General features: G+C 44.8%; 3 protein-coding genes across 16 annotated transcripts in view; 1 reads left to right on the top strand and 2 right to left on the bottom strand.

Moving 5' to 3' along the window:
- Positions 1-40110: 40110 nt before the first annotated feature.
- cxxc5a (CXXC finger protein 5a) lies at positions 40111-64780 on the bottom strand. Of its 13 annotated transcripts, XM_035434406.1 has the most exons (5): positions 60188-62833; positions 59248-59311; positions 59071-59131; positions 50038-51025; positions 40111-41306 (listed from the first exon to the last, which is right to left on the bottom strand). In XM_035434406.1, exons 4-5 carry the CDS (start codon positions 50812-50814, stop codon positions 41262-41264), a joined length of 822 nt encoding a protein of 273 aa, XP_035290297.1. In that variant the 5' UTR covers positions 50815-51025; positions 59071-59131; positions 59248-59311; positions 60188-62833; the 3' UTR covers positions 40111-41261. The 13 variants fall into 13 exon arrangements, with proteins under 13 accessions (XP_035290297.1, XP_035290300.1, XP_035290301.1 ...); XM_035434409.1 differs by lacking the exons at positions 59071-59131; positions 59248-59311; positions 60188-62833 and adding exons at positions 62840-63007; positions 64669-64780; XM_035434410.1 differs by lacking the exon at positions 59071-59131.
- Positions 64781-74886: 10106 nt separating this feature from the next.
- On the bottom strand, positions 74887-94810 carry LOC118236028 (ubiquitin-conjugating enzyme E2 D2). The gene is made up of 7 exons (XM_035434026.1): positions 94419-94810; positions 87403-87466; positions 84137-84168; positions 81706-81783; positions 80529-80634; positions 78561-78654; positions 74887-77586 (listed from the first exon to the last, which is right to left on the bottom strand). Exons 1-7 carry the CDS (start codon positions 94440-94442, stop codon positions 77541-77543), a joined length of 444 nt encoding a protein of 147 aa, XP_035289917.1. The 5' UTR covers positions 94443-94810; the 3' UTR covers positions 74887-77540.
- Positions 94811-100327: 5517 nt separating this feature from the next.
- The window catches only part of LOC118236744 (serine/threonine-protein phosphatase 2B catalytic subunit alpha isoform-like), a 43354-nt gene continuing 23681 nt past the window's right edge, over positions 100328-120000 (top strand). The window contains exon 1 of one of the 2 annotated variants that reach the window (XM_035435345.1): positions 100328-100630. In XM_035435345.1, the coding sequence (XP_035291236.1) occupies positions 100576-100630 (55 nt within the window). In that variant the 5' untranslated portion in view covers positions 100328-100575. Of the gene's footprint in view, positions 100631-100990; positions 101122-120000 lie in introns of those variants that run through there. The other variant, XM_035435346.1, reaches the window with a different exon arrangement.

Below are 120000 nucleotides of genomic sequence, written 5' to 3' on the forward strand. Positions count from 1 at the left end.
GGTCAGATTTGGGTATGAAGGGTACTGGGTCAGGGCGGGTGTGGTGAGTGTTGGGTGGGTTAGAGCAGGGTGTTATTGTTATTAGGTCAGATTGGGGTATGAAGGGTGCTGGGTCAGAGTGGTGTGGTGAGTGTTGGTTGGGTTAGAGCAGGCAGGGTGTAATTGTTATTAGGTCAGATTGGGGTATGAAGGGTACTGGGTCAGAGTGGGTGTGGTGAGTGTTGGGTGGGTTAGAGCAGGGTGTTATTGTTATTAGGTCAGATTTGGGTATGAAGGGTACTGGGTCAGAGTGGGTGTGGTGAGTGTTGGGTGGGTTAGAGCAGGGTGTTATTGTTATTAGGACAGTTTGGGGTATAAAGGGTGCTGGGTCGGAGTGGGTGTGGTGAGTGTTGGTTGGGTTAGAGCAGGGTGTTATTGTTATTAGGTCAGTTGGGGTATGAAGGGTGCTGGGTCAGAGTGGGTGTGGTGAGTGTTGGTTGGGTTAGAGCAGGGTGTTATTGTTATTAGGTCAGTTTGGGGTATGAAGGGTGCTGGGTCAGAGTGGGTGTGGTGAGTGTTGGGTGGGTTAGAGCAGGGTGTTATTGTTATTAGGTCAGATTTGGGTATGAAGGGTACTGGGTCAGAGTGGGTGTGGTGAGTGTTGGTTGGGTTAGAGCAGGGTGTTATTGTTATTAGGTCAGATTGGGGTATGAAGGGTGCTGGGTCAGGGCGGGTGTGGTGAGTGTTGGTTGGGTTAGAGCAGGGTGTTATTGTTATTAGGTCAGTTTGGGTATGAAGGGTACTGGGTCAGAGTGGGTGTGGTGAGTGTTGGGTGGGTTAGAGCAGGGTGTTATTGTTATTAGGTCAGTTTGGGGTATGAAGGGTGCTGGGTCAGAGTGGGTGTGGTGAGTGTTGGGTGGGTTAGAGCAGGGTGTTATTGTTATTAGGTCAGTTTGAGAGATAAAGGGTACTGGGTCAGAGTGGGTGTGGTGAGTGTTGGGTGGGTTAGAGCAGGGTGTTATTGTTATTAGGTCAGTTTGGGGTATGAAGGGTACTGGGTCAGAGTGGGTGTGGTGAGTGTTGGGTGGGTTAGAGCAGGGTGTTATTGTTATTAGGTCAGATTTGGGTATGAAGGGTACTGGGTCAGAGTGGGTGTGGTGAGTGTTGGTTGGGTTAGAGCAGGGTGTTATTGTTATTAGGTCAGATTGGGGTATGAAGGGTGCTGGGTCAGGGCGGGTGTGGTGAGTGTTGGTTGGGTTAGAGCAGGGTGTTATTGTTATTAGGTCAGTTTGGGTATGAAGGGTACTGGGTCAGAGTGGGTGTGGTGAGTGTTGGTTGGGTTAGAGCAGGGTGTTATTGTTATTAGGTCAGTTTGGGTATGAAGGGTACTGGGTCAGAGTGGGTGTGGTGAGTGTTGGGTGGGTTAGAGCAGGGTGTTATTGTTATTAGGTCAGTTTGAGAGATGAAGGTTACTGGGTCAGAGTGGTGTGGTGAGTGTTGGGTGGGTTAGAGCAGGGTGTTATTGTTATTAGGTCAGATTGGGGTATGAAGGGTACTGGGTCAGAGTGGGTGTGGTGAGTGTTGGGTGGGTTAGAGCAGGGTGTTATGGTTATTAGGTCAGATTTGGGTATGAAGGGTACTGGGTCAGGGCGGGTGTGGTGAGTGTTGGGTGGGTTAGAGCAGGGTGTTATTGTTATTAGGACAGATTGGGGTATGAAGGGTACTGGGTCAGAGTGGGTGTGGTGAGTGTTGGGTGGGTTAGAGCAGGGTGTTATTGTTATTAGGTCAGATTTGGGTATGAAGGGTACTGGGTCAGAGTGGGTGTGGTGAGTGTTGGGTGGGTTAGAGCAGGGTGTAATTGTTATTAGGTCAGATTGGGGTATGAAGGTTACTGGGTCAGAGTGGGTGTGGTGAGTGTTGGGTGGGTTAGAGCAGGGTGTTATTGTTATTAGGTCAGATTTGGGTATGAAGGGTGCTGGGTCAGAGTGGGTGTGGTGAGTGTTGGTTGGGTCACAGCAGACTGTTGCAGTTGCTGTAGAGCAGAGAGTGCTGGGTATTTGCAGCCGCAGGTCTCAGATTTGCATTCTCTGCGCAGCGCTAGGCCGGAGCCAGGCAGCGGCGGGGTTAACTTCCTGCAGTCCGCTCCGCATTAACTGGAAAGGAATGAAGTGTCAAGCGCGTTCTCACCGCAGCGAGACGGTCGAAACTCCGCCGCCCCCCTCCCCCCCTCCGCACCCACCCCACCTCGCACGCACGCTCGTCCCTCGTCCCCTACCCACCCCCCCCCCACCCCCCGCCCCCCCCCGCTCCCCAATCCCTCCGCCCCCCAGCAACCTCCCACAGCCGTGACCAAATTATTTTCCAGCCTCCCGAGATTTGCCTCGCCAGACAAAATCTGCAACACAACCCTGATTCACTGCGCAAACACGCCGATTCGCTCGTCTCTCAGCGTCTCCCTGCCACCCCTTTGAAGTAAATAGGGCCTTTTTTTACAGCGCCGTCAGGACCCCTCCGTCTGTGCGCGCGCTTAAATCCTCCCAACAGCAACGACAAACAGCTGAACTGATCCCCGCCATTTCTCTGCGAGAAAGGGAATGCTTTTTGGTTCCTTCATTAGTTGCGTTTTGGGTTGTTTTTTTATTTATTTATTTTTGGTCGTTTTTTTTTTATTGCCATTGATTTTCTTTTTTTATGTTGTTGTGTTTAAAGATTAGTACCTATGGATGAAGAGAAATATGGATCTGTTTGTCTCTGTTTGTGCTCATGCCCTCCCAAAAAAAAAAACTATGAAGAAAAGAAAAAGTAAAATAGGACTGAAAGTAAAAACGAAAGGGGGAATGGAGAGAGGTTGAGAGAACGAGAGAAAAAAGGGGGTGTAAATACCCCCCCCCCCCCCCCCCCCCCAAGCAGCAGCCCCCAGAGCTCTGCCAAACTGCTTAAAAAAAATCTCTGTTTTATTTATAGTGCGCTGTATCCATGGCAACCGGAGAGGTCAGGAAAGCTAGGCCTGCGTTTCACCCCGCTCTGGGGGATTAGGATTTCACTGGGGCTCTCGGGAACCAGCGAGGTGGGGTAGCGCCTCTGCCTGGAGCCCCGAGCCTGGAGCCTGGAGCCTGGGCCTGCAGGGAGCACGTCAGCCCCTGGAGCTAGCTGGAGAGAGAGGGGGAAAGAGAGGGAGAGAGAGAGAAAGAGAGAGAGAGAGAGGGGGAGAGAGGGGGAGAGAGAGAGAGAGAGAGGAATAAAGAGAGGGGGAAAGAGAGAGCGCGAGAGAGACAGAGAGAGAGAGAAAGAATGAGAGAAGGAGAGAGAGAGGGAGAGAAGGAGAGAAGGAGAGAGAGAGTGAGGTAGAAAGAGAGGGAGAGGAAAAGGAGAGAGAGAGAGAGAGAAGGAGAGGGGGAGCCTTGGGAATAGTCTGGGTATACAGTTAAGCAGGAAGGGAAAGAGGTGTGAAGACAGCCTTAATGAGCTGCCCTATGTTTGCGAGCGGGGTAGGTGGTGTTTTTTAATTAACTTATTTATTTATATTATTTATCTGTGCATGTTTTTCTGGTTAGCACGCGGGCCTAAACATTCAACTGAACATTTATTAAAGAGAACATGCCAAACAGAGGTCATGTTGGGCTTGTGTAACAAAATAAGTTAAAGAGACCCCACTAACCCCCCCACCCCCTTCCTCACACACACATACACACAAACACGCACACACACACACAGCCAAAATATCCCCGCTTCAAATATCACCATAAAAGTCCACGCTTTGTGCGGGTGTGAGATTTTTGGTACTTTCCGTTGGTTCGCACCCAAAGGTGACCACAGAGTCTTATGACATCGGCATAAAATCTTGGGGAACCACATTTTTGTGCCCGTGTGAATAATCATTCACGGCTGCACGGTCTGTCACATGCTGAGCGAGCCAGTCCACCCCGACTTTACCCCCCCCCCCACCCCCGTACTGTAATGTGTGCTCATAACACAGCACAATATGACAATAATGCATTATTAATGTTTTATAATACAGCGCAGTGTAAACACAGACTTAGGTGCTCTTAGCTAATTGAGCCTGCTACATCAGCCGCCCTCGTGAACGTGTCATAAAGAGCAGATGTTGTGGTGGGCGGAGCGTACCTATTGGAACTGGGGGCGGAGGGGCAAATCACATGCGGGTGACATCACATCGATTTTCATTGCACTTTTTTCTGATTCTTTCTTTTGCACGATCACAAAGATACTTGATAACAAAAAAAAAATCAAAATAAGTAGCAGGCAGATATTTTGAGAAAGACGGATATAATGAGACGGCGGGAGTGCGGGGCGGCGAGCGCGCTGGCGGTCTGGCGCGTCATTGTGCTTTTCGCCGCGGCGTCAGAGGCGCCCGGCAGCGGGAGATTTTTGTGGCCCCGGCTTATTCTGGCGTGAGAAGCAGCGCGCGAGTGCGTGCGAGTGCGGCTGCTCCAAATCCCGCCGTGGGAGACAGGCGGAGAGCGAGGGAGGGAGGGAGGGAGGGAGAGGGGGAGGGCGCGCGGGGGGGGGGTGGTGGAGGGAGGGAGGGAGGGAGGGAGGGAGAGGGGGAGGGCGCGCGGGGGGGGGGGTGGAGGGAGGGAGGGAGGGAGGGAGGGGGGGGGGGGGGTTGGGAGGTTCGACACGCTTTCCAAAAACAGCACCGCATGGGTGTGAGGACCTCGGACTCCGAGCGGAGGAGATCGGTCGCCGTTGCTAGGAGACTGAGAGTTTTTTGGGATGTTCCAGACCGCGCGGTGTGACCCAGAGCGGGAAGCTGCAACGTCGTGAGCGACGCGGCGTTGCACAGAGCGAGCGCTCAGCCCGCTATAATCGGAAAGACGAGAGGCGTGCCATTTTCTCTCTCGCCATCTCTCTCTTTTGCCTTACATCTCTCTAGCTCTCTAGTTCAGGTTCTGATATGTTTCATTGGTTTGATAATGTGTTCTATAACATTGCCAAAAGATTTATAATTTATTCAGTTTTTTAAAAAATGAACAATGAACAAATAGAACTTGAATGGTAAAAGTAAAAATTACAGTCTGCTTGGCAGCAAATTCTCTATAAGTTTGCTATAATACGATGTTACTGTATAGTAATATTATCCATGATTTCTCTCTCTGACCATGTTACATGTCCCATGTTGCATTTCCAAAGAACTCCACAGGGTCTCTCTCTCTCTCTCTCTCTCTCTCTCTCTCTGGAATGGATTGTGTTTCTGGGAAGCAGTTGGTGCTGCTGGAACGTGGTTGGTGGCACCGGTAGGAGACATTTGGCTTTGCCAGGGGACGGTTTCTGCTGGGAAATGGCTCATCCTGCCAGGATACTGTTGGTGTGGTTGGAACATGGTTGGTGTTGCTAAGAGATGGTTTCACGTTGGCAGCAGGATTTTGCTGTTGTGGGAAGACCATACTGGAGTGGCCAGCGAATCATAATGTTAGCTTCGATGACAGTGCGGCCCCCAAAAACACTAACAGCCAACCCATAAACTTCTTGCTTTGGGTCCGTGACACACAAAAAAGACTTCTCCAAAAGAAATAAGGATTTATATTTATACACCACCATTTATAAAAATGCATGCCTACCAACGCACAGCAGATTGTAACAAGCTACGTTAAGCCACTATCCATAACACAAGTAGCGTTACCACTACATTCAGATCAAGTCATTTGGATAACGGTGTAGTAGACTCTGTGTTATGGATGCTTATGTCGGCTGGAAAAAGTCCTAAAAGAATATTAATTGAGTAATCATAGTTCAAGGTGTAGCGCAGTACATATCATGTTATTTTGCAGTACCCTTCATTGTACAGGACTGTTCCGCTCTCTTCTGCCCTCTTTATTTACACTTTTTAAAAAATGCTGTTTGAAACTTTCTGCTTCTAGCCACTCAGGTGTGACGCCACAGGCATGGCAACTAAAAATAGTGGACAAAAACAACTACCTAGCAACGCTGGCAGGAGGAGGGGACCAGCGGTCAGCCCTGGCTTCCTTTCTTTTCTTTGTGGTTTTAGAACGTTGTTTCTTACACAGTGTCGCCGCACAGAAAAACCAGTTAAGTCAACGCACCGCTCTACAGCCCCACAAACTGAGGCTAATACACCGCCAAAATGTCACGCACCTTCTCTCTAAGTGCAGCTTGGCGGTGAGATTATGAAAGGGCTTAAAATAATTCAACAATGAGGCACTTGAAATCATGGTAATGTAAATCGTGAATATTCACAGGCCAAAGGGTCACTGCAGTCAAAGGTAGTGCCAATATTCATGATATTCCACGCCCTGAAGTACGTAATTATTTGAGTTAAAAACATTTTCACACAGCACCTATTTGTGGGAATGTGGTAAAGCTGATATGTTTGTTACCCTTCTTTATTGTTGTTCCTGCAGCCCAAAGCCTTTTGGGCCTTTTTTTTTTTTTTTTTTTTTACTTTTTAAGAACAATTTGGCACAACTGACTCCACTTAAATGAACAGCTCTCACGGGACAGCTTTCACCCAGCGGACGGAAGGGGAGTCTCTGGATTAAGCGCGAGGTTAACACACAAGGCATGCGCTGTGCTTTGGAAGAAAGCCTTTCTCGGTGCTGAGATTAAAAAAGGAGAAAACATGCCCGTTTTGGGTCAGTTGGAGTTTCTTGCAGAAAACAGCACAATCTAATCCTTCAGTCAGCTCTATCAATGTCTCACAATACAGCAGCTAACTTCTGAATAAATTCAGCTGGTTTGTAAAGTAATGCAGCAGGGTTGTAAAGTAATACAGCTAGCTTGTAAAGTAATGCAGCTGGGTTGTAAGATAATGCAGCTAGCTTGTAAAGGAATGCCGCTGGGTTGTAAAATAATGCAGCTAGCTTGTAAAGTAATACAGCTAGCTTGTGAAGTAATGCAGCTGGGTTGTAAAATAATGCAGCTAGCTTGTAAAGCAATGCAGCTGGGTTGTAAAATAATACAGCTAGCTTGCAAAGTAATGCAGCTAGCTGGTAAAGTAATGTGGCTAGCTTGTAAAGCAATGCAGCTGGGTTTTAAAATAATACAGCTAGCTTGTAAAGTAAGGCAGCCTGCTTTTAAAGTAATGCATCTGGATTGTAAAATAATGCAGCTAGCTTGTAAAGTAATGCAGTTGGGTTGTAAAATAATACAGCTAGCTTGTAAAGTAAGGCAGCTGGGTTATAAAATAATGCAGCTAGCTTGTTAAGTAATGCAGCTGAGTTGTATATTGATGCTTATGAAATATTGCTGCTGGTTTGTAAAATAATGCACCTGGCTTGTAAACCAATGCAGCTAAAATAATATACCTGGTGTCTGAAACAATGCAGCTGGTCAGTAAAGTAATACAGTTATATCATAAAATAATGCTGCATGTTTGCAAAATAATGCAGCCAGCTTGTACAAAAATACAGTTGGAATGAATGCAAAATAACAGCTGGAAGAAGGTAGACAAGACTGAACAGGGTAACTAGAACTCCAGCACTGTATTTTATTGTACAAGCTCATCACACATACACAGTCCCATCACACACACACACACACACACTATCCCTGCATACACCCCAACATATGGTACAAACCGACATACAAGCACTCTTCATTCATATTCCCTGTCCTTGCATGTATAAACACACAGTGCTATTTCATCACATATCTCCCAACATTGCCATCTTACAGCACACACAGCGGTTGCTCATTGAAGCTAGACAGTTCTCTGGTAGTGCTGCTGTAAATATTGTCAAGGCTGGCTAAAACTTGCTTGGACCAATCAGATTGCAGGATCTTTGGAAGCAACCACTCTAACTTCAGCTACTGCTTCCTGGCACTGTACAGTTAGAAGTTAAGACTATGTCCACGAAGACATTGAGGAGATCAATTTAAGAGGAGCGCTGGCGGCGGTGGCGTCTCGTGTGGGCCCGTCAGCAGAGCCCACATGCGTTGGGTGTCGTGGGCTAGGCTGCGAACGGGGGGTTGCTGACGGCGGCCATGTTGAGTTATGAGTCTACGTGGTGTTGAGTCTGGGCAGAGACAATGCTCAGGGCTTCATTTATCAGCACAAGCAGACACACAAAGACTCTAGTGTTCCTCAGAAACTGGATCCACGCCACCCTCGTGCCCCAAGTCTACTAACCCCCCATCACACACATGCATATGCACTCACACACATGAACGCAGTGTGACATCCAGGTCCCCACAACGGGCTGGGCTTGCAAACTGCAGACACCTCCCTCTCCTTCCTTCTCTTCCTCCATCCCTCCATCCCTCCCTCTCTCCTCTTTCTTCAGCGGTGTCTTTATTTGCTCTGTGCTGGCACCTTGTGCTCAGCTCGCAGGTCCCAACCCGACTGTCTGACCCATTAATCCTAAAAGCACTTCTCTTATTCATTTTATCTGCTTCGTATACTTAACAAATATAGCTCATGTAGATTGACCACTCCAAGCCCTCGCCACTTTGTTGTGAGTACTAAATACACAAACAAATAGTTCTTAGCTGTTTGTTTTTGTGTCTACCCTTTTTAAGTAAAAGCAAAAACATGTCAAATAAACGACGCAGGTAATGAGGTATATTTTTAGGCTTAAAAATTGGAAAAACGATATTTGTTATACTAACACAATTATTCTGTTTTTTTACACATTCTAATTTTATTTCTCAAAAAAGGTGAATAAAGCTGTGTGATGGATTACAAATCGGGTTGGGCGTTCATTTTAGGGTGTAAATCTAGGCACGTGAGTACTGTTGTTGGCTTTGTTGGTACAGTACCTTTTTTCTTTTTTCAGCCAGACGAGAAGGAGGTGTTTTAACAGAACCTAAGAAAAAACAACTGACAGTTCATAAAATGATTAATAATTCTGATATCTCTGCAGGCTAGCAGAGATGACGGGAGATCCTGCCTCGGTTCATTTGATTTTGGGAGGAAATTTGGGTGAAGAACCTTTTTTACCATGCGGAAATTTGGATGCTGTAACCCAGCACCAGTAGACTCCACAAATTGCATAGATATCGTGAATAAACTGCCACCCGACCTCCTTACTCACTGTCGGGTAGTAAATCAAAAGTGCTTACTGATATCCTCCTGAAACCCAAAATAAAAAAGTATAAATTTTTACATTTTTTTAGATAATAATACAAGTGTCTTGGATGACAAAACGTAAAACGTTTTCTAAAACATTATTTAATTTCATTGAATGTCCCTTGTCATGTAAGGTTTCAGCATAGTCCAGAATATGTAGTATTTGAGATTAAGGCCGGAGATCAGAGGCTCGTGTCCCCTACAGGGGCAAAAGCAAACTGTCAGGTCTTAGGAGAAGATGTTGCTTGAGAAACCTGTGTTTCTGCGTGTGTTCCATCCACACAGCTGGGTATTTACTGAAAACATTCAGAGGTACAGCAGGGAATCCTTGCCACTAAAAGCCCCACTTCGCTCAAGTACATTGCACATACATTTTAATATACATGCGTGTACATTGATATGCATGCATTAAATATGTATTTTTTTATGAAAATATGTATTAAACTTAATAAATTTGTGCCATTGTGGTTGGCTTAGCTAATACACCTTGCATTTGAACCACTTGTCTTAATCAAGGCAATGTTCCTTTCACCATGACGTGAACTAAGGTAGCTTTTTATGGTGAAAGCTGCGTGATGGCAATGGTCAATGCAGTACTCATTAAACGCAACGCCCAATGGGCTCGTTATGGACAGACGAGATGAGTATTAACCTGTACCAAAGTGATGTAAAGAATAAACTGTGGAGAAAGAAAGTAGCTGCTCATCACCCTAAGCACCCCCACCCTATTCTGTGAAACATGGTGGCGGTAGTGCTATGCCCTGGGCATGTATGGCTGCCACTGCAACCGGCTCACTTGTCTTCGTTGATGATGTGACTGCTGACAGCAGCAGCAGGAAGAATTCTGAAGTGTGCAGAAACATCTTATCTACATAACATAACGTGGCCTGGCAGAGCATCATCAGGGAAGATGCCCAGCATCTGCCGATGTCTATGGGTTGCAGACTTCCGTCAGTCGTCGAATGCAACGGATTTGCAACCAAGTGCTAAATATGAGCACTTTATTTAAGATTATGTTAATTCATTTGTCCATTTACTTTCGGTCCACCTAAAATGGGGGGGCTATGCATAAAACGGGCTGCAATACCTACAGGGTTCACCAGTGTGGGTGACTGTCTGCACTTTAACCTCGCATTCATTGTTTAATTTCAAATCCTGGATTACAGACCCAGAACAACAAAAACTGTGTCGCTGTCCAAATACTTACTTGTTATTTTATTTTTTGTGAGTGTGAGACTGAATAATATTCCGCCTCTTTCCCAATGCAGTGCCTGTGCTGGTCTCGGCTCTCCTTTCCTGCCATTCTGTTGTTTTTGTTGCATTTAGAAACACAAAGGACGGAGCATGCAGCCAGTGAGTGCTGGCCTGCGTGCAGACCGGGGAGATCAGGGCCTAAATTACCCCCCCCCCCCCACCCCTCCCACCCCTCCCACCCCCAGCATGCAGCTCCGGGCCAGAGGCCCACACTGCAGCCACTGCTGCCTCCCACCTCCCCGCCCACTGTCCAGCATGGGTGGCATCAGGGTAGACAAGGGGTGTGTGTGTGAGTGTGTGTGTGTATAAGTGAGTACGTGGTGTGTGTTTGCGCATGTGTGTATGAGTATGTGGTGTGTGTTTGTGTACGTGTGTGTGAGTATAAGTGAGTACCTGGTGTGTATGTTTGTGTGTGTGTGTGTGTGTGTGTGTGCGTGAATAAGTGAGTACATGGCGCGTGTATGAATGTGTGTGTGTGTGTGTTCTTGTGCCTGCGTGAGTGAGTGTGTGTGTGTGTGTGTGTGTGTGTGTGTCCACGGCAGCAGGAGGGGGTGTTGGAGGCCGGGTGAGAGTGAGGGTCTTATCCTGGAAGCTGAAATGCGCAGAGCCAGCTGCTGCCCCCTCCCAGCTCAGCGGTGGCTTTCATTAAAACACCCTCCTGTTCCTCTGGGTAATCCACAGGGTTTAGAGCACGTTGGTGTGGCGAATCTCTCTCCCTTCCTCTCTCTTTCCATCTCTCCCTCTCCTCTGTTTGTCGCCACATCCATCCATACGTCTCCCGTTCTCTCTCCCTTCTCCTTTACGTCCTATCTCCCTCTCTCTCTCCCTCTCTCCCTCTTTCTCTCTCTCTCTCTCTCTCTCAGCACGGAGGTCCGGGTGCAGCGAGGGACGCCAGCCTGTGCCAGCTTTACGCCGCGTGCGTCTGCGCGACAAAATGTCTTCTGACCGCGGCGTCGCGCTGCCAGGCGCGAGCGGGGAGATTCTGGGCCTGTCAAATCTGTCAGAACCCCTCTCCCTCCATCGCGTACCCCCCAGAGCCAAGCCGCAGTGCCAGAGCGAGCGAGAGAGAGGCAGCGAAAGAGAGAGAGAGAGAGAGCAGCAGAGAAGGAAAGAGAGAGGGGCGTCACCGTAGTTGCATGGCGGGTACTCATTATTTTTCTGCGCTAATGCTTAAACGCGTAGCTGCACAACTGCGTGGCGACACTTAGCTATTCTGCCTATAGAAGGGTCTTAAATTTGAGTTAGAATTTGAATTTGTGAGAGAGAGAGAGAGAGAGAGAGAGGGACTGAGAGAGAGAGAGAGAGAGAGAGAGGGGGACTGAGAGAGAGAGAGAGAGAGAGAGAGAGAGAGAGAGAGGGACTGAGAGAGAGAGGAAGAAAGACATGTGGGGTGCCGGGCACAGCGGACGCAAGCGGAATATAAACGGCGAGTCCTCGCCAGGCCCAGCGGCCCTCCTGCCGATGCTCCCGCTCCACGCGGCTTTGGGAAGGGCTGCGGGAAATTGCCCGGAAGCTTCCAGACCCACCTCCCCGCCTCGCACGCAATTAATCAGAGCCGCTCCCCTACCGGCTGGCCCCCCGCTACCGGGAAGGGGGGAAAGGGAGGGGTGGGGGGGGGAGAGGGGGGGGCTGAGCGCGTGACTGTGTGCGTGTGTAAGAGAGAGAGTGTGTGTGTGACAGAGAGAGAGAGAGAGAGTGTGTGTGTGTGTGTGTGTGTGTGTGTAGTGTGTCTTAGAGCGTGTGTGTGTGTGTAGTGTGTGTGTGTGTGTGTGTGAGAGAGAGTGTGTGTGTGTGTAGTGTGCATTGTGTGTGTGTGTGTGTAGTTTGTCTTAGAGCGTGTAGGTGTGTGTGTAGTGTGTGCATGTATCTGAGTTTGTGTAGGGATGAGCACAAGTGTGTTTGTCTGAGTGTATATGTGCGTGTGTGTGTGTGTCTGTTTTTGTAGAGCAGGAGGGGACATACCCAACTCACTCACCAATTCTCACCAGAACCTTTTTCTCTCCTCTCACTGAAATCGTTAAAAAGGGAGGTGCAGACTCCATGTTGACTGATGCCAGAGAGAGGTCTGTGGTGGTTTCCTTATTTTAGCACCCCTGTTTGTTATCATCCCGCCTTGATGAGAGCGCTCAACTGGACTCTTCCTGTGATTTACAGTCATTCTGTGTGACCCAGGACCCTGGACCTCTGCATGTGATCTGCTGACATATGACCGTAAATCAAAGGGTGGGGCAGTCCTAATTTTAGAGCACGAAAAAGGACAAAAAAACATATTTTTGTTCAGTTTCATTTAACTGTGAAATTGTCTTTGTTGTAGTTATAAATTGTATTTATTTGTCGTAAAACTGTGGGCAACATGTGCAAGAGTCCACTCAGAGAAGCTTCTGGGAAAATCAGGCTGCTAATTTGGCCCACCAGTAAGCCCAGGTTGTACTGCCAGTAGAGTCTTCTGTGGTCCTTTAGTAAGGCGTGCCGAGTGTTGTTGTCCATGGTGACTAAAATGGAGTGTTTCATACAAAGTGTAAGAGAATGGAGTGTAGGGAGCAGATTGAGAATGGAGTGTGGACTCTTTGGTGTGTTAGCTAACGGTGAGTACGGTGTGGTGTGCTGATATTGTGTGGAGTGTGATGTATTGATGCAGTGTAGAGGTGTAGAGTGGTAATAGCGTATGGATTGCAGTGTGTTAATGGTGAGGTCGCTGTGTGTGTTTGGGGTGGGGGGACTCAGAACGGGGGAGACAGCTGCCCTGACAGATGCTGGGAGGCAGGGCACCACCAGGGAGTGGGGGGTGAGGGGGGTGGGGGGTGAGGGGAGGGAGGCTGGCACTGCCACTCTCACCCAGCGGAAACACTGCAGGCTACAGAGGAAGTGGGCAGGGCAAGATCTGGTGAGCTGGGAACCGCTCTGTGAGTGCGTGTGTATGTGTGTGTGTGTGTGTGTGCATGCATGTGTGCCTGTGAGAGTTTCTGCGTGTGTGCGTGTGTTTGTACATGTGTACATGTGTGTGTATGTGCCTTTGTGTGTTCAACCTGTTTTTTTTGTATGTTTATGTATATCAGTGCATATGTGTTTGTATTGGCATATGTGTGTGTGTATGTGTGTGTTTGTGTGTATTTGTGTGTATCACTTTGTCAATTAAATAGGAAGTTGAAAGAAAGATATAGAGAACCACACAGGTGACAAAGAGGAGTGAAGGAGTGGGGACAGCTGAATAGATTAGCTGCACGGAGGAAAGAAATGGAGAGAGGGAGCGAAGAGAACAGAAAGACAGCAAGAAAAGAAGACAGAAACAGAGAGCAAAGGTTTTATGGGAAACCTACTCTCTCTGTTTCATAGGTCACCCACTGTATTGCACATTTAGCCACAGTCGATGACTTTAGTCCTATCTCCAGGCTTTCAGATGTCTGTGTTGGAGTATGTGCGTGAGCGTTTCTTCATTTATCCTCTTATACCTTTTATAGCGGATCTGTTTGCAGTCAATTTATTTTGAAGTCCTATAATGGTAATGCTTTGGGTGCAGTAGCACTGGTGTCAAGGATATTTGCTTTTTGAAAATGTACTTTCTTTTAAAATTGATTAATTTTGTAGGAAACCTTAATTAATGAAAATTGTTTGCTGTAGTGCAAAGCCTTAAGGAAATGTTTTCTGTTGAATTCAGTGGCTGGGTGTGGTAAGACCACTACACTCCAGACACTGCTGTTGATATGGGTGCAGATATACAGGTGTGTAAAAGGACTTCAGAAACTGTGGGTAAAAAATTGCATTCGAACTCATTGTAAAACTAGAGCACTGGTCAAAGCATGGGGTCAAATGTGTGAACCTATTTTATATAACATCATACAATATTAGGAACGAGAGGTACTGTAGCAGAAAAAGCAATAAAACCGTATTCAAATGTATAAAGAAATGACTTATGAATGCGGTGTGCTAACCTTTAAGATGCCCAAGCCACAGAGCTCCTTATGGAAAGCAATGAGTTTCACACCTGTGACTGCATCATGACCAGTTGTGCATAAACATGATCTAGTCTTTGCTAAGCAAATGAAATATACATTTCTTACCAATTTGTTGAATTGGGTTTTATGAAGCAATCGATATACCATCCTTAGCTCTAAAGAATGGCAGCAACCCTTGTTATACGTAATCGCTGTAACCAGCAACTGACAATTTGACGCAGTGATAAAGTCAGCAAAAAAAAAAAAGGATTACTGGAACATTTGAACTTCCCGGAGTCACGTTTTCCATGGAAAAAGCACTGATTCGAGCCTACATTACTGGCATTCTGAAACCTGGGGGTAAACACAGTTAACTGGGCATCTCTCTACTTCATTTAAGAGTTCGTTCTTTGCAATGGTTACACTTGTTTAACTAAACAGAACACTGCCTTGTCATTTAAAATCTGTACCTTGATGCAAAGAAATAGTGAAATATCTTTAGACACAAATAAAGAAATTTCAATCCATCCATCCATTATCTATACCCGCTTATCCCGAGCAGGGTCGCGGGGGGTGCTGGAGCCTATCCCAGCATGCATTGGGCGAGAGGCAGGAATACACCTTGGACAGACAACCAATCTATCGCAGGGAACACATACCATTACTCACCATTCACACACACTCATACCTATGGGCAATGTAGAGTCTCCAATTAGCCTGGCTGCATGTCTTTGGACTGTGGGAGGAAACCGGAGTACCCAAAGGAAATCCATGCAGACACGGGGAGAACATGCAAACTCCACACAGAAAGGCCCTGGTATCCTGTGTGTAAGCCCTTCCATGTGTGTGAGGTAAGAGCCGTGTTCAAATACTGCTATATGTGTGTTGTATAAGTTGTGAGTATACACTGCAGCATGTGCGATGTGTACCCTGCTTGTAAACCCTGTGTTATGTGTGTTGTGCAAGTTCTGTGGAAGCTCTGCAGTGTGTATGAGTTGTAAGCTGTGTGTAAACCCTATGGTAAGTGTGGGGTATAATTTGTGTGTAAGCCCTGTAGTGTGTGGGAGGTGTGTTTAAGCTGTCTCACACTCAGGACCTCTCTACAGGGGTCCCCAAGGCCCTTTTCCCTTTATAGGCGAACTCCAGGGTCGTGTCTCCCAAGTTGCTCATGCCAGGTTTATGCAGGCGATGCTCAGGTTTCCCTCCATTTTCCTCCGTCTGAGACTGCCTAAGTGTGAGGTGCCGCACATTTCCTCCAGGTCCGCACAACTGCTAGCCCTGTCTGTTTTATATAGACGCTACAGGGGAGATCACTCAGAGGTCTTCTACTGCCAGAAGCCTACAGGTAACCCCAGATCACAGGTGTCAAGCTCCAGTCCTGAAGGGCCGCAGTGTCTGCTGGTTTTCAGGGAGTTTTCAGCACCAGTGGTTCATTCTGGTCATGGATTGGCTAAAGAATCCACACATCTTGTTTTCAAGGTTTTAATTGGCAGCTGATTGAAAGAAAACCACAATAACCCCCCAGACACCGCGCCCCCTGGGAACTTAGTTTGACACGCCTGCCGTGGATAATTAACACTCCTTCTCCGCCCATGCAGGGGCAATGATTCAGGTGTACAGATTCTTTCTAGACACCATCAAAAGAATCCACCCGATCCTCACCACAGCCTCTACACAGCTCCTAGTCCTGGCCCTGGTGCTCTCACCCCTGGGCTAGCGCAATGCTGTTCTCACCGGTCTTCCAACTTGTGTCACTAAACCCCTGCAGCTAGTACAGAACGCTGCCGCAAGATTTGTGTACAGTCTTCCCAGGCCTGCTCATGTCACACCGCTCATCTCACTTTACTGCCTGTCTGTCAGAGCTTGCGTCACGTTTAAAACATCCGTACTAGCCTACAGGGCAGTGAATGGAAGAGTTCCACCGTACCTCCAGCCAGTCTTCGTACCCTACGCCTTGGACAGATCTCTCCATTCTGTAGCCCTATGGTGACTGGATCTCCCCCTCCCTGCATAGTTGCCTCTCCCATGCACAAAGCCTGTGTGTACTGGCCCCACAAAATGGTGGAACAAACTTCCTAAGTTAGTCAGGATAGCGGAATCATCGGTCGTCTTATTTCTAACTGGGTCAGTGAGTACACCTGACTGACCCACCTCTACAGTCTGTATCCCGGTTCCGCTCCAATCCCCACCCGCTATCACTCCCTCCTTTTGTACTAATTCAGGTCATGGCATTTAAATGGTCTCAGGGTGTATTTTTATGATTTAATGTTTCTCTTCTTACGGCGTCTTATGGACCTAATCTGTATGTATCTGAACTTTACGCTTGGTTAGCATCGTTAGCATGCAGTCGTGCTTTAGTGATGCTGCATTTCTAACTGGCTGGCCTGAGATGGTTGTTAGCCTGGTCTGACACTATTGCTCATATTAATCAGGTGAATGCGCTTATGGCTCTCCAACATTGTAGGTCCCTCTGGATACGAGGGTCTGCTAAATTAATGTAATATAGAAGCTCTGCAGTGTGAGAGAGGTACAGTATAACCTGTGTGTAAGCCCTGTTGTGTATGTGAGGTGTAAATTGTGTCAGCCCTGTGTTATGTGTAAGCTGTGTATAAGCCCTGTGTTATGTGTAAGGTGTGTGTAAGCTCTGTGTTATGTGTAAGCTGTGTATAAGCCCTGTGTTATGTGTAAGGTTTGTGTAAGCTCTATGTTATGTGTAAGCTGTGTATAAGCCCTGTGTTATGTGTAAGCTGTGTATAAGCCCTGTGTTATGTGTAAACTGTGTGTAAGCCCTGTGTTATGTGTAAGCTGTGTATAAGCCCTGTGTTATGTGTAAGCTGTGTGTAAGCCCTGTGTAATGTGTAAGCTGTGTATAAGCCCTGTGTTATGTGTAAGGTGTGTGTAAGCCCTGTGTTATGTGTAAGCTGTGTGTATACGCCTTGTGTTATGTGTAAGGTGTGTGTAAGCCCTGTGTTATGTGTAAGCTGTGTGTAAGCTCTGTGTTATGTGTAAGCTGTGTATAAGCCCTGTGTTATGTGTAAGGTATGTGTAAGCCCTGTGTTATGTGAAAGCTGTGTATAAGCCCTGTGTTATGTTTAAGGTGTGTGTAAGCCCTGTGTTATGTGTGAGGTGTGTGTGAGCCCTGTGTTATGTGTGAGGTGTGTATAAGCCCTGTGTTATGTGTAAGGTGTGTGTAAGCCCTGTGTTATGTGTGAGGTGTGTGTAAGCCCTGTGTTATGTGTGAGGTGTGTATGCGCCCTGCAGTGTATATGGAGCACTTGGAAGCTCTTGGCTTGTTTGCATGTCGGGTGCAGGCGGTGCAGTGCAGCTGTGGGGTCTGCGCAGTGGGAGGTGTTGCCATGGTGAGGGAGGCTGTCATGGCCAGAGCAACTGTCCTGAGCAAGTGTCACTAGCCAGGACCACATGTTTGTTTCTGTGTGCGTGTGTGCGTGTGCACACGTGTGTGTGTTTGTGTATGTGTGTGTGTGAGTATGTGTGTGCATGCGTGTGTGTAAATGTGTGTGAGTGCTTGTGTGCGTATGTGTGTGTGTGTGTGTGTGTGCAACTTTGATCAAAGGATGTAAAAATATTGAGCCCTACCTGTACCTGTGTACCTCCGCACTGAAAATCTCCATCTTTACCTGTCTACACACTGTCCCCCTCTGAACTGGGCCTAACACCACCCCAGGGCAGGGACTGTATCCTTTCATAGGGGAGAATATAAACAGTGAGAATATGAACAAGTCACCAACAAACCTATGGGGCAGTTTCTCTTGAACACACTGGCAAAACTGGTGTCCATGGAGATAATGTCCATAGAGTCTGTTCATAGAGAAAGTGTCCAGAGAGTCTGTGTCCTTAGTAACAAGCACCACTAGAGACAGTATCCATAGAAATGAGCATCGATAGAGACAGTGTCCATACATATAGAGAGTGTCCACCAGGAACATTATTCAGTTTGTGTCCAAAGATAAAATAACTGTCCAATCTCTGTGTTAAAGGATCTGCATCCAGTCTGGCTGGTTGGGTATGTGTGTATGTGCCTTTGTTTGCATACATGCACAGGTGTGTATGTCTGTGTTTGTGTGTGCAGGTGTGATTGTGTGCCTGTCGAAGAATATGTGTGCTCTCATATATGTGTCCACACCTGCATGGCAACAAGCCTTTTAAGGTATGTTTCAATATAGGTACATCCGTAAATATAGTTGTTTCATGGATATGACTCATGGTTCATAATACAGATATTGTTTGGCACGCCACGCTTTTCAGCTCAGCTATTTTGGTGGATCGTCGGAGTGGTGCTGAAACACTTAACTGTTTAATTGGTCAACTGACAAACAGTTCCCACTTCTACGCCTTCACTCTCTACCTGACAAAGATGGCTGTGCTCATCGTGCTTTCATCTGCTTGGTGGTGATGGTGAAAGACATCTGAAATATGCTTTGGCGTGTGCATGTTTGTGTGTGTGAGAGAGAGAGAGAGAGTGAGAGCATATGTGTGTGTGTGCGTGTGTGTGAGAGAGAGAGCATATGTGTGTGTGTGTGTGAGAGAGATGGAGAGAGAGAGCATATGTCTGTATGTGTGTGTTTGTGCATGTTTGTGTGTGTGTGAGAGAGAGAGAGAGAGAGAGAGTTAGAGCATGTGTGTGTATGTGTGTGTGAGAGAGAGAGAGAGAGAGAGAGAGAGCAAATGTCTGTATGTGTGTGTTTGTGCATGTTTGTGTGTGTGTGTGAGAGAGAGAGAGAGAGAGGGAGAGCATATGTATGTGTGTGTTTGCGCATTTGTGTGTGTGTGTGTGTGTGTGTGTGTTTGTGCGTGTGTGTGTGTGTGTGTCAGTGTGTGCCTGAGCGTGTGTGTGTGTCCACAGGGGATGTGGATATCTCTTGGGATGTCTGTCAACAGCCCATGCATACAGGACAGGTTTGGAAGCCCTCGGGATATCCAACAGTAATATTCGGCTTCCAAATACAGAGAAACTGACACATACTGGAAAGCCAGTGGCAGTTCAGACTGCTTTCAGATCAGCAACCCAGGTCAGCAAGTCCAACACTGTATACCTTCCACCTGTGATCTCAACAACTGAAACCCTATCGCCACTGAATTAGATGATAGGATTCAGTCCTTCGACCGAAATCCTTCCGTTTCCTGGGTGACACCATGGCCTACTGGTCACAGTTTTGAGTGACATAGTCCAAACTCAATACCAGACCACGGGGCCATCCACACACTGGAACAGAGCCACCCAATAGTCTCACAGTTATGTTTAACACATTCATATCCAGAGTAACCTACACAGCTGATATTCTTCACTTGCAGCTGGCTATTTTACTTCAGCAATTCAGACTGGGGACATTGCACAACAGTGCCCAACCAGGGAATCAAACCCACAACCTCAAACTCACAAACCTTACAAGCCCAGGTATCTATTATGCAGCACTGGCACCCTAGACTGCCTGCCCCCCCTCCCCCCCCCCCCCCCCCCCCCTTCCTGCTGCCAGCCCATTATCATAGCCCCACTGCATCACCGTACCGTCTCAAGTTAATGTCCTTCCACCAAGACGCTGCGGGCCACATTCAGTCTTAGGATCCACCAGCTGTGCTGTGCAGCAACTGCACCAGAGGACTGATTCCGATTCACACAGCAGTGAAAGCTATAGGGACGATCTCAGGGAGTCACAGATGAGCCACGGGATAGGGAATGTTCCGGAAACATGCTGCGGCCAATCACACGTCATTCCACAGCGAGTCGGCCACGGCTGCTCCGATACAGTCGGAATTAAACTCCAAACCACGGGGCATGTCGATGTAAGAAGTGCAAAACCCTCTACCTCATACTGGCGTTATGAATTCATGAGCAGCTTATCGGGGCTTCAGGTGGAATCAGAGAGGCACTGGGACGTTCAAGACCAGACTTGACACGGCATTGGATGCGTGGCCTGCAGGAAAAGTTACAAGCCTAGATGCGCCGAGCGGCCCGTTCGCATCGTAAATCTCTCCCGCGTCTCCCGAGCACATTTTTCAGATAGGTGGATGTTTTCCCAGAGAGTTTCGTTTGAAGCGCCTTTCTCAGGGTGCACGCCTGGGATTCAAACCTGCTGTATTCCGGTTATCAGGCCGACTCTTGAATCACCGCAGGCGAACACCAAAGCAATATGGTGACAGGCCAAAGCCATAGCTTTTGTCCCAGACCGTCTTTGACTGTTTTTATTATTTGTCTTTATACCTTCCCTTTGATTTAGGTATAGGATAGATCTATCTATCTATCTATCTATCTATCTATCTATCTATCTATTCAACAAAAATCTGGAATTTGGTTGAGGAAAAAGGTAGAAGGTGAGACATATTAGAATTACACCACACAGCACAACACCGGTGCTGCAGACGTTAGAGTTTGTTGCAGCGTTGCTGCACCGCACAGCGTTGCTTTGATACTGAGGCGTGTTGCATTGCTTTTGCTTCTGTTCTGGGGTCCTTTCAGGTCCCTGGCCCTGGAGAAAAGGGACTGGTAAAGCACCCATTTTGGGAGGTTACCACAGCAACACTGTACAGTCTGTTGCTTGACCACATTTACCCCCTCAGACTCTCCTGATCACACACACACACCTGAGCACCCAGAGAGCCAATCAGCAGAGAAAAAGACCACTATATTAGTGCCTGAATCCTTCAAAACCAGGTGAAAAAAAATGTAGAAAACTTTCCGCTGTCCACTCATTCATTTCCCCTTTCTCTCTCTCTCCCTCTCTCCCTGTTTCTGTCTCCCTCTCTCTCTCTCTCTCTCTCTCTGTCACGCACACACACGCACACGCACACCGTCCCTGAAGCTCTTTTTTTGAAAAGAGCGATTTTAGTTTTTCTTTCGTCTGTGGGAGCGGATGTGAGGGATGCTGTGTTCTGCGTACTGGGGAGGGGCTGATAACACAGGAAATGAGTCTCCCCAACAGAGAGAGAGAGAGACGGGGGGAGGGAGAGAGAGAGGGAGGATAAATGGAGGGAAAAGGAGAGAGAGGGGTGGAGGGAGAGAGAGAGGGAGGAAGGGACACATGGAGGGACAGAGGGAGAAGTGGTCTGTGAGAGAAAGAGAGGGGAAAAGGAGAGAGAGAGAGGATAAATGGAAGGAGGGAGGAATGGAGGGAGAGAGGGGTGGAGGGAGTGAGAGAGGATAGTTGGAGGGACAGAGAGAGGTGGTCTGTGAGAGAAAGAGAGAGGGGGAAGGAAGAGAGAGAGAAAGAGTATAAATGGAGGGAGGGAGGAACGGAGGGAGAAGGGGTGGAGGGAGAGAGAGCATAGATGGAGGGTGGGAGGGAAAGAGAGAGGGAGAGGTAGACTGAGAGAGAGAGAAAGAGAGCAGCATGAGACCCAGGTCTCATGGGGGAAGGGTGGGGGGTAGAGGGAGGTGTTCAGACAGCCTAGGGAGTGGAACAGGTGTTCAGTCTCAGGTGTGGATGGCTTTTGAAAAACTGCAGTGAAAATGCACACTATGGGCAATATATGCAGCACCCCAGCTCACGAAAAATATGAATAGAAATATACAGACAGAAAGGCATTTCGAACACCTGAAAGATTTTTTCCAATCCGGAACTGAAACCTTTACCAGAAACCTTTAAAAATCCACAGCAATCAGCAGCCATTTTGTGCTGGAATGCTCACCGCACGGTGACACTGCATGGGAGGGATTTAGACAGCCAATTAATCTGGGGATGATTATCAGATCTAGGAGCCAGATTAGAAACTCCCAGAAAACTCTCATATCCGTGGAAATACAGACACGTGCGTAATTTTAATCATTTTCTAAAGAAATAAAACAGGCAAGTGAAATTTAAAAAGTGATGAGAAGGGCTCTCTTAAGGTAGGATTAAAAGTGCATAAAATTGGTGTTCTCTTACCACTGTAATATTTTTTTTTTTTGAGCAATCCTACTTCTCAGTCAAGATAAAGAGATATTCATCTTGTTCCCTCCTCCCCCTGTATAACGATTGTGTCATTCGAATTTTTGTGTTTTTTTCCCAGCTGCAATACATTGTGTTTATCATGATAATAAAGCGTATCCACTCATTTCAAATTTAAATTCAGCAATGAATTAATATTTAATTTGAATCTGAAATAGAATTTGAATCCGTGAGCCGCAGGCTGAGGTGAAGAATGGTGGGTGGCAACAGGGTCTAATCACGTTTTCAGGTCCTCCCCTGGGAAGTTCCTGCTTATGAGTTTGCACGCCGTATGTACAACGTGTTGTGTGTTCCAGTGGTTTTGGTCAGAAGCAGCAAAATGGGCACTAGGTAGATCAGGTATTCATAAAACGTGTAAAAACTGACGTAGCGACATATTAACGTGCAACAACTATTTATTACTAACCAGAGGTAGAAAGTCCAGAGGTCAGAAAGTAAAAGTCCTGCCATGTGTTTCTTCCACCCATGAACTCAGCCTGCTAATTTCACTAATTAGTTCTACCTCCTGGCTGAAGAGTTGCACTAATTAGCAAATCCAGCTGATCGGAGCAAAATACCGAGGAAGACTTTTACTTTCTGAACCTCAACCCAAGGGTGCAACACATTAACACCCAAAATAACAACTCTTACCATCTACACTCGCCACGACTTCCATGGTTTCTGCCATTTAATTTGGTCAACGCCCCCAACTCAGAACGTCGAGGATCAAAGTAAATTTCAGATTTTCTGACAGGTAATTATGACTTCTCTTGCGTTGTTAATGTGCGATGTGACTCACTGTCGTTGTTTAAATCCAGCTTTGATTGGCTGACAGTGACAGGAAGTGAGGCTGAACTTCCTTGCCTTGTGTGCAGCATCACCACTCTGAATGATACCCTACAGTTTATTTCCTTTAGTCCTTTGAGGCATCTATATTTAAAAAATTAAACAGATAAAGGCCATGAAGGTAAGTGACCCCCAAGAGAACTTTTAAATTAGCGATGAATTTCCATGAAAGAACACTACTGTACTGTAAAGTGCACAATAAGGCTAGCGTTCAGATGGGCAGGTGTTCAGTCTTGTGGCCTAAAAAGAAACATTACGTCATTATGATATCCTTACAAAGTTTTATATTGACTGTTGTCTTCAGGCAATAGATGTTTCTGTTCTCACAAATATAAAAGAATCAACTGCTAACCAGTGTTTTTTTTTTGTTTTTTTTTGTTTTTGTTTTTTTAAAGTTGAACTGATATAGTCCTGTGAGCTTTATTTTAAATGAGAACAAAAAGTCTAACATATTTTACTTGTGTTCTGTATTTTATAATTTCATAAGTTCTGTGTAGATTTCAAATTTTCATAATAAAAATCTCTGTGAAAAAAAGATTAATCGCTCTCTCCTCCCCAGCAGCCGTGTGCACAGTCAGTTGGTCAAAATTGTCCTTATTTCAATGCTTACCCTCTTAAGAAAGTCTGGTGTCACACCAGATATTCAGCCTAAAAGTCATGGTCTGGTATAAGCAGCAGCATATACTGGGGTCATATACCAGGGTCTTTTCTTTTGTTTATTTTTAAATTTTTTGTAGGCCTCGCTTATCACTACAATGACCTCCGCTGAGAACAGGCATGCAGCTGTCGTCCTTCAAAACAAATCCCACCAACCACCTCGTCTTTCCTCTCCACAGCCCGCCAAGGTGAGCGTCACGACCGCCACTCCAGAGTACCGGTGACTGATCGACCAGAGAGGAGGCTAGTTTGTGATTGGGTGGTGGAAGTGGAGGCTAGTTTGCAATTGGGCGGTGGAGGTGGAGGCTAGTTTGTGGTTGGGTGGAAGAGCTGGAGGCTAGTTTGTGACTGGGTGGAGGAGAGACCCTGCCAACTGTAACCCTGTCTCCCAGACAACACTGCGGGCAGTAATTCATCCCCTGAATCCCACGCAGCACTGGCACCATCGCGCTTAAGTTCAGAGGCATGCTGTGCATCTCTGTAACAAGGGAAAGGTTTTCATCCAGACACACCACCCATGAGGACATTTTGTTATTTTATCACATCCCATCAAAGTGAAAAGCATGTGTCCTGTCTCAGATCAATGTATTTCAGTTATCTTCAGGTTAGCTTAATTCATACCTTTCTCAATTCAGTGCATTTCAGGCCAGTTAAGTCAATTTCAACACAATACAGTTCATTTCCAGCGCAATTATTTCAGCTCAGCTGATTTCTATCAGTTTCAGTGTAGTTCAGACTCTTTCTGGTTAAATTCTATTCAGGTTTTTGAGACATTCTTTTTCTAAATTTTTAAAAATGTGTGTATTTGTCTTTTGATTTATCAATGCCTGTGCACCATATTTAGCGTAAACAGTGATATTTTAATGCAGTTTCCTGCTAACAGCTTAATTCCAGCAGCAGTCCCCAAGGGGGTTTCCTTAAGCGGTTACCCAAGATGCTGTGCGTGTGTGTGTTCATCCATGCAGGCGTGTGTATGTCTGTAAGTGTGTGCATGTGTGTGTGGATGTGGGGGTTTGCACTTCAGCTGTGGGTCTTTCTGCGCAAGCATGGATGTCACAGAAAGTTATGATTTGTGATTCAAAATTATGGAAAATAAGAGGGTGAGGTTTTTAATTAGCAGACTGTCTCCAGAACTTGTCTTTGCTTCACAGAGCATGCGCAGCAAGGTCCCCTCGCACCTGCCTGTGTGGGGCGGTCTGCGTCGACCCGTGTCGCCAAGCAACGCCAAGGCCACGCTGAATCCACGCCGCGCCCCCGGTCCGCAGTTTCAAAAAGTTTCAAATATCAATCCATCAAATCCGAGTTCCAATCTGTATCCTTCAGCGGTGACAGATATGCCCCAGGAGGAGGGCGTTTTTCGGCTGGACCGCGTTCAATATCTCCCTGCCCCATCTTCCTTTCTCCCACCTGCTCTCCTTCTCGCACTTCAATTTCACTTCGGTTTAATATGCTCTCTTGGCACGGAACGCATTTCGCAAATATTGCCAAAGTATAGTAAACAAGTAGGCTGGCACCAACACAAATCTAATCAACGCACAAGACACAAAACATTGTGATTATAGCAATAGCAACTCTAATAGTAAAGTAATAAACGTAAATCCAAAACAAATTTATAGGATTACTATATCTGCCATATATTATATTTATCGCTTATTAAAGTGTTCGTTAATGGTCTGTGCTGGCCGAGATTAACTGTGCTTGGGGTGTTGGTCCTTCCCCTAACAGGATGTACATTTTCATCATCCTCATATCTCTCTCTCTCTCTCACACACGCACCCACACACACACACACACACACATGCGCGCGTGAGCCGAGGTGACCGTATCCACGGCAGCAGGCTGGCACCTCGAGGTGCTGGACCATGCGGGTGGCAGGTGACACGGATTTCAATAAAAGGGATTAGAGACGGAGACTGCAGAGGGAGGACATACACACACACACACACACACACACACACACACACACAGGAAAAGCCCACAGTTACCAGTAAACCACTAAAATATTGTTTGATCCTGCTCACCAGAACATGTGATCACAAACTTATAAACACTATTCATCCTCAGCAACCAAACTGCTGTAACTACAATCAAGCACTGCATCAGGTTCTCACAATGCTTCTGTTAATCTTCAGTCACACAGCTTCAGGGTATTTTCCCAGTTTGCATTGCAGACAGGTTATGGGGTTTCATATTATAATATAAGAATGTTTTCTGATGAGAACCAGCCATTTTGGCTATCCTGACCCATTATTTTACGCACAGTGTGGTCCGCAGAGGATCTTCTGTAGCACTATGTCACCCCAAGAGGCTCTACAATCAATTTAAAAAACCAGGGCAGCTGTCCCTAAAACCCTGACACCGCTAACTCGAGACTGAGTGCATTACTTCCGGGTCAGAGTTGATACTGTATTCTGCGTATGATCATACAGAGCTCCAGTATCCACTGCACACCCTCCCCTCCACGAGAAGGGAGGGTGTGCGAGGGGGGGCGGGGCTGACTTGCCGTTACCTAAGCCCCCCAGGGGGGTTTTCAGCTGGCATGGGGCAGGAGGGTGTCGGGGGAACCGGGGCGCGATGGTGTGACCTGCCAGAGCCTCTAAAAAAAGGCCTGACAGAATGAGGCCAGCAATCTCCCCTTGCCGTGAGTGCGTTTCACGCGCGCACACACACACACGCACTCCTGCACACACACACACACACACACACACACACACACACACACACACACACACATACACACACACACACACATACACACACTCACACACACACACACACATACACACACACACACACACACACACACACACACACACACACACACACACACACATACACACACACACACACATACACACACTCACACACACACACACACATACACACACTCACACACACTCACACACGCTCACACACACATACACACACACACACATACACGCACGCACTCCTGCACACACACACACTCACACACGCTCACACACACATACACACACACACACACATACACACACTCACACACACTCACACACGCTCACACACACATACACACACACACACACATACACGCACACACTCCTGCACACACACACACTCACACACACTCACACACGCTCACACACACATACACACACACACACACACATACACACACGCACTCCTGCACACACACACACTCACGCACGCTCACACACACATACACACACACACACACACATACACGCACACACTCCTGCACACACACACTCATATACACACACACACACACACACACACTCCTGTACACACACACACTCACACACACATACGCATACACACACACACATGCTCACACCCACACACATACACACCCACACTCCTGCACATACACACACTCATGCATACACACACATACACACACATACACATTCACACACAAACACACATACATGCATACACATACACACATGCATACACATTCACACACAAACACACGTACACACACACACATACACACGCAATTTGGCAGCGTTGGATGTAGCGGTCATATTTTCCCTATTTCAACCACACAGATCCCCGAGCTGTACCAGTCCCTATTTACTGAGCCCCTCCTGCATTTCCCATCACTTCTTGTACTCTGTTCCTCCTGCCCCACCCACCACTTCCTGTTCCTCCTGCAGACTTCCTGTCCCACACTTTCCCATCCTGCTGCGTTCACCACCCCACATCTGACGTACTTGCTCACTAATGCCCTTGTTTCTTCCTAAAGTTCAGAAGATTTGTTCTAAATATATATTTATATTTTAAGTCAGATAAATCAGATTAGAGGATATTAGTCACTGAGCTACTGAATGTCTCAATTTTCTGTAATTCAACTGCTTTTAATGAAACCGTGGTCATGGCAGCGTTGTTGTCCTCTCTACTCCCCCTTGATCCAAAATGGTGGATCCAGACCTGCACACTGCAGACCTATGGAATTATTACAGAAGCAGTGGGAATGGGGAAACCCCTAATCTGCTCAGAACTTCAATACCAGGGCTGCCAGGGCCAGGGAGAGGACCAGGGGACCCACAATGAAATGGAAGAGTTTACCTTACCAAATTACTGCCTGAGAGACAAACAGAGAGGAAGATGGTGACAAAATTCCACAGAGTGACAACTGAGGGTAATATACCTCACCCTCTCCCCCACCCCAATGAACATACACACACACACACACACACACACAAGCACGCACACACACCCAAGTCTCACAACTGACTGTCATACATTCTCTCGTGCTGCTCGCACTCACGCATGCACACACACACACACACATCTTATTACTGACTGACATACGTTCTCTCATATTACTCACACTACCATGCACACACATGCACACATACACACACACACATGCACACACGCAGACACAAGGCTCATAAATGACTGTCATACATTCTCTCATACTGCTTACACTCACAGACATGCATACACACACATGCACGCACGCATGCACACACACATCTCATAATTGACTATACGTTCTCTCATACTGCTCGCAAACAGACACGTATACACACACACACACACACACACACACTCAGTGCCATTAGCACGTATTATTTATGCAAGCACGTGTCTATGGCAGTGCAAGCATGCCAATGAGTGACCATGTAAGGGTCAGTGAGCATGTAAGCATGTGGGAGCATGTGTGTGTGTGTGTGTGTGTATGTCTGTGCGTATCAATGTGTGACTGCATGCACATGTAATTGCATGAACACGTGTGTCCATAAGCACATTTGCATGTTTTTGGGCCCATGAGAATATGTGTGTGGATGTGGGCACATCTGTGTGTGTGGTGTATATGTGTCCAGTGCTCTGTATGTGTGTCCAGTGCTCGGTGTGTGTGTGTGTGTGTGTGTGTGTATGTGTGTCTATGTTTTGGTGTGTGTGTGTGTGTGAGTGTGAGTGTGAGTGTGAGTGATGTGTGGTCAGTATGTGTCCACCGCTGTGCATGTATGTGTGTGTGGTGTATATGTGTCCAGTGTTGTGTATATGTGTGCGTGTGTGTGTGGTGTATATGTGTCCAGTGCTGTGTGATTGTGTATGTGTGTGTGTGTGCGTGTGTGTGTGGTGTATATGTGTCCAGTGCTGTGTGAATGTGTATGTGTGTGTGTGTGTGTGTGTGTGTGTGTGTGTGGTGTATATGTGTCCAGTGCTGTGTGAATGTATATGTGTGTGTGTGTGTGTGTGGTGTATATGTGTCCAGTGCTGTGTGAATGTGTATGTGTGTGTGTGTGTGTGGTGTATATGTGTCCAGTGCTGTGTGAATGTGTATGTGTGAATGTGTGTGTGTGACATATATGTTTCCAGCACTGTATGTGTGTGTGTGTGTGTGGTGTATATATGTCCAGTGTCGTGTGTGTATGTGTGTGTGTGTGATATGTGTCCAGTGCTGTGTGTGTGTGTCCAGTGCTGTGTGTAATTATGTACCTTCTCTGTAGTAGGGGGGCGGGACGCTGGGCCTTCGCCTTGATTAGTTCGCGGAGAGGAGCGTTGCTTATTGATTGGCTCAGAGGAAGCGCACTGGGCTTCCTTCCACCGCACTCTAATGAACAGACATGACCTCCCGCAGTCAGCAAGGTCGACAGACCAACGGTAATGGCGCTCTCTCAAATAAAGTCTGTCACGAATCTGCACCGGCCCCCTTTAATGGCAATTACCGTGATGTCATCTGTATCCGAGGGAGCTTGTCAATCATCATTGGCCGCTCGGACCGAATGTGAGGCAGGCAGATTGGGGATAAACACCTGTCTGTGTCCGGTGACAGAGCCACTTAGCAGCGTCTCGGCGCATGTGTCAGATTTCACAATGGGTCATGGTCCATTTCTCATACGTCTTGAAAGATCCCACTTTACACACCTGCAACTCCACATATATCAACCCAACCACAATGCAGCTGCCATCATAATCTGCATGACCCACCTAAACGTTCACAGGAACCAGCGTCAACCACCGTGTCTTTAGTATGCCAACAGCTTCACAAACACCAACACCAACTTAACAGGTCTATGTACGCCAACACCCTCCTGACACAGCTACACCTTCTTAGAAGCATTCACCCTTTCTCCACCCGCACAACACTGTTCCCCTGGTAACCAGTTCTCCTGAAAGGTCATGAAGTTAAAGGTGAATGGCAAGATCTCCTGCTAGCATTAGGCTAATATATAGACTTTATCAATGGCAGTAAACTTTGTTTGCATGCTCATGTGCATCTGTGTATGCACACATGTATGTACATTTACTTATATTTGTGAACTGAAAACTTTTCATTGCATGATCCAAATGCTATGATAAAACTTCAAATACGGCTGGTCCACTTTTGGCCCAAAATAGAAATACCGCACAAACCATACACGTGCGGTCGGTTGCATTTGGGCCACTTTTGACCCATAATACACGTAGTATTGCCATCTCTGACTCTGAAGTGCCTAAACCCAGCCGTGGCTGGCCCAGACCCGGCGGCTATCTGGGTGAATGCTTGCAGCGGATGAACCTGTGTTATATTTCTCCAGCGCTCTGCTGCCCGAGGAGAACAAACTAGCAGAGACGGGGGCCGGCGGACCCGGCAGCAATCTGAGGGAAAGCAGGCAGCGCTGCCGTTTCCCCTCGCCCGAAAGGACACGGAAGCTTCTGGAACCAAGCTAAGCACTCTGCAGCACGGGTAACCCTAAACGTCTTCGCCCTGCAGTCGCCCTTTAATCGCGCGGCTAGGCTAACTGCGTCGACGTCGTTGTTATTGCGGTGTGGGTTTTATGCCTCGTGTCAAGTTTTCTAACGTTTTTTCAATTTGCTCCTCGCGAGGAAGGCCCTCCGAACGCGGAGAGCTAACGCTGACGCTCGTTTGAAAACTGCAGGTGTGCGCGACATAAATCAAACCCATCCGCCGAGAAAGGCAGGCATAAAAAAGCCGGCGGACGCGTACGCGCGCGAGCGAGCGAGCGAGAGCCTTCGCGAGACGTGACGTTACGGGCGTGCGCTCCCCCCCCCCCCCCCCCCCACCCCACCCCCTCCCCTCCGAGGGCCGGGGGCCGTGATGGTGTTTGGAGAAGAGCGCTCCGGTTCCCTCTCAGATTTACGGCTGTGTCTCTAATTTCAGCAGCGGGCGTATTTAAGAGCGCCGGTCGTAAAAAGGCCCCCCCCTCGCCCCCCCGCCCCCCCCGCCAGCAGGCGGGCTAAATCAGCGGCAGGACAAAGAGACTGCGTCGGGGAGATATTGACCCCGCATCGATCCGACGCGCTCGCGCGGTATTGACCAGAGAGGCTGCGCGCCGCGCCCGCCAACCCAAAGAGAAAAAAGCACCGCCGTCGCCGCGCTCGCGGTGACCTTGCGGACGCTCGCCGCCGGGCAGCGGGGGGGGGGGGGGGGGGAGCTCCTGTTGCCGTGCACCTGTCACTGGAGCGTCGCGGGTTTTAATGGTGGTGGGCGGGGCACAGGGGAGTGGGCAGGGATTTGTGGGCGTAACTATGCGTTTGAGGGTGTGGACAGGGATTTTGGGCGTGGCCATGGAATCTGTGGGTGGGGCCAGGAATCTGTGGGTGGGGTCAGGATTCTGTGGGTGGGACCAGGATTCTGTGGGTGGGGTCAGGATTCTGTGGGTGGGACCAGGATTTGTGCGTGGCGCAGTGGTTTGTGGGTGGGACCACTGTGGGCAGGGCAGTGGTTTGCAGGCAGGGCCATGGGGTTTGTGAATGACGAGTAAGGAGGGTGCAGCTGGGAAAGGGTGTGTGCATTGAGCTACCTGAAGCAGATGTTTGAAGGACACCCGGAGCCCATTCCACTGGAGTCACATGTCCTGTGCAAGGAAGAGAGAAACCTCTTTGACTTATAGGGGTATTTTGATTTACACACACTGTATACAGCGAAAAGACTAAAACACGCTGCATTTTTTTATCAGACCCACACAATATTGACGCCATCCTTTTGGCAATGCGATTGTGTTGTTGCTTTCTCACCCCTCAGCAAATGGGCTCAGTGCCCATCGAGTGCAGTCAACTGTGCGTCCTTCTACCAGTAAGACTGATTATTTCCTTCTTCTGTCAGTCATATCTGACAGGGACCAATTTTTAAATATCATCACTTATTTATGTCTTCACAGTAAAGTTGGGGGGGAAAGCATATTCTCATATACAGTGAAATTTACTCTAAATACATTTATTTATTTATTTATTTATTTATTTATTTAATACGAGAATGTGCTTTTCCACCCCATCTGTCTCACAGTGAAGAAGACAGCCCGGCCATTGAGAAAGTCCAGTGAAAAAAGCCATGGATGCCAAAAGACAAAAGGCTGTGAGGTCATAGTGACAGTTGGATTGGAGACAGAGATGAACTTTCTTCTTGACTATGAGGAAAATTAAAAATAAAAGATTTACGTACAAGTGTGAGTGTGTGTGTTTGTGTGTATGTTTGTGTGTGCGCGCGCGCGCGCGTGTGTGCGTTCGCGTGCGCCTGCGTGTGTGTGCATGCGTGTGTGTTTGAAGAATAAATGGTATCATGCTCCTGCCCTACTTTAACTTTGTTTAATTGCATTTGTACTCTTTCCATGCGTTTTATGATTCCCTCCTAAAACCGTAACAACAGGTGCCCTGGTCATTATCTGCAGCACAACTGGGGATGTTGAGCTGATAATTGGCAAGTAAGCCGTTGTGTGGCACTGCGGCACTGAGCTAGAGAGAGAGTGTGTGTGTGTGTGTGTGTGTATATTTATGCGTGCGTACGTGTGTGAGTATGTGTGTGTGTGTTTATGAATGCGTTTGTGTGAGTGTATGTACATACGTGTATGTGTGTGTGTGTCTGTGTGTGTTTATCTTTATGAGCGTGTATGTGTGTTAGTGTATGTACATATGTGTCTGCGAGTGTTGTGTGTGTATGTTTGAGTGCGTACGTGTGAGTATGTGTGCATACGTGTGTGTGTATGTGTCTGTGAGTGTGTGTGTTTCAGTGTGTCTGTGAGTGTGAGTGTCCGTGTGTGTGTGAGTGAGTGTGAGTGTGAGTGCTTGTGTGAGTGTGTGTGTGAGTGTGCGTGGGTGTGGGTGTGGGTGTGGGTGTGTGTGCGTGGTGCTGGTGGATGTTGGGGGGTTGCGTTCTCTATGGACGTTGGAGATGAGAATTGGAGAATACCAGGCTCTGCACCGCACAGAGGAGAGGGAAGGAGGAAGGAGGGGGAATCATTAAACTGAAACCAGGAACCACATGGGAGACTGAATTTTAAATGCCCCCACCCCCACTCCCCCCACCCTCCCGTCTCCCCGTCCCTCCCCAGGAAGACTTAACCTGGCCTCAGAGCAGGAGTCGCTCTGAAATGCAATTAATTCTGAGAGACTGTGGAGCTGCTGCAGCAGAGCACAGTGTGCGCTCTCTCTCTCTCTCTCTCTCCCGCTCTCTCTCTCTCTCTCTCTCTCTCTCCCGCTCTCTCTCTCTCTCTCGCTCTCTCTCTCTCTCTCACTCTCTCTCTCTCTCTCTGACTTACGTCCCCTCACACGCAATGCTCTGGTTGTGTCCCAGCGTGCCGGGACAGCAGTAGAGATCAGGCGCCCGTCCCCCTCCCCCCCGGTGGGGGACTGTGCCCCACACAGGCAGAGACACGTCCCTGCTCCCGTCTCCTCTCCTGCACCCGCCCCAAAACGGACAGACAACAGGCTGCCAGCCATCCGAGGTGAACGCTTTAGGAAATGGGGGCGAGGGGGGTTTGTAGGTGGAGTTTGGGGGTGGGTGCTGGAGCTCATCTGGGTACAGTTTGCCTGAGGGGAAGGTGTACTGCACACCAGCATGTGCAGTGCTAAATGTTGTGGGAGGTGAGTGTGTGTATGTGTGCACGTGTGTGTTTGTGTGTGTGTGTGAGTTTGTATGCATGTGTGTGTATGCGTGTGCGTGTTGGGGAGAAGTGGGTGTGTTGCACGTGTTGGGGAGTGGATGGGTTGTGTGTGAGGGAGAGGGTGTATTATCTGTCTCAGGGAGTGTGTGGGTTGTATGTGCCGGATAGTGGGTGGGTTGTGTGTGGGGGAGTGGGTGGGTTGTGTGTGGGGGAAAGGATGGGTTGTGTGTGTGGGGGTGCAGGTGGGTTGTGTGTGTGGAGGAGTGTGTAGGTTGTGTGTGCCGGGTATTGAGTGGGTTATGTGTGTGGGGGAGTGGGTGTGTTGTGTGTGTGGGGCAGTGGGTGGGTTGCATGTGTGTGGAAGTAGGTGGGCTGTGTGTGTGGACGAGTGGGTGGGTTGTATGTGTGGGGTAGGTGGGTGGGTTGTGTGTGTGGGGTAGGTGGGTGGGTTGTGTGTGTGGGGTAGGTGGGTGGGTTGTGTGTGTGGACGAGTGGGTGGGTTGTATGTGTGGGGTAGGTGGGTGGGTTGTGTGTGTGGGCAAGTGGGTGGCTTGTGTGTGTCGAGGAGTGGCTGGGGGGGGTGTGTTAGGAAAGTCAATACTAAGGAAATTGATTGTCATTGACAGCTCCGTTTGCTGTGTTCAGTTAGATGTGAGGAAGAGGAAAGCCCAAACTCCCTCTCCTTCTCTCTTTCTCTCATCGTTTCAGCATAGGTTCACCTCTCGTGTTCTATTTCTAAAGAGCACACACATTCATTTGGAACCAGGGGCATAATATTAAGGGGAAATACCTTATGATGACACAGCAAGGTTTGTGCATCTGGGTGTGTGTGTGTGCGTGTGTGTGTAAATGTGTGTAGTGTTACCTTTTGAAAGACCTCAGCAGGTTTCAAGGGGCTTCAGGTGTTATAGAATTCTGCCGTTTAACATGAAACATAAGTTGCGCTATTTAGCAAACTCTAGGCAGAAATTATGCTTGAACAGATTGTCTCCTGCGTTTTTTCTCTCTCCAAACGTGGTGGAACGCTTCAAGTTTGCGGCTCGTCTGTTTTTCTGAGCTGGAAGCTGGAAAACAGGCGAGAGGAGAGGTGAACGTCCGCAGCTCCTTTTTTTTCTCTTTTTTTTCCCCCGCTGCACCATAATTTCTCATTTGAAGACGACGGCGTACCTGCCCGCGCGGCTGTGCCGTTAAAAGCTCTGGCCCAATTATAGCGTAACACCTAGCCTGGCCGTTTCCATGGCTGCGCGATGCCTCCGTCCCCCCGGGACGCGCCGCGGAGGAACGAACGTCTTATCAACCATCACCGTGGTAATAACACTCCCCCGAGCCCCCGGTGCCGGCGCCGGCCTTAACGAGAGCCCAGGGTGAAATCTCTCTCCCGCTCGAGCACCGCCATTGATTTGAGCTTAATCTGTTTCTGTGTGTCCCCGTCGGTGAGCGTGCGTGCGAGAGCGTGTGTGCGAGTGTGTGTGTGTGTGTGTGTGCGTGCGTGCGTGCGTGTGTGGGTGTACATTTTGTTTCTCTGTTTTTCCAAAAAAATGCAGTTTGTTTTGAGCCCAAAATGTTAAAATAGGCCCCTAATTTTGTTTTGCTGGGGAAAAAAATAATAATGATCATTATTATTATTATCATCATTATTTCCTAATTATTTCTAATTTCCTGTATTTATTGCACATTTGTCACACTGAATGGTTTCAGAACCTTGTAAAATGTAATATTTGACAAAGGGAACCTGAGTATACACAAAACACATTTTTAAAATGATTATTTATTTTATTTAACGATAATAGTTATCAAACACCCTTATTTCCCAAGAAAGAAAAAGTAATTGCCCCCTTTAAATGAATAACTGGTTGCACCACCTTTAACAGCAACAATTGCAATCAAACACTTTCTATAATTTGGTATCAGTCTTTCAAATCACTGTGGAGGAATTTTAGCCCACTCTTCTTAGCAGAACTGCTTTAATCCAGGCCATTTGATAGGTTTTGGAGCATGAACCGCTCAATTCAGGTCCTGCCACAGCATCTTTATTGAGTTCACATCAGGACTTTGACTAAGCAACTTTAATTTTGTTTCTTTTTAGCCATTCTGATGTCGACTTGCTTTTTGTTTTGGATAATTGTCTTGCTGCGTAGCCCAATTATGCTTCAGCTTCAGTTCATGGACAGATGACCGGGCATTCTCCTTAAAAATTTTCTGACTCAGAGCAGGGCTCATGGTTCCTTTAATAATGACAAGTCGTCTAGGTCATAAGGCAGCAAAGCATCCCCGCACCATCGCACTACCATGTTTGATTGTTAGACTGAAATGTTGTATTTTCAAAACTGTTCCACTTCTGACTCATCTGTCTATAAAACACAATCCAAAAAGGCTGGGCGACCAATCAGGTGCTTTTTTGCAAATGTGAGAAAAGCAATGATGTTTCTCATGGTTAACAGTGGCTTCCATGTTGGTACTCGCCCATGAATCCCATGCTTGCCTGGTCTCACTCTTATTGTGGATTCATAGCTGAGGCTAAAGAGGCCGGCGGTTCTTTGGATGTTCTTCTGAGATCTTTTGTGACTTCCTGGATCAGTTGTTGCAGCACCCTTTGGCAGGTCGGCCACTCCTGGGAAGATTCACCACAGTCCAAAGTGTTCTCCATTTGGAGATAAAAACACACAGGCATGGAATTGCACGAGAGGAAAATTAAGCTACATCAGACAGTTTGTCCATCTAGCGCTGGCACACCAAACCATGAACCGGAGGACAACCTGGTGTCTACAGTGACATAATGAGCATGCGTCACAATCAATGTGGCGCTGTGTAGCAGTGACATTCCTAAACTGAGTCAGGAGATGTCCCATGTAGAATGTGTATAATGGAATAACTTCCTTCTCCAGTGCGGGAAGCAATTGGTAGCAACAGCCAAGTCTAAAGTTTTCTGACATGTAGGTAATGTTATCTACTTAGCTAACTTGATAGATCGCTAGCTAGATGGCTAGATGTGTTTAAATAGCTGAAAGAAAGTTTTGATATTTCTGAAGAGTTTAGATAACCTAGACAGCAAGCAAACCAGCTGTCTAGCCAACTATCAATAAATTATTAAAGCTACTAATCAGGTCTTTAGCAGCTAGCTCTTTTCATCATAGGATCAGTGTCTTACTACATGACACAAATCTAGCAAGCAAACATAGTCCAATAAATCTATATGAATTTATCCATTTTTGTCAAATGGAATGCTAGAATTCTGGAAATACATCAAGCTGATGAAAAGTTCTAACTTTAAGTCAAATGTAGTTTGCTTCAATTAACTACACCGTTAGAGTGTGCGGAGTGCATGTAATCTATTTTCATTATTCCGCATCTTTTTTCCAGCACAAGGGCTAAATTTGGATGTGCACATTTGCTACACTAATGTTATTCTCTGATCCTGCGTAAACCACCCACTTAAGTCTACAATCTACAATCAGCAAAATGAAAAGGATCAGAAGCAATGGTAGGTATGTAGTAGCGAGTGAAAGAGATAAGTTTTGGATATAGGGTGCAAAAAGTAAGATATCTACAAAAAGCCACTTAGAACAATGTAATTATTCACCTTCTAACAGTGTAAAGAGCAATAAAATACTTGGACATTTAATTAGACTGGAGTTCATGTTTATCCCTATTATTTATTTTTTGGGGATTTTGGAAAATATTTTGTCATTTTAAAAATAGATCACTAATGTTCTCTTTGTGGCCATCATCATTAGGTGGTTTATTTGTTGTTTTGTTCCCCGTGATATGGCGCATACACCAGATCTCGCAAGAGAATGCAATTAAGCTCGGTCCGCATTAGCACACACAGAAGCACCTACGATTCGCTCCTTTTTTACGGTGGGTACGTGCAGCACTCGGCCGACTCCCCCGCCATGCCTGCGTGACCTCCTGCAGGTGCAGTAATGGGATTTCTTCCATTTTGTCTCTGCGCGGCAGTGCGGTTACTCCTACGGCGCTATCTGGCCAAACGGGCGGGGGGGGGGTGAGGGGGTGAGGGGGGGATTTTAATCACACACCGTCGCGTAACGCTGTCGCCGCGCAACCGGTCAGCGGCAACGACAGGGTTTCAGTCCAATGGCAGAGACCAGGCCTTTAAAATGTGGATGGTTTGGAAGTGGGAACATGAGGCAAAAATATGGGAGATTTTTATTTCCACTGACTTTTCCCGGGGAAAATTAATAACATAACCTCCTCCCTAACACACTCATATATACAAATGGACACAACCATGCAAACAAAGATAACAGTTTACTGTTATGGCATACGTAGCATTTATAACAGTTTAATAAACATGGTATAATATATAATAACCACTGTCATATATAGGCTGTATATAACCAGAATAGAGATACTGGTTTTATTGGACATGACATATGATGCTATGAGACTACTACCTTATTCTATTCTTGTTTCACAAGCTTTTGTAAATTGTTACATGGTGATATACATGTACAATTATTGGAGGAGCTGCAAAAGATTCATTACAGCTAATTCAAGTGATATATTTCCCATACACACAATTACACACACACTCATACAGGTACGCACATATACAAATACATGCCAACCAACACATAAAGGAACAGACACAAGTATGTATGCACACATGCGCACGCGCACGCACACACACGCACCACACACACACACACACACGCACAAATACATGAAATGACATACCAGTTCAAACACATAAATTAAAGACACAAGTCCATGCACACACATACGCATGCACGCAGACACACACATGCAGCCACACACACACTCACACAAACAAAAGCACACACAGACACACACACAAACAAAAGCACACAGACACACACACACACATGCAGACATATACACTCAGACACGCACACACACACAGACACACAGGCGTACACACACATACACACACACACACACATGCAGACACACACTCAGACACACACACACAGACACACATGCACACTCACACTCAGACACGCACATACACACACACTCACACAGACACACACGCACACACTCACACTCAGACACACACGCACACGCACGCACACACAGGGAGGCTCTCTGATGGCAGGCTGGGCAGTGGGCTGCGTTGGTGCGGACGGCGCGGTACATTAATAATGCAGGGCCCCAGCTTCCCTTAGCACCATGGCGATGGCACCAGCCCACTGCTGTCACTGGGTGGGGGGGGGAGGGGGGTGGGGAGAGAGAGGGAGGCGGAGGCTGGAGACGCTTGCTGAAACCGCCAACCTGCTCGCCAACCCCCAAAACGGGGGAGGATTTACTGAAGAAAACACTCCTCCTTTTCAAAAATGGAAAAGACCTGCCTAATTCTCCAAACACGGAAGGCTTAAATTCACTACCGCTCGGAATTCTCTCCTTTTTGGCCTCCTCTGCAGGTGATATTTCCTTATCCATACGTGGCTGCAAAACGAGGACATATGGCGCATGCAGGCGGGGGTTTAAAGACGGAAGCAGATGCACAGGGAGCGCGTCTGCCCACTGAGCAGTATAGCACCTTGGAGCACGGTGTGCCTCTGACCGCCTCGCCCCCATAACCCCCATCTACCCCCTGCCTCCCCCCCATAACCCCCATCCACCCCCCGCCGCCCCCCCTGACCCCCCCCCCCCCCCCCCACAGCGCTCGGTGCGTGCCCGTGTTCCCGCTCGTAACACAGCCAGGCTTCAGTCACGCGCAGCGGAAGGCTGCCGTCCTTCCTTGCGGCGGGACAAAAAAAAAACATGGATTCCATTCAGGTCAAGCGATGGAGGCACAGTAAGCTGAGATGGTGATCTGTGCCCAGCGACCGGCGCCCAGCGACCGCTGCCCAGCGACCGGCGCCCAGCGACCGCTGCCCAGCGATCAGGCAGCAAGCAGCAACCACCGCACCCATGTTCCAGGTTGAACCCTCGTCCCAGAAAATGACCGTATTGACAATTCCTGTTGAATGATTATCAGTTATAAATGCCTTTCCCCATTTTGCTTCCCTCTTTAATTTCACATAACGGCAGTGAAGGCCTAAACCAGATGTCCTGGACATGCTCACAACTTCACCAATGTGAACCCCGGGCACACGCCACCTTCGCCTTCAACAATGGGCAGGACAACTTTTCTACACCCCACAGCCAATGTGACGTCTGTCCGGATTTGTAGTCACTCACTTGTAAAGAGTTATATACAGTTTAGCAGCTAGCTCTTTTCATCGTGGGGTCAGTGTCTTACTACAGTACACAAATACAGCAAGCTAACATAGTCCAATGAAACTATATGAATATTTACTTTTGAAGATGATCATTTTTTGTCAAATGGAATGCTAGCATTCTGCATTGTTATAAACAGTCTATTTTCACATTATCCATGTTTCATATAAAATTATAATAACAATCCAAAAGAGACACTTGTGGTCTAATTTTTTCAGAAATTGTTTTTTTCTTCTCATCCATTCAACTCTTTATTTTATTAGCCAATGAATGGAATAAAAAGAGAACAAATCTGAGTGCTCTTTTCCACACTGCAGTACCTCGTCAATGTTTGCTTTGTTTTTTTCTTAGTTTTTTTTGACAATGAAGCACCTTTAAAAAAAACACATGCAAAAGTAGACAGACTTGAGAACTGTAAATCTTGACACAGATACATGCATTTGTTTTTTTTATTCACAAAAACAAGCCCAAATTTCTAAATTAATACAAACATCACTTTTTTGTCACTTTGAAGATGTAGTTCTGGCAACGTGCTGGAAAAAAAAGTAAATCAGTACCTTTTACTTGAACGTAAGAGAATGAGCACTGATTTTGAATATCGAGGCCTTTCGACCAATCGGGGTGGCAGGCCTAATTGAGAAGAGATACACAGATGCCTGATTCACCAATGAGAACCACAGAAATACCAGGGAGAAATTGCTTTGTTGGAGTCCAGAGTGACCAGCAATGATGTCCTCAGATGTCATCAGCACCAAATTCAGCTTGGGGGGGGCGTGGGATACATCAAGCTGACACCTGAAATGTGTCCTGTTGGATCAGAAATTGGGATTCTATATCTCAAAAAAAATGTTTTTTTGTTTTCTCTTTTTAATAGCAAACATTACGCAATTTCAAAACCATAGATTTATGACATAAAACGAAAAATGAAACAAAAAACAAAAAAAACAAAAAAAAAAAAGAAAACAATCAAAAATACAGGTTGTAAGTAAGAACAATGGTGCTAAATTACAATAGTGCTTTCATTAGCCACTAGGTTCTTTTTTTAAAATATAGCAGTAAATTTACATTCTCTACACAAGTACTGTATCTTTCCACACATAACGACATATACACCAAACACAGAAATCAGTTGATTGTCCATTCAGTTTGTCATTTCTGTTTGGCAAATGAACAGCTCCATGTCAAAGTGACAGAAAACCGCTGGAAACGGTTGGGGGGGTTGGGGCGAATGGGGGGGGGGGGGGGGGGGGGGTCAAAAGGTACCAAAATGGAACATAGAAAAGGAATGAAAGTTGCCATAGGTTTTTTCTTTATGTTTATTTTTGGTTCAGGAATAAGCAGGTGCATCCATTGATAATAATCATCGTCATTATTTTTTTGTAACTTCTTTTTTTCGTTTGTCATGTTTTGTCTTGCTCTGTTTTGTTTGTTAGATTGTTTGTTTTTTTGTTGTTTTTTTGTTTTTGTTCCAGCCGGAGCATCCGTGCCTGACACTGTCCGAGCGAGCGGTGGCATTGCACTTGATCGCGGAGCTTTGGGGGAATCGCCGCGGCGACGGCAGCAGCAGCGGAGCTCGCTACTGGAACCATCGGAATGCCGTTCCCGTCGGCAACATCACCTTCTTGGAAAGAGAGGATGAGAAGGTCAGCGTCACAGAGAGCCTCGCAGAGCCAGGGTCAAATTCAGATGGGGGCGGGGGGGGCGGACCGGGGGGAGAAGGAGGGGGAGGGGCTCCCCCTCAGGGCTCATAGACAAGGGAGTCACTGGCAGCGGGGCCACAGGAGTCAATGTCAGGAGTCAAAGCAATGCTCCATATTTCTGCTTCGTGACACCATAAGTTATGTTTATGTGTGAAGACTGCCCTGAGATCCACCCTCCCACACCCCAACTGCGTCAGCCTTCATAGAAACGGGAGCATTCCTGATTTTCTCTCTCTCTCTCTCTCTCTCCCTCTCTCCCCCCCTCCCCTTGTCATTCTCTTCTGTTGCCTTGTTAGGCTGTTAATGATTGATTTGAGACGGGCATAACGATCATTGCAAATTCCTTCAGAATCAGTAATCAAAAACACGTTTACCGACGATGGCGCTCACCTCTCCCTCCCGCTCCCCGTCGCCTCACCTTTACCCGTCTCTACCGCTCCTCCTATCCACACGTTCCTCCTCCACCTCTCCTTCTCCTCTCCTCCACCCCTCCCTTTCTTTATCCCCGCTTCCCTCCTCTCTGAGCCCACAGAGCAGCTGGGTAGTGAAGCGTCGCGCCAGGCTGTCCCAACCAGCCCCCCCCCCCACCCCCACCGTCTCTACTCCCGCGGTCCCCCCCCCCCCCTCCCCTCACCCCCCCCCCCCCCCCCCCCCCCACCCCCGGCTGCCGAAGGCCATGGCTGTGGCTCCAAGTGAAATCCGACACGCTACATTAATTATTTAGCGCCACGCACAGGCGTCCTGCTCCAGCCCCACACCCCCCCCCCCCCTCCGTCACAAAGGGGCCTCTATTCCGTCCGCCATTTTCCCCCCCTCTCTCTTTCTTCCCTCCCTCTCTCTCTTCCCCCTCTCTCTCTCCCGCTCTCTCCCGCTCTCTCTCGCGGTTTCGGCCTCATCTTATTTTATCTTATTAAGCAGCACAAACACGTTGCCGTGGGACCGGCTGACTGGCCGTCTGAGCACCAGTGCGGAGGCGACGGCAGCCCGCTTCCCTAAAATACAGGAGGCTGCGCTCCATCAGAAAGAACGCCTTTCTCTCTCCCTCTTCCTCTCTTCGTCTCTCTCCCTCTCTCTTTCTCTTCCTCTTTTTCTCTCTCTTTCTTGCTCTCTCTCTCTTCCTCTCTCTCTTTCTCTCCCTCCCCGTCTCTCTCTCTTTCTCTCTCTCTCTTTACCTCTCCCTCTCTCTCCGCAGCAGCAGCAAAGAATCTCACACATTCACCAACACTGCCTGGGGCAAGTCAGCTGTATCGCCCACACACACACGCGCACACACACACACACACACACACCTGCATGTTCACACTCCTGTGGCCTGTCCCCTCTCAGCCTCTGCCCAATGCCACAGTGAGCTGAGAGCTCAGGCCTGTATCTACCGTATCAAGGTCACCATCCATGTGCAACATCTATTTCAGCCGCTACGCTACACCACTAATCTCCCTGCACTGATTTTACTATACGCACAAACACACACACACACACACTCATATACACACAGACACACACACATAAACACACACAAACGCACGCATAAACACAAACACACACACACACATGCTCATATACACACAGACACACACACACTGACACACGCACACACACTGCGGAGGAGGCTCCACCCTGCATCAGAGCTTCCCGCTGCTGACACGTCCGCTCTGGCATTAATCAGCCTCTCACCCCCCCCCTCCCCCGCCCCAGCCCCATTCCCTCCATCACTCACCCCCCTCCCCGCCCCATCCGCGCGAGACCACGCTCGCACAGGACGCGTTCACCTCAACTGACCCCCCCCCCCCATCTCTGTGAGCACCCCTCCCAGATACCTGAGGCCCGACGGCTCAGCTGCTATCTGTCTGTCTGTCTCTCTGTCTGTCTCTCTCTCCGGGAGCCTGCTGCTCCCCGGCTGTCCGTTCCCCACGGACACAGGCCGCCGCACTGACCAAGACTGCCCTCCCGGTCGCCATGCCAACGCAGACCAGTAGCCTAGCGTCGCCGAGGCTGAAGAAACTAGCCGAGTGCCGCTCACGGAGAAGCCTGCATCCACACACACGCTCACACACAAGCAAGCACAAACACACATACACAAACACACGCACACAAGCACGCACACACACAAACACACACACTACCATGAAACCACACACACACACACGCACACACACAGTCAAGCACACACGCGCGTAAAGAGCTGCAGCCATAAACGTTGAAACTATAAACTCTGACTATATCCCGCTCGTATTACCGCGTCGTGTTCCAGGCAGCGCAGGGGAATCACCCCCGGCAGACAGACGCGAGGTGAGTTATGAATGGAAGGGGGGACCGGTTTGGTCACAGATGTTTCGGCAGGTTTGTGTAAAGGCCACGCCCATCCGGTCGCCCCCCCATGCTAAAGCCCCCCCCCCCCACCCCCCACCCCGCTCCCTGTCCCTGTCCCTGTCCCCTCCAGAGGCTTTACACACACCGCATCCTCTGCGCTCTTTTCACTGCGGCTTCTCAGCGGCCACAAGCTTTCCATGGAAAAGAGCCCAGAGGCCTGTCAATAACGCCCCTTAAAGGTCAGCACTGCCACACACACTCACACACATATAAATGCACACACCCACACACTCACGCACACACACACACACATATAAATGCACACACACACACACACTCACGCACACACACACACTCACGCACATATAAATGCACACACCCACACTCACACACACACACCCACACACTCACGCACACACACACACACACATATAAATGCACACACCCACACACTCACGCACACACACACACACACACACACACACACACCCACACACTCACGCACACACACACACATATAAATGCACACACCCACACACTCACGCACACACACACACACACACACACATATAAATGCACACACCCACACACGATGCACATACACTCATAAATGCACACTCACATGCACACATCGCATACAGGCATGGTCTCCCTCTCTTTCTCTCTCTCGCACTCTCTCTCTCTCACAAACAGACATATGAATGCACACATGCACACACAATGTACACTCACACACATGCACCCATCCCATAGACACAGGCACACACACACACACACACAAACTAGACATGCACAAACACATAGTCAATCCAATTGACATATTTTAATTTCAAAGTAAATTCAGCACTTAAAAGCATTATCATACCCTTCTTGAAGTTCTAATTTATCATTACATGTCCTTATAATATAATATTCCTGACACTGTCTCCTACGGTCCAGCACAGCTAATTTACACTGTGTAAAACAGCAGAGCATCTTTTCTGTGTTGGATAGCAATATCTGTCATTTCTCTAATTACCCTCAGCTTAGTTAGTCACCTGGCTAGCCTGAAAAAGCTGCTCACTTGCACATGGTGGTCAAGTGACTCGCATTCCACCCGTTTAGTTAAAAAGATGGCGGACATGGAACCTCTGTGATCCTGGCATTTCTTTTTTTCTCTTTTTTTTCCTTTTAAAGCCAAACAATATTCATGCCGCTTTGCATTGGTATGTATATAAGGTCAATCTAAGATTTTATTTTCTTTAAATAAAAAATAAGAACATTTTACTCTGTGTATTCAGAGGGGAAAAAGGGCAACAACAAAAAAAACTAATAATCCAAAGAATGTGCGGCAGGTCTGTGATACTGAAACGGGAGAAAGCACACATTCACAGCCAGACATTCCCTGTCAAGCTGAAACTATTCCATCTCAAGGCACTGTAATTACACTGTTATAGCCATGTTATATGCAAAAGCTGCAGCTGTATTAACAGCATATAAAGGGAGAGACCCTGTTCTCTTCTCTGCTCTCGCAAAGGATGTAAAAGCTTAACTGCCGGCTTGATTAAGAACAGAGTTGTTTGTTTTTTCATAATGGGGGTCGGAAATGACATTTGGCAGCATGTGTGATTTATATGGCTATCAGCCCAAACTGCAAGCAACGGCTAATAAATGCATTCTTTCTGCTGCCGATGCTAATGGTGGCTAGGTGCAGCTAGTAGTTTTCATTAACGAGTGAGATTAATTATATAATAAGCAGTAGTAAACCACTCAACTAAGCCAGTGATTAGTTAGCTACATTACCTGCTACATCATACACACACACTGGATTGGTTGCTAGCAGGTGCAACAGGTTTAATTTACATTGTGTGAAATTTTCTGTGATAAGATACATAGGGCTTAACTGTTTGCATTTGTAACAGGCATGGCAGCTAAAGTCGTTTCTGCAAACATAACATTACAACAAAAAAAAACAGTTTAACTTGACAGTTACTTAGCTAGCTAGCAAACAATCGATGAAGAGAATTGATCTGCAGAGTGATGGCTACCATCCTTAGTCAGACACTGTCTGGTGGTTAACAGAGTAACCGACATGAATCCTCTAGATGGATTATTATTGATGGGTTAAAGATGGCCAGGCAAGCATGACATGCCTATTTCAATTGACTGAGTGATGTTAACATTTTTGCACTAAAATGAAATTCCTAGTTTCTAGCTGGTGGTTCCCCACAGCAAGAAGCATCACCGATGCTGAAATATCCTGCCACAGGAAGCTTCGGTGTCCAGCATTTTCAAAGCGGACGCTAGGAAGGGAAACAATGGACAAGCCCAGGGCCTTGTTTCCAAAGTAAGGGTGGAAACTTTATTTATTCATTCATTTGTGTTGCTCAGCAGATACACAAAACCCTAAAGACAGCATACATTTTCTTTGACAAATTATTCATATTAACAGCAGGACACATTTACTGAAGCAGTTCAAGCTAACTAATTTGCTCAAGTACACCACTGTAATCTCTGAGTTAGCAGTGGAGCCTGCTGAGCAGACAACTTAAACTGATCATTGGTCTCAACTTGTGTTCAGTCATTTTCCTTGACTAACGCTATATAAACCAGCGGTCTCCAACCCTGGTCCTGGAGAGCTACAGGGTCTGCTGGTTTTTGTTTTCACCTTAAAATCAGCACCCAGTTGAGACCCAAGACACCAGGTGAGTTGAGTTAACTATGTAATCAACTGCTCTAAGGCTGCATTCACACCAGATCAGCTTGCCGCAGGGTTGTGCGGCAAAAGTGGCAGTCTTTCCATTCATTTGAATGGGGGTAGTGCGTTTAGGCTGCGGCAGTAGTTGACCGCATGGGGTGCCAAAAAAAACAAACCTGACATCACACTGCAGTGGCCAATCACTTAAGTTGTTTAAATTACCATGTAGCAGTCCGCTGTTCACAGAGCAACTGTCAGATGAATTACTGACGCGATTCATTTCCTAAGATTTGATTTTATTATCGTCATTGTGACAGTACCGGGTAATGGGACTAGTACCAAAACAATAATTACTAGCTAAATATCAATTCCGAACGTCGGAATTAAGCTGTATAAAAGATTCGCTATTTAGCCGTTCTTGCATGTTAGTTTATTGTACCTAGCACTATGGAGTATGGAGCACTATGGACCAAACGATGATACTCTCCCAGTTGCGTCCTCGCTTGGTTTATTTAGTGTACCCATCTTCAACGTCTGCGTCTGGCTGGCAGTCTACGCTGCAAAATAACGATAACAAGAAGCTTCCTTCGGTTTGCGTTTTTGTCCTTTTTTTTTTTTTTGAGTTAGCAGACAGGAAATGGAGGGGGGGGGGGGGTTAAAGTTCACAACACGACGTCACACAAATGGGCCATGTAGTGACACGCCCACACCACCGCACAACCCAGCGGCAAGGTGCCGCATTGCCTGATTTGGTGTGAATCCAGCCTAATTGATTCATGAAGTGCAGAGTCACTATGAAAACCTGCAGACCCTATAGCTCTCCAGGATCAGGGTTAGAGACCACTGATATAAACACTCAGTACCATCATATATAACCAGTTCTCCTCAATTAGGTTAGACGAGAAATAAAATTATTTTCATTTGCGTCACAAACCTGTGCACATTTCAATCAAAATTGTGGATACAGGTACTCTTTGTTTTCCGTGCTCATACTCATGATAATCATGGCAAAGATCTGATATACGCAGATTTAGTCATTTAAACAAACTTGAAGGGCAGCATTTATCGCAGATTGCGCCGAAAGTTATTGTGGTAGTCAACAGAGTTGGGCATCTTTTTTTTATTAAGAGTACTTAGTGAATAAAACAGATTTTTCCTAAATTGAGTTGTTTAAACTCCCTGATGTGACGTGAAGAAAGAAGCTGTATTTACCTGCCAATGGATTATGAAACAGATGGTTGGCAAACTTGTTAATCAGGGAAAATGGTCTAAAACAGGCTGAGACCGATAACCAGTTTAAGTTTTCTGCCTCCTCAGTTTTTAGCTCAGCAGCCGCCACTGAGAGATAGAGGCACCAGCTCCACACTGCACTGCCACCCCCAGCGGCCGAAACGCACTGGAAGAGCCACGGTTGGATTTTGGGCCTGAAAGCAGAACAGACCGGACCTCTGCGTTGGGTCCGTGCAGAATGTTTCTCAGGGGAGCCAGACCATTCACAACACCTAATCAGAATATTTATCGTGTTAGCGAATCGCAGCGTAGTTACACAAATAAAGGGTAAAAACGAACCTTTGAACAATATTTGTTTCTTACCCTTGATCCTTTCACTCCTTCGATTCCCCCCTCCCCCCGCACCTCACTGAACCCCGACCCACCCCATCTAACCTCCCCCCCCTCCCTCAATGAACCCCAATAACACCCCTCTCTAAATGAACCTCAAAACACCCACCTTTCCTTAGCCGCTTTCACGCACGGGAAACAGAACACTGCCTCATTAACGTCCCCGGCAATCTAGCGGCTTCTGTTTCCACACTAAGGCCTGTCCGGCATTTCACCAGGTCAATAGCATCACACATGATGGCGCCAGTAATTGTTGTCTGACCAGGCGCCTGTCAAATACCCCGAAAGAACTATTGCAGTAGCCACGGTTACGAGCATAAGGAGGACACATACAGCCTGGGCAATGTACGTTTTTGTTAACTTTGTCTTTCTAGCCAACAAAGCTAGCTAACATTTGCTAACCAACCAGCCAATGGGAAGATAGTGAACCATAAGAACTAATCCCATGCCGCATTTGAATGTGCAACCACATCTCACTGGAACTTTAGAAACATTGGACTAACTATATGACGTAAATGTGTGATGTTTGATAGGGTGTTCTGCAGAGCTAGTTAGTAAGGTAGGCCATCATTTATTGGTATACATGGTATACATACTCTCTTTACTTTCTGTTTTTTTGCAGGTGTAAGAAAAAATGTAGCTGAATGGATGTCTTAGTGAAGTCGAGTTTTGCATGCTTGACCTAGTAATGTTACGGCTTTGTTCACAGTAACATCAAAAGGGAACTTCCCCATAAATGTTACTACATCATCAGCCGTCAAAAACATTTCTGAACCCCTGGCTCCGACTCTCGTTTTAACATGAGCGCTGAATGATAACATTCCGGAACGCGGCCATGTTAGGCTGCATGTGCGATAAGGGCGACCGATCTCAAACAGGACCCCATCACTGACCCCTGATACACCCCTGATAACCAAACCCCAATACACCCCTTCTCACGGTAACCCAGTGTACCACCAGCTCGGTTCATAATCTCACCTCACCTGACGCCAAAACACCTGCCTTTAACCGAAGCCCTTAAAAAACCGCCTGTTTCTGATCCCAAATACACCTCTCTCGCGCACTAAACGCCAGAGCACCACCTCTCCAAAGCTCCTCTCTTTGTCTGCACCTAGAAACACCTCTCCCTCAGAGAACCCCAACGCACCTGCCTCTCACTGAATCACAGAACTCTTCCCTGCAGTGCGGTGGTGTGAATGGCCCGGATTAATCATTACCTTCCCTTCCCCAATAATGAGACCAGGCGATACACTGCCAAACGCGCACGCACACACACACACACACACACGCATGCGCACGCACGCATGTGCACACATACACACTCGTGCACACATACAAAAGCGCACACAGGCTCACACACACACAAATACTAGCAAACCAAACACACACCACCAAGCACAAGTACTTGCATATACATATACACAAATCACAAACACCCACAGACACACCTACACACATATTATGCCTCAACTCTCACACATACAGTACCTAACACAACCAGACCTCCATAAACACCCATGCAAATACGCAAACACGTGCACATACACCACCAAACGAATGCTTGTATACATACTACCAAAGGCGCCCAGAGACCACACACACACACACACACACACAGACTGCCATACACAGACACTAATGCACTTCCGGAAACACACACACACACACACACACACACACACACACACACCCCTTACACCCACTCTGCCAAATGCACAACAATCACTAATATTGAAAGGTACACTGGAGGGGATTTGAACAAAGCTGGCTCATTTGCTGAAAGGCGGAATTAAATGGAGCAGGGATCGTTCATTTGCCAGCCTTAACCGTGGATGAGTAGAGCACTGGGTACGGTGAGGGAATGAGAGAGAGAAAGATTAATCCGATCTCCTTCTTGCCCCGCCCCCTTTCAAACACTGACCCCCTCCTGAGCCCCTCCGACTCCGATCGCTCCGCCCCCACCTTCATGCATTTTAAGACAGAAAAAAGCCCCGCCTTCCCTGGGCAACTCACCTCCGGAAGCCCCGCCCACTTCAAGCCCTTACCTCCAGAGCTGCGGACGGCTTCTTTTTAAGTTCCTCGCACTTTCGGAATTTACAGATCTGGTGGCCGGTTTTGCGGTTGCGGCAGCTGCTGCACTGCTCGCAGTTAATGCGCCGGCGGCAGGGCTGGCACATGCCGCAGCGTTTCCGCTTCTTCTTGCCGGAGCCGATGGCGGAGGCCAGCTCGCTCTGCGCCGGGTACTCCGCCAGGCCGGCCATGTGCAGCGCGCTGTCGGCGAGGAAGACGCCCGCGGGGGTCATGATGAAGAGGCCCGGGTTGAACGGGAAGCCGCCCATGAACGGGAAGTCCCCGGGCCCGCCCGCCGCGTCGCCGCCGGACACGCCCTCCAGGTCGCCCAGCCCCGCCCCCTGGTCGCCGGGCAACAGCACGTGCTCCATGCCCGCCCGTTTGAGGAGGGCGGCGGCCTGGGCGAAGTGAAGCAGCCCGTTCTGGCTCTCCAGCATCTGCTCCAGGGTCCGGTCCAGTTTGGGCGCCACCTCCGGCGCCACCTGCTGGAGCTGCTTGTGCGCCGCGGAGGTAGAGTTGCTCTTGGCGGCGCCGGCGGCGTGCGAGGCGCCCTTCTGCGAGAGTCCGTTGGGGGCGGGGCACGCGGCGGTGTACTGCGAGAGCGCGCGCGACTTCTTCAGGCTCTTGCTGAGCGGCTCGCTGATGATCCCGCTGCGGCTGCGCCGCTCGGGGGCCTGCGGGGGCGTGTCCTCGCCGCAGCTGCTCCTGTCGGGGGCCGCTGATTGGCTGCCCTCGGTTCGCCCGCTAGACATGATCCAGCGCGATGGTGGCGATGCGGGGGCAGGGCGGGGCAGGGGACAGGGCGGGGCAGGGGTAGGGGTGGCGCTGACAGTCTGTTCAGTGCGCAGGTGAGGAGGGTGGCTCCTCCTCCGCTGAAGAATGGGCCAATAGAAGCCCCCGGAACCCGTGACCCGGTGCTAGATCTCTGTCTTCATCCGCATCTTTCACCAGACAAACTGAAACCTGAGAGAGAAAGAGAGAGGGAGGGAGAGAGGGAGAAAGAAAGAGAGAGGCAGAGAGAGACAGAGAGTGAGAGAGAGAAAGAGAGAGAGAGGACTGAGTGAGATGTTAGACAGGGGAAACTAAGCCCTAGGTTTGGGGTTGATTATGTCACTGGAGCAGTGAGTATGTGAGAGAGCACTTCTAATATGGCCTGTTGGTTTAAGGGAACGCTGCTGTAAAAGATACTGTGGCTACGGCTAAAGTGCAGCAGGTAATCCTCTCATTTAACATCTGATACACACTCCTGCAGTTCTGTGAAACACACACACACACACACGCACACACACACACAGACACACGCATATGCACATACATACACACACAGACAAACACATAAACACACGCACACGGAGACAAACATACACACACACAAACGCTAACTAATATATACACAAAATAACAGAAAATCTCATGGGCATCCATCAGACCTGTTCAAATATACATGAAACATTTTCCTAACCAAAAGGAACAATCATATAACAGAAGACATTTGTTCAGTATATTAGTGAGTAATGTATTTGTTCGCAATTATTTATAATATGAAGAAATTCTACTGTTGCATAAAAGGTAACAAGTTTTCACAAATAATTATTTGATCCAGGTCTGGCACCCGCATCAATGCTTGACACCTCAACTCTCTTTCAAATGATTTCACATGACATCACATCCAAAAGAGAGAACCAAAGTACAGAAAAACCTGCCTTACGATTCCTGGCCTGTTAAAATGTTTCTCATTAAGGTGAAAGACACTGAACAAAAGATAACTTATTTTCTAAAAGCTCAAAGCATAGAATTACAGAATTTCTGAAATAAATGAATAACTGCATCTGAAAAAAAGATTCCTCAAACAAGTAACATTCACCTAATACAGGCATAAAAACAACCTTCAGATAAATTATGTTCAGGAAGAAAATCAGACCTAATACTGCTTTGGTGTTTTATGTTTTGCCAAAAAGAAGGATTTCTTTCTCCCACAATCCTTTGTTCCAAGTGCTTAATCTCACATCTCACAAGCCATCGCTTTCACATACACCCCCACGACACCCCTCCTCCCTCCAACTATTTGTGTCCAACACCATGACCATGTTGTCAAGCAAAGGTTGTCAAGTAAACAAATATCTGCCCTGGGAGGCAATACAGCACATCAGCGATGCGTTCTTATGCTACGGGCTTATGAGGCTGGCATTACATGGACTAGCCTTTAAACTGAACAAGCTAAATGAGCACACACACACACTCACACACAGAGACACACACACCAACGCACAAACTCTCACACACACACAGATACACACGCACACCGACGCACAAACTCACACACAAACACACAGAAACACACACATAGACACACACACACAAACACACACACACACACACACACAGACACACACACAGATACACAGACACACAAACTCACACACAGAGACACACACACACAGACACACAAACTCACACACAGAAACACACACACAAAGGCACACAAACTCTCACACACACACATACACACAAACTCAGACAGGCACACACACAGAATCCAGCCAGTTTCTGAGCCCCGTTGAAATGTGGGGGAGGGGGACAGCCAGTATTAACAGCATGGTGGAGAGTTGACAGTTGAGTCAGGTGACTCGCAAAACCACAGGACGTTCCTCTGCAGAGCACAGGAAAACCCAGCCTGTTTCCACCCCACGTGCATACGCGCGCGCTACTGGCAGAGCAGCGTAGCAGTCAAGCATTTTGGCATAAAACCAGAGGGGTGCAGTTTCAGAAACAGGGCCCTTGACATGTACACCACGTCTGAACCAGAAAAACAGTGAAACGTGGCTGTTGAGCGTTGTCTCGCTAAAGCAGAGGTTCCATTCTGTGCCTACAGGTTTCTGTTTCCACCAATTACCCGGGCACAATAAGCTAAGTTGCTCTGTGCACCAATGCAAGTTCACTAGCACAGAGAAAGAAAAAAAAAAACTTTTCATTTAGGGTAGGAAAAACAGTTAACAGCTGTAAATCACTAGCTAATGACAGTTTTAGCTAAAATGTCAGATCGCGGATATGACTGAACTAATTCCATAATGAACGGCAGCGGAAATCCAGAAGCACACACTACGCTCCCAGTCTCACCCCTGTGCTAAAGGGAGGGGCTTTCACTGCAGCGCTGGCTTCCTTGGCCTGGCCTGAATATGCACTCCTGAGCAGGCCGATGTTGACTGTGGCCGGAAATCCCAGAAGGCATAGCATCACCCAGGAAGTGGCGGGGATGTCTTTGCCTCATTGTACAACATCAGCTGGTCAATCTTCCTGCCTGCACTGGCTTGACCTGAAGTTTACTCCACCAACACACAAAAAATTGGTTTAAAAAAGAATTCCGCTATATGGAAACCACACTCCCAAGGGCCGGAGCTGATCCAGGGGGAGTGGAGGGCTTGGGGTTTGTAATCTCCATGGCAACACACGGAAGAGGGTCCATGTTCCAGTGAGAGGAGAGAGTCCAAGCTCTGGTGTTTGAGTTACCCTCAAAAACTAAAAATAATTAAATAAATGAGCAGTAAATGCACGTGTGTACATATTGTAAGTCTGATCATATTGATTTACAAGGTATTCCTCTTGTAAGAAAACCAGACTTGGTTATGGTTGAGTTTTACCTGAAGGGATGTATTTGGGGAAGTCTGCCTGGAAATAGCCCAATCCCATACACCACAATCAGAATTTTGCACCTTTAACCAAACCTGAGAAACACTATCCATCCAACATCTAATATTCATGATACTATATAAGAATGTTGTTATTAATGTTTTAGATGCTTGTTGCTACAAGAACCAATCTTGTAACCAGTAGGTTGTAAGTTCAGTAGTGAGACGTGTGCACCGCTGAGCAGGGTACTTAACCTGAGATGCCTCTGTAAATAACCAACTATGTGGACAGATATGTGAAATGTGACCTTTGTGTGTACACATGGACAATAAAATAAGCAATACTAACAATAATAGTCACATGAGTCCATTTGTACGTGTGTGAGCTTGTATTTTGGAGTCTGCATGTGTGTGTTTGTGCATTTATATACATGATTGTATGAGTATGCATGAATGTGTGTATTTCTGTGAGTGTGTGTGTGTGTGTGTGTGTGTGCGTGCACATGCATGCTGTATACGTACGTGTGCTCGGAAACACTACTCAAAACATCTGAGGCTTGCTTCTTTCATTTCCACTCAACTCTATCCAAAACAGAGGAGCTCTGTATTAGCACAGGTCACTTATAAACACCACCTGTGCTGAGGCCTCCATTGATTGCACAGATTTGATTAACTCTCATTAAGACCTCGAGGAGATTCACATCAGACCTGTGGTAAAGAGAAAACGCATGCACCACTGCACACACGCACACACATAAAGCACCTCTGAGTCCAGTCACCTTTTTTAGGGACGTTCCCCTTTTGCATCTAGTAGTGCGTATGTTCCCTTTTCCCTTCGCTGTATTTAGCATTTTTTTGGGGGTACTTATGCACCCATGAGAACCAGATTTTAGGACTTGTCTACAAGGTGCACTCAATTATCTTTCCCTCAATCGCCATCATATACTGAACCATCAACTGTCAAATTCAAAATGTTTCAAACGCTGTCTTTTCGTAAACCTACATGCACACGCACATTCACGCAAGGGTGCGGCCAGGCAGTCCAGTGTAATGGACACAAAGGGAGAGGTGGGAATAAGGGAGAAATTGGAAGGCCAGAATCAGTGGGAGGTAAAATCCTCAAAGCCAGAAACGCAGGGTGCAGCACAGGGTCCCAGAGACCAGCAGGAGAGGACCCACCCCTCCAAAAGCCCTTACACGCGTTTTTTATTATTATTTCACCATGGACCGTTGCCACGCTTAAAGTCCAAATGGCACATTCGACTTCACAGATGTTAAGTGAAAACTAAGAGTGACATGGAATAATGCTGATCAAAGCCTCAGCCTTAATATCACTGGCCCATCCTGTTTCCAGGGATAGGGCCTTTGTTATTAGGGCTGACTTATGTTCAACGTTCACTTAAAACTCTCACACCAACCTCCCTCACTCTATCCATCATTCTCCATACCTCCCTACCTCTCTCTCCCTCACTCTCCCAATCATTTTCCATACCTCCCTCACTCTCCCCATCATTTTCCATACCTCCCTCACTCTCCCCATCATTCTCCATACCTCCCTCAATCTCTCCATCATTCTCCATACCTCCCTCACCCTCTCCATCATTCTCCATACCTCCCTCAATCTCCCCATCATTCTCCATACCTCCCTCAATCTCTCCATCATTCTCCATACCTCCCTCACTCTCTCCATCATTCTCCATACCTCCCTCACTCTCCCCATCATTCTCCATACCTCCCTCAATCTCTCCATCATTCTCCATACCTCCCTCACTCTCCCCATCATTCTCCATACCTCTCACTGTCCATAGCTCCCTCTTTCTCCCTCACTCTCCTTCATGCTCTCTACCTCCATCCCTGTCTGTCACACTCTATCACTCTCTCATGTACAGTCTCTCTCACACTCACCCCAACAGTCACTTTCAGTGGTAATAACACCAACACTACCACCTCTCATCTCTTTCAAACTTTGCAAAACGCTTGTCCCTCTCTTTCTCTCTCCTTTTCACTCTCTCTCAGTTCTCAGAGCACAGAAAATCAGGGATAGATAATCATTTTAAAAATTAACAAACAAACAAACAAACAAACAAACAGACCTTACCATTGAACCAGGACCACAAAATGGTAATATTGATAAAAATCATGCTGACCTTTCCCGCTCTCTGTAATCCACGCATAGTGGCAATGAGCGTAGATAGGCCTACATTTTTCTTATTTGTATTTATGTTCTGATTTCCTTGTCCAAGTCAACTTACAGAGCTGACAGCTTTTGGCATCAAATTTTTTTTTTTTAATTGTCCGATTATTCAGCAAGATCATATAAAGAATACATTTTGTTAAACATGACGCAGAGCATTGCCCTTAACTTCAGATCCTGCGACTGAAAGCTCAGTTCGCCATTATTTGACACCGTTGCCCTATAGGTGATACCAGTTCCAAAATGAACAACTCCACGCCCAAAGTTAGAAACCACTCAAGTAGCTTTTACCACACAAGTAACTGGATAAAAACAGGAACATAAAAACCAACCACAAAAATACAATCCTGAACAACTCCAAAATTATTGTGACCATTAATACCTGTAAGCAAGGTTTACTGGCCCCATTTCAATAACAATTACATTAAGCCAGGTCACCGACACAATCACCATTCATTGGCTGTCACAAACTCCAGTATCTCAGATTAGCAGTTTTATTAACACTATTAATTAAATATTAGTCAAACGCCTTAAATATTTACAAAATGACAGGCCAAACCAAATGTTTCAGTCAATGACACCATCCAAAGTGGGGGTGGGAGGGGAGGGGTGTCAGGTGTTGATTACTTGTGTGACTGCAGCATATTAACAATCAAGGCACTGTGAGGACACTTTAACAAATAAAGCAATTGATTTGATGTACTCTGTATGCGTCTGAAATTACTCTGGCCAATCACAACATGGTTAATCCACACATCTGCATAATAATTTTCCTTTGAGTGTATACAGCAGGGTAACTAAAATGGGAAAACATTTTAAATTTTTGACATCAGAATACTAGCTTGTTGATGTTTCTGTGTGTGTGCGCGTGTGTGTGCATTTTAAGCTAAATTCTGAACCATTGTCTCATTACTGAGATTTAATTTTATAAATGTAATGTTTAAATCAGGCAAATTATGAAATCGTTCCATGATTTGAATTGCTCCTGTTAATTATGAATGTTTTTGGCATGAGAATTCACCTAGAATTATGGTGTTTGTTCTTATGATGATGAAATACTACTGCTGCTGCTGATGATGATGATGATGATGATGATGATGATGATGATGACGAATAACAGTCAGAGTAGCAGTAGTAGCTGTAGCACTGTGGTTGATGGTGGTAGTTGTGCAGCGTTGGTGAACACATATCAGTTATTGGCAGTTTTAAAAAGAACTTTCAATAAAATAATTTGTAAAACTACAATGCCGCGTGGTAAAATAAGTGCTAAGATGTGTGTGTATGTACGTGCGTGCGTGCGTGCGTGCGTGCAGGTATAATATTCATAACATTCATGAATATTGGAATTAGTGTTTTTGCATACATTATATTGACTGGCCGTTTCATATGCGAACCTCGAGAGCAAGGGAGAGCGCGCGATAGCTCGCGCTTTCTCCCTGGAGGCAGCGCTGAGGAGTAATTGGCCCTTCTCTGTAGAATAACGATTCGAAACCAGGCCTGCCCAACTGACTCGGTTCCGGAGTGTGGAAATCTCCACTACAAGACTCTCACACTTGGCAAGATACAAAAAATATTATACGGCTCAGTACTGAAATCACGATAAAGTAGGAGTCCCAAACAATTTTTGCCAGTCAATAATGAATCAAAACAAATCAGAAGCCAAAAAACGCAGTCTTGCTCAAATTAATAATATAATAAAGATCACGTAAATGTTCGTAATGTCTGTCCAGTTGTTTCGTAGATCTTACCAATAAAATAAATTTAAAAAAATAAATACATATAACAGTTTAAGGTTTGAATAGTTTAAGGATTCTTCCACAACATATCCCGAGCAGGTTAAAGCTATCCTAACACGGTCTACTGATTAATGAGACCCGAAACCATTAAGGAACAACAAGCCAAGCTTGAAGTTGCCTCTCGCCATCTCGCGGGAAGCATGCGAGTGAGATATTTATTAGTTCAGGTAATGCAGGGACTAACGTTGCGCTTCCCTTCAGATGCTCGTGCGTGTGCGCGCGCACGGACGTGTACACACACACATACACGCTCAAGGCCAGTCCGTCACTAATACTCTCTAAAATTAGTGTAAGGTAACAATATGTGCGTAGGCAGTCTTTTCTCTTATTACGCCACAATAGGTTCACGAATCAAAGGTGAAACAAAATTCAGTTAAAACAAATCCATATATTACACTGTGTGAACTCGAGTCGTGGCACCTTTTAATTGCAATCACAAAAACACGCAGTCCCTACGAGCGCCGCTGCCGGTCGCGGATTGCGGCAATAGCAGGAGGTCGCAGTAAATCCCCGCACGCAGAGCTCAGGCAGGGGGGACATCGCGCACTGGAGACGGGCTGATCCGTCCTCGGGAACAATAAAGAGCACGCACCACTCGTTTCAGCACAAAACGACCCGCTAGCGCTTGTGAAACCACCAATATTCATAAAATAAACGGTCTCTAATGAAGTAAGGCATAACATCATCGATCCGGATCATGTTTTTTGAATATTCATAAATGTGTTCATAAAATACGCCAATCTGTCAGGAAATAAAAAGTTCAACCTCCAAACAAACGGAAACTTGATATAATTTAATCACCTGTCATGAAAATCGCCGAACGTCACAATCATCATCGTAATAATCATATTTAAGTGTCACCATTTAAATCCCGAATATTTATGAAGCGTGTCAAGTTTAGCTATATAAGTGCATGTCACTCAGGGACGTTACACGCTTAACGTTTCACTTCACGACCTGTTAATACAACAAAAGAATGTCATAATATTTCAGGTCGACTGTTACAAAAAACAGATTTTAGATCATACAAATATAAAAAAAAACAAATGCTCGCGTGCCCTTCTAAATATTAACAGTAAAAGACAAGGTACATTGACTATACATAGTAAAAGCGCCATTCGATTAGCAAAAAGAAAAAGGAAACATTAACGCAAAACAAAAATACCTTTTGTCTAGACTCACTGATCTGAGACCGGGCTCTCGGCGTTGCCAGTACTTGGTCTGCACTGGCACGTTCCGGAGAATAAAGAAAAAACATTCTCCCGTTCTCCCCGTTAACTTGATTGTTAGGAAGATGACTTCCCAACTTTGAGCAGACTTCGACAAAGTATGATTCCCCCCGTCAATGTATCTGCATATTTGCAAACACAGGCCCTTTTCATTCGCACCTACCAAAGCAGATCCGAACGGAGGGGAGGGATCCAACTGTCCAAGCGGTCCGTCTCCGTGCCTGCTGCGGAGATTGGTGTCAAAAAGAAAGAAAAAAATTTTCGAACCCAACGGAAATATTACAAGCCAAGTCCGGAATCAACGGAAGGGAAACGAAATGATAAATTGTTGTAAACGTACTTTCTCGGAAGCGAGCGAGCGGGCTCTCCAACCTTTCGATTCTTGCAATCCCACCTCTACATCCCTGCTCGCGGAGAAGAACATGCAAACACATTTCATAGATTTTTGGAGCTTCACGCAAAAACCGAACTGGACTTTCCAACGTTGACAGAGACAAAATAATAGCAAAACGCACAAACACCGTTCTTATAGCAACGCGAGGCCCTGTAAACAAATTTTACACACTTGACACTGCATACGTCACTTAGTGATGCATATAGTAATTTAAACGCTGCATATTTTGGATGTTTTGGTGATCGCACACTGATGAGTAGGCTACGGATTTCGTTCATGTTTGCAATTAACCTACATTTTTAAAAAACATGTTGCATTAACTTTCCTTAGCTCATTACATATTGTACCGTATATGAAGTAGCTTATATATATATGTTTGTGTGTGTGTATGTGTGTGTGTTTTTTTTTTTTTGGGGGGGGGGGGGGGGCAGTGGATGACATCATCGTCGCCATCCCAGAAACGCGCAAAATATCTTAATTAAGGACAGCTTCCAAAGATTGATTAAAGTAACTATCTGTAACGAAAAACAAACTTCCCCCATTGGATACAATATTAATGAAAGTATTGCAAAGTATAACCAAAAAGAAATGAATCATTATTTCATTACAGACTGGACATGCGATTTTTCTGTCTCAGCATAGAAAAAAAGCACAATGACCCCTCGGTCACAGAAACACAAAGGTTCCACGGACGCTCTACAGAATCTTAGTGTTTTCCAATCAGTCCGCTGATATTCGACAAACTAGAGGTGGTGCTGGCTTTTTTTTAACAATAAGTGTACCTGCAGTAAATTCAGGCAGTAATTTCGCGAAATAATTCTGGCTTGTTGCTTAACAGTCTGTGAGCGAACAGTGGACGCAACCCGAGGTATAGTTTGTCACTCACTGCCTGTAGTGTGTCGGAGTGGCTCGGCAATGGTCAGCCGTGGTGTCGCCGGCCGGAATCGGCTGCGCACTCTGTTCCTCCTCGCGCTCGATGCGAGAGTCCACTCCACCTCTTGTAAGTGTCCTGTCTGCTGGCGGGCGGCCAGCTGAAGTGTGTGGAAATGACACCGCCAGGGCGGCAGAGATTTTCCTTCATTTCTCTCCTTCCCGATCGCAGACGGGCTGACATTGGCTGGAAAGTGGAGCAGCTCGTCAGGGACAATCAATGCGAATCGATCGAGCCGTGCGGGTTGGGGCTCCAAGCTGGAAAATAACACAGCAGCAGCCAGAGCGCAAGAGAGGGAGAGAGTGGTCTACTGCCAGCAGCCGTCGCGACCGAGCAACGCGCACGAACGTTGTCCCTTAATACACAAAAACGCACACAAGTCGATGTCAACCTTCCACTTTGCGCGGCTACGGCGGACATTCCGGCATTGGGGTACCTAATAAGCACCGTGCAGCTAAAATAGGAAAGCCATAAGTTTTGGATTAACTTTTTATGTTGAGTGTCAACTCTTATGCACAATTTGATATAGTCTATTTTAGGCACTGGAATTTTAATGACCTAATTTGTTATGCAATAGGTTTGGCACTTGAGTTAGTAAACAACAGTGAACATCTTTCACCGACTTGCGAAAAATAGTTCTTAAATCGGTCCTATATACACAACCTATATCGGCTTTTATACGTAGGCTATTTGACCGCCTAAAACACAGTATACTGTTGCCTCTTTGGAATAAAATCTGTCACTGTTGTAACCATACAATTATTGTAATTATCCATGTTAATACTGCGTTATTACAACAGTAAGGTATGTGCTATACAGCAATGTGTCAGAACATGTGTCTGTCGCGTCCCAAGCGCGCATGCTTCAGTGTGCATCCCATGCTTCCAAAGGTATTGGGTTCACTAACCCGGGCCCGAAGCAATAGTATTTCATGTTGTCACAGTGGATAGAAAGGTGAAGCTGTCAGGTGAGGTAGATTTAAGAGCAGGACAGGTAGAACACCTGCCTTTTGAACATGGGGCATTAGGACCTAGAGCTTCAGATAATTTTAGTCACGGCCAATGGTTCTCTCCAGCGCACACAGCCTTTTACAAAGCCTGGGCTGTGCGTTGGTCAATTTCTCTGGCGAAATGCTCGACCGAGTCACATTTGATCCCGTCGAAGGGGGTCAAATCCTTGTTCCAGATAGGCTAATTGGTAAATTAGTTCGTCAAACAAGTAGTTCTCTCTTTTATTTATTTCTCTTTTATTTGGTATTCCTGTTTAAGTTCTTTCTCGCAGCGTGTTCAGTTACAAAACGGACCTTCAACCCCCAAATTCGATACGGCTCAGTCGTTTATCTGCAATGTATGATAGCGTTATTATAATTCATTCTGCTATCACTAGTTGTAAAAAGTCATACCAGAAAATAAACTGATGCACAGACATGCGGGCGTGTGTTAAGTAATGTTAAGTGGTGTGTGGTTCAAATTAGTTGTCTTTACCAAAAGGAAAATCTTTTTTCCCCTTTCTGTTCGACCTATTGTCTTACACAATTGACGCGTCCTCGTGGTCGTAAGCTGAAACTGGTTCCGTCAGCTATAGATAAACGCACAATGGTTGCATCAGTACCTCCCAACGCACTGGCGTGAATAAATTGGTCACGCATTGCTCAGTAATCCCTTGAAGTGAAGACAGTCTCTTTGGTATTGGCAAAGTGCCTGGTTTCATCGCGGCTATCGTACGTTCTGCAGACTTCATTCTCGCTCGTCCCTTTTTCAGTTTGGGAAATAATTTTTCAGCCGTAGCAGCTGAGCGCATGACTTCTCCCCTCAAGCACCGTCCAGTAGGCTATATTCCCAAGATGACCAAAATCTCAACTATTAATGAAAGCGTCATGTTAATATCGGTTGGTTTTACTTTGTTTGCGTATACTGCCATAGCATACAGTTAGCCAATCTGGTGAGGCAGTGTGCCAATATCACAGAAACAACCTTACAACACATTTTTATCAATGGGTTTATTCTAGTACATGTGCTCCGAAACATCACAGCGCCTTGACGCGCTTCGCGGTCATACCCGCCTTAAACCTATTTATTTTTTTTCTTTCGACTCATCTGCGCGTGTCTGTTACACAGTCCAGATTGACCACATTCTTCCTGTCCGTTTTCGGCTTGCCTACATTCCTTTTCTTTTTTACAATGAACCCCCAGCAATATTCCACCCCTCTCAAGCAGTATAGAACTTGAATTTTTTTTTTTTTTTTTGTAACTGCCGTTTCTATGTAGAATCCTGCATGACTTTCTCGTGTCGCTCTTGACAAGCTGGCCACGTTCTTGTGAGTTTCATCAAGACTTAAATAAATAATTAGGTATAAATGTGACCGACAAATCGCGTCGTGAAGTGACCCATTCTAATCACGTATGTGGAGGCTTTTGTTAGGGTTTTTTTCTTCTTCAGTGAACCTTGTAGGTGATGGGATTCTCGTTACTCCCTCCGGAGTAAAGCGCCGACAGCAGTAACTCTATAAAGGCTCGAACCATAGGCAAAAGCTCAATTCACCAAATCTATTTAACATATATGATTCTAAATAATCTATATGGATATTAAACAAAATGTGTACTTAACTGCTACTGTTTGATGTGAATACCTATGCCACCTCTTCTTAGTTTTTCTCTCACACACTCTCCTCCTTTCCCTCTCGTCCTCGTTCAACAGACACCGCAGTGGCGAGCCGCGTCTGTTGCCGTGTTGTCTGTCCGCGTGCAGTTGCCAAGGGAGGGTTGGCGCGGGCCGCTGCAGATAACGGAGGATTCATTAGTGACTCTTGGCCTTATTCACTCGCGCAGACACACAGCACGCATTCCGTCTTAAACGCGCGCGCACGCGCGCCCACCGCGCTGACATACATTCACACCCACAGCACATCCACCAATACTTAGCCTACATGTGCATAGGAAGTACCTGTCAGGTGAGAGTACATTCTGTCCACAATAAGCGTTCTCAGGGAAATAAGACAATTTACATAACATTATGTGCCCAGCCACAAGACCCTGATGGGTTGGTGAAGAATTAAAAGCCTGGTGACACACACTAAAGTCCCGGTTTTAAAATTAATAAATACTACTACATATCTACTTCCTGTTTTCATTTTCCTCTTCCCTCTGTTCATTTTATTGTTTATATAGTCATTATTCCATATGTAGGACATTTTTATACTACCTATTATTTTTCGGAAGGATAGAGGCATCCTGAAATTTTGTCACTGTTACTTAATTATTGTGATGCAAATATTAAGATTAAAGTCAATTAAATTTTATAGTCATCTGAATTTCGTATTTCCATGGAGATGTGGGATGTGGCCCTGGCAGCCCATTTGTGGCTCACATAAAGGAAAAGCATTTGTTTTTGGACCTGGTAGAAGCATCCATGTATCTTGACCTTAACATAAACATATCATTTATTTATTTTTATTTTTTTCTTGAAAATGCATGCTACTTAAGGTTATTGACCTTTAGAATAAAATGAAAGTCTCTGGGTATAGCACAATTATCTTCACAAAAAGAGAATTGCGTTAGCAGACTGGCATGTTTAATTCCTACAGGGCAGCTCATTTTTGTTATGTTTAGTGAGTGTGTTGAAGTGGCGACCATGGAGGCGAGGGGGTGGGGGGGGGGGGGGGGTGCACGGTGACCGTGATGGCGGACAGGAAAGAGGGGAAGTCGCGAGACCGGACACGCGGTCAGCAGTCCGTCCGTCCGTCCGTCCGGCCAGCCGTTCCAATCGCCACCCGGAGGCGGCAGCCACACTCGAGTCTTTGTTGTCTTCTCTGCGTGTGGAAGGCGAGGCAGCGGGGGGGTGGGGGGGGGCGGATTAATGTCACATGGTCTCCTCCTCCAGCGAGACACATGACCAGCACTGCAGGACTGCCCAAAGCCAACTTAAAAAAAAAAAAAAAGAGGAAAGGGGGGGAGGGGGGAGCTAATGTCCGGCTTCTCAAATACACAAAGCCTGTCCCCGTTCTCACCTCACCTTCCATATCTTACTGGTCTCTATTTCTGCTCCAACCTGCTCTCACCTCCCGGCTTTAGCTAACATCTCCTCGCTGCTCTGGTTAGCTTCTCCTCCTTTGATTTTTTTTAAAACCTACTCCCCTCTGCCTCCCATAATTTTGCTCCTTGAAGCAGAGTAGCTCCGCTTTCTTTTTTTCTCCTCCTCTCTCCTGTCCTCCTTTCCTCTCTCTCCCCTCGTTCTCGTCGCTCCGCCAGCTTATCCGGCTTCCTGTTTCCACCGCGCACCCCCCCCCCCCCCCCCGCCCCATCTCCTGACGCCGCCAGGTGTTTGCCTCTGAACTCTTCTGCTTGTCAGAGCAAAGTCTCCGATGGCTTGAGAGCGCCCAGAAGTATTTGCCATTAAAGCAGACCTTGTCTTCCCCCTGCTGGGAGGTGCATTGTCACCTGCAGTGGGTGTAGCTTTTTTCCTCCCTCTTCTCCTCAAAAACTGTGTAGCCCAAGGCTGTAGCCTTTTCCTGGCTGCCAGTACAGACTGTATCCATGTGTACAGGGGCCTCTCATTTCAGGATGCAACTGGTTGGCTTTCAGTCTCGGTAGGAAGTTTGCCTGTGAGAGAGAAAATACTGTATCAGCTCCTCAGTTCAATTCAGTTCCATTCAGTTCAGCAAATTTAAACCAATAAATACAGACATGAGGTAAACGCTATAATTGTAACGTATAGGCACAACTTACCAGACTGAATGTTGCATCTTTTATTTTTATTAGCTATGTCAGTGTACTTTTTGTACCACAGGCCTGTGGCAGACTGAGATTCAATGTGGGTGTTTCCCTCTGTCTAACCGTGTGTGTGTGTGTGTGTGGGGGTGGGGGGGGGGTGTTTATGTGTGTATGTGTGTGTGCCTATGTGTGCGTGCACATATGTGTGTGTGTTTATCAAGCAAAACATAGAAATACACAAGTGTTTCAAATGGGATGAGTTTTGGTGGTTTCATAATGGTGCGGGGGGGGGGGGGGGGGAGAAAGCAAGAAAAGCAAGCAGAAAGCAAGGTTGACTTCAGTTATTGCTCACTTGTTTTTAATGCCCCCCATGTTAAATAATTAATTGTGTGTGTGTGTGTGTGGGGGGGGGGGGGGGGGATTTTAATCACGCAACAATTTCATCCAACAAAGGATGTTCATGTTCTTCAAGTCATCAGAAATTTCATAATGCAATTACAGCTGTTGAAGAACGCACACGTGCACGTGTACGGACACACACGCAAACACAGACATCAATCGCAAAACTCAGTGAAAGGGCTCCACCCAGTGGAACGTCGTTATACTGTCAGAAGCCCTCCCCCTCACCCACACCTGAAATTTTATTTTTGAAGCTGAGTATGTACGAAGAACTGGGGGTTGTGTGGGGGTAAATGGTAAATGGAAAGGCCTTCAGGAGTGTTGTTGGCAGGCTGGGGAGAATGGAATTTCAGATCTGAGACAGATGGAACAGGGACACAGGCAGGAAGAGACCGAGAGACTCAGGTAAGGGAAACAGAGGTCTCCACCAAAGGAATGCATTCAGTACAGTGATGATTTTCTCAGTCATATGCACAAATACGTCTGCCATCTTGCTCAATCAGGACACTCCAATATGTAAAATGGAATATGATATAATATCATTTTATAAGTATAAAACAGTATCCTTAAGAGTACAGCACAATTAAACCATATAACAGAGGACTGTTTTCCTTCTACTGAACACTTTATTTTATTAGCTTTCTGTGATTAGCTCTAGGGGGCTGAGGAGTTTTATTTGCCTATTTCTTCTTGTTTTGTTTAAGTCAATCGGTAAGTTCTATTTACTTGTCACTATCCAATAAAGCAAGTTTTTAGTACAGCACATACAGGCTCTCATAGACCAGCAACGCAGCACCAATATATAAACTCGCAAGCAGCCATTCCAGGGTTGAAGGAATCGCTGCAACATTCCATGCAATTCAAGCATGTCCACGCAACAGAGGACCGTGAGTTATTGTCACAGTACTGTACTCTCAAGCATTCATCTGCCCCGAGGTTCCAGCGGCAAAACTGAGGAACACAAAAGGCAAGTTTAAGACATTTTTTTCTTTTTTGTTTGCCGAGTTGTTAAGTGGTTAGAAATAGAAAACAAAAGCAAAGAAACCCAGTTCCCTTGAAAGGGAGGGGAACGGGTCCAGCCAAGTGACACCTCACGCACAGGATTATGCCATCTGATCTTCCACTGCACAATGGATGTGAACCAAGGGGCCTAGGAGCCATATCCTAGTGCAGTAGAACACACAGTAAATTTTACACAATTTTCTCTTTACTTTAGTGGGGTCCTGAGTTTTACCTCTCTCCGTTTTCCACGAGTCTCGCCCTTGATAAAGAGAATATGACCACTGAAACTGCTTTCTTACCAGCCTCTCTGAAAATCGTTTGCTTGTTGCCATGAATGCTGCGTTCCTCGATCACCGTACGCAACGGTATGTCCCATAGGTTGATTACACACTAGAAACACACCTGAAAGAGCCGAGTGGTTGCACACGCCTGTGTGTTCGCACAAACGTCTGCCCAAATTCCTCCAAAATGCTACATCAAAAGCGGTGGCCTGCATTCAATCAACTTTAGTCCCTACAAGTAAATGCAAGCATTGTTTTTTCTTTACAAACACAGGTTGGGGAGTTCATTTTAGTTCATCGTTGAACTCGCCAAACTGTGTTGGTGAAGTAAAAAATAATTTTTTTATTTTTTTATTTTTTTAGCTTTTAACGATTAATCAAAGTTAAGGACAAATGTGGACTGAAGCGCAGCCAGTGTTTGTACTCAGAGAAATCGCAGTTCACCAGGCTATTTACAGACCAGCCCAACATCGCACAAGAGGAAATCTGGTGCTGCGCAATGCTCTGGCAGCCAGTACAGGGGGAATCAATCATTCAATGTTTCAATTGTCAAACGTAATTACAGGACGGAGAAGACATAGAACAAGCGTACCGAACAGCAGAAGGAATCAGGAATACAGCCTCAGGCAGTGGTTCAGAAACTCAGTCCTGGGGACCCCAGCGCCTGCCTCTTTTCAACCATATAATTACAATCATAATTGTTACCTCTGAATTGTAATAAGCTGTTAATTGTTCTTAATTCGACACTTTTAATGCTCATTGAAGGCCATGTCTACTGTATATCAGAAATAGCCATGCATGTCATGAAAAATACATGCTCCATATTCATATTCCAGGAGTTTAAATACATGAGCAATAACAGTTAATGCTTTTATTTTCTGCACAATGCTATATGACTAATGATTCCTTCAGAAAAATTTTTTGATTTTTTTAATTGAGTCAGTTAAACACTGGGATTTGACATCAAGAAGAACTTAATCATGTCAAAGTCAAGTAATGGGTTGAATACAGAGCAAATGGCAGTATTCCATACCTGCATTATGTTAAAATATACTTGAGAAAAAAAAATTGCAGAAGAACACAAACATGTCTTCAGCAACCTTAACTGAGGAAGAGACTGAGTGTAACAAAACTTCAGTATTACCTGTGTTGCGTTTTTGTTAACTTCAAAATTTGAAAATATAACAACTGTTGCAGCACCACCATGTGGTCAAATGAGTACCACAGTGGGTGCGTGGACCGCCATGGCTGTCTATAGCCCTACATGTGTTCCCTGCTGGTTGAAGAAAATTGAATATAGAAATATAGACACCTGAAACTGCATTGCCATGTGTTGCCATGTGGTTTTGCAAGATTTAAATATTTTCTTCAAGTGAATGTTCTAAAAAAAAAAAATTAAAAAAGAATTAGTGCAAGTTATGTCAAGCGGTTTAGATGTGTCGCATGTATTTTTAAACGTCGTCATGGAATACGAAGACATAATTTCATCTGTACTGCTTTTTATACATGGATATCATTTTCTGATGAAATGTGTATACAGGTACATGAACTGACTGACTTACTGTGGCTGTTTTGCTTACTTTTAACTGAAATCCCAATATTTTTGTAATATATCTTAAAACAAACATCTGATGAATGAATCAGTGAAAGTTGCATGTTAACCCAGTGGTCTCAGAAGAGATGTTATTGACAAGTCTACCACAAACTCTAATATGGTGGACTTGGCACTTGTAATTTGCAAAAATGATGAGGTATATGTGCACCATTTACATGCTTCTACAGCTCAGCATATGGGTTTATAAGCTTAAAATGTAGTAGCGTTGCTATAGCACCACTATGAGGCCAATCAAAGTCATGTTTTACGACTGAGCACACATTAAAAGTTTGGCAAGATGTTATAAAATATGTATTGTGTAAAGCCACACTGGAGGGGTCTTTACAACAGTAACAGGGTGCATACATACCTATGATGCTTGGTCCCGTAAACAAGAGGGGGTGGGGGGGTGGGGTTAGGTGAGAGGGTTAGGTATTTTATTGTATGAGTGAATTAGTTTGACCAAAGTAGATGGCGTATGCAACTTCTTGCTGTGCATGTTTTACGCTGATGTTACGTAAGGACATCCCTCTGCTTCAGATCTGGCGCAGGCTTATCACATCTCCATCGATTCTATTACCGTCGCGCGGAGATTTTCCCTTCTGCTGCGGCAGCACCACCGCCAGTCCTCAGAGTCATATCCGTGCCGCTTGAATAATTCATGCGGAAAGCGTGCCGTGGAGCACTCTGTGATGGGCTGTTCGTTGAGCGGGCTTGCATCAAATGAAAAAACACGGCGTGATTGATTGAGAGGCAGGCAGAACGGCACAGACACACAGGCTCCACTAATGTGTCCTGGCAAGCCGACTACAGAGCAAAGCTTGCGCGGGCGGAGCGTTCCAAGCGGATGGTATTTACGCCCTTTCGACCACGATCACCTTTGATCCTGACTCCAGCATAAGCCTGACTCGGTTCAAAAATGTGAAAGTTTGCTAATAGTATCACTTTCATGAACACAGTTTTTTTTTTCGGTTTGTTTTTTGCTGAGTGCCCCGAAGTAACAGTAAACAGCAAACAAAAATGGCTGCCAAAAGGTATGACACTGAGCAAGTTGACAAGTAGCATAAGACAACGGTCATTTTGTGTTATAATCCATTCCAATAAATTACTTGATAACTTTAGAAAACTGTCCCTAGATTTATCCGCAATAAAAAAATCACTTGTCTCTTGTCATGCCCATCATAATTAGATCAATGTTATTGGCAAACAGCATAGAACATTCAGTTCAAAATAGTTGCTCCAAAAGTTCACACATAGTTGAACACATTGAATAAATAAAGGCCATACAAAATGTAGGGATGCAAAAACAACTTGAAATGTAGACAAAATGTTTTATACAGATTTCTTCCAAACTTCCAAATAAATAAAAAAAACATTATTTCAAAATGTAGTATGTTGGTTACACCATATGACATGGCTGGTATACAGCACACCGTATGATACTGGTCTGGTATTTTGTTTCTTAAGGTTCATCTAGGCTACACCGCACAGGTGCACAGCAAAATGTCCGATGTTAATTCAACTCTTAACAGATAACATTTGATCCCACTCTGGAATGTAGGACCAACTGTTATCTGGTAAAAGTTGAATCAACACTGGCCAGTTTACCGAGTGGCATAAGCAATATGCAGAAACAGCTTGTATGTCACCATGGGGTCCATCTTTTTGTATCTTGCACTTTTTGTCCAGTGAGATTTCAGTTGTAGTTTACTTTAGCTGTAAGATTTAATGTGTCTACACAAAATCTGAAACAAGTAGGGCGAGCAATATTGTTATTGATACTGCTTCTTACATTTTATCACTAAATTCATTACAGGATCAATTCCATGTTTAAAAAATAAAATAAAATCACGCAATTCTGCCTATATCCCAGCTCCTTACATCTGTTCTCCCGCTCCATTTGTTTCATGTTTAATTCTTCTGCAAGGGGGTCGGCCATTTTCTTTCTCCCCTCTCTCAGGTAGACCTTTGTTAGCCCTGTTGTTCTGTGGGAATCATCGGTCGCATTCACAACATCTTGCAAGTGTTCCTATTGTGTATTTGTGTGTTAAATTAGCTGTCACTCCCAACTAAGCCTATTATTACTTTGTTAAACAAATTGCTGCCATTAAATAGAATTCTATGAAAAATGAACGTAAACTTGGTCAGTCTTTCTCATTAGGCCTTACATGCTCTAAAACTGAACTTTTCATCTTGGTCTTGGGGACCCATGGTGTTTGGTAGTTTCTAATAAAGTTTCAGAAAATGTTTTTAGGTTGTAACATTTATAAACATTACATAACATTCTAAAAAAAAAATGTTGTTTATTTTATTTTTTACTTTCACATATTCCAGGGATGCACAATGACGGTCCTGGAGGGTTGGTCTATGTACTGGTTTTTGTTCCATTCCGTTTTACTTTTCGGACAGCTCTATAAACTAAGCTGATTTACCCCTGTACTTGAGCGCAGCTAAATTATTAAGATACACTTGCAGTCTGTGGCTGTTGCTGGTGCTTATACAAACATCACGTCCAGATGTGATTGAGTTTATTCAATAATTATGAGTAGAAGCTGGCACAAAATCTTGAAATGGATCAGCCCTTGTTGTGCACCCCTGACTTATTCCAACATGATGCAGGTTTGACCCATTTGCTCTGTTATTGAACTTCAACAGTTACGCTTCAGTGACCACGTGACCACACTTTCAGCAGTTTGGACTTCAAACATTTAATCTGTGAGTCTAGTACCAAATCGATTAAAAAGCCATTTTTCATATAGCACATCACCGAAAATGAATTGACTGAGCACCGTGAGCACAACTGAGCCGACTGATGGAAACACTTGAACATAAGAGTGCCGTTAGGTGTCACCTGAGAAAATGTGTGGCCTAACCCATCTGGTCTTGGGAAAACAAAGCCACTTCCCACACCTCTCTAAAAACGCTGGCTTCCCTCGACTTCATTACATCTATTCCAGAGGGGATATCTCGACAGCAGCAACCCCCCCCCCACCCCCCCCCCCCCAACCAACACCCCCACATGCTGCAGTACTTTTGTCCTTATCGCCATGAAAACCCCCCCCTCTACACCAGCGGCACTTCTGTTCAGTACAGAGATAAAAATTTGGGTGGTGCTAGATGAGGGGACTAATCTGAGGGGCCCGGGTGCACCTCATTTGCAAGTTTAGTCACAGCTTGTTCCTCACTTCATTAATCTTGCTTTTTCATTCGTGGACCCTACGCGCCATCCGTGGTATTTCTGATATTAACCATGGACGGCGGTACATAATGAGGTACGAGCTTTCAAACCACTGTAGGAGGACTGCACACCGAAAGATTGCGAAGCTTTCAAAGAAGTGTCTTAGGCAAGAAAGCATTCATTAGTCCCACATATCACCCTGATGTTTAATCTAGCACACATAACGTGCTGAATTTATTCACACCCATGATAAAGATGAGCAACGAGCTGCAAGAAATAAACACAGGTAATTAAATACACTGCAAGCCTAAATAAATAGGAAAATTATATTATTTTATACTAATGCAAGTTCTCAGAGATTTTTTTTTTTTTTAGCAAATGATATTTGTTTTTCCAAAAAGGAAATACTCATACCCTTCATAATTATTTTAAATACATTTGCAATAACATGCTATGCTTTTAAGTTCGGTTCAGTGTTAGGGAATTGTTTTGTGGTCACCGATGGCTTCCTGTTTCATTAAAGTACACAAATGAGAACACATGCCAATAGGCTTTCTGGAAGAGTTGCCAGAAAAAAGCCTTTATTAAAGCATAATCAATGATAATCACCTGGAGTTGGCTAAATGGCATTACTTCAATTGGAATGGAGTTCTCAGATGAGACCAATTTGAGCTTTACGAACACAAGCGCTGATTTTGGCATTGACAGAAGAACGCCTATGTTGAAAAAAGAGTCATGCCTATGAAGAAATATGGTGATGGATCTTTGGACCTTATGGGGCTGTTGTTAAGGTACATGCTATCATGAACCCCTGCAAGTACCAAGACGTTTTGGAAAAGTCCTCATTGCTTCATTTTTGCCAGAAAAACTCAAACTCAAAAAGGAATCTTTTAGCAAGACCTTTAATCTTTCATTGCTGATCCCAAACATCTCCAACTCAGCCAAAAAATGGCTTGACCAGATCAAAAAAGTTTTAATTGAGGAGGTACAGATAACCTGGAATTGTGTTCACCAACCTCACAAAATACCATAGAAGATAATTCAGTAGTGTTATCATTGTGAATTAAGGACTCACGAAGTACTAGATAAATACATAACTTAAGTAGTATGTGCTTCTGTTAATTATATCAGTGGAATATTTCCCACATTTATTTGATTTCATTTATTTGATAGTCTTCGTTCATTTTTTTAAATCAAGGCAGTGAATAATTTGAGAGCAGTGTATTCTACAGCCCATAAGTAAATCTGCACACACAGCACATCTGCACTGAATCCCCACCATTCTCAAAGACCATTGGGATGACAGGTCAAGTTACGCTTCGACGGGGTGCAATGCCCCATTCCTATACAGCACCGAGAGTTCGGCACTTTTCAGGGTTTCCCTACAGAAATAGGCACAACGATAACAGACTCTCGGCCCTTAAAAACATTTTTGTAAACACTAGAGTCACCAAATGCAGACATTTAGTTAACTAACATTAAGGTGGTTACTTTGCATCGATCAATGCCAGGCACTGCTGTGCTATGTATGAACTTCTTTTCCCTGTTGCTCTATATCTATACCGCTGTTCTAGCATCATTCATTAACTGCATCCTGTGATAATGGATTCTGTGATACACTTAATGTATTGCAAATGGCCTTGCAAGATACACCACAGGGGACCGTCTGCCATATAAATAAACAGCCATTTCCAGGTTAGCTGTACCGATAACCACGGGATACATTTAAGCAAGATGAATGAATGAGAGAAGAGAGACTCCATGTGATTACAGGGAAATGTGAAGGACCCGGTATACAGTTTTAGCTAACCTGAGCCACAGACAGGCCTGTCAAATTATGCTTATACATACATTATGGAATCTACGTTCAATTAAATCCCATGCATGACAGCTACTGACACGCAACTACAGTGTAACATCTTCAAGTGGGCTCTACTGATAAAATTAATCTAAAGGTAGGGGTACTTTCCTCCTAATTATTCATATAGATTTTTAATGAACAGTTTAATTTACTGGAGCCACATTAGTGGAAGAACCCTTATGAAAAAAGTGCACAAGTTCATTTTTTTAAAGTGTACCTGAAGTAAACTATAATTACAAAGTATAAAGTAAATTTGCACGTTTTAAGTATACTTAAAATATTTCCTGGTACTAAACTTTAAGTATACAATTTATTAACTACTACTAAAATTGTACCCTAAATGGGTTGACTATTAATTTGGCATATTTTAAACCATGCTCTACACTACCGGGGATTTAGTTCAGAAACAAAAGGTAATCAATTCATACTTTTATAAATGTCTTTTTTTGGAAGGGAAGTCCTCGATCAACCTCTAAGTAGATAACTCAGCAGGGTGGAGCCACATTTAACAGCCAGCAGCAATACCACACCTGGCCATCGTGATGCAGCTCCAGGTGAACAGTCGCTCAGTTTCATAGTGGATCTGAGTTCAGAGCAGTTTGGAGATGATAATTCTGACCTGAAACATGATTCCGAGACCCCAAATGTTTGGCCTTAGGGGCTCAGATGACTGGTTCTGGAGAGGACAGCAGAGTGCTAAAGCTAATCTGAATGTTTCTTCAAAGGGACGTCAGGTTCTGCAGCTCTGAGGAACCCTTGTCCTTCTCACAGAACTGACTCTGACACGTCGCTGCTACGTTTAGGCAATTTGTGCTCTGTAATTTAGACAGAGCTTCCAGTGGAGCTGTCCAGTCCTATATTTGTGTTCCATTAAGCGGCCGACACAATGAATACATTCGAGAAGGCCACAGATCTTTTTAACAAAAGGGATGATGGGAAGTGGAGTCCACAGCTAAAAAGATAGGCCGGAACAAAAGTCATCACTAAAAGCTGGCATCCCCTGATCTGGTACTGAAAATGAAAAGGCACTGCGTTCCTTTTTAGATGCCAGAATAACACCAGATCCATTATTTGTTCACCAGGAAAAAAACCTCACCTCCTTTTTTCAGAAACATAAAACAGAATTCATGTTCGAATCACCCTTCTAAACCGAACTGAGTGCAGATCTCCATCTGCGGCTCTTGGAACAGTTCTTCGCTTCTCAAACCATCTGCTTCACTGTGCATTGGGGTAAGATGCACTGCAGGAAAACTGCATTAATCGTGTTGATAGCTTTCCATTGGATCCTCTCACCATCTCTCCAGTCATTGACACCTGGGGCTAGCACAAATCCCCATTCATCTACAGCACTCGATAGCAACTCCATGTCATTGTCTATATTTTTAATTAACCAGTTTGTTTCGTTGGTATACAAACATGAGGTCAACATAACACTTCAAAGTTCTATAGTGTGCACACTACATCCATTGGAATTCCATACAGTCTCCAAATGGCACAAAGCCTCAAAGATTTGGAAAGCTTCTTTAACACGGAGCTACAGGTGTGCCTAGCTTACGCAGAGCTTGACGCATTAATGCATTTGTAGCATAGTTTTGCATTATTGGGCAAAAGAAAAAAATAACACTTCAGGTGGGAGCTATGTAGCATTTATGAAGACTTTGTATGCATTCAAATGAATGACAAAGGGGATCATGGCACTTCATCAGCAAACATAAAAATGAATCCAAGTCCGTAAGTGCAAGCATAAAGTGTTTTTTGCAAGATGCTTCAAGTTTATGGCCCTAGATCCATAATGCTTTATATGAACGGTCATAAACCCCAATAGTATCAATGGCTTAATTCTTTATGACATCACAAGCACAGGCTCTTACCTAGTCACTGAAAAATGCTACTAGTAAAAACAATAATAAAGACTTCAATCCAGTCATTGCAATTGCTTTACTTAAACTTTGCACAAATTCTTGTCATGAGTTTCTCCAACATTTCTAGTAAACAAACTGTCATAACTCCACCCTGAATGCTTGTCTTGTTGAAAATATAAACTGAAATACTTATTCAATAGTAACAGTGAAGCTTTTAAAAGTTTATTCCACCACTTGTGTACATACTGTCCATCAGATAAATTGGACCCAACTGCAAAGCACATCTTTAATGTACCAACAGTATCGTGTAGGTCACATACAGGTAATGGCTCATTCTGATAACTGGGAGTTTTTCTGGAGAAAAAAAAAAGTGAAAAAAGCATGGAACAGGGTCACCTCACCTCACCCCCCCCTCCCCCCCCCATACACGTTATACATTTGGCTTTGATAGCACCTGTAAATACCAATGCGCCAGCGATCAGTAGTCACTCCGATCAGCGAAACGAGTAGAGGAAGGACTGACCCTACACCAGGGGTGCACAACAAGCTAGATTTTAATTACTTAATGAAAATACTTAATTAGCTCAACCATATCCAAAATTCACATTTGCATCAGGACCAGCTACAGCCGCAAGTGTATCCTAAAGACTTTGCTGCTCTCAAGTACAGGAGTGAACCAGAGCATTTTATAGAGCTGTCAGAAAACAAAATCTAAGGTAATGGGTCGGAACAAAATGCAGCACGCAGACCAGTCCTTCAGGACCACAGTTGTGCATCCCAGCCCTACGCTTCAGGGGAAAACCGATCCCACTGCTTCAACGGCAACGCCAGACTGCACTTTTCACGACGCAGTAGAGCTGCTGAGCAGCGCAGTCAATGCATCATTTGGTGTGCGCCTTTCGCAGTCAGAGTGCATGCACCAGACTGCCCAGAAACGACACACTTGAACAGAGAGACGAGGAGATTCTGACCGAAACCCTCTCTCCCTGGGAAATGACAAAGGTTATTACACAATGCCCAGCCAACGGCCATTAGCATGGGCAGTATCGAGCTGCGTTATTACGCTGTAAACCAGAGGTTCAGCGGACAGCAACCAGACAGACAAGAACTATTCAGTCGATCAGTCGCAAGACCTCCTTAGCAAAGGGGTTTGATGGATTTCCAAAGATGACCCTCTCGGCCTTAAGACGGCGAGCGATTCATACGCGAAGAAGCATTAATGTACCCAGGAGCACCATCACAACTTACCTTGTGTGCAGCCACAGCATCAAACACTAATATGCTGCAACTTTTCCCCGCGACAAGAAGACTTGAACGTATTGCAATTTAAAACTGTACAATGATGCTCCCTTGAGAACGCCACACCCACAGACATGCTGCTTAGCGATTGGCCGCTGCGCAGTGGGTTGGCCCGGAACCTCCTGGCCCAGAGCGGCCACGCTTTCATCAACGACCCCCCAGTGACATCTGAATTCAGAGCATTAACCACTTTAGTAATCATTTTTATTACACAGTTTAAATCAACACACAAGCTCGACGAGCTTTCAGGTAATTAAATATACAGAAGTTTGTGTCTGTCTGGAACCCATATCCTTGTACCCTTAACCCAAAAGAGCAGGAGTCACTGGAGCGGTTAGCTTCTAATTCAACAAAAGCCAAATGCAACCTAATTACCAGAAGGTAGGGGAGTGGGGGGCAGGGAAGTGGGACGTACTTGTTAAATTAATACCTTGCTTCAATCACTGGTCAAAAATGTGTGGATTGTAACTGGGTGGCGGGGGAGTGGGCGGGGTCTTGGGTAATGACACTGCGAGAAGAAAAATCAAAATAAAAGTCCTTCAGAATTCAGAAATCACCAGCAGCACAGAGAAAGACAGTAGGTCCTACACGCGTCTCTCGTGTGTAAACCGGTTATGAGTTTAAAAAAAGAATTCCTTAAAGAGGTTTTATACAAAATTCTGCCCGTGCACCCTAATCTGACCACCAGATATGCATGACAGTGGGAAAGGGGGGGAAGGGGGGCACAGAACATAAAATTCCTTGAATACGGACTACTGAACCAAGTCTTAAAATGACGAGGAGTGATTTTTTAGGAGTCGGAAATGTGACAGCAGGGTAAACCCTAGAGGAGGGTGGATTCTGTGAGGGGGAGAGAAAGCAGGAAGTGGGGGTGGTGGTGGTGGTGGTTGGGGGGGGGGGGGGGGGGGGTCTATGCTTGCAGTTTGAAAATATGTACAACATGGCAGCCGGGCAGGGGCGGGAAACGAGTGTGGTGGGGGTGGGGCCTGGCTCAAAGAAAGCACTCCAATGGAAACCAACATTTTTTCTTTTTTTTTTTTTTATCCTCTCTTCTTTCAGAGTTCCCCTAAAGCCTTTAGACGTAGAGGCCGTTTCTCCATGCTTCTGCTCCTCCCACCCCGGACTACATGGCGTACTTTTGTGTCCATTCCCGAGCTATTTTGTTGTACCTGCAAAAGAGAGGAGGCAAAGAAACCCATTAGAACCCACAGTTACACATGAATAAAAAAGCGGGTGTGCAGGGACGAGGACTTCTAAAGAAGATACTCATTCATTTTTCACTCAGGCCTGAATGTTTCTGTAGACGTACGGGCCAGCTGTGACATGTTACCCAAGTACATTCAGTGTAACATGTGAAGACGTATTCACTTGCTGATCATAGCTACAGAGCTGGTGAGTGAGATATGGAAAATCATTCAGAAATATCCCTTTATTCCGCTTTAGAGCTAGAACTAGGCAACTCATTATAACCCTTTCCCACCGTAGAGAAGGAACCAGGCTGGCTCATTATACTCCTTTCTTACTGTAGAGCTGGAACCCGGCTGGCTCATTATAACCGTTTCCCACTGTAGAGCTAGAACCCGGCTGGCTCATTATACCCCTTTCCCACTGTAGAGCTAGAACCTGGCTGGCTCATTATACCCCTTTCCCACTGTAGAGAAGGAACCAGGCTGGCTCATTATACTCCTTTCCCACTGTAGAGCTGGAACCAGGATGGCTCATTATAGCCCTTTCCCACTGTAGAGCAGGAACCAGACTGGCTCATTATACCCCTTTCCCACTGTAGAGCTGGAACCAGGATGGCTCATTATAGCCCTTTCCCACTGTAGAGCAGGAACCAGGCTGGCTCATTATACCCCTTTCCCACTGTAGAGCTGGAACCAGGATGGCTCATTATAGCTCTTTCCGACTGTAGAGCTGGAAACAGGCTGGCTCATTATACCCCTTTCCCACTGTAGATCAGGATGACAGCTTTGGCTGAAATACAGAAGCAAGCTCACTGAACTCAGCCAGCACGAGCCCCAGCACGTGTGCCTGGTTCCAGCTCCACAGGGGGAAATGACACAAAGTTGGTGCGGAAGGGTGACAGAGTGGCCGATCTCGGATCCATCAGACGCACAGCACGCTACTCCGCAAAACTCACTTTTCCCTGTCTGTCTTGTAGATGCGGGCGATCTCAGGCACTAAGGGGTCGTCCGGGTTCGGGTCACATAGCAGCGAGCAGATGGACAGAAGAACTGGAGAGGAGTGGGGGAGAGAAAGAGAGGAAGAAATGGAGGGAGAGAGAGGAGAGAGAGAGGAGAGAGAGACAGAGAGAGAGACCGACCGGGTCAACACCCAGCCCCAACACATTGAGCTTTTTCCTGATGATCAGATTAGAGAACCCTGCACAGATCCTCTGATCGCAGTCACTCTGATTGGCCGATGCAGAGAGGCCTTGCATTAGCCCATCGCTGTGATGTACAGATCGGTTTATCTGAGGAGTGGCTGCTCTCAGCAGATGCCCATGAGCGAGGGGATTAACTCCAGTCACGCTTACATAAGGCCTTGTGAGCTGCCAGGCTGTGGTTTATCAATGCAGGCGACTTTCTAAATAGACGCCCAAAGACCCTAGACGGAAATGCTTTAATTAATGTCCAAGACTTCCAACTGCAAACACTACAGAAGTCCCCATTATCGCACTAGGTACTGTGCACTTGATGTGCTATGGCTATTAGTAGGTGCTTTAGCACGACTGAGCTGGCAACATTTGGTACGCTAATTTAAAATGAGGAGTGAGGGAGTCGAGCCAATCACAGCGCAGGGCCATGGACACCCACACAAACAGCTGTGTCGGCTGGCTTTGGGAGGCCCCTGGTGATGACGTCACTCACGGTTCAACAGTGGGGGGATGGGGATACCCCCATGAATGAATGTACAGACAATGACTGGAATCGGTTTGAGTCTCTATTAGCTGCTGAGACCAAGTATAGCTTTCATATTTATGCTGCAATTTCATTTACGTGGAACAATTCTCCGATGTGATCGGGACAGCGATTTGAGGGCAGGAAGCAGAGGTCTGCATCGGGATAGAAATGGGGCCAGAGACTGCCTGAGCCTGACGTCTTTACGGAACGACCCAAACCTGCCCGACAAGCCCCGACCACTCTTTAAGCCTGAACCTGACAGAGCCTGATCGCTGCAATAAGCCAGCAGCAGCACACAGCACCATATAGAAAATAACGCAGGAAAGCTGCTAGTGCGGGTGCTTGCGATCGTGAAGGGGGGGGTGTAAATAACACTTCCGCCAGTCGTGAACAGGGATGGCGCAAAGCAAAGCTCCTGGTTTTTGTAGTGAATGGTCATGCTCAACAGGCAAATTAAAACAGCCATATTTGAGCTGACATTTATTATTTTCAAACAAAATTTTCCCGCTTTCAAAGTGACAAAGTTTGTCGCTTGCACCTCTGCAACAAATGGCACAGGATCAACATGTTCTTCCAGTATGTTTGCAGAAAGTGTGTTTGTAAAATAGTGGAGTAGTTTTCATTTTAATGTTCGTAATAATCCGAACAGGCTAGTTAGCTAGCTTTAGTGCCGTTTTTATCTTCTGTCAAACGTTATGTCAATACATTTATCGCTCCTGTGCCGTCAAATACAGCAGTTTTAATTTGCTAGTTGAGAATAACAGCACATTAAAAAAACTAAACTTTGTTCACAACAGGCAAAAGTGTTGCTACACTACGATTTTAGACTTCCGGGTTGGCAGTGGGCCCGTACCCGACTGGACCCAACATCGCGGAGCTGAAAAGAGGCCAAATGCCCGGCCCGATCACAGCGTACCTTCGGGCCCGTCAGGTTCGGGTCCGGATGCACACCTCTAGCAGGAAGCATCAGATTAACATTATACACAGACCTGGAACAGGTAATAAACCTCAATTACTTCAGTGAACACCCAGCGGGCTAAACCAAAAAAGCAAAAAGAACAAAAAACAAACAACTCGATAAACACTCGATAAAGGCGCCTGTTAAGCAAACTGAGAATAATGTCAACACCACAACAACATAAGTAATAAAGTGGTACACTCCTGAAACATGTTAGCATATTAGCCGCAATGCGTTGGCTAAATACCTTTGGAGATGGTTAGTGCTGGCGACCACTGCGACCTCAGGATGTCCAGACAGATGCTGCCGTTGCTGTTGATGTTTGGGTGGTAGATTCTTGTAGTGAATGCAACCTTCAAACAGAAGATTGGGAGGGGGGGTTAAAAGGGTAAAAAGTGGAGGGGAAAGATAAATAATAAAAAAAACGATAAACAATTATTTTACTACAGACAAAGAGTGCACCGCAAAGCCATCATTAAAGCCATGACACCTGGATGTCCCTGTCCATGTTGTTACGTCCTAGGACATTATTATTATCATTGTTTTTTTGTGTTGACATCTGTGTGTGTGTGTGTGCGTGTGTGGGGTTTTGTGTGTGTGTGTGTGTGAGCCTGTGTGTTCCATTTGGAGTTGCTGCTTCCATCTCTTCCCCTCTAACTCTGTCAGGTGGATTCGTCCTTCCATTTTTCAAATATGACGTTGGTCGGGATCGTAAGACCAAGCAGTGAACACAAATAAAAGTGTCTCGTGATGGCCGGGGTCTCTCCTTCCTCCCGCCGCCAGACACCGGACTGTTGCCACTGTTGTGAATCACAGCGCTGACTGTACAGGACTGGTACTCTAACTTTAGATAAGGAAGCTCGTAGGGAGTGGGGTACCATTTCTTCAGCATGTGTAGTTTTTCTCCTGTCTTTAGTCAGAGAGGGAGCCAGGTTAGATACGTGTTGTTATTTTTGGGTTTTGGTTTCGTAGGTCATCTATTCCTTTGTTACTGGTAGTCGTGTTTTGTTTATTGTTTTGGCATTGCCCTCCCCTGAAGACATGAACTGCTTTCTTTTTCTGTTTATTAAATAAAAATATAGATTGTTTGATATGGCCTTGTTGGTCTGGTCAGTGCTGGGGACGGGAGGGAGGACTCACACCTATACCTCCTATGTTTGGGCCCTTAACCTAGACTGGAGACAGTAACAGTGTCATTATAGTTCTGTTCTTTAAAAAAAGAAAAGCAAAAAGTACACGTGCGTCTAGACTATAAAAAGCGACTCAGGAACACAGTCAAATTTCCAACAGAATTCCGACATTCAAGCAAATCTACTCCTCGCCCCTTTCCTCTTCCTGTGAGCAGTGAGGCTCCGAATCCACACGCTCCAGGATTCTAGAACATTCCTCACAGTGCCGGACAGGCAAGGCGTGAGGCGGCTCACCTTTGGGGGCTTGAAGGGGTAGTCTGTGGGGAAGTGAATGGTCAAGAAGAACACGCCGCCCTGGTAGGGACTGTCATTCTGTCAAAAAAATGGAAACAAAAAATATATAATTAATAAATGACGAGATTTCTACGCTATAGTACTACTTAGTACGCCAATTTCATCTTTACACCTTTATAGAGCGCATACGTGACAGGACCGGACACGTTTGGGCTGGTCCAAATATTTACTGCCAAAACTCGGTCTCAAGCCAGGAATTTTATAGTTTAATAATTCATGTTTAAGCAACATTTATGAACACGCCTTTTCTTAAACATCAATTTGAATTTAGTGGCTTCTTAATTGAATGAGATGACTCGATATATTTTATGTCCTGCAGTGGATGAAATCGAGCAAGAAGCTCTCGTACTGGGAGAGCTAATTACTGTTTAATATCTGAAAGGAAAGGTGAAACACCCAGGCAGTTTAGAGATATTTACACTCAGGCCTTAACTTGAGAAGGAAAAAAAAAATCCAAATCCAATTCTTCATTCCAGTTGAAAATGTTCACCAAAAACATTCAAGACAGGACTGAATCATTACTCACGAAGACGCAAGGCAATCTCTTAAGCCGAAAGCTTGGTTTCATTTGTTAGGCAGCAAATATTAGCTAGCTCAAACGTTTTGTGTTGTTTTTGTGGAACAGATATGCTCTTTAACAAGGATGTTTTCCTAATGTTCCTAGCCTGATAGCTAGCCAGCAGGCGAGGGGTAGAATGCTTTATGATGGTTACCATGCAACCGCATCCATGAGACTGCTTTTCCCGCCAGCAGCAGCTCGTCAGGAAGTGACAGATAACCCCCCTCCCGCACTCCCCACGACCATCATCATGCTTTCTCTCTGCTTTGTGACGTTAATGTCACATAACAGTAGCTTCAATGAATAAGGCAGTACCCCATGTGTGATTCTTATATTTGGGTCAGGTCAGACAACAAAGCACAGAATGCTTGCTGGGCTCAGGTCAGGTCTGGCAATATCAGGCTCGGTTCAGGTTCAGCAACAAATATTTGGGCCAAGCTGTATTCTAATTAAACCAGAGTAAGGTTACTATGCCATCACAGTGAACTTTCCCTGACATGGGACTCAGTAGTTCAATGCAGCTGAATACCCATTAGGGCAGTTTAGTTCTTGTTTGAATCCGCTCTAGGGAATAACTGTACTTCCAAACCTGCATCTTTGAATTTTCTTGGATAAGAGCAGCTGCTCAATGCCAGTCAAGTACTAAAGTAAATGTCACTGAGGTTACTATGACATCACAATGATACATTATGACATCAGCATATAACATCAGTTACTGATAAGCAATACCAATTCAACTTCATCCCCTTAGGGGGATATTAAATAAGCCTACATAGCACATAGACAGACATCAAGCATACACATGAAGATATGTTCAACAGAAAAAGGCAAGTTTGCCAAAGTGCGCATATATAAATGTATTCAACCGTTAGTTCTGACTGTGCATTGTGATTGGCTGATGCATATTCCACGATTGCTGATAAACAGCAAGACATCGCTCGAACCTTATCACTGGCCCAGAATCAATCCACAATGCATACGTTAAACTGATATGTCACCTGAACTGAAAAAAAGTTACTTTGTAGGCTAGCCACATTTCAGCTTCGACAAAGCTTCGATAACATCTTGTTCTCCAAAATCTTTTTCACCCACAAAAAATACAAGAATATCTGGACATTATGTTACTGAGCCTGCTGTTTCTATGCCTGTTGTTTATGAGCCATCAATGGAAACCAGGAAGAGAAACAGCAACATCGTAATCGTAAATATTAAGAAATACTAAGAAACACTTCCTCTATTACTAAGAAACACTTCCTCTATTACCTATCAATTAAAGTGACTATCTAGTAGTTATCAAAGTTTTAGGCTGGATATAGCCCAATTAATTGCGTACCTTTTAGGAGTTTAATACTATCAATTTAATCCTTTCTAGTAAACATCTCTCTTAGAAAGTATCATCTGATGTCATAAGAAGTACACATTAAACTCAGGCTATAGCAAAGTCAAATCTTTGATAAGATAGCCACTTGAATTGATAGGTAATAAAAGAGAAGTTAAACATCTAGTAGGGGACTACAAAAAGGAAGTGTTGCCGGGAACAGTAATTCCGAAAGGACAATATAAGAAACAAAAAAAAAAGAATATTAGGATTTATTCTCCATGTAGACTGGACAGGACCAGTTCTGACAGCGATGTTGAAAAGGCTGAAAATGTGGCTCTGTGTCTTGAGACATTGTAGTCGGTGCCCCAGGGGTAGTCTGAGCGTAGGACACGGGTGTTACAACACAGGATGACACTGGCCCAATTACCTGTTGCAATGCGTTACAAAAATCCAGAAGAGGAAAAGCTGGAAAAAAAAAAAAAAGAACTTACCGGTCCCATTATTGTGGCTTGCCAGTGAAACACTGTGAGGAAGAGAGAGACAGAGAGAGAGATCGTGATTAACACAGGAGCTCACATGGAGGGAAAGAGGGTTTAACAGTAATAGGGGCATGATTACCAAGGCTCCCAAACTAAAGCCAATCAGAATTTAAGAATTAAGGTCTGCCCTGCTTTGATCTTCCATACCAGATTCAATCGGACTGGGGCTGGCTAAAAAACCATATATATATATATATATATATATATATATATATATACGTATATATATTTTTACACGCAATAACAATCGTCGCCACCATGCGCTCCACCAGCTTTCTTTAAATTTGTTTCACAAGTTCAGACACAAATTTTAGTACACTGACCAACACATTGATAGACGCATTTAATAGCGATGCAAGACAAACACGTAACCTGCGGCTTATTACAAGGCTCTACGCTAACAATTTTTCAAATAAGCACGTGGTCTTCAGTTGAAAGATTTTGGAGCACACTAATGCATCCCAATTAGCAGATCCCGGTTAGCTTTAGCACACATCAATTTTCAGAGCAAGAGCTCCTAAAATAGGAGCACTATAGAGCTCGGTTATTATATTCTCCAAAATCTCCTGACAGAAACCACTGACGCACTCAACACCTCTTTCCTTGGGCAGGGGGTTAGCTTTCCAATCCAAAGACGTCAAATCTTTTGTTCTAGCTCAGCATTACAACGCCCAATTCAACTTATTTTAATTAAAGACTGCACCCACATTCAACATTCTCAGATTGAACTGGACACCCTCGTGCAAGAATTTCAGGTAAGTCAATTGCTTCCAGAACCCCCAATTTCTGAAGCGGAGTGTAGTGAACCAACCAATGGGGAACAGGCATGGCGTCACATCACCTCTGCGTGAGGCACATCTGCCGAGCACATCTGGAAGACCTTTGACCTTTGCTAGCACGTGTAATGCTAACACATTAAACCTAGCCTCGCTGTAAGCGTGTGCTTTGGCCAGTTCCCACGAGCGGAAAGTGCCAGCCCAAGTTCTAGAACACCGCGATAAACAAACGCCGGGCTTTCTGCGGCTGCAGACAGACACGAGGAGGAGACCTCACACAGAAAAAGGTCTGCACAAGGAGACGGGTCTGCAAATATTTTATCACCGTTCCAGGCTGGCGGAAAGGCAAAAAAAAAAACGGACTGAAGAAAAAGAAGAAAGAGAAAGAAGAAAAGACACAGCCGCTAAGGACGAGAGGGCTGGTGGGCCACAGCACTCCGTCAGCAGAGGCATCTGAACCCAGCGCGGCTGTAATTAACCCAGCTGTGCACTGGCGGGGCGTCGGCCGATTACAGCGCTCTTCAAGGGCCTGGGCGTGCATTTTAAATCCGCACGCGACCCGGCGTTCCTGTCATCGCCGGTGGCCAGCAGAGAGGGAGGAGCGTCCGCGAACGCGATTCCGACACGGGCTGGAACGCCGAGGTACGACGAGAGCGCTCTACAGCAGTACGTACGGAAAGCACGGGCAGCCAGCGGAGACTCATGGGTCATCTCGGGGAAAAGTAATAATAATAATTTAAAAATCTATACTTAGTAGATGGTTCTCCCTCAAGAAATGATTGATTATTTGCTGGATGCTCAAGCCCTTACTTCATAAATCTCACAGCATGGGGGACAGGGCAAGCGCATATGTCCCAGCCCTCGGCCCTCTTCAGTGCGCAAACCCTGTTTAAAACAGTCCAGTAATTTATTGGTTTTCACTCATCGCTCAAGAAGTTTTTATAGCCCGTGAGCAGAATGAGTACAATGGTCAAATCTCAACGAAAAGTTAAAACACCATTCTGCTGAGTTTCACCATCAGCCTCCGCCCAGCAGCTGTATCATCTGCATCGATAAGACGCCAAAACGGAGCTTAATGGAGCGATTAAATCATTATTTTATTTTTTAATCTGGGTCCTTTTCCGAACGAGGAAACGGGGACACGTCGCCATCACACTCTGTCCGCGCGGCCTCGAGCTCCTCTTACATAAAACGCAGAACAGGAGCAATCACGCTGACGGCAGAAATGATTTTTCACATCAGTGAGAAACGGCATGACTCCTCCCTCCCATTTCCAGCCATAGACCACTGGCGTTAAATCAAGGTGGAATCACACATCTTTTGAATAATTCTGGCGCAGATGTAAAAATTCATTCCAAACTGTGCAGAAATGGAAAGAAGTAATCTTTTAAATCAAATTCAGGAGAGAGGGGGGACATTTTTTTAAATAAGCTGTGGTTAAGATTCAAGTGCTGCTGCCATTTCATTTCACACGTTTATTGTCCGAAATTAACACCTGCCAAGCTCCAAATGGGGGTAAACATCATCATTGGCAAATGAATAATTTGAGGTCACCCACCAGGTTGGTCGGTAATGTTTTCTGAAACAGTAACTTAATATCTGGCTTAACTGCCACGCTTTTGGGGCTAAGACGATGCGGGAATGATGATATGACCCTCATGGTCAACCGTACCCACTCACAGATCTAACAGGCCTGCGATTGGCTCTCTGGCGTTGTGCCGTCTCTCTTGAATTTTTCGTCAGTTCAACTTGCGTCTGTCTTGTGAAGAACGTTAATTTTTAGCATCTTGTCTCAGACATGATGACACAATGAAGCAGCTAGGCCTCCAAAAAGAAGAAAAAAAATATTTTTATTTAAAAACTCGGGTTGTTAAGTCTGGTTTACCTGCTGCTGGCAGATGAGCCAAAAAGTTCATTTAGTTCATTCCGAGAAATAAAGGTTTTAGTGAATGTTGACAATTCTGTCAAGTTTTTCAGAAACCCCTCACGTTGTTCACAACAATGCCTTAGGTTTTAGAATGTTCTTTTAGGGGGCACCTTAGGTCTAAACGGGATAAGGACTTCCAGGAGTCCCGGAAAACCCCGTGTTCGGAAAACCCTTGCCTGCAGATGGTCAGCCATTTCGCTACCCACTCGCATCCTCTCCAGTGCCCAGGCACCCAGCACTACACCCAGGACCCAGCCAGGCCTTGCATGCTCAGACTTCTGCCAAACGCACGAGAGAACAATCTCTACAGATCTGCTGGCTTTTGAGCCTAAATCCTGGTCTTAACCCCCGTGTCTTATTTCAGATGGTAAATAAACCTCTCAATCAGGCCCAATACACACATACAGATACACACACATAACACAATTTTAAAAATCACACAAAAAAAAATTTTTTAATCCTGAAGGAGGACGCCCCTTGCGACAGGACGGCGCACACGTGACAGTCAAACTTACTGTCGTCCCCAACTGGACCAGCGGAGCACTGAGCCGGAGGGTCACGGGCCAGATCATTCAGCTCCTGGAAGGGGGGGGGGGGGGGAGGGGAGAGAGAGAGAAACACAAAGACAAAGAGTGAGTGTCATTTCCCGTCAAACAATCACCTCTACATGTCTGCTCATTTTACAAGAAGTGGGGCAACACATGCAACCGCAAGACCACACTAACAAGTAACAAGAGACAAGAAACAGCCCTCTCACCTTTCCTCAGATCAACACCAACTTCTACAAACACTTTAGGAGGGAGACCCAAGAGTTCATCCCTTCACTGGAAGTGATTCATAACGAGCTGAAATGTCTTCGCACAGCCGAGGGAAGCACTTTATGGAGACATATCTACGTATTTTGTGAAGAGTGAACTATTAAAAGGTCCGAGTAATATCATATTATAAAATGCAATTGTTACAAATGATGGGATATAACATGCTTTTGTGGTGGATCTTAGACTACAGCAGGACCACAGTTTAGAGGCATGTCCTAAAGATCACACCATGTGACTGACGCTCTGATTGGTTCATCTCATAAAGAGGCTTGCAGCAACCGCCTTCATTTTTCATCCACATGCACTACAATGATTACAGAAAAAAACAGAAAACCCAATTCTGGAATATGTGCTTCCATTTTTAAGAAACGTTCCTTCTGAAAATTCATTGAAATAACTTAAGGAATAGTGAAAGAAATTAGTATTTCTTTTATTTTTTTGCAGATGGAGCAAAAAAGATAAAAATTAAAACATTTAAAAAGACCACAAAGAGAGTGAAGAGGAAACCTCTATGGTGCCATGGGAGGTAACCGACGACTGAGTGACAGCTGCTCATGCTCTCCCCCTTAGCTTCCATTTCAGCTACGCGTTCGCGGCACCACACAGACACAGCCAGCTGCCGTTCAGAAACACTACGGCTCAAAAACCCTCCAAGAAAAACATGTTCTGCCTTTTTCCACCCAAATCTTTCCTACACACCGGCCAACATGGGAAAGTTGCCACACGGTCGCAACCAGCTGCTGTTCCAAAATGACAGGGGTCTCGTGAAGAGCCTTGTCCTCCCATACGGAGAGGAGGGCAACTGTGTCCTGGACTGCTGGCTACTGCCTGCACTTACAGGGCCAGCCCTATGCTTGTGACCACCATCTTTAGCCACTGAGCTTCTCAGGAGCATCTTAATCATATCTGTCCACTACTGCAGGTTGAAAAAAAAAAGTGAAAACCAGCAGACCTCTCAGTGGGGTTGCCCCCCCCTTCTCTGTCCTTATTGCCACTCTTAAAGGTGTAGCACAATTGTACTGTAGTATAAGTATCAGGGAAACAGCCTCGTAACTAGGAAACTGCAGGTTAAATTCCAAAGCGAGACATTGCCATTGAACCCATGAGGAAGGTACTTAACCCGAATTACTTCAATAAATATCCTCCCGTAAAATTTATTACATGCATTTAAAAATGTGAGTCAGTCACTCACTTTTCAACAGCGATAACATTGGTTGGAAAAGTATTCAGGAATACGGATGGGAATTGATAAGATTTTATTGATACCGATTCCATTACCGATGTCGGATACATTTTCTGGGTGTTAAAAGAGTAGGCCTACATACAAGTTTTCAGCGTCAACTTACTTTATTTTCCAGCCTGAAATGCGATCATATTAGTAAATGGCTACACGTCATGTAACGTGCAAGTAGTTGACTATCTCCCTGGATATGGATTACATGTTTTTAACAGAAAATAAAATAATGAATGCAATTTTATCCACAAAAATAGCTATACAAAAAGGCAAAATAAATGTTGCGGTCACAACAGCTGTTTTAGAATGTCAGTACGTCACCCGGATCATTTTTGCAGCCCGGATCAAATTTGTTGTGACAGCTGCCGTCCAAAACAAACACCTGAGAGAGGCAGCGTGCTGCCTGCGTGCGTGCCTCCCCCAAGGCCTTACGTCATTGTTTTGCAAAGCGCAGCTGTCGTGAAAACATGCTGGCATCGATAAGCGGAATCGATAATCTCGGAGGCATACGATTCCAATGAATAGGACAACTTGGAACCGGTTCTCAACGGGAACCAGTTCTCGCTTCCCATCCCTATTCAGGAATATATATTTTTTATTATTAGGTCAAACTCAGACATTTGTGAGACACTGCATTCTAATACACAAAAACCCAACTACAAGCAAATCAGATACAGGAATTACATGGATGTTGTAGTGACGGAAATCAATAGGACAGAGTCTTTCCCATTCAAATGTTGTTTAAATACCCTGCACGTAATAATGAAGCAAAGAACAAAGTCAAATATTCATAGAATGCACAATCTCCAATACCACATAATCGCTTACTTCCCACCTGTCTGTTTATCATCATCATCATAAATAAGTGAATGCCATTGAGTTTGAGACCTGCGTGTTATCTAGCATGGCACACACAATATCACAAGCACTCTGCCAACTAAAAATCAAGCAAAGTCAAGCCTCCGAAGTTCTAAGCAAATACCCTCACAGGAACACCAGACGCACAACAACAAAATGAAGAAAGACTTGTGTAAATTCATTTACTAAATTAAAATCAAGCGATTTAAAACTTCAAGCAATCAGTTGCGCAAATTATACCCAGCTACGAAAGTTGGATAGCTAACAAGCTAGCTATAAATAAACAGTTAAATATGGAATCGATAATAATGGAGCGCTCTTTTTTTTTTTTTTTTTTTTGAACAATACATTGAATAAAAGTGGTGAATGTCACGGACACAATTCAAACAAAAATTGAGACCGACTACATTTTTGACACATTGGGGGTTCGGTTTTGGCTGCGCTGCGTGTCTGCCGTGTGGGCGATATTCATTTGCAAGGTGCTCAGTTTTATAGGTTATGTGGATTCTGAAGTGACGACTTTCAAACCTACACTGTGTCAAACAGGCTCTTACAATCTTCAGGGATTCATGAGATATTTACTTCTAAACGTATCCTTCAATAAAACCTTGAGCTTTGTCAGCACAACAATATTTGGCGTGATGTTAATCTACATTTTCATAAATCTTGGATAAAAGATGATGCACTTTCAAAGACACACTGCTGCAATACAAATGCCCCATCTGGTTTCACATGGGTCAGGGGGGAGTTTTATTTAAAAGGAACCACGCTCTGTATGCAGGTTCCTAATAGGCTCCAAGTAGCACATTATTTTTAGCTTGGACAGTGTTCATAGACTTTCTTTGATGGAAATCGCATTAGGTAAGTTACGACACCAAACAGAACTTGCTGCTGTCACAATGTGGGCACCGCAAGTCAAAAGCAGTGAATTTGGCACTATTAAGCATTAAAGATGTCTTTATATGCTTAACATTTTTTTACACTGTAGGAGACAAATGCAGCACTTTTATTTTATTTATTTTTTTAAATCGCAAAATTATTCAGGTATTTCCTAATGACATCACACAACTGAGGAGTAATTCATGGCAATAAGACAGAGTGCATCAGCAAGGAAAACTTTCAAATCAGCCAGGGTGGATTTTCCTTGAAGAACAACATATGCAAAGCATACTTGTGCGTCCCATCTGTGGATCTGTGTGTGATCGCACACATGACGGGGGTTGCTGCGATCAGTTCTTTTATTTGATTCTACGCAAAGCAGGGGCCTGCAACACACACTTTTGTCGCAGGTAATGGAACTGCCCCATTGTTTATTACACGCTTGTTCAGAAATGGATACAAGCAAGGATCATCTACTTTCTTTCCAGTGGTATATTCGCACTTAAGCATCTGTTAAATTTTGAATGACACCCAGCAGCTGCTGAAGGCTGTCTTTTCCCCTGCAGTAGAGGATTAGTGTTAATTTCAGACTGTCAGTTTTTTTTATTTTTTTTATTTTGGCCCTCTTGTTATCTGCTTTGCGTGATTCATTGTTAAATCGCAAGTTCTGAATAAATAATTAAATCTACCTGTGTGCAGTGCACCAGGCTGATACTGTTTTACCTGTTTGCTCAAAGACAAGCTTTTCATAATGTGTACACGTGATTTTCCATTCATGTTCATTTTCCTTCCTTTCATTCTTGGTATTGGGTCAACTAAATATTATTTTCTTTACAAATGTCACAATTAGCAAATAAAGTGTACAATTAAATTACTTGACTGTGCCATCTGAGCACCTACAGGGAACCCTGAAGGTTAAGAATTGAAACTAGTTTAAATCCCTACAAGTCATGTGATAAAACAAACTGGTAGCCCTATGTATGACACACAAATATTATGTCATTTGACTTGCTGTTGACAAGGAGTTGAAAATAATATTTTTGACAAGAGGTGAGCTTTTACTGCTAAATGGTTAAATTCAAAGAGAGTGCTCTGGCTGCTGGCTACAGTAGCTAGCGACCAAACTCGCAAATCTGCGAATTCCCTGATCACATGATTATGTAAAGTCAGTTAAATTGGTTTTCAATGTGTAAGTGCAATTCCCATGGTTCACTGAAATCAGGAGGGCCCAGCACGTAGTGCAATACATGTGTAAAGAAGCTAAATTTAAGTACGTTAAAGAGAAGCTCAGGAACAAAATCATGATCGGTGGTCCCTGCACATAATGTTAATGCAGGGCTAAGGCGTGAAGGCATGTAACCATGAAAAACAAAATGCAATTTTGTAATTAATATTACAAAGCCTAGCTCTGGACAGGGAAGAGATGGGAGAACTGAAATGACTGCGGTACGCGTCCGCTACATGAAACGGCTGTACCTGGCAGCAGGACTGACCTCTTGCCAACTTCCTGGTTGCTCATTGCCCAGTGAACAGAACTGAGTAAACCAGTCCCACCTCACTACTAACTGCACTCCAATTACGCTCAAAATTATACGCGAGCAACTCCAAGCTCTCAGTAACACGTGCCCAATATTTTACTGTGGAATCCAGTACCAATCCTATGGCTAGATATTACATTTAACATTTTCCATCACACGATCAGACAAATATTATTGTTTTCAAACCAAATGCGTCAAAAACCTGAGCTATTTTACTTGCAGCAGCCAGTGTAATCCAGTTATGATGAGTACAGGATAAAGAAACGGTTTATTCCTGTAGAACAGGAAACCATTATTTTACATTTTATTTTATTTTAAAGACTGCTGCAAAGTACAAGACAGATGGTCATTTAAGCATATTAATTATCATGTAATAGTGTGTTCTTTATTTTAAATCACAAGTTTGCAAAACCCTCAAACAAACCTTATATCATATAAAATCTTTAATTTAATGAACATGTGGAATATAGAGGTTGGAATCCAAAAAAACTGTTGAAGAAACATTTTTAGCCAATAGACCACTGTAATTCAGGTCCAAAACCAAATCCATGTCTCTGATGATGATTGTGATATAACCATACAAACTCGGCAATGGTAGGAAACATATTGGCCGAAATGTGCAGGCTTGTTTATTAGTGTGGGTAAGCAAGTGGAAAATAATGGGATTATACCGGGCAACTGGACACTGGCAATTTGATTCAATGTGTTAAACACAATGGTGTAATCAAGCATAAGTTTACATTCCAGTTCAAAATTATGTAACGTTCCGCATTACAATATTATTCGATGACCCAGGACTATTGTCCAATTCCTTACCAGTTCTATCGTTAGACTACTGCAGTGACTAGACGACTCCAACTGCCACCAGCTAACGTGAGCTGACTAATTTCGTACCTTAGCTAAATAGTCTACCTAGCCTACCAACTACATTCCTACATTTGCTGAACATCAACACCGCAGTTAACATGTTGACGTCCGCCAACTGCAATGCAATTAGCTAACACAGTAGATATAAACTAGCCAACTGAAGTTAGTCAACAACATCTTAACTTATGGTTAAATAGCCAGCTACACATTCTTAAAACCCATATGACACATGTACCCATAAAATGATATGTAGCAAACGTGTTTAGAAGGTAGCTAGCTATAATCTATAATAAGACTATTATTATATAATTACATACATATTTGACGTTAATAAAACGGCGAACATACAGTTTATTAATGTTAAGGTAACGTTAGCCAACATGAGGATAATGTTGGCTAGCAGCAAGCACATTCCGGTTATAATACACTGGGCAATTGAGAGGCTACCTGACCACATCGAAATAACGTGAATTGCTTAACCTAACACAAACAGCGCCGCATTTGCCCCACATATTTAACTGGCTCACTTAGCTGGGCCCACTTGGCCGACCAAGTAACACTCGCTTAAGTCTGTATTACATTGAAAAGCCATGGTGTGTTTAACGTTAGCACTTGCTAAGCAGGAAGAGTACCTTAAAAACAGCATTATGTTAGCTCACAGTCTATGCATTACAGTCAGCTATCATGAATCTAAAAATAACTTGCAAAGATAGGGCAGAATGTGTAACTTATACCAACAGTCTGTCAAGTTGTCTTGAATACATCTGCCAACATGTGCTTCAGTGTTGCGAGGCTAGCGGTTAGCTAGAAAAGACTGTTTTTCTGCTCAACGGCGATAGCTATGCTAGCTGCTAGGTAGTTTGCTTCCATTGCTATCCAGCTGCTAAGCCATCGTCATAGGCAATCATGAAAGGCAAAAAGGTCAGTATTAACGCTTGTATTAACCGGGCTTTCGTTGAAATATGGTTAACGATAGATTTCAGCAATTTATCACTACCACCGAGCAGTAACGGTTACCCGCAGTGTCTACCTGGGGGGCCTGGTGCATTTCTATCTAACTAGTTGCCGTTGAAGGTGCCAAAAAGAAAGGGGCCCCGACTATGCAGCTAGCTGGATATTTCAGGCATCGAGCACGGCGCGTTCCTTCCCTGTCATCAGCCAGCAAGCTTGGCTTCGCCAGTTAAAAGATACCCCAATCTGAACTTCCATTTTAAACAATAACTAAACTGCTAGTTAGCGCAGTCAACACGCGGATGGAAACACGGTTAAGGTTTATTAGCTAGCTGCATTAACGTGTACGAAGGCCCGCCGCCGCTTGCGGCTTACCACTTCCTTACCTTGTGAATTCTTTTCAGAGCCATTGTTGTGCTTGTGCCGCTGTCACCGAAACGTGGGTTTTATACTGTTAAAATGACGGTGCCTTTCTCCCTCCACTGACTTCTTCCCTGAGTACAAATTGCGAATCAGTCTATAAGCGTAAGTATCCACTATCTAGCAGGGAACCGGGTATATAATTTTTAGCCGATACTAACTAGCTAGAGTAGAACCTGGGTTCTTCCTCTTGCCGCTGCGGTTACCGCATCACTCACAAGAACAACCCTGTTTGCAACCCTTCCGCCTCTGAACACATCCGCCAACGCATTCACACGAGTGTCCTCAGCCAGCGTTTTACTGCGCGCGATGAGCTGTAGTGCTTTCACAGCAGAAGAGTACAGTTGACGTCATGATGGCTCTCCGTAGAGCGAGAGCTGCGCCAATTCGAGGGTTGTACTTCGAGCCAAAATGTCTGACTCAGTCTCGAGTTTCATTACACCCCGAAGTGAGCGTTACAAATAGATCCCGTCCATTAAAAGGCTTATCAGAACAATACGTTAACTAAAATTCTGCTGAATTAATCCAGTTTTTGTGCGATGGGTGTAACAAAACCAAAATACTTGTTTGTCTTAATCGAGTTTGGATGACATAAACTGTCCACCGGGAGAGAGGAAGTTCGAAACAGAAACGAAGCGGAGGGATACAGAACACAGTCGCTTGACTCGGTATTATCGCGAGAGTCGTGTTTGCGGATAGGGAAACGGTTTAGACTTGAAGCGGTAAAGCGAAAGGGTAACGTTTCCGCAGAAATCACAGGTGTACGAATTAACATTTGATAATGTATGAACATGTTTTGCGGAACTGTAATGCTAATGAATAGCAGTATATTTAGTAAACGCTCTTGAAAGGTCAGCCTACTGAAAGCTTTATTGTCTGTGATTGAGGGTAGTAATTTAACGTTGCATTGTTAGATAAGCTAGTACTTGGAATGGGACCTCACTGGTTCGTGATATACGTGTGGACACATGTTATGGCAAGCCGTTTTAGCTTTAATTCATTTCTAGAGGATATTGCAAATACAATTCTAACTAGTTAGAATGCAAATTCTTGATATCAGAAATTAAATTGTAACTCGTTATAATTCAAGCGTTTTCCCCATTCATTTTAATGGGACCTTTCATTTTTGATATCAAGAATTGAATTTTAACTAGTTAAAATAGGAATTCTTGATATCAATAATTGTATTTTAACTAGTTAAATTTGGGCATTCTAATTAAAACTAGTTCAAATTCTATTATTGATATCAAAAATTCCAATTTTAACTAGTTAAAATTGAATTCCTGATATCAAGAATTCCAATTTTAACTAGTTAAAATTTAATTCATGATATCAGAAATAGGTATTTTAACTAGTTGGAATTATATTGTTGATATGAGTAATTGATTTTCTGATATCAGAAATTGGCATTTTAACTAGGTCAAATTCCAACTCCCATTGAAATGAATGAGAAAAACGTTTTAAATCTGACTAGTTAAAATATAATTTCCGATATCAAGAATTGGTACTTTAACTAGGTAAAATTTAATTTCCGATATCAATAATATGCATTTTAACTAGTTAAAATCGAATTTCTGATATCAGAAATACACATTATAACTAGTTACAATTGAATTTCTGATATCAAGAATTCGCATTCTAACTAGTTAGAATTTGAATTTGCGATATCCTCTAGAAATGAATTAAAGCTAAAATGGCTTGCCATACTGAGGAGGCGGTAAAGCCAAGGGAGAGACTTCAAAGTGCTAATAGCCTGTAACGTTACTGTGTGCTGAGGGCAAAATATTTTGCTACACATTGAACCCCCACGTAAAATCAATATACTTTGACAACCTAATGAAATTAAACTGATTGTGTTTTAATCGTCTTTCTGCTATGGTAACTTTTTTGTGGTATGTAATTTTGTGAAAGAATTATAATTTTGATGCTGATCTTTTGGGAAAATGTACAGTTTTGTTAAATTTTCATATTATAAACGTGTTCTGTTCACCCTGTTGTATACGCATATATACGCATTGATTTTCTGGTTACACTGTGGCGAATGGTTATGAGGACATAGTTTTTACTTAGGGCCGGGGTGCATTCGAATATTCTGATATTTGCACCTGTGTACATTTGGTTTGCACATCACATTTGTGTAGCAATTTTATTTAATTTTTGTGTGGCACCATAAATAGTTATTAACGTTGACTATAATGAACGCAGAGAATGCTGTATTCAGTGACAACTGGGACAGTCTGAGGTTCACACTGCCATCTAGTGCTAATTAATGTATTGTATATATTACATTGCATTCATGCTGCTAATAGTCTTCAAATTAAGACTGTGCCCTGCCATAATAATTGTAAGATTTAAGATGCAATTTCTGGAAGGAGCAAGGTTGGATTCATTTTAATTGTACCTTTCTCTGCCTGCTACTTAAATATAAGACAGATTCCCCATAATTATATGGCCGGCTAGTTTGCCTATCCAAGCAACAGTATATGTACACTATCTGTTGACCCAAACGTACTTTGTTTTAAGATGTAGCTAGTTTGCCTATCCAAGCAACAGTATATGTACACTATCTGTTGACCCAAACGTACTTTGTTTTAAGATGCAGCTGCTTATTGAAGTGGTGCCTAAGGACTATGGTAAATGGTAAATGACCTGCATTTATATAGCACTTTTATCCAAAGCGCTTTGCAATTGATGCCTCTCATTCACCCATTCACTCACACACATACACACACACTCACATGCCAACGGTGAAAGACTGCTGTGCAAGGTAACAATCAGCTCGTTGGGAGCTATTAGGGGTTAGGTGTCTTGTTCAGGGACACTTCGACATGCCCAGGGCGGGGAATCGAACCGGCAACCCTCCGACTGCCAGACAATCGCTCTTACCTCCTGAACTATGTCGCCCCCCCGATTAGGGAGCAAGTAGTGTCCTTTTGCTTTGGAAGCAACTGGGGTGATAATGTACCGTTTCATGTCTTGCTCACATGGAAAGCTACAGTAAGGGCAGTATAAACTAACTGGTCCAGAATCGCTCAATCACCATCAAAATCACATATGGCTGGATGTAGAGCATGCCATCATGGGAGGACAATGTTTATTTGAAAAGCGTGAAAAACAATTTGCTGCCAGTCTTTCTGGCTACCATTTTGTATCATTGATAAGGAGCTTGATAAAACTCAATTGCATAGGTTTCTTTGTGTAATTGTAAGGTTTGTGTAAGGTTGTACTGAGTCTTAATTTTGTAATGATTTCTGACACAATTCGAGTTTGAAATGAATAAATGCAACACTTGTAAATACATTAAGGACTCTAAAGACATTATCAATATGCACATTGTGGTTGCAGTGAATCTGAGTCAAAAGTGGTCTGAGGTTGCAGGGTTTCCTTGACATGTAATCACTGCTTATTTATTGACTGTGATGCAAAAGCCTGTTTTAGATTTTGGTCAGGCTACTTAAAGTAACTTAGCACTCACTTAGGACCACCTGCATCAGACTCTCAGTGTATGTCACTGTAAAACTGATCCTCCATGTATGTCCTTGGATATGATGTCTCCTTCCATAATAATGCCACCTGGTATTAATATTTACATGTTAGTTATCCAGGGTGATTTATGTATAGCTGCTCTTTGACATTTTATGCTTTGAGAAACTGTATATGTTTGCTAAAATATGCTATTGGGCACAACAGCAGAGGAACATGGAACATCAGTTATATTCTCCACAGCACTCTGCAGCCCCAGGTATTCTATCAAATACATCCCACCTCCAATCTGCAGTAACCCCAGTTCCAGAAGGGAATCTAAGTCCCAGCAACTGACAAAAGCACTTTTGTCACCAGTGACGTCCATCCAGAGGCAGATATGCAAAGTGGGCTCATACTCTCGATGTGTGTCTGTGTGTGTGTGTGTGTGTGTGTGTGTGCTTTTTGAACGCTTCCCCTGCCATTGAGTTGGCACCTCAGGCTCATAGAAACCTGAGGTGAAGTATTTATTTATTTATGTTCTTCCCTAAACACTTTTTTAAAAAATGTATGCATATCTTATTTTTTGCCTTTTGTGGGACTTGGATATTTTGCCAAGATTTACAGATATAAACTGCATCAGTGGTCTTTTCTTTTTGGATACATAACTTCTCATCTGTTTCTTTAAGTCCTACATAAAGTGGATTTCTGAGAAAGTAAGATTGGCAGTTTTATTATGCTGATATTATACATTAAATATCTCTACAATTAAACTTTAACACATCCATCAGAAACATTTAAATGACTTGTATAACTAAAATGATATCAAATTGAACAATATACATGTTGAATTCATTAAATATGTTTTAAAGGTTTTATAAGTTTTAAAATCAAGATGTCTGAACTTGTAAATGACAGGGACAAGGAGATTTGCTGATGCAATGTTAAGAAATGTTGTTACTGATATTCTACTTGTTAATTGCCAGTGTACTTTCTTTTGCGTCTAGGTTACCCCGTATGACTCAGAACACGTAAGTTCTCTCTGCATGTAAGAACATCATCTTAAAGGGATTTACTTTCATTAATATTGCCAATGCACAATCTTCATGCATTTTTTCCCAAACCAATCCCTCACACAGGCAAGCAAAAACCTGTGTGAAAACCTGTTCCTTCAGCTGCCAGTTATCTTTTCCCTCTAAAGAGCTTCCTCTTGTGTGGGTTGAAGGTCCTTTTTTGATGAAACTGAGACTCTGTAGGAAAGCCTTGTTGCCCAAAGCACACATTGGGATGCAGAAATGATTTACGGAGCAGATTCATCCCCAAACAAATATTTGAGAAGAGACCATTATTTCCCAAACAGCAGCCCATCATAAATAGCTCATTTTTTGTATATATTTCTATTCTTAACCTAAAAATGTTTTTAAAAATTTGACATTTGTTCATAGTGTAGTTATTTTACCCCTGTACTATTGTGTTGTCATTGCTTTTTTTCTTAGTAATGTACGTTTTAGCAACAGATACATTTTTATCATGTTAAGGCAAATGTAAACATCATGACTGCTGTTTCATGGGGTGTGCTTATGCAAGTTTACAAACTGTAAGCACAACTGGCTCAAATTATTATTTTTTAAAATTCTCTAACCCTTGAGACACCACTGGAGATTTTTTGCATTTTACTGACTACATCAATTTTTGCCAATATTCAGAACAAAATATGAATGTATGTTTTGGTAAGTAACACATTATACTGCCAGCCAAATAAAGTATTTAAACTATGCATTTGATCCTAGTTTTGACTGTGCAAAGCTGACTGCAAGGTTAGTTTTCAGCTGACATTCCATGTTACGGAATGGGATGGGAGCTGAACTCACAACAGGTGGTCCATATTTCTGTGGGTTCGGCTCAACGAAAATGGGTCACTTTTGCATCCTCAAAGAGGGTGGGCATTTTCACTCAAAACTGATGCCTAGCCATGGTTGCTCAGAAACCGAAAGAAATATGCTGAATGTAATTTATGTTAGGTATTTCTCCTTTTTCCAGACATATCTAATGTCAGAATGTAAGACGTCCAGTAGCCTAATATGTCTAATATGACCTGCCAATCAGTCACCGAGGACTACGTAGATGGCTGCAGCACTGTGGGTCTGGAAGAAAGTCACAAGAAAGCATGTTGTGCTCTGGGACACCCTGTCCTGCGGTACCGAAGACAAGGGAGCAGAGTGCGTGGAATGGATAACATGGCGCGTGCTGCTGGGAAACCCCGACTTTGCTTCCACCTGATGGCGGTATGAGGCAGTCCCTGGAAGCGAGTGCGTGGGAGTTCCCCCATCGCCATGTCGGGGTGGTGCAGCGCAGTAAGGATCTCCTGAATTGAGCATCCCCCTCTCTTGCGCTCTCCACCCCCCTCCTCTCTCTCTCTCTCTCTCTCTCTCTCTCCATCCTCCCCCACACGGCAACCCAGCACAGTACAGCAGCAGCCCTGCATCCTCCCTCCCCGGGTAGCAGAGCAGACATCCCCAGCCTAGGTGGTGAGACACGGAGGAACACACCGAGTGATGCTACTGCACCAACCGCTCCTCGCATCAGCGAAAACACGCAGTGAATAAATCGCCACGTCTGCTGGAGGAATAAATATATTTTTTCTCGAGACAGCAACTGCCCATGAAGATGTCTAACGTTGAAATGGTCATAAACGCCTCTGAACGGGTGGTGAAATGTAGGTGTACCTTATTTCTTTTTTGAATACTAATGCAATAGCTTACAAATTATTGTAAATACAGCAGTCTAGCTGTATTTATTTTATAACACCAGTCATCGACATGGTCGTAATGCTGTGTGTGTTTGTGGTTTGTCATTCTCGCTTTTATTTCCTTCTTGGAGAACGGCTAATCTACTGTATTTATGTTCACCGAACTGATTACTTCACACCCCACTGCTTAGGCGTTGATGGGTACGAAAAGCCGTCTGACTGCCTTTAGAAATTTTATTTTGCTCTAGACGGGGATGATGGCAACTGTTCTATTTAATCTGCACGTATGTTGTCACAGTTCGGTTCGAATGAATTCGACGAGCGACGCGACGTCGCGGCCGGTTGATGTGCAGCAGAGTTGCTTTGAACGTCTTTGCGGCTCTTGAGCGAGGCGGTCATGCAGCAACGTTTCTCCAGCACGAAGTGACAAGCGTGAGCGTATTGGAATTGGGAATACAGTATGTATAGCGATATTCAATGTATGCAGGATGACAGCAAGACTGTGTGCGTGGTATGTGTGTGGTTGTGGTTTCTGTGAGTTGGTGGGGGTTGCAATTATCATCTAGTCTCGATGATCTTGGCCTCTAACGTCGACCGCGGAAGGTAGAATTCGAGGTAGCCTATAAACTGATTTTGTTTCGTTCTATTAAATGCAGTGAAACGCCCGGAAAACGTTTGAAACTGGAAAGAAAATGACTAAAATTATTGACGCTTATGTTTCAAATACAGTCGGCCTATATAAAGATTTTTTAAAAATGTTGGTGAGATGATGCACGAATCAGTGTCTGGCCAGAAAAATGAGTTGTTCCCGATCTGATGTCATGCAGTCTATGCGGTGGTTCTGTATCTATGAAGCCGAGAAACGTGAATGAACCAGAAGTTAGATCTTGACAGGCTGACTGCAGTACATGATCTCGCCATCTTAATGAAAAAGTGATTTCTGTGCATTTGTCATTAATCTGACATGTATTATTGCCACTCGTTCTTTGCCTACAATTTTCCTTTTGTGTATTCACCCGTACTAGTTAATGGTGAAGTCCGGTGATTCACCTAACGGAAGGAAATCTCTCCGAATGGCTTGCCTGCCTTGTGGATTTAAACTGATATTTGGATATTTGTGTCAACTTGCCGTTTTTAATAAGGCCCCTCTCCCCCTGTAGTTGTTTTCTATTTCTTTTTCATTTCTGTGAATAGAATCAATTCCTCCCACAATATCCACAATTTATAGCCCTATTTTTGTGTTTTTGATATGTGGGCCCTTGTGTATTATCGCCTGCTTGTTAAAGAAGCTGGTTATCCGAACCAATGTTTGTGTTTACGCATGGGAGAGTTGCCTAGATATAAGGTGGGTCCTAAACATCAGGTTGAAGTGCTTACATATGATTTGTGAATAAATTCTATGAAGGAGACCATTAACACTGCTGTTAGCTTTGCAGATACTCTGGTGTATAGGTTCCAATGAATGCCTAGCTCACAGGTAGAGCAAGAGGTATCGCACTTGGCGATTGAACCTGCAACCGCCTGGCTAATGCACCACATCTTTAACCATGATTTCCTACTGCTTCCCCATGAGCCTGTTGTTATGCTCGGTGCTGTTAGTGATACGTATCATTTCAGAGCACGAGAGCAGGCTTTTTTATTTTTATTTTTTCCAGTGTTTCTACATTATGTGTACTTCTTTGTGCATGTACCTGTATGTAAGTCAGTTACTTTAGTACTGTGCATTGGTCACTCTTGTGTGTCACATGGAACACACTAAAATGCCAATCTATTGGGGCAACCTTCAAAAAACTGTGGTACACTTTTTATAGTTTCTCCTGTAGTGTTAAACATAGTTATTTTTCCAGCAGGAATCTGAAAACTAGAAAATACATCTTGGATCTGGGGATGGGGGTAAATTGACTCTGACCTTTAATAGGAGTACAGGAAATGCTAAATACACATCAAGTCCATGAATGTGCAGTCTTCAGCTCAGGTTCAATGCATTGGAGATGGTTTCTTACAAAGACAGGCAGCCACTTATTGAGTTAATACACATTGTAGTACTGAAGTCATGTAAAAGCCAGTGGGGCCGAAACAGGTACTGGATATAACTTAGGGTGGAAGCACAGGGTGAAATCCAGTCAGTATGTGAATCTGTTCAACCAACAAAACTATTTATCTGTATTTGGTTACAAACCCGGAAGTGGGTGCAGCATATACCGGAAGATGTGAAAACAACAGAAAGAGCCTAATATATATTTGCTGCATAGTCTTAGTGTCCAGGGAAAAACAGAAGCTATTAATGAATATAAAAATGGATGATGGCCATATAGTGAAATACACAATGACCTGATTGTATTGTGTTCAGTCTTTTGGCGTTTTTGAATGCATTTTTGCCAGCCTATTGGTTATTATTGGAAAGCTTGGAGCAATGTCCACTGTGGTATTTTCACAGGATTCCAATTTCTGTCAGGGAAATGTGCACTTCCGTGGCTATTCAAACAAGCTTCTGTGCTTGGAACAAAATTCCTTTAGTAAACTCTGCTGTCTCCAGGAATTAATCCAGGCTTTAAACTTCAAGATGCTTCAACCATTGTCTCAGATTTTCTTGAAGCGTTTGCTTTGGTCTGAGTGTGACCGATGACAGTGTCCACCAGAGGGGATTTGGTCTCACTCTGAATACTCTCCTCACATTATAGCCACTTGAGACAGGTTAAGATAGTTTGAAGTGAGAGCCTCTGGAAAAAGTGCCACTGTTGGGCTTTCACACCTGACTTCACAGCTCAAGGAGAAAGTGAGCCGCATCTCGAGAGTCATGTGTTTGTGCTTGAACTCTGAACTCAACAGATGTAGATCATAACAATGGCTGTCCATCTTTATTGTACTGATCAATAAATTGTTTCCATTCACAATTCAGTAGGAAGAAAGTACTTACAAAGTACAAACTAAGCAGATTTTTTCACTTATTTTTTAATGATTAAAATAACATTAAATTTCATTCAAAAAAGGGTAAATGTTACTGTGATATACAATATGATAATATCAATATTTCTTTCTTTTTAAACCATAGTCTTGATGCTGGAGTAAGAGTCAAATATGATTTTTTGAAAATCAAGTCCATTCTATAAAACTTGAGACCGCCTATTCACGAATGTGTACTGTTAATACCCATGGCTGGTGCATTTATTTATTTGCCTTTATTTAAGGAAGATCAACAAAGTCGGTATTACATTCAAGGGCCAATTAGACTTGAATACTACTGTAGTGTGTGTAATATTGTAAAGTATGTGGGTCATCATGTCTATACAGTGCTATGAATAAGTATTTGCCCTCTTCCAGATCTCCCCTATTATTAGATATTTGTCACACTGAATGGTTTCAGATCTTTAGAGAAAATGTAATATGAGACAAAGGGAAACTGGAAATCAGGAAGGGTCAAATACTTTTTTAGGGCACTGTAGTACACTAAAGAGTGTATGTTATGAGTATGGTGGTTGTACTTGTTGCTGACAGTACAATAAAGACAAACTGCAGAGTCTGTTCTCTGAGAAAAAGCCAGAATCTAAACATCTAGAGGGGTAGAACTCTAGGTTGAGAGACGGTTTGACATAAACCCAATATAGCTCAGGTTTTACCCAACTAGGATAGCCTGGCTACATCCTGGTTGGATATAAAAAATGTTTGCCTTTCAACCAAATGTAGCTGAGTTTTCTCCTGAACGCCTGGATGGCATTGCATCAGTTTTTCCCTGACTTTTCACCAAAAAAATGTTCACTGGGTTATGGGAGTAGAAGAGTGGGTTATGTACAGTGCAGTAGACTAATGTGCAGATTGCTTTTAGTGGGTATGGTACAGAACACTTTGTATTGTGGGTCCCACAAAAAAAAGAGAGTAATTAGTTTGCACATTGCAAATACTGTTATTTAGGGCATTTTTCTCAGACCCAACGCCAGGGTAGAATAGACAAGCTTTTTCTTACAGTATGTTGTCAGTCAGCAGAAAATATTCTCACTTCTCCCTAAGTTTGCTGGGACATTATTCTTGTGACCCACTTTATCCACGTTTTGTAAACAGGAGAATGGAGGAGCTGGATAAGTGTCCGTTGCTTGCTGGGTTTGTGTTTTGCTTTTCTGTTTGTGCGTCTCTTGGAGCTTACATGGCCCGGGGGGACAGGGGACGGGGATAGGGACCTGGGGTGGGGGTTGATGGGCATGGGTGCGGATTCGTCAGCCGATACAGAGCGCAGCCGAATTTGGGTAATACAGCTGTCCCTTCCTACAGTGCACAGGAGTTTGGGGGTAATTGTTATGATTTTGGGACGGGAAGGAGAGTCCTTTCTAAAGGAATCAGTATAAAGTGCAGGAGAGGCAAGGGTTAAAATGTCTCTATATTCAAAGTCACAACAGCCTTGCTAAATGAGGAAAATAAACTATTTTCCAGGAACAGGAATGTGTGTGTGGTGTAGATGAATAGAAGTACATAGTGGTGGTAATGTTAACAGACAGGTCTGGTTCAGAGAAGGAAGCTCTTTTTTTGCACTTTAAATTAAGCAAGTAATTTAAAGATTATCAGTCAACATCCAGGGCCAGGTTTATATAAAAGATTTTTGGTTGGATTTGGCCAATTGAACTGGCTAAACCTTCACATTTTTTCAAACTTAACAAAACTGAGATCAAGGTCAGTCTGATTGGATTCTGTCTTGGTAATCGATCCAAACATCAATCCTGATTCAATGTGGCATTCACCTGCTTCAAAATGTAAAAGTAGGGAATATGGAATATTAAAAATAATAGGATAATCCTGATTGTACTAGGTGGCTGGATTTGAAAAGGTAAAAGGAAATTAAGTGTAAATATTAATGTAATTAGGGTGAGGATACTGATAAGAATACATTCCTCAGTATAATGAAGTTTATTAATTATAGCAATGCATGCTTTATTTTTGTGGCAGTGCCAGCATTATACAGTGCTCATTAGCTCCAAAGAAAAAAAACGTTTTACAATAACAGTTCATTTGAAAAGAAATTGGTTCGCACTCAAAAAATGGCTACAAAGCTTAAAAAATCATTATTTATTTTTTAAATTTGTTTTCTTCAATGCAGGATCATACACAAACGTTTCAGCATGTTGCCTTCTTCAGTGTGCAGGTACTTATCACAAACTTATCACAAACTAAAGCTTAAATGTTCATGAACTCTAACAGTAATGGGTTGCATTGCCATCTCTAATTGCTCATCCACCATAGAAATTGATACACTACCAAATCTAAACCAGATTACTTTTATGAGCAGGTCAAATAAACATTGTTTTGTGGGGTGCTTGGGGGTGGGGGTCATGTGGGCTTCATGTGGGAGACCCAGGCTCAGATTCATACCTATGTCCTTCTTGCTGTGGGGGTGACAGTGCTGCCCACAGCACCACCATGCCACCCCTGACCCCTGACATGTGAATGTATAATCTAAGTCTGCTCATTAAGTATTCCTACTATTGCTAGTGTTACCACTGCAACCTCAACTACAGCTGAAGCCGCTAATGCAACTGCTGGTGCTACTGCTGTTTCAGTTGCTACTACTGCTGGTACTACTGATTATAGAAGATCACAAATATGTTCTTAAATGGGCATTCTAATGTTGATGTTAAAATCGCTACTGGTAATTGAAAGCAATGGAGTTCTAGAACATTGACTGAGAACATTCCAAAAAAATATAACTCTTCAAACTCAGACCGACAGGTGTAGGTGTTTGTATATGGACTGCTCTAGAGGCAGTTGGAATTGGTGTCAAAGGTGGGACTGAGGGACCTGTATTGGAAATGAATGTGGGACAGTTCTGAAGGTAGAGAAGGTTTTAGAGTGGACAGGGAGGATAGCTGTGGGTTCAGGGACAGGGCAGATGCATCATTTTTCTGCACATTGCTTTGTAAAGTTCACTGTGACATAGAAGCTGAACTGAGTTCACATGATTCACCAGGACAAATCAGCTGTCTCCACTGTCACCACTTGTCACACAGTCAACATTCTTTAGACCAGGGATGCACAGCTCTGATCCTGGAGAGCCACTTTGTGTGTAGGTTTTTTAGTCCAACCAATTACCTTAGTATTAGTTTTCTGACAGCTTTTTAAACTGTCCTGGTTCACTTTTGCACTTGAACACAGTAAAATCTTTAGGATACACTTGCAATCTGCTGCTGCAGCTGGTGCCTATACAAATTTCAAATCAAGATATTATTGAATTAAACAATGAAAAAAATAAGAGCAGAAGTTGGCATAAAATTCTAAAATGGAACAGCCCTTGTTGTCCACCCCTGCTTTAGATTTTAGTCATCATTAACCCAAGCTGGTAGTCCTCTACAAGAAAGGTGTTAAGCAGTAGGAAAGCTGACTTGCCCTGTTTAAAAGCTCATTTTGATATACAGTATTTCATATCTATCAATCCAATTTAGCTACATGCAGGATTTGAGGTGTAAAGGAGTGAGCAACACTAAATCAGCTTCCTCATTGATGTTAATGAGTCACTGCACAGCCTACATTGTACCAGAGAACCAGTCTTGTTGCCCTTCTTTGTACTTTTTGAGAGCCTATTTTTATCACCATGCTGAGAATTAGGCAGTTAGTGTAACAAATACATTGTGTAACATTAATATGATAACATTTGGTTTAAATGCTTTATTCTGTAAAACCATTTCAGCACATATGTAGAGCGAGACGGCTGATGGGCAGCTGCACATGAAGCAGGGTGGATTATGGGAGTTTTTAATCAGGATGAGCAGTCATGGACACTTTAGGTCCTGTTTATCGTGTACAGATGGTCTTTGGCCAGAAGCATGTGCATTAATTTGTGGGGCTTCAAACAGCTTTTTGCAGGGTCACCACGCTGGTCTCAGTCCGCAGGGTGGCGCATACATACACAACATGCATGGGAATAAGACATGCATGCATGCAGACATGCACCTGCAGCCCACCAACATCACTCACCTCACTCCGCCTCTTCAATCAATCAATCAACCAATCAATCAGCTAATTGCACTTTATATTATGTGGTGTTCTTATCCAAGCAATTGACACAGATTACGTTATGGAAATGAGTTCAAGGAATGAAATATGTTGAAACAGAATACTGTTGTTTAGTGTTTTATTTGAGACACTATACCTTATATTTACTTTTCTGAAAATTGAAAACAAAAAAAAAACCTCAAAAGACTAGTGGGAAAAATTGTTTGAGAGCACATGATGATTTAATCAAGTTATCTTAAGGGGAAACTATTTTGGATCCAATGCACACAATCTGCTGTTACTAATTAGGAAAAAGCAAAAAAAAAAATGGAAATGGGGACAGGCACTGTACCGATATAGAACAAGGCTTCTTTGCTAATCAGGGGTTGTGTTTCTGTGCTTGGATTCAAAGTCCATATGAGGACTCATCCTTCAGACCACCCCCCCACACACACTCTTCCCTGTCCCACATCTCATCTCATCCTCTCATTATCCTCTGCCCTCCCTCCTCAATCGTTTCGCGCTTTGAAAACACCCATGCACACACATGCATTAATCCCTCAGATTTGACGTGCCCGGTGCTGGTGACCTCAAGGTCAACGGGGAAAGCCTGGAGGGTCATGTTATGGGGGGGGGAGGGGGGGCGGCATTGGCATGACAAGCCAAACCGGGGAATTACAAGTCCAATCACGCTGGATCCGGAGGTCACTGTGAGGGGCAGGAGGGGGGTCACTTTGGGTTCATTAACAGTTGGCGTGTGTCGTGGGAGTCATTATCTGTGCCATACTGTTGGATTAAACACACAGATCAGCATACTGGGCAATACCATGAGTTCGGGGGGGGGGGGGGGGGGGGGGGGGGGGCGATGGGTGGGCGGGGGGGTGTTTAGAGTGGAGATCAGTGCTCAGGACTGGCTGCTGTATTTAATACATTGATCTGTATATTCAGACAAACATTCTGCTATTTGAGTACTTAACCATGAGCATGCCACCAATCTATAGCTTGGATTAGCATTTGAATGATTATAGATTAAGAAATGAATGATAAAAACTGTTTATTCTTTCTCATCAATATTTATTGAAAGAGAACCATAAAAACCTTGCACATGGGGGATGGGCTTCATTATTTAAACATTTAATATCAGGAACAATGGAATATTCAACTGTCAGTTAATTTGAAAAGCACACCATTAGCCATTATGACGGCCGACCTGAAGTGGGCCTCACAGGGGTATTAAGAGCAATCAGCTCCTGTCATAAATCATGCCTCTCAATATTATAAGAGGTATTGAGTGGTTCAGATATAGGGGCAGAGTTTTTGGGGTTTGGGTGGATGTAGTCTGAAAACAGGACGGTGGCAGTCTGCCATGGGGGGTAAGCGAGATAGATTATACGCGAATGCACAGAGAGACACCAACCTATGCTGCAGCAAATTCCCCCTGCCCTGAGACAGCAAAAGTGCCCTTTTGGGTTAAGCTATTTCATACAGTCCATGTTACCACAGGTGCCCTTTTTTTGAGCATATGCCCCCCTCCCGAAAAAAAAGGTAAAAAAAAGTCTCACCCTAGGAACACTGCTGCTTCACTCTGGAAAGAGGTGTTTTTTGCCCAGATTTTGCTCTGCAAAAATCCAGCGGTGTAAATTAATAATAGGTAATGTAAATTAAATGGCTTGTGGGTAAATAGGGGGGGGGGATGAGGGGGGATTAATCATGACTGCATTGGTTTTGATCCCATCTCAGGTCCTTCAGCGGGTGGGTGGAGTGTGGGGAGGCGGGGGGGTGGGGGGTTCAATCCAGACCATGGGAGACTGGGAGCGGCCTACTTTTGGAAGTGTGATTTTAGGACGTTATCTGTGTTAGCACGCTATCTTCCGGAGCCCCAGTGGATACTGCAGAACAAAACGCAGGTGCCTGGCCAATCAAGGCAATCGGGGTAAAGGGCTTTTTATAGGGCATGGCAGTACTTTCAGGGCCTCCTCACATCCCTGTCCCCTGTGATATATACCACAAAGGTGGCATGTTTGTATGGGGCTGAATGACGACCTGATTAGCTACACTGCTTATGTTTAGATTCACTGAGCAGTGAGATGTGGTCACTATTCAAAAAAAGCCAATTGACGACAACTGAAGGAGAGCCAGCATTGCCTTGATTACTCAGGCCAAAGGTCATGCCATAACCTGGCGTCCATTATAAACATGTAAACCCATTATTCTGACTGAATATGAAAAAAAACCTGCCAGCTTTTGCCAAAACATGTACCAATCATACTCAATTGTGGTTAAATTAATGGCTGTGTGTTGCCAAATCACTTTCTGGCGCTACATGAAATTGAATATTTATTCCTTACAAACCATGTAGTTCTACTGCTTCTTCTTAAAATATGATGAACACTACAGAGATCACGTGATCATTTGTGTAGGCACCCATGTTGCCTGACGAAATGACATGGTCCAGGAGATCCCCCAGGTCTGCTGATTTTAGTTATTAAACCTCACTTCATCGATCAGTTAAAGCAGTCGGGATTCACCCAAGGCAGACTACAGAGGGCAAATTTTATACATCATCCATCCATGCAGCTGGATATCAGCTGAAGGGGTTCAGGTTATAACGCATGTCATCCTTTCCTGCAGCTGAATATCAGCTGAAGGGGTTCAGGTTATAACGCATGTCATCCTTTCCTGCAGCTGGATATCAGCTGAAGGGGTTCAGGTTATAACGCATGTCATCCTTTCCTGCAGCTGGATATCAGCTGAAGGGGTTCAGGTTATAACGCATGTCATCCTTTCCTGCAGCTGGATATCAGCTGAAGGGGTTCAGGTTATAACGCATGTCATCCTTTCCTGCAGCTGGATATCAGCTGAAGGGGTTCAGGTTATAACGCATGTCATCCTTTCCTGCAGCTGGATATCAGCTGAAGGGTTTCAGGTTATAATGCATGTCATCCTTTCCTGCAGCTGGATATCAGCTGAAGGGGTTCAGGTTATAACGCATGTCATCCTTTCCTGCAGCTGGATATCAGCTGAAGGGGTTCAGGTTATAACGCATGTCATCCTTTCCTGCGGCTGGATATCATCTGAAGGGGTTCAGGTTATAACGCATGTCATCCTTTCCTGCGGCTGGATATCATCTGAAGGGGTTCAGGTTATAACGCATGTCATCCTTTCCTGCAGCTGGATATCAGCTGAAGGGGTTCAGGTTATAATGCATGTCATCCTTTCCTGCAGCTGGATATCAGCTGAAGGGGTTCAGGTTATAATGCATGTCATCCTTTCCTGCAGCTGGATATTGGCTGAAGGGGTTCAGGTTATAACGCATGTCATCCTTTCCTGCAGCTGGATATTGGCTGAAGGGGTTCAGGTTATAACGCATGTCATCCTTTCCTGCAGCTGGATATCAGCTGAAGGGGTTCAGGTTATAACGCATGTCATCCTTTCCTGCAGCTGGATATTGGCTGAAGGGGTTCAGGTTAAGTGCCTCGCTAAAGGGTTCAACAGTGGAGCCTCACCTGTGTATTGAGCCATGTGACCTTCTGGTTACAAGCTCAGCTCTGTAACCGTAACAACACGGAGCAGCATGTGATGAATCCAGCCACTGATGTTGAATAGCACGCAGGGTGGGTTCTGGTTTTATTTTTGCTTCATACAGTAAGAATCAGGAACCTGGTTAAATAAACACTGCAGGTTATTGGTTGTGCAGCCTCTTGCTCTGTGAGGACAGCTACCATAATAAGGGGTTTGGGCTGTCATTTCTGTTACTGTATCAGGGGTTTGAGCTGTAGATACTCTCACTGTAATCAGGGGTTTGAGCTGTGGATACTCTCTCTGTAATCAGGGGTTTAGGGTGTAGATACTCTCACTGTAATCAGGGGGTTAGGGTGTGGATACTCTCAGTGTTATCAGGGGTTTGAGCTGTAGATACTCTCACTGTAATCAGGGGTTTGGGCTGCAAATACTATCACTGTAATCAGGGGTTTGGGCTGTGAATACTCTCACTGTAATCAGGGGTTTGGGCTGTGAATACTCTCACTGTAATCAGGGGTTTGGGCTGTAGCTGCTGTTACTGTAATCAGAGGTTTGGCGGTAGATATTCTCACTCTAATCAGGGGTTTGGGCTGTAGCTGCTGTTACTGTATCAGGGGTTTGGATGTAAATATTCTCACTGTAATCTGGGGTTTGGGCTGTAGCTGCTGTTACTGTAATCAGGGGTTTGGCTGTAGATAGTCTCACTCTAATCAGGGGTTTGGGCTGTAGCTGCTGTTACTGTATCAGGGGTTCCGGCTGTGTAGACTATCACTGTAATCCGGGTTTTGGGCTGTACGTGCTGTTAATATATCAGGGGTTCAGACTATAGGTATTGTCACTGCAGTCAGTAGTTTGGGCACAAGGTGCTGTTAAATTATCAGGGGTTTATGTTATACTTGCTGTTACTGTGTCAGGGGTTTTGTTTAAATGTGCTGTTTGGTTTTAGGCTAGGTGCTGTCCCTTTAATTGGGAATGGCTGTAGGCACTGTTACTGTAATCAGGGGTTTTGTGCTTTAGTGATGGGATGAAAGAAGAATGTGGCATGATGCATTACATATGTGTACAATACCACTATATTAACACTACAATCTCCGTAAAAAGAATATAGATATAAAAATGTTATTTAAAAAACAATAAATGTATAGTGTGTGTGCATGTGTATGTGTTGTTTTCCCCCTATTGCTCAGAGTTGTAGCTATCTCAGGTGAGACAGTGGGCAGGGGTGATGTGTGACAGACCTGTGAGAGGGAGGGGGGCTGGGAGGTAGGGAGGGAGGGTAAATGATGTGCTGTGTATCTGCATGTTTAATACGCACTCACAGGCTTTATTTAGCCGTGCGGGTGAATTATTAAAAGCACTGTTTCACTGCACAGAGCCTGCTTACATAATAAAACTCCCCAAGGTCCCGCGCTGAGATGGAAACATGAGCGAGAGGGGGTGGAGATAGGGAGAGAGGTGGAATGAGAGAGGATGGGAGATGGAGGGATAGATTCATGGGAGGTAGAAGAGAGGATGAGAGTGCGGGACACACATATACACAGATACACACATACACGCACACAGATTCACACACATATACACAAACACACATGCACACAAACACACACATACAGTACATACACACACACAGATACACATACACATGCACACGCACACACATGCATACAAACACACACAAGCACACACGCACACACAGATATACACATACACACACACACACACAGATACGCACACACCTACACACACAAACACACACACTCACACAGATACACACGCTCATGCACACATATACACACACACACATACACACACGAACACAGATACACACACATATACACAAACACACACGCTCACTCACAGACTCAATCCTTGTAGTTGTCGTAGTGCGGAACACAAGCGGCCACACAAAGGCTCCGCCTCTCTCATCTGTCAGCTCCTCCCACATGAGGGCATTCTGCTCAGCCCTCACCGGCCTCTCAGCCCCTCTGGGAAATACCTGCCACCACAGACACAGATCTCCTCCCACATGCGAGCCTCCTCTATTGAGAGTGTCATTACTACCATGTGCAGGGCTCAAGGGCTTTTCACTATCGAGACTAAAACTGAACGAATGCCTCGCTGAACATCAGTCCATTTGAGAGCGGCTGGATTTGACACCAGGTTGAATTTTCGAAACATGCGCCAGTGTGTTTTGCTGATAATGTTACCACATCTGGGTTGAGTGCATGAGTGTTTTGGGAATTTGTACCGTGTTTGAAATTGTGTTGCAGTACTTCCTTGCAGAACCAAATGTTTTTCAAATGCATTTGAAATTCTTGGAAAAACTTTCAAATGCCTTTTAGCGAACGCTCTTCAAATACCTGCCAATTCTGCCAAAAAGCTCGTTTTAAAGTAAAATTCTGTGTTTTACTTTGGCTGCTTTATAAAGGAATATATGAAAGTATTCCAAAATATTTTTCAATGCCAAATTTCATGTAAGAAAACTTTTGAAAATGCCACTTATCTGACCCAAGTGTGATAGGCAAGGATGCTTGGCTTCATTTTTGTTGCTTTTATTTCTTGTTTTTCCTCATACTTATTATTTTAACTTATTATTTATATCTTAAACCTTCTGTTCAAGGCTTTATTTACAGAACTGGCAAAAGAAAGTTGGCTTGTTTATCAGTGTTATTTATTTAACGGACTGATGCTGATGGCTCCTTGATAAAACTGGTCAAGGCAAAGTAGACATGTCAGCTGTCTGCGCTTGTCTATGCAGTGTGCCTGTGTTTTTCCTGTTGTTGTTATTCAATATAGTTGGCAAGCTATAATATGATAGGTCTTGCGCTGAATGGACGGGATATGCAGTTATGCCGCTGTAATTATCTTTGTAAGTGTGAATGATATATGGTAGATAGTGCTATCCAGCTGTCTAGCTAGTGAAGATGTGAGTATGTATGATGATGTTTGCTTGAGCGTTTGCTTGGCTTGCATCCTACACAGCAAGAGCTCTCATTGTAACAGGAAAAATTTAATTAATTACCACAGGCAGTCAGAATTCAGCCGACAAAGAGCTAGGTAGGTAGGTGTGCATGTGCGTGTGCGTGTGCGTGTGTGTGTGTGCGTGCATGCGTGCATGTGCGTATGCGTGTGTGTGCATGTGCGTGTGAGTGTGTGTGTGTACGCGTGTGTGTGTACGCGCATGTGTGTGTGTGCTAAAAACAGAGAGTGTCATTCACACTTCCATCACATCCATTCCCTGCTGTGAATAATAATAATAATAATAATAATAATAATAATAATACGTTGTATTCATTTGCCCCTATTGTACACACTCAAGGGCTTCAGTCAGACTGCAGCTAAACGTGGCCCAGTTCCTTTTTTTCTCTCATATGTGACGTTTTTGAAACAGTGTGAACAGCTAAAAAAAAAAAAAGAGTTGCGTCTTTTCAGTTCCAGTTTGTGCTACGTCTGTATGTGGAAATACGTCGTAAACGCGTAGCCATGCAACCTGCGGATGACTCCTGCCTCTGACTCATTTTTGGATGCTCAAATCAGAATTGTTCAGCCCACACAATCGTTTAGCTCACCGGTGTGTTCCAGCTGGGCAGTGTATGTCCTCGGGCAAACACAGGATTGGCACACATTAGCATCCCTCACTCAACCAGAGGTTCACCAGCTAAGAGATTTTACATCACTCTCCTTGCTACTGGTTGATGTGATCATAATTCTGCATTGGCTGTACTGTTGGGTCACTTTCAGACAGGATTATGGTCTGATCTGATCTAAAATCAGATCTGACCGAAAAATGGAAATAAATGATCAAATATTTGGTCATTATGGTCTGCAGTCTGAATGATGGTAATATCATGGTCACCTAACATGGTATTAAAATGGTTACAAATGCCATACATAACATTGCATATAAAATGACATGCAGTCAGACAGGATGATGCTAGTACGATATGGATACAAGGAAGGATTAATGGTCTACAAGTATCAAAAAAGGTGTGTGTGTTTTTTTTTGGGGGGGGGGGGGCGGTTTATGTCAATGTTTATGTGTATTCTATTATGAAGACAAAGCTGAGAGAATTTGGTCACGCACTAAATCCAACTGAACACATAACAGCCAATATCCAATCAGGGTGCCACTGTTGGGGTTGGGGGGGAGCGGCCTCTTGAGAGTGAGCTTTCCAGGCTGGCTTGAATGCCCAGATGAAATTGCCCTTAAGTGACAGGGGCATTTTGAATGTACACGATTTGGAGTGTGTAGTCATTACATAAACACTATGGCTGAGGGGTGCATGATGGGGCAAGTGTTTAGTGTGTACGAATACTGGGGATGTGTAGTTAGTTTTTAGGAATGGGGGATATGTGAGTTTGTGTAGCATTATGGTGGGTGTTCAGTTACCGTGGATGTGAATGTGTTTGGGTGAGTGTTTTCATACCACAAAGAATACTGAGGGCTCGGCTGGAATGAGCATTATGCAAAAGAACACTGTGTGACTGTACAGTCAGGGATGGATACCAGTGTGCACCTCCTGTTTGTGTGTGCGTGTGTGCGTGTGTGCGTGTGTGTGTGTGTGTGTGCATGTGTGCATGTGTGTGCGCGTGTACGCATGTTTATGTGAGATACATCGCTGCTGGCTTATTCCCACTGCTGGCTGTTGTTGCCCAGCAACATCCGCCATAACTCCACTCAGCCCTGGCACACTGTAGAAGTGAGAAGCAGTGTGTGTCTCCTAGCCTCACCTCTCCCTCCCTCTGTCTTATCTCTCTCTCCCACCCTCCTCCCCCCTCTCTCTCTCTCTCTCTCTCTCTCTCTCCCCCACCCTCCTCCCCCCTCTCTCTCTCCCTCTCTCTCACTCTTTCTCTGTCTCTCTCTCTGCTGTGTAGGTGGTGCATTGATATTCCTGGTTAAGTAGATTCAAGGCTTCTTAGGTTGGTAGCAGGAGCGGACACTGTTGCACTGTTGTCATTGATTTGCCGGATGAAAAGAGAATATTCCCCCCTCCCCCTTCCCCTCCCCCGCCACCCCAACCCTTTTCCCCCCTGCAGAAAATAAATAAATAAATAAACCCTGTAAAAGATTGTGCTGTGGAAGGACTGGTGTCAGTATGAGAAGGTGGGATTGTTTTTCCGAGATGAACAGTGAAACCAAAAACATAATGGGAATAATAGTGAAGAGCAGCGTTGAGTGAGCTCATCGAACAGCGAACGCTGACTGCCGTCTTTAGGGAGTTCGGCCCACGGGCCTCACCCGGGCGACAGCCTGCCGTTTGGTTGTTACCGCGGTCCGTCCCGCTGCCGAGTGGAGCCCGAGAGAGCTGGGGCGCGACCCAAACGCCCCGAGGAGGGCCCGAGCGCGCCGGCGCGATCCGTGCGAGCCTGCCGAGCGCACGCGGGTGCCCACGGCGCCGCGGCTACCACGGCGCCCGCCTGCTCTCCCCTGTGAGCGCGCAGTCTGCGCCGGGGGCCCCTGCCCCCGCAGAGCGCCGCACGCGCGGGAGAGCACACGGCACAGCGCGCGTAGCGCTGACGCACAGCCCGAGCGCGCTCTGGGACCGCCGCACGCGCCCCCCAACGGGACGCGAGCCGCCAACCTTTCCATGAGCTCAGCTAACAAACACGCTCGCCAGGACGCGCCGGGGCGTACGCGGCGGGAACTGTGCGCGGACACTGCGTAAGCATGGACACTACACAGGAACACTACACAGGAACACTACACAGGAACACTACACACGAACACTACACAGGAACACTACACATGAACACTACACAGGAACGCTACACATGAACGCTACACAGGAACACTACACACGAACACTACACATGAACACTACACACGAACACTACACAGGAACACTACACAGGAACACTACACAGGAACACTACACATGAACGTTACACAGGAACGCTACACAGGAACGCTACACAGGAACACTACACATGAACACTACACAGGAACGCTACACAAGAACACTACACATGAACACTACACAGGAACACTACACATGAACACTACACATGAACACTACACAGGAACACTACACACGAACACTACACAGGAACACTACACATGAACACTACACAGGAACACTACACATGAACACTACACAGGAACACGCCACGTACGAGACAACACACCGAACATAGCATAGCCTTGCGCTCGTCAGAAACATGCGTTTAGCAGACAACACGCACTAGCAGCATGCTACTTTCCAGGGTGCACACTGCAGACACTACATACAAGGGTCACAAATACACACACACACACGCACCCGCACACACATGCACACACACACTCACACACACACACACACACCAGCCATTGAAGGCATGCTAAAGCTGCAGCCTGCCAGTCCCTTCAGGTACAGTGTGTACCACTACAACCTCGAGCCTGAAACAGACATCACCGCTGTGTGGGTGTACAGAGCATGTCCTGGTGCTCAGATTGTCAAAACAGGAAACATCAGGCGTCATTCAGCCTGGGCCACTGGCAGGCCACTGCAGTTCTGGAGCTAGCTGGCGCGGCTCGCGTGTGCGCGCACATTGTTCACTGAGTCACACATCGTCACACAGAGCCCCTGAAATGGTGTCACTTCTATTAATTACACGCTCCGGCTCTGACCTGTTTCTGCCATTATTGGGAACAGCTTCATTTTTTTTTTAGCTTTTGTGAGCAGATTGCAGTAGCCGCACAAAAGCGTCCAATGGCGGCTGCGCCTTGCGTAGGGCTGCAGAGGGACTGGCTCCTTCAGTGAGTTTAATAGAACTCGCATAAAGAGCGCGATGCACAGACCCGCTTATGCTGCTATACATGTGTGTACAGGGGACACACTGAGATATGCACTAGACAGACGTGCACACACACACATACATACATGTGCGCACACACACTCACACACACACACACACACACACACATGCATGCATACGCGTGTACACACATGCTCGTACAGACACAAACACACAGGACAAACTTGGACTGTCACATACTCTCTCTTTCTCTCACACACACACACACACAAACACACTGGACAGACTGGCACTGCTGCACACACGCGCACACACACATGCACACACACACACACAGGCTTGCGATGAAGAGAGCATTTTTTTTTGTTCACGTCGTTATAATTGTATGCCAGGCTCATTATCCCAGCTGGAACAGGAGATTTCTCTGGTTTTCTCCCTGAAGTTAAACATTTATTATTTAGTGGTTGCTGATGCTGGCTTGTTGATCACATTGGCTCTGGGCTGTGGAGCTTGTCTCCGTCTCATTGGTCCCCGTTCGGAGGCTCAGCAGCTCTGTGTCTCCTTGTTCAGACTAGCTGCGCTCACTGTGTTCACCCAGCACACCCCTGCTGCCTTCACTGATCGTGCCTGTGCTACCGTGTATTTGCGCAGCATCAACGCAGCCGCAAAACAGCCTATTTTTCTGCATTCATACTGTATCGGTATTCTGTAATATGCAGAATTTAAATCGATCCTTGGATACATGACAAAGCTTATTGAGTATAAATCAAAGGAGCTTGCATTCATTGGTGATGTACAGTATTTTTGTGAGACCGCGTGAGTCAGAGTATTGTGTTGAGCTCTGGGCACCGCACTGTAAAAAGGATATATGATCTATTGAAATAAAAGAGAAGGGAAACTGAACTGATTTAATTTAAGCAATGTAAACGTTACCATCACAGATTTCAGGTTAAATTCTGCCAACAGATCAAGGGGGCATTGGTAAAAATCCATTGACGGAAAAGTCCACACTAATTGAATTATTTATTTATTTTTATTTTTTTCACCCGTAGAGTTGTCAATGTGTGAAATAGCTTTTCATGCAATGTCGTAGAGGCAGAGACCCTTGGGGTGTTCAGGTCCAGACTTGGTGCGGTGCTGCATACTGTTAAGGCCCGTCAACGTCACAGCCGGCAATTCCACTCATATCTTTGGACCTCCCAACACCACTGTAATTTTTAAAAATGTTACTTCAACTGATGAAATATTTGCTACTTAATTAACCCCCCCCCAGCCAGGTATCAACAACAATCCTTTCAGGAAATCTGTTACACAGTGTTCAAAGAACTCGCTGTACATACCTTGTTGTTGCAAGTATAATCCCACGCAACTTTAGCCGATACTGCTATTGCCTTCTCGCTGTTGCCATCCCTATGGGTGGTGCTGCTAAGTGTCTGGCTGTGGTGGAAACAAAGCATTGAAACTGCTGTGCTCAGGGTCTGTGAATTCTGTACTTCTGTGATCTGAGGCTGTTTCGGTGCAAGTGGGAACACTGGTCTAGCACCAGTGACTGACGGTAGAGTGATCAAATACTGTATCCCTCCAATTATTCTTCCTTATAAAAAAGTTATATTTACTGTGTCAAGTTTTCATTTCAAACATTTCAAAAGTGGCAGTGGTGTATAACTCACTTAGTTTGATAACTGCAGAGCTCAGAGTTTTGAGTGTGGGACGCAAAAAACAAACCTGCTAATACACTATTTGCCAATCAGTGCGCTGTGTTGCAGCTGCAAAATGCAATGGGTATAGTTCCGTCTGGTTATAGTTCAGTGGCAATGTAAAATGGAAATTTGAATTCCTATTGTTATTAATGTAATATATTTCACGGGTGAATACGGTTGCTTTCAAGGTATAATTACGAGAAAAATCATGGTCATTATGAAAAATACAGTTGATTGGTATTATGGCCTGGCCTGACAGCCATCTGCTCAGTTACATTTTGGCCCTGGCCAGGGCTCAATAATTGCTGACCAATTGCTGACTAAGCAGCCTGTTCTTATCATCATATGTCCTAATGTTCTTATATGCATGTTTTTTTATTAAAAATGCAACTACTACTGGTTGTC

Source organism: Anguilla anguilla, chromosome 9 (genome assembly GCF_013347855.1).
Source record: "Anguilla anguilla isolate fAngAng1 chromosome 9, fAngAng1.pri, whole genome shotgun sequence".
Lineage (NCBI taxonomy): Eukaryota > Metazoa > Chordata > Actinopteri > Anguilliformes > Anguillidae > Anguilla > Anguilla anguilla.

Excerpts from the sequence above, each read along its gene's own strand:
- cxxc5a (XM_035434409.1), bottom strand. The coding sequence starts at position 50,814 with ATGTCTAGCGGGCGAACCGAGGGCAGCCAATCAGCGGCCCCCGACAGG. Across the intron at positions 41,307-50,037 it reads AGCCGTCCGCAGCTCTGGAG|AAGGTGATGTTGCCGACGGG; the intron begins GTAAGGGCTTGA and ends TCTCTTTCCAAG.
- LOC118236028 (XM_035434026.1), bottom strand. The coding sequence starts at position 94,442 with ATGGCTCTGAAAAGAATTCACAAG. Across the intron at positions 81,784-84,136 it reads AAGCCACAATAATGGGACCG|AATGACAGTCCCTACCAGGG; the intron begins GTAAGTTCTTTT and ends TTTTTTTGACAG. Across the intron at positions 78,655-80,528 it reads AGCACTAACCATCTCCAAAG|TTCTTCTGTCCATCTGCTCG; the intron begins GTATTTAGCCAA and ends ACTCCTCTCCAG.